General features: G+C 48.7%; 7 protein-coding genes and 1 long non-coding RNA gene across 10 annotated transcripts; 5 read left to right on the top strand and 3 right to left on the bottom strand.

The window, feature by feature from the left end:
• Positions 1-14,979: 14,979 nt before the first annotated feature.
• On the bottom strand, positions 14,980-15,435 carry LOC132497123 (large ribosomal subunit protein eL22-like). The gene has a single exon (XM_060110067.1). It carries the CDS (start codon positions 15,433-15,435, stop codon positions 15,049-15,051), a length of 387 nt encoding a protein of 128 aa, XP_059966050.1. The 3' UTR covers positions 14,980-15,048.
• A 9,996-nt stretch (positions 15,436-25,431) lies between these two features.
• On the bottom strand, positions 25,432-69,300 carry LOC132496717 (uncharacterized). The gene is made up of 5 exons (XR_009533520.1): positions 69,053-69,300; positions 68,711-68,821; positions 58,012-58,073; positions 46,508-46,551; positions 25,432-25,507 (listed from the first exon to the last, which is right to left on the bottom strand). It is a non-coding gene; the product is annotated as an uncharacterized LOC132496717 (long non-coding RNA).
• Positions 50,249-64,170, top strand: DDR1 (discoidin domain receptor tyrosine kinase 1). Of its 2 annotated transcripts, XM_060109135.1 has the most exons (18): positions 50,249-50,505; positions 53,260-53,389; positions 53,480-53,582; positions 53,784-54,012; positions 55,336-55,483; positions 55,743-55,851; positions 56,337-56,523; positions 56,633-56,879; positions 57,430-57,525; positions 57,643-57,794; positions 58,682-58,847; positions 59,545-59,655; positions 60,730-60,974; positions 61,145-61,272; positions 61,480-61,695; positions 62,162-62,396; positions 62,984-63,133; positions 63,246-64,170. In XM_060109135.1, the coding sequence occupies exons 2-18, from the start codon at positions 53,302-53,304 to the stop codon at positions 63,384-63,386; spliced, it is 2,751 nt and encodes a 916-aa protein (XP_059965118.1). In that variant the 5' UTR covers positions 50,249-50,505; positions 53,260-53,301; the 3' UTR covers positions 63,387-64,170. The 2 variants fall into 2 exon arrangements, with proteins under 2 accessions (XP_059965118.1, XP_059965120.1); XM_060109137.1 differs by lacking the exons at positions 50,249-50,505; positions 53,260-53,389; positions 55,336-55,483 and having other exon boundaries at positions 53,495-53,582.
• Positions 69,301-69,467: 167 nt separating the features above from the next.
• GTF2H4 (general transcription factor IIH subunit 4) lies at positions 69,468-75,050 on the top strand. The gene is made up of 14 exons (XM_060109125.1): positions 69,468-69,698; positions 70,334-70,476; positions 70,732-70,836; positions 71,191-71,322; positions 71,592-71,688; positions 71,782-71,870; positions 72,086-72,197; positions 72,323-72,391; positions 72,581-72,664; positions 72,909-73,041; positions 73,218-73,348; positions 73,987-74,034; positions 74,211-74,289; positions 74,759-75,050. The coding sequence occupies exons 2-14, from the start codon at positions 70,337-70,339 to the stop codon at positions 74,929-74,931; spliced, it is 1,392 nt and encodes a 463-aa protein (XP_059965108.1). The 5' UTR covers positions 69,468-69,698; positions 70,334-70,336; the 3' UTR covers positions 74,932-75,050.
• Positions 75,051-75,195: 145 nt separating this feature from the next.
• VARS2 (valyl-tRNA synthetase 2, mitochondrial) lies at positions 75,196-86,653 on the top strand. Of its 2 annotated transcripts, XM_060109123.1 has the most exons (30): positions 75,196-75,320; positions 75,795-76,022; positions 76,156-76,237; positions 76,354-76,454; positions 76,746-76,867; positions 77,217-77,283; positions 77,376-77,473; positions 78,014-78,095; positions 78,266-78,385; positions 78,747-78,858; positions 79,572-79,660; positions 80,158-80,248; positions 80,388-80,515; positions 80,633-80,736; positions 80,924-81,005; positions 81,324-81,400; positions 81,482-81,557; positions 81,847-81,952; positions 82,170-82,240; positions 82,369-82,494; positions 82,713-82,817; positions 82,975-83,043; positions 83,168-83,246; positions 83,366-83,493; positions 83,626-83,778; positions 84,577-84,783; positions 85,469-85,580; positions 85,726-85,901; positions 86,080-86,208; positions 86,310-86,653. In XM_060109123.1, the coding sequence occupies exons 2-30, from the start codon at positions 75,822-75,824 to the stop codon at positions 86,403-86,405; spliced, it is 3,189 nt and encodes a 1,062-aa protein (XP_059965106.1). In that variant the 5' UTR covers positions 75,196-75,320; positions 75,795-75,821; the 3' UTR covers positions 86,406-86,653. The 2 variants fall into 2 exon arrangements, with proteins under 2 accessions (XP_059965106.1, XP_059965107.1); XM_060109124.1 differs by lacking the exons at positions 75,196-75,320; positions 75,795-76,022; positions 76,156-76,237; positions 76,746-76,867 and having other exon boundaries at positions 76,358-76,454.
• Positions 86,654-91,084: 4,431 nt separating this feature from the next.
• On the bottom strand, positions 91,085-92,016 carry SFTA2 (surfactant associated 2). Its single transcript, XM_060111639.1, has 3 exons — positions 91,956-92,016; positions 91,619-91,707; positions 91,085-91,171 (listed from the first exon to the last, which is right to left on the bottom strand). The coding sequence occupies exons 1-3, from the start codon at positions 92,014-92,016 to the stop codon at positions 91,085-91,087; spliced, it is 237 nt and encodes a 78-aa protein (XP_059967622.1).
• A 16,297-nt stretch (positions 92,017-108,313) lies between these two features.
• Positions 108,314-109,972, top strand: MUCL3 (mucin like 3). Its single transcript, XM_060111400.1, has 2 exons — positions 108,314-109,312; positions 109,826-109,972. The coding sequence occupies exons 1-2, from the start codon at positions 108,314-108,316 to the stop codon at positions 109,970-109,972; spliced, it is 1,146 nt and encodes a 381-aa protein (XP_059967383.1).
• Positions 109,973-122,551: 12,579 nt separating this feature from the next.
• On the top strand, positions 122,552-125,926 carry MUC21 (mucin 21, cell surface associated). The gene is made up of 2 exons (XM_060111145.1): positions 122,552-122,615; positions 124,881-125,926. Exons 1-2 carry the CDS (start codon positions 122,552-122,554, stop codon positions 125,924-125,926), a joined length of 1,110 nt encoding a protein of 369 aa, XP_059967128.1.
• The last annotated feature ends 13,357 nt before the right edge of the window (positions 125,927-139,283 follow it).

Below are 139,283 nucleotides of genomic sequence, written 5' to 3' on the forward strand. Positions count from 1 at the left end.
AAAGAATTTTTGGACATATAAGAGCCCCATAAAAATAAGGAACTCAAAGGCAGTCATGCAATTGAGGTTTATATGCCATCCAGAGCCAAGGAATGAGATAGGGGCCTGGGGCTTGAAGGGGAGGTGTGTAATTCACAGGAGGATGAGAAGAGCAGATGTTTGGTGATTAGATGTTTGCCTGCCAAGCAGGTAAGTCTTTCAGATGAAACAGCTATCTCTGGTTATAGCTCTCTCTCTGGGCCGGCCCCCTACCTAAATTATTTAGGCAGTTATGGGAGAGGTAAAAAACTGTTCCTGAGCCTGCTGGATCTTGATTGCCTTCAGCTCAATGGTCCATATGCCAAAGTGGCACATTTTGGGGTGGCCTATTTTGCTCCCCTTCAAATTGTTGGTTCTTTTCCCTCTACTTTTAGAAGCTCTTTATATATTAAGTATGTTAGCCATTCGTATGTGATATGTTTGTCATTTTATTTTGCTATGATAATGTTTTTTCTTGTAAAAGTCTTTGCTATTAAATTTTTATGTGGTCAAATGTATCAATCTTTTCCCTCAATGGCAGCTGGATTTTTAGTCAGAGTTATGAAAGTATTCTCCACTCCCAAGTAATAGAGAAATTCACTCATTCCGCCCCACTCCCCGTACTTACATGGTTTCACTTTAAAAAAATTCTATATGGAATTTATCCTTTTGTATGATAAATGAACACAATTTTTTTTTTCATATAGAGTTTCAAATCTGATATTATTAGCTCCTTCCCCCAGCCTCCCTTCAGCTTGTCTTTTCCTGGACATTTTATTCTTTTCGAGGTTTTCCAAAGCTGGACATGGATCAAAATAAATGTCTGTTCAACTCCCTGCATTTGTTTTCATTTTGCTGTCTGTTTTTCTTTCCTGGACTCTGTGATTTCTGCACAGTGTTTTTCCAGCAATTCAAGGAAGTTATGGCCCTTCAGGCTTCAGGAAGAGTGGACTAAAGACCTGTCCAGAAAGTGATTCAAGCTGGAGCAGGTTGTGCAGGCACCCAGGAGGGCCTCCTCTGCTTGGGGGTGGGGTAGAAAATGGCGTCATGGAGTGGGGGGTGGGTGGAGGGGTGCTCGCAGGTGTGAAGCACATGGTAGCTCAGTTTTTGTTGATGATCCATGTTTCTTGTTTCTACCATCTTTGGTCTTTTCTTTTCCATCTCCCTCGCTTCCTTACCTACTTTCAGACAGCTCCTTGCTTTCCCCCTACTTTTCTTTGCAACAGCTTCGTATCCCAACCATTCAGCATACAAGAGGGTGCAAACTGATGGACTGCTGCCTGAATATCTGCAGAAACATGTAATTTGCTAACAGAATGTTTATAAAAACTATTGAATGCATTCCAAACATTTTAAAATGGGAGATTGCACATAAAAATCCAGATTTCTAGATTTTAAAAATTCAGACTATCTGGTATCAAGGGGCCCACAGTCATTGCTGGTAACAGTGCAGCTGGATGGTAGCTGCCCCTCTCAGGTCACTAGAGTCTACTCAGTCGGTATCCCCTGGCTTCCCTAACACTGAGGGAAAATGTCAACTGGCATTTATCATTTAGCTTGAGCAGCTGTTTTTCCTCTAGTAGAAAAATTTTAGTCCCTACCCACATGTTTACTCCAAAGTTGGAAAACAAAGAAACAGCAAGAGCCTTGTTTTTCTCACCCCCAGCGTGCCATGACATCATTCACATTTTCCTGCTCTGACCCTGTGGGGGCTGAGTTTACAACTTTTGCTAGAGACAAAGGCTCAGGTCTCCCTCCCGCTTTCTCTCCCTCTCACCCCTTCTTTCTCCCTCCTCCCACCTTTTGTTCATATGAAGATTGGTATTTAATGCACTGCTGTAAGGTTAAATAACTTCAGGACCACTACTGAAACTGTTCCGATCCTCAGTCTTCAGAAATGGTCTGTGGAAAGTCATCGCATTTTTGCAATAGTATTTCATGCATGTACATAGAAGATGAGAAAAGTTACTTTATCAAGAATCTATCAGGGGCTTCCCTGGTGGCGCAGTGGTTGAGAGTCTGCCTGCCGATGCAGGGGACACGGGTTCGTGCCCCGGTCCGCGAAGATCCCACATGCTGCGGAGCGGCTGGGCCCGTGAACCTGCGCGTCTGGAGCCTGTGCTCCGCAATGGGAGAGGCCACAGCAGTGAGAGGCCCGCGTACAGAAGAAAAAAAAAAAAAAAAAAAAAAAACCTCTCAAGGTGAGAACAGGGCTCCTAATGGGAACCTGGCTCCCTCTAGCCTCCTGAGCCATCATCTATAGGTCTGACTCTGTCCTGCATCTAGTACCTCATTTCTTAATTTATTTTCCTCCTTGACACTTACCACATTCTGACATACTATGTATCTATTTGTTTATGATCTGGAAGCTCCTTGAGCATAGGGATCATTGTCTGTTTTCTTCACCCTGAATCCCCAGCATGGAAAATAGCATGTATTTTTTGAGTAAATGAATCAATGCTCTCAGCGTGACTGCTAGAACTCAGACTACCACGTTTATGTTTCTGGCAGGAAGAAGTGGGATAGTGAAGGGCAAAAGGGGACCCAAGCCCAGAGAGTTGGCTTCAGAAAAGAACTCTTCTGCAAGTCCATTTAGTGACTTAGGCTGACACCCCCTTGGCCAGAACTGTGTCATGCTGTCACTCCTACCTGGACAGCACATTGAGAAAAAAAAATTGTTTAAAGCAGAGGAATATGGATAAGAGAAATAAAACTGGGGTTCTGTTAGAAGGAGGAATGGGAGAATGCATATCAGGTCTCTGCAAGCTGCCCTCTCTGAATGCCTGGAGCTCCAGAGATCATCCACGGGGCTCTTCACCGTGACCCTAGGCCCTGGACTTTCTACTTTATTTACTCTTATGAGTAACATCAGCTTCCTTGAACTTCACCACACTGTGATTCCTTAATTCTATACTTACTGATTATTTGTTGGGTTTCTAAGACGTAGTTACACATAATTCCAGGAACTGTGAGTAGTAAGAAACCCCTCCCCCAAATCTGTCAACTATTCTGTTTTTTAGGCACCATTATTCTTACTGAAACCTTCAGTGGCTTAAGCTCTACCCTACAGGCCCCTGACTGCATATGTGCACACAAGTGTGCATGTGTGCATGTGTGTGTACATGAACCTGTGTCCACACATCACAAAAAAGAAGAGGGTGGCAGCCTCTCCACACCCCTTCCTCCTCCCTTCCAAGGCGGCTGATGTCTGGAACTGAAAATGCTTTCATGTGTAGAATGCAGGCTTATGCACCCCAACAGGTAACTGGAGGAGCAGGGAGAGTTGGCGCCTAGGGCCCTGCCTATGAGCTCACAAAGGTGATGAGGAGGGCTGAATTCCAGTTTGTGCTCAGCTCCCTTGGCCTCTCACCACGGCATAGTGCAAGGGCTGTTTGCCCAGAGGAAGGGGCCTTTTTCTTCTAGTTTATGAAAAATGTGCTCTTCGTTGCCAAGCGTGTATGCTTATCATCTGCTTGTGCCCAGAGGAAGTGCCTTTTCCTAGTTAATTCACTCAGAGGAGGAGTCTTTAAAATGCACCCAAAGGCTCCGGGCTGGCTTCAGCATCCTCCCCTGTATGGAGGTCAGTAGATTTTGCCCCTGCTTATTCTGAAAGCCAGAGATCTGTGACCACTGCCGTCCCCCACTTCCTTCTTCCTCCATCCAGTCAATGTCGGACTACTGAATGAAAGTAATCTGAAGACAGACACATTCTATTCCTCTCTTCAGACCACCACCTTCTGTTAAAAAACCATCCCCCCGGGCTTCCCTGGTGGCGCAGTGGTTGAGAGCCCCCCTGCCGATGCAGGGGACACGGGTTCGTGCCCCGGTCTGGGAAGATCCCACATGCCGCGGAGCGGCTGGGCCCGTGAGCCATGGCCGCTGAGCCTGCGCATCCGGAGCCTGTGCTCCACAATGGGAGAGGTCACAACAGTGAGACCGCAAAAAAAAAAAAAAAAAAAAAAAAAAAAATCTCCCCGTGTGCTGCCATGAGTGAGATCCAGCCGAGCTCACATGCGGTACAGCCTATGCTCTGCCCCGTTGAGTGGTGAGGAACATCCCAGCCTAGTTGACACTCATTTCCAAATCGCCTCTGCAGGTGTCTGACCTCAGTCTCCCTCATCTTAGTTCTGTTTCAGAGAGTGGCATCTTCTGATGCTAGCACCAAACTGGGATGAGCTGTTTCTGGAGCCCCTGTGTACTGGCCACAACTTCCAACTTGGAGACCCTGTGAATGTATGAAATAATCTGATCGTAAAATGCTCAATAAATAAGGAAAGTACAGAATAGTTATAGAGCAGACTGGTTTTTTAAAAAATGACAGGTTAACCTGTATATCAAATTAAGTCTCAAAGAGAAGCTCACTGTATAACAAAAACGTGAAGGTGGAGCTTCTCTGGGTGAAGAGGGTGAAGGAGATGAGCCCTCCCCACAGTGCATCCACCCAGATACTCGTCAGAGCCCCTCAGGTGCCTCTGTGGTTCTCCAAGGATCTGTTGAGCATGATTTGCAAATGTATAGGTAGTGGAAAGGACCCAGGCTTGGAGTTAGGAAATGGCATGAGTTCTTGCTTTGTGGCCTAGGGCAAGTGAAACAGCCCAGTCTCTCATGTCAGCCTCATGTGACCCATGGGAACAGAACAAGTCATGCAAGTGCTCAAAGCTCAAATGGAGAATTACTCAGCAATACCTCCTCTTTGTCTAAGTCTACTCAGAACGTCCTTTCTCAGCAGCCTCCTCCATCTCATCATTTGGCCATGGACCTTAGCATACTCTGGGAAGCAGAGCTGATTGCCGCTTCACACTCCAGTATTCCCCTCTTCCCCAGCAATGGAACCTCAGTCTGGTCTGGGCGTCTGTCCTGTGGGAGTCTGATGACAACTAGAGTTGATCCCTGATTATTAGACTGTCCCTTTAGTTGCATCTGTATATACTTTGGCGCTTGTGGGGTATGGAGTCCAAGGTAAGGGGTGCCCAAGAGTCTGCTGTGGGTTTTTGAAGCTGAGGAGGTGGGAGGAGGAGACGTGAGAGCGGTTATGGCAAGAGGGAACTGAGAAAAGTAAGAACATTCCGTGCTTGTTTTGTGCTTCTGTACACTTTTGACCCCGGGGAATTTTAAAGGACTTTTTCTAATATTTATCTTAGATGGATGGAGTCATTTGATAAGTATCCCAGGCACTAGGTAGGGGTTGGGAATAAACAGTAAATGCTACAGAGTTCCAGCTTTCAGGGAGTTTTTTTGTTTGTTTGTTTGTTTGTTTCTGGTTTTAATTTTTTTTTATTTGGCTGCACTGCGCAGCATTTGGGATCTTAGTTCCCCTACCAGGGATCAAACCTGGGCCCCAGCAGTGAAAGCACCGAGTCCTAATCACTAGACCGCAGGGAATTCCCCGTCAAGGAGATTTCTAAATTTGTTTTTTAGCCCCACAAGGACAAGGTGGAAAACCCAGGAAGATGTTTTGACTGAGGCCCCAGAACACCCAATGCCCAGATGTGTGGACAGAGACACAACATCCAGCAAAAGCAGAATTCCTTTACAACTCTGCTGATTGTGAGGAATAAGTCAAAATGGCAAACCTGCAGGATAACATCCTGGCTCATTTCTTTCTTTTTCTTTTTTTTTTTTTAATTTTAGCCACGCCACAAGGCTTGCAGGATCTCAGATCCCTGACCAGAGATTGAACCTGGGCCATAGCAGTGAAAGCACCAGATCCTAACTGCTAGACCACCAGGGAACTCCCATTGGCTCATTTCTTTTTTTTTTTTTTTTTTTCGTTGCGGAGCACAGGCTCTGGACGCGCAGGCTCAGTGGCCGTGGCTCACGGACCCAGCCACTCCGCGGCATGTGGGATCTTCCCGGACCGGGGCACAAACCCGTGTCCCCTGCATCGGCAGGTGGACTCCCAACCACTGCGCCACCTGGGAAGCTCTGTCTCATTTCTTATACAAAGGAAAACACGGAGGGTTTGCTGAAGAAAGGAGGAGAAAGCAGCGTATTGGGAACAATGTCGCAAAAATGTAAATTGTTCCCTGGCGATTGCTAAGATCTTGATGACCTGTTACAATGGTGTATAAGGCAGAGCAAACACACCCTTGTGATGAAGCCAGAAATTTCATCCACAGTGAAAGATGCTACCAGAGGCAGTGCCAGTGTGGGTTGGGGAGGATCAAGATTGTTACAGTGTATAAACAACAAGGTCCTACTGTATAACACAGGGAACTATATTCAATATCCTGTGATAAACCATAATGGAAAAGAATAAAAAAAGAATGTCTCTATGTGTATAACTGAGTCACTTTACTGTACAGCAGAGACTGCCACAACAATGTAAATCAACTATACTTCAACAACAGCAACAACAAAAGATTGTTACCAAGTCCAAGCTCCTACTGCTTGCTGCACAACAGGCGAATAAATCGAGAGATGAGTTGCTGGGGCAAGGAGTAGCGACTTTATAAAGAAAGCCAGCAGACCGAGAAGATGGTGGACTGGTGTCCCAAAGAACCACCTTACCAGAATTAGAATTCAGGCTTCTTTTATACTTAAAGGGGAGGGAGTTAAGTCCTGGTTCCAGCCAGACTTGGTGGGCGGAGTGGGGGGTAGGGAGGGTGGGGATATGTTGACTTCTTCCTTCCTGCAGCCATTCACAGGTGGACCAGATCAGGATGTTCCTATGAGCTAAACAAAGGTATTTTAAGGTATTTTAGCTTATCTGGGAGGCAGAGTTCTCAGAGATGGGCCATTGTGTATAATTCAAGCTCATAGGCAACATCCCTTTAGTGATTAACTTGTAAGGGAATACAAAGGTTCTTTCCTATTGCAAGATTGGTATCTGGAAAAATAGCTGGGAGGCTATTGAAACTGTCTCAGTGAGCGGTGATGAACATTTGAATGAAGGCAGCTGCCAAGGGCAGGTGGGGACAGATAGGAGACAGATTTCCAGGCAGGAAGGACTGATGTAAGGGTGAGGGAGTGGAAGATGACTCTGAAGAGAATACCTAAGGCCTGTGTTCTTTCCTCACATACTATGTTGCCTTCCCATGGAATGGGGACCCCACCTCAGTCCAACTCTTCCACTTTATAACAAAAGGAGGACATTAAAACCCAGGAAATGGGGACTTCCCTGGTGGCGCAGTTGTTAAGAATCCACCTGCCAATTCAGGGGACATGGGTTTGATCCCTGGTCCGGGAAGATCCCACATGCCGCGGAGCAACTAAGCCCGTATGCCACAACTACTGAGCCTGAGCTCTAGAGCCCGTGAGCCACAACTACTAAGCCCGCGTGCCACAACTACTGAAGCCCGAGTGCCTAGAGCCCGCGCTCCACAGCAAAGAGAAGCCACCTCGATGAGAAGCCTGCTCGTGGCAACTAGAGAAAACCCATGCACAGCAACGAAGACCCAACACAGCCAAAAATAAAAGAATTAATTAATTAATCAATTTAATAAAAACCCAGGAAATGGAAACCCTCATCTATGGCTGAACTGAAAGTTGGGGGAGGAGCCCAAGTAGAAACCAAGTCTCCCTTTCCTGATCCTACCCCTTCCACAGGTGCACATTAGAGCCAGCCAGGCCCTTTCCACATACCTGTGCCTAGGCCACACCCCCTCCAGTGAATCAGAATCCCAGGGCTGGGACCATGAGCTATTCCAGGGCAGTGCACAAGTTTCTCTCCCTGCTGTGACCATGATAGCACGTTCTGCCTGGACCACACTTTCTCTCTGATTCATAACTGCATTACATAATTGCAATACATTACGTATTACTACCAATAATTGGAGAGGTGCTGACTGCTTGGATAGAGAACGATATGCAAACAAAATCCTTCTTCATAGGCCCATTAGCGGTAATAAACTAGAACTAATTTGTAAACATCTCATGGCAACTGCAGGAGATGGAAGACTTTGGAGGCTGCTCTCCAGTAAAAAAGGGTTAATGGACAATCAATCATTGTTCAGTCAGCAGTTACCAATCTAAGTTTTGTAAAATTGATCATCTCTTTATGAGTTTATTTTAGTAAAAATAAAGAATATTTTTATAAATTTATTTATTTTTGGCTGCATTGGGTCTTCATTGTTGTGCACGGGCTTTCTCTTGTTGCAGAGCACAGGCTCCAGGCGCACAGGCTTCAGTAGCTGTGGTTCACGGGTTCCAGAGCACAGGCTCAGCACTTGTGGCGCAGGGGCCCAGTTGCTCCGCGGCACGTGGGATCCTCCGGGACCAGGGCTCGAACCGTGTTCCCTGCATTAGCAGGCAGATTCCCAACCACTGCGCCACCAGGGAAGTCCCAAGAATATTTTTAAAAAACAAAATCTTAAAATTAAAAAAAAATTGTGGTAAAATACACGTAACATGAAATTTACCATCTTTACTATTTTTAAGTGTACAGTTCAGTAGTGCTAAGGACGTTCACATTGCTGTGTGACCATCACCACCATCCATCTCCAGAACTCTTTTCATTTTGCATGACTGAAGCTCTGTACCCATGAAACAACTCCCCATTCCCACTTCCCCTAGCCCCTGGCAATCACCATCCTACTTTCTGTCTCTACAAATTTGCCTACTTCTTAGAGGTGGAACCTTACAGTATTTCTCTTCTTGTGGCAGCTTATTTCACGGAACATAATATCCTCAAGGTTCATCCATGTTGTAGCATGTATTAGAATTTTCTTTTCTTTTAAGGCTGAATAATATTTCATTGTATGTGTAGAGACCATGTTTTGTTTACTCATTCATTCATTGATTGTCACTTGGGTTGCTTTCACCTTTTAGCTATTGTGAATTGTGCTGCTATGAACATGGGTGTATAAATATCTCTTTGAAATTCTGCTTTCAGTTATTTTGGGTATATCCCCAAAAGTGGAATTGCTGGATCATATGATAATTCTGTTTTTAATTTCTTAAGGAACCACCACACTCTTTTGCTCCATTACTTTACATTCCCACCAACAGTGCACATGTGTTCTAATTGCTTCATATCCTCACCAACACTTATTTTCTGTTTTGATAGTAGCCATCCTAGTGGTGAGGTGACATAAAACCTTTCCAAAACACAGGTTTGCTAATGATTTTGATCTCCCAAACCCTTAACTTTTCATAAAGTCCTAAGTTCCTTAATCACAATATTTTCATTCATGAATATTTTTAGGAAATGACCTCCCACGGCTAGAGAAGAAATACTGTATAGTCATTTTATCAGTCTTTACCAACTAGAAAGGTAAAATTTTTAATTTATTTTAATTCTCTTTCATTATTAGTGAAGTTGAACTTTTCACTATAATTGTTAATTAGTTATAGTTTCTCTGCTGTGAATTGTGTCTGAATTTCTTACATGGTACAATATAAATACAGAAATAACTATTGAGTGCTTTCTATGTGCCAGCTAGTGTTCTAAGAGTTTTACATGTAATAACTCAGTTAATCCTGACCCACCACCATGAGGCAGGTGCAATGATTAGTCTCATTTTATGGAGGAAACAGAAACATGGAGAGGTCAGTGAACTTATCCAAGGTCCTACCTAGGAAGTCTGGATTCAGAGCCTGTGCCCTTAAATATAAAATGGCCAATATTTTCCTAACCTATTTGTTTGATTTTTTTTCTATTACTATAAAAATTAAAGAAAATTTATCAGTCTACTCCTTTCTTTTGTTGGCACTTTTTTTTTTTTTTGGCCATGCCGCGTGGCTTGTGGGATTCCCCGACTAGGAATTGAAACTGCACCCTTTGCAATGAAAGCGCAGAGTCCTAACCATTGGATTGCCAGGGAGCTCCTGGCACATTTTTTCTTTCTTTCAGCCAGTCTAGAACATCCTGTCCTTTTCAGATAATAGAAAAACAATTTTTTTTAATATTAGATGTTTTACATATGTATGTATTTTCCAAATAATCATTTATCCCAAACTATTTATTGAATTATATTTTTTGTTCCATTGTTTTGTGATGGTATCTTTCTGCTGGTCTTTATTTCCTAATTGCTTGTTTTTTTAATGAACATTATATGTTCAATCATCTCTTTGAGGATGCTGAAGTCTCTTTCTGGTTTTCATATTCTTTTCACTTCACCTGGCATGAACTCTCTCTGGAGAGTTGACGTTGCTGACTCCCTTCCTCAGTGTTAGCTTTTGTGTATTTTGGAATTTTAGTTTCCAGGTCATTTCCAGGTTTTCTATCTCTCTTCTCTGGTTCCTCACTCCTCCCTGTCCAGTGACTGAGCAGTTGCCCTCCTCGGAGACCTGTCCAGAGTGGGGTCTTATATAGCAGCCAGGGCCCCTGCCCTGGCCTGACCCTGAGGATGACTCAGGTCCAGCCTCATGACAGAAGAGGCTGGGTTAAGGTCATGTGTTGCGCGATTTGCTCCATAGGCCACAGTCCCAGGCAAAGTCAGTAGCAACTTATTTCAATCTATTTTCTTGAAGAAGGTGGGGAGAGGCCAGTCACAGCTCCTGGATTTTTTACCTGAATTGATGACTCTGTTCCCCCACCTCAAGCGGGCAATTCAATTCTTTCTCATCATTCAACAGGACTTGAATTAGCAGCTGCCTTTGACTGTATCCAGACTCCAAAAGGCCACAGCATCAGCCCTGTTCATCTTTTGCATTTATATTCAATTTCTGGGAATATCCATGGGGATATTCTCCACTTGTTGAATATGGATTTTGTATTTTCTCTAATAGTTTATCCACCATTGCTTTGTACGGGAAGCCTTGGGCTGTCTATTCTGTTTCACTCGTGGGCCTGTGTCTTTATGTACAAGCATTCATTGTAGCTCTCTGCTATGAGTTAGGAAGCCACTCTTACAAGTTCCTCCAATCATGTCCTGATAGATTTCTCGAGGCTGGATCAGGTAGGAGGCTCTACAGCCGTTACCTGAGATGAGAGTGGAGGAAGTGCTACTGTCCCCCACCCAATGTAAGGACGCATCAGAGGAGCCCTGGGGTAGCTGCTCTGGGACAGGAGGAAGGTTTCTCTTTGAGAGCTCCATGCCAACATGTCATCAGGGGTCGCAAGCCAGGGTAGATCCAGTACCAGGGAGTATATGAGAGCAAACATTGGTGGCTTGACATGGTCCCTAGATGGACAACCAGAAGTTTCAGCTGTGGTAGGATCCCTGCAGAACATAATGGTGTATATGGTAGCCAGGATGCATCTGGGGCATTATGCACCGTGTCCTTAGGACCCCATGAGTAATTTGTCCAACATTCCACACGCACCCTTGCCTGCAAGCAGGGAAAGTACATGGCCCCAGCTCCCGCCCCCTCTCCTGCTGCACCAGGATATTTCTCAGTGCCATGGGCACAGTGATCTAAACATGGAGCTGCATACAAAGTGGTGCCTCTTTTGCAATATAAACAGAACCAGATCTCCGGCTTGAGTGCTCTCTTGGCTATTAATTCAGGGGCAGGGAGAGGCAGCCTCTGCCCCACCCAGAGGCCCTGGCTCCCTTTCCAAAGGCTCGGCCTGTGATCAGGCCCAGTGGGGCTGAGGAGCAGACACGGGAAGGCTTCCCTAGCACCAGACACACTGGGCTCCCGCTTGGCCAGACCGTCTCCTGAGGTGCCCATGCAAGTCTGCCCCAGAAACCCTTTCTTCCTGGGACTGGGTGCCACCTCAGGACAGAGAACGCCAGGAGTCCTAACTTGGCCCTGCAGCAGCTGAAGTCTGCCAATCCAGCCTGAGACAGCAGGTTGTGCTTGGTCTCTGGGCCTGAGCTGGGACTTGCAGCTCCGTGGGGAACCTCTGGGAGTGCCACCAGGGGGAGCCCTTTCTACATCTTGGGTGTCTAGGTCTGCACTCAGCCTCCAGAACGTTGGTGTCTTACACACATGACTTAGTTTACGGATTGAATCATGCCTCCATTTTCGCAATTTATGTAGTCAACCTCATCTCCTGCCACGTTCAGGTTCTGTCTTGCTTCAGATGTAGTTATGTAACACTGTAGTCACAATCACAGTGTGGGGTCGGGGAGAAACGGGAGGGGTAATGTGTGTCTTCACTCCCCAGATGCCACTCTGCCCACCTCACCTGGCAACCAAGGTCCTGAGATTGTCCTGAAGCTTCAGAGGCCCAGGCAGTGGGCGGAGAGGGGCACAGAGGTGGCGTTTGTGTGTGGGGCGTCTAGATTGGCTGCACTGTCCTCCAGCAGGTACCTCCACTCGGATGGAGAGGCCTGGCTGCCAGCAAATCCTTCCTGTTCCCTTTGGGTGCTCTGGACATGGCAGGTGGGGCTGCAAGTGGTTCAAGGAGACTCAGGGAAGACACTGCTGGGTGAGGAGAGAGTGTGGCCACATCTGAGGAGGGCGGTGCTGACCAAGCTTCGGGTGCACAGGAGGGAGACTGGGGAGCAGGGTGAGGCAGAGAGGCTGAGGGGGAAAGGTGAGGCCAAGGGGGCCTTTCCAGCTTGAATGCCACAAACACCACTGTAAAGCTCCCTGTAGAACACCTCATGCTCCCTGCCTGGGTCACAACACTGGAGGGTGTTGCCATTAGAGGCCATCAAGTAAGTTGGAAGGAATTTCAGGGTCTTGGGGGCCTTATTATTCTCTGGTGCAGGCTGAGAAAACGCCAGGCCCTTCTAGAAAAAGAACCATGTTCAACATAGTGCTGTCCACATTATAGGTAAGAGATGGGAGAAAGGAGGGATTGAAGTGGAGAGAGAGGGTGAGAGGTAGGGCCTGCTGATCCTCTCTGGCTCCTAAGTTTCAAACCCTAGTCCCCTGAGGGAAAGGAATGGATTCATGACATAAGCCCGGCACCTAAAGACTAAGAGCCACCTTCTCACCCCCGATGCGAAGGGATTCCCTTGGACTGGAGGGCGGAGGGGACTCACTGAGGCTGTGGACATTTGTGGGTCCTAGAGGATGGGGGTCCTTGGGCTGAGCCCTGGGGAAGGGGCAGAAATGGCAGAAAGGTTTGTGGCATCAGAGAGAGACCTCTGTCGTGCTTCTTTGGGCCTGCAGCCCCTGAGGAGGAAGCACCATGTCAGCATGAGCTGTCAGCAGGGCGGGGCCTCAGTCACCTCACAGCGGAGTCCTGTGCCTCAGCCAGAGGCAGGAGATGGGGGGCGTCTAGATTGCACCCCACACAGATGCACCATGTCCCCCAGGGAGCATGCTGCAGCCTACACTGGAAACCACGCCAATACCCTTCCACAGGAGAGCGGGAGGGAAAGTTGTAGCAGATTCATGCAGTGGGACACTTCTTGGTGAAGAAAACAAATCATCCTACAGCCCCATGTGACAATGCAGTGAATCTGCAGACAAAAAGTTGAGTGGAAGAAGCCAGATCCACAAGGGCACATAGTGTACCATTACATCTATAAAAAGCTCAACTCCAGGCAAAACTGTAGAGGTCAGGAGAGTGGTTACCCTTAGGGGAGGGTAGCGACTAAAAGGGGACATGAGGGAGGCCCCTGGCATCCTGAGAATGTTCTATTCCTTAATCTAGGTGCTGTTTGCACAGATGTGCTCTGTGTGAAAGTTCATTGGGATTTGTGTGCCTTTCTGTATGGATGTTATATTTGTGTAAAACATTTTTTTGAGATTTAAGTGCAAAAAACGAGACTACAGAATGGAGTGAGGAGATGGGAATGGTCTGCTATTATTTCAGCACCCACTGTGCTCCATGCCTTCTTCATAGGATCTTTGCTCTTGCCTTATCAAGAGGAGGGGAGGCAGGGCAGAATTTAAATCATGAAGGACTTTCAGCTCTTTCATTCCTGACATCTTCTGTGAATCAATATTTTTTTTGATCAACTGTCTAATGGCATCCTAAATTTATCTCATGCATTTTTCAGCTCCTGCAAAAACTAAAAGGGATTAGAAGGGGTTTGTGTTATTGTGAGCCCCCAATTTGCTGCCTCCTTCATAAAATACTAGCTGGACTCTTGTATATGAGCATCAGCATCTGTAAATCCAGCAGCAAGACCTGTGGGCTGCTCACATCAACCTGGCAGACACTGCTGATCAAGTTTGAGGTCTTCTTGGTATCATCTCCAGAGCCCCCAGTTTCACTGGTGCCATTGCTGCGGCAGGTCTCAACTCACCTGGACTCACCTGGAGGAAGGGGACTAATTCTATCCACTGCTAGAGATTAAATAAAGATGGCCACAAACCCTTTTGGTCACTTCTCCCATTGAGAAGTGGGGTCTCCTTGAATCTGGGTGGGTTCTGTGGCTTTTTGATCAACAAAAATTGGTGGAGGTGGGCTTCCCTGGTGGCGCAGTGGTTGAGAGTCCGCCTGCCGATGCAGGGGACATGGGTTCGTGCCCTGGTCCGGAAGGATCCCACATGCCGCCGAGCGGCTGGGCCCGTGAGCCATGGCCGCTGAGTCTGTGCGTCCGGAGCCTGTGCTCCGCAACGGGAGAGGCCACAAAAGTGAGAGGCCCACGTACCGCAAAAAAAAAAAAAAAAAAAAATTGGTGGAGGTGATGCTGAGCCAGTTTCCAGACCTAGGCAACTTCCACTTCCTGTCTCTTGGAACACTCTCTGGGAGCTGGGAGCCGCCATGCAGGAAGTCCAAATTCCTTTGAGGCTGCATGCTGGAGCAACCATGCCCAGCACTGTGGTCACCATAAGCAAAGCCCAGTTATCCCCACCAAGGAGAGAGAAATGTGAGGAAAGCTGTCTTGGACACTTTGGACCAGCCCCTCTGCCAACTTAGAGTGACACCAGTAGACACTGATAGGAGTAGAACTGCTGAAATGACAGATAAAATCATGAGATATGAGGCAATGATTGCTGTTTTAAGCCACTAGATTTGGAGTAGTTATGAAGCAATAGGTAACTGGAACATTTGAGTTTCTACCTGGACCACAGCCTTTGTGTCCTTGGCTCTGCAAGATTCCATCTCCTTAACTCACTTTGCCAATGTGGCTATAGCATTTGCCAACTCTTCATTCCATTAGAATTCTTTTAGTTGCCAGGCTTGTGGCAAGATAATTTATTGTGGAATTATTTTTTGTTCTGTTCTTTTTGTTTGTTTGTTTCCTAAATTTTATTTAAGAATTCATACAAAATACTCCAGATAACTGAGTTTCAATCCTCATCTTCCTCCTCTTCTTCATCTTGATTAATCTGGAAGTAACGTAATTCGTAACTTTCTTTGCTGTTAGCAACTACGCGTAACCAATCACGGAGATTATTCTTCTTCAAATATTTTTTGGTGAGATATTTCAAATACCTTTTGGAAAAAGGCACCTCGGAAGTTACAGTGATCTTGCTTTTGCTTCTTTCGATTGTTACAACACCTCCTCCGAGATTCCCAGCTTTTCCATTCACTTTGATTCTTTCCTGAAGAAACTGCTCAAAATTGGCCGCATCCATGATTCCATCTTCTACAGGATGGGTACAGTCAAGAGTAAACTTCAGGACCTGCTTCTTTTCTTTGCCCCCCTTCACCACAAGCTTTTTCACTGGCGCCATCACCACAGCGGAGGCAGAAAAGCTTTTGTTCTGTTCTTGTTGCTCTATGTATATTTCCCTCACTGAGAAAGTTTTGACGCTCTTGTTCTCAATTCTGAGCTTCTGTTTTGGGTATGGAGAGAGTGGGTGAGTGTTGGCATTTGGATTATGTGCAAACACCTAGGCTAAGAGAGACAGAAGTGGGCTGTGAGCATGTGCTGAGCAGAGACTGAGAATCTCTGGGATCTGGAAATTTGGTGCCCTCTGCCCAGTGAGTAGTAGAGACCCAGGCCCCTAATTTTTGCCCAGAGCACACCCAGGCTGAACGACTGCTGGCAAATGCCTAGAAAGGATAGGCATGGTTTCTCCTAGGCTGGGCCATATAGGCCAGGGTCCCCAGGGGACACTCTGCAGTCAGTGATATGGACATCTGTAAGGGGCAGTGCTGGGCCTGACCCAGAGGACTCCAGGGTTGACAGCAGCCTCTGAAATCAGAGGCAGCAACAGAAACAATGGCTGCTGCTATGGACTGAACGTTTGTGTCACCCTCAAAGTCATATATTGAAACCCGAAACCCCAATGCAATGGTATTGTAATGGATGGGAGGTAATTAAGTTTAGATGAGGTCATGAGGGTGGAGCCCTTATAAGAAGAGGAAGAGACCAGAGGTGTGTCCCCCCGCCACCCACCATCTTGTGAGGACACAGTGAGAAGGGGGCCATCTGCAAACCATGAAGAGAACTCTTACCAGACACTGAATCTACCAGCACCCGATCTTGGACTTCCCAGCCTCCAGAACTGTGATAAAGAGATGTTTGTTGTTGAAGCCACCTAGTCTGTGGTATTCTGTTACAGCAGCCTGAGCTGACAGCTACCACTAGTCAGTAAGGACCTGGTCTTGCTCTCAGCTTTTCTGGCACTGCATAAACCCCTGAGAGTTTATAGTCTCATGAAGGGAGGAGGGAACCCCACTAACGACCAGGGTTCAATTTCCTTCCAGTCTGGCAGTTTGGGACACAGAGCAGATTCCATTTAATGGAGAAAAAAATAAGGAATGTGATATTTCATGCACATTTTATAACCCAGAATAATAAATGTAACATGCTTCTCAAGCCATCCAGAACATTTAATGGCTTTCTCTTTATTGCATTGTGGACTTCCATGCCCATTGAACTGTTGGTATTTTCCTTGGCAGGATTTTCGTGAAATATCTCCAAGGTTTGGATTTTTTTTTTTCTTTTTAAATAAAAAGAAGGGCATGGGAACAGAGGAGGGGCTTGCTCAGAAAAATAAAACCCAAATATTGTTGACGCACGTTCTTTATTTCTCACTTACTGAATACCTGCTCTCTGTATTCTTTGATTTTAACAAATCATGTATGGATTTTTAAATTTTCTAATCTTTTTAGTAGCTATTACATTTATATAGTTTAAAATGAAAATTACATCAAAAGGTACATGAGAAATATCACTCTCACTCCGTTCCCACCCTCTGTTTTCTCTCACTTTGCCCCTGTAAGTAACCATTTGTATTATAATAGTGACGTATTCATCCTTCTGATGTTTCTTTATGCAAATGCACCTTTATTTTTTCCTTTCTTACTCAAAAAAGCATATTATACACATTCTGCTCCTTCCTCTTAAAATTTTAACTACTTACTCTGGATATCCTTCCATGCCAGAGCACATAAAACTCTTCCTCTGTTTTTTTTGACAGTATTCCATTGGTAGATATATCAGAGTTGGCTGTTTAATCAGTCCCCCATTGCTGAACACTTGGGTTGTTTTTGGTTAGTTATTTTTACAGATAATGCCACAATGAATAATCTTATACCTAAGCAAGTTTATGTTTGTGTGGGCAAATCTATGGGATGGATTCCCAGAAGGGGTCTTCTGGGTCGAAGGGTAAATGCATTTCTAATTCTGGTACATACTGTAGGTTCTGCCACACAGGATTGTGCTGTTTGCACGGTTGCCAGCAATATATGGAGCCGTCTGTTTCTTCCTGGCCTCACTCACACAGTGGGATGTCAAACTTTTGAATTTTTCCCAACCGATGAAAGATTCATGTAAGCTTAACATGGATGCACTTGGACTAATTCTCCTTCCTGCATTTCCCTAAGAACATCCTCAGACTTCTTTCACATCAGACACCTTAATTACTTCCATCTTTTCAAGAGGTTGGCCATTTTTATATTTCCTTCACTATCATCACAGTTATGAAACATTTCTGCCAGGGGTGGTAGGTTGAGTAACCATGGTGTCTGTTGGTTATTGCAATAAAATCAATAGCTACAGGTGGCTTGAATTGTTTTAGATGGAATTGACCTCAGGTTAAAAAAAAATGTTATTTTGTCACTCTTTGTATCATTACTTTCTAAGCTTAAATATCTTTTATGAGATATTTGTATAAATATTTGCATTTATTTAATATTTAATAAAACAAAATTAAAATATTTTGTTCACAGAAAGTCCAAGCCTTCTTGAATAGAAGTTGAAATATTAAAAGGAAAAGAAAGGCCTCCATCACAGCCATGTCTTTGGTAGACTCCACCCCCCTCCAGTAGGCTCTCTGTTGTATTGTTTAGGATACAAATGACCCCTATTATGCTGGGGTACCTTTCGGCCAAGGCATTGGCAGTAGAGAGGCTGCTTCCTCTCTTGTTTTGCCTACTCCGACTGGTCACAAGATTTGTTCATTTAAATGAATTCCTTGTTGTAAAAAAAAAAGTTGTCTTATATATGATATAAAGAACTCTAATCAATTAGCGTTAAAATACAAGGCAGAACTGATTCCCCACAGCAGTTTATGGGTGGCTGGGGGGTGGGGGTGAGCCCGAAGCGGCTGGAGCAGGAGATTTGGAGGCCGGGAGGTGGTGAGCAGCAGAAGGCTCACCTGTCTGGAATGGAGGAGCTGTTTTCACTTTGGAGTTGAGATGCCACATATATATTAAACGAGTCTTTTGGGCTTCCCTGGTGGCGCAGTGGTTGAGAGTCCGCCTGCCGATGCAGGGAACGCGGGTTCATGCCCCGGTCGGGGAGGATCCCATGTGCCGCGGAGCGGCTGGGCCCGTGGGCCATGGCCGCTGGGCCTGCGTGTCCACAACGGGAGAGGCCGCAACGGTGAGAGGCCCGTGTACCGCAAACAAACAAACAAAACAAAAAAAAGGAGTCTTTTATAGCAGATTAATAAGTCTGAATTTCCGTCTTTTCCTCCAGAGTGACAGGAGTTTCTGATGATTGCGCAGGGCTGTGGGTGTGTGTTGGGCATTAAGATAACAGGACAGGATTCAGGAGTGTAGTAGTCAGGATTCTCTGTTCCAAAGAAACAGAAATATATATATTCTCTCTCTATATTCTGTATTGGTATATATATATGGCGCAATTATGGAGGCTGAGAAGTCCCATGATTTGCTGTCTGCAGCTGGAGAACCAGGAAAGCTGGTGATGTAATTTGGTCTGAGTCTGGAAGCCCAAGAACCAGGAGTGCAGATGCCTAAGGGCAGGAGAAGACGGACGTCCCAGCTCAAACAGAGAATGAATTTGCCACTCCTCCTTCTTTTCATTCTGTTCAGGTCCTCAATAGATTGGATAATGCCTACCCATATTGGGGAGGGCAATTTGCTTTACTGAGTCTACTGATTCAAATGCTAATATCTCCTAGAAATGCCCTCCCAGACACACCCAGAAATGTAGCAGCTATCTGGGCATCTCTTATCCCAGTCAAGTTGACATACAAAATTAACACAAAGGGTAATAGCCAGGGTGTAAAAACCCCATCAGAGGACTCAGGTGAAAATGCCTGGGTCAGCCTCTCATGCTGATGCATCAGACCTAGAGTCCACTTAGATAAACTTTTTCTTTCTCGGAATTAATGACTATTTTGAAAACTTAGATTAAAGACAACGTTTCCATTTTGGTCTGATATTCGATATCTATAGGATGAGTTGGAGGGTCTGGGAGGGAACAGGATGTCTGAGGCCACACTGTACACCAGGCAAATAGAAGAAATGCAGGAGGGATGGAGTTGCTATGAAGCCATATGCAATGACAAGGGTACCTGGTGTCAGCACCGTCCTCTGCCATCCTGGGGGAGCAGCATTACTCAGCAAGTTTCCATCAGAGGAACCCCCTTGAAGTAAGATTCCAGGATATAAACAGATTCTTTCCTTTTTCATGTAATGCAGATAATTATACAGTAGCAGAGGGTGGGTGGCCTTCAATTCTGATCAGGAGGACATAGACCAGATCTGGCTCCTTTTCATGAACATTTCCATAAAATTAAATAAGGAAGTTAGAACCCCCCACTAAGAGCTGGGGGTTATGATCACTTTGCTCCTGAACAAGCTAAAATAAAATTGGAAATGTGGCTGATAATTGCATCATTGCACTGCCCTGGCTGGTGAGTGGCAAGAAGCCAGCAGTCAACTAAAGCCACGGTGAGAATCAACTGAAGGACATCTATGAGGTGAGAAAGGAAGCCCTACTGAGAAAGGAACTATCTCAGGCTGTGACGATTGCTGAGAAGTACTGCAGTGCGTGAAAGAGATAGGATGTCCCAGTGATAACAAGAATCCCCAGGGCAACGAAAATCTGTTGGTAGGTGGGTAGTACTAGGCATCTGTAGCTCAGTTCCATACAGCCTAGGGGAGGAGCAGTTTTTCCCAGCACAAAATAAAAATGGGAAAGTAGAATGTTCTCTCCAATTCAGAACATTTAAGCAATGTATATTTGAGCCTGTAGCAGGGATCTGTATTGTACAATAGTCACTCGCTTATTTGTTACACAGAATCCATTCATTGTTTTGTTCATGGTAAAGGAAACATCAAGATGGCAAACTTCTGATGAAAACTCAGGTTAATGAATATCACACACACACTCATACACACAATGGAGGAAGTTCCGGAAAAAAATGGAGGCAGTCGGAAATGTATCCTGAAGGCATATAGGTTAAACTTATGCAATTATAATGTTAGCATTTGCCAAAATCTAGATAATCTAGTAAAGTCAGGGAAACAAAAGTCAGAGAATTGACAAGCAAGAAATTGTAAAAACGTAGGAATGTGTAACAAAAAGCATTGGAATTTGTTTCTTTGGGTAAATCTGCCTTCCCTTTGTCTCCAACCTTTGTGAGATCACACAGATGGGGGCATCCCAGCAAGGCCCTGACGAGGAAATAACACAAATGACTGGAATACTGCAGCACAATTCTGACACTAGTCACCCAGAGTTAACATTAGACTCCCAGTTTAAGGGCACAGTCCTCAACAAGACAACCCTCACTTCAGATGCCAGTCACAAGTTTGGGGGTCCCCAGGCCACTTGCTCCAAATGGCTACAAATCTGGGGAGTTCCAATGACACCCCCTCAGGTTTGATAATTTGCTAGAACAACTCACAGAACTCAGGAAAATGTCATACTTGCAATTACAGTAAAGGATACAGATCAAGAGGACCAGCCAAATGAAAAGACACATAGGGCAAAGCCTGGGAGGGTCCTAAACACAGAGCTGCCATGTGCTCTCCCTGTGGAATCAGGGGGCATCACCTTCCCCACACATCCTTGTGCTCACCAACCAGGAAGCTCCACCAAACTTCAGTGTCCAGGGTTTTCTTCTGTAGGCATGATTGATTGAATCATTGGTCCCATGATTGAATTCAATATCCAGGTCCCCTTCCATTCCTGGAGGTTGGCATGGCTCAAAGCCCCAACCCTTTAATCACATGGTTGATTTTTCTGATGACCAGCCTTTCATCCAAAGTCATCTCATTAGCATGAACTCAGGTGTGATCCAAGAGACGCATGAATAATAAAGATACTCCTATTACTCAAGAAATGCCAAGGAACTGGGGTCTTTTCCAGGACCCAGGGACAAAGGGCAGTCAAATTCTTTATTGTACAATAGGGACATATAATATAGTTGGCCCTCCGTATCTTCAAGTTCTGCATCCACAGATTCAACCAACTGCGGATCGTGTGCTATGTTTACCACCAGAGGTCGGTTGAATTTGCAGATGTGGAACTGGCAAATACAGAGAGCTGACTATGGGATTTGAGCATCACCAGATTTGGGTATTCCTTGTGGGTCCTGGAACCAATCCCCTGCAGCTACTGAGCTACAACTGTATTATAAAATAGAGATGAGAAATCCTGACATATCTTGAGAAGTCTGTCACAAGAGCTTAAGTATTTAGCAAGTGCATTATGAAAAGAAATCAGCCAAGTGCAGTGTCTTATCATGGAAGCATAGGATCCAAGCATCCAGTTATTGTAGGAATTGAAATTGGTTGTAATAAAGGCTCAGACATTGTAAAGGAATTAGTATTATGAAAGATGAGAGAAGTTGAGGACTATGTCAAGATGCAAAAATGAAAGATTTGTCACAATTTACTTATCCTTTGCTTTCTCTGAGGGATGGGTTAACCCTAAAGATTAACCCAGGAAGCATATAGTAAAGTTGGCTTCCTCCCTTGTACAATTCCACATTAAACATATTCCACATTTATATTCATATGGAATTGATTTTGAGTAGAGAGAGACAATCCTAATCATTAATGTATTTCATATGGTTAGAACCAATGTACCATTTATGTAATGTAATAAAGCTTTCTTTTCCCTCTAGCTTGAAATGCATATTTTACCGTACACCTGTTGACCTAAAACAAACAGACTGCCAGGTACTTCTCCAGCAAAAGTAAGTTTACTCTGGATCAGCAAAAAATTGCAGATTAGAGCCTGTAACCGAAGCAAGAGGAGAGCAAGTCCCTGCGCAGGAAGGAGAGGAAAACCTCTTTTAAAAAGGGGAAAAGGAAGTTGGGAGGGCTATAGTAAACAGTCCACTGGAGGAATTGAGAGTTCAAAGTATAGTGGCTTGTCATTGGTTGAGTTGTGACAGCCTCTCATTGGCTGAGCTCTTGCCAGGAAGAAGAGGAAGTCTTTCTTTTTCCGGTTGGGCTTTGCTATTGTCATAGGGTGTGAGAGCTCCCCCTTCTGGCCTCCTGACTATTTTAATTGAGGTTTCCGTTTATCGATTTTTATATACCAAATTCTTATATACAACTTAGGTCTCTTTCTGGGCTTTACGTTCTGTTTCATTGATTAAGCTGTTTTAGTACCAGCAACACTTGATTTTAGTTATTGGGTCTTTCCATTATATTTTAACATCTAGTAGGTCTGATACCCTTTCATTCTTTTTTTTCCCAAAAAATCTCTTGAAAATTTATTACATTAAAAATCCTATTATTAGTGTAATTACCTTATATTCATAGATAACTTGGGAAAATTGATATATTTACAATTATGAGGATTCACATTCAAGAACTAGGGGTATTTGCATTAATGTTTATGGTCCTTCAAAAACATTTGTAATCTTCTTTCTAGGGATGTGAATGGATGTGTTTCTTTTGAGTGTGTTTCTTAAGTATTATATATATCAATATTGTGAATGTGAATTTTCTAATTATATATTCCAACAGGCTGTCGCTGATAAATAGAAAATCTATTGCTTTTATATATCACTTTGCAATTGTCCACATATCTGTCCTTAATAGTTTTACAGTTGATAGTCTTTGATTTTTTAGGAAGATAATCAAGTCTGCAAGTAAGAATACTTTGATCTTTTCCTCCTTTCCAATATATCCAATATATATTTAAGCTCTTTAATTTTATATTATCTTATTGTATTGGATATGATTGTCTAGGAAATGTAGATAATAGTTAATGATAGTGGCCATAGTGGGAAATTTGCCTAATCATAGGAATGTTTCAGTATGTGTTATGTTGTTTGTTGATTCTTTAGCATGATAAGGAAGTATCTTTCTATTCTTAGGTTCTAAGAATTCTTTTTTTATATACTTATAGGATTAATTGTTCAATTTTATTAACTATCAATAATCTAGATGATCATGTGGTTTATTTCCTTTGGCTTACAGGTGTGACAAATTTGTATATATTTAAAAATATTAAGCTATCTTTGAACTCTTGGTTAAAATATCTCATACTAAAATTTCATCTTCTGGATCAAAACTCTGGAAACCTTAAAATTTCTTCCAGAAATTCTATATACCCAGTCAGCTCCCAGAAGACCTCCTATAACTAACCTCTCAAAAAGGAGACATTTTTCCCCTTTGTTCTTTGTCCAATATCAAAGGAAACCTCCAAATTCCAAGTAGGTCAGGCTACTAATACACACAAATCAATTCTGATAAAATCATCATACAATAAATGACTGTTGTTTACTAAGTGATTACTCGGTGCTAGGCATTGGATTAAGATAAATATTTTACTTAAGCCTTAAAATTACCCTTAGTTTCCATCAAAAGTATACTGTAGTTGAGACAGGAGGGAAGGGGACAGAGCACAACCTTTAAAAGAATGACATAACCATTGACGATATGACAAAAATTGGTTAGAACCTATTAGGCCCAAGATGGCAGCAAGATTCAACTTCCAGTAGACCTTGAGCCTCATTATAGGCTCACTGTAATACAGTAGGATGCTAAATGGAGTAGGACCCTATGGCCCTTCCCCCACACCCACTCCTACCCCATGTCCTCAGTCTGCCTTTTGTCTGTAGAAAAACTTTAGCCAAAGAATAAGTTTAATCAGAGAAGTGAGAAAAATGCAGAAGCAAAGGAAAGTAGTCAAACAAGACAAAACAATAATAGTTTAGTCATTAAGCAAAGTCAAGGACTTTTAGTTCCTCCTCAAGGGCTACAGGTAATATTCTGAGCCATATTCTTTGAGCTGTCTTGTAGATACTGAAAGCCCCACCAGGAAAAAAAGAATTTAACTACATAATGACCAGACTGTAGCCATGACATAAGTGGCCACAATTCTGAGAACTGGCCTCAAAGAAATGGGAACAAACCCACCCTGGAACTGAAGGCTAACTGTATTTAAAACAAATCAAGATGACGCTGATTAGACCACTGCATGACCAATTTCAAGATGACTGTCAGAGCTGACTGTGCTGTTTCTGCATGTAGCCCCCTCCCTCCGCCTATAAAAGCTCTTGCCAGGACTTCCCTGGCAGTGCAGCAGTTAAGACTCTGAGCTCCCAATGCAGGGGGCCCGGGTTCGATTCCTGGTCAGGGAACTAGATCCCACATGCATGCTGCAACTAAGAGTTCACATGCCGCAACTAAGACCCAGCACGACCAAATAAATCAATGAAAAGAAAAAAAAAGATGCTGAAAACTGACTGATAATGAAAACACAACAGGTTGAAATTGGACATGGCTAAAGCAATACTTAGACCAACAGAACAAACTCAAAGAAGCAAGAAGGAATGAAACACTAAGATGAAATAGAGAACAACTTATATAAGAGAATATTAACAAAATCAAAAGCTGGTTTGTTGAAAAGTTTCTTAAGATAGACCATTACCTAACCAACAAGAAAAAAAGAGAAAAGTTACCAAAAAAGTAAAGCTTAAAAAAAAAAAAAGCTCTTGCCCCCTGATGGGGGAGGGGGTTGGCCTTTGGGCAGGAGTCTGCCCCTCAACCCCCTGCCCTCGTTGTCAGCCTCCGAAATAAAGCAAACTTTCCTTTCCACCAATATTGCCCCTCTAGTATTGGCTTTAGAGAGGCAAGCAGCCCAGCCGGACCCCACTTTTGGCAACAAAGTGACACACCCAGAGGTGCCATGACAGTTCCAAGGCCGACCATAAAAGGCCATAAAGTGGCCCAATTCCTGGAAATCCCTGCCCCTTCTCCAAATAGTTGGAATATTCCTCCCACTCATTAGCCAATGAAATTACCCAGCCCATAAAAACTAAGCACCCCATATTTCCGGGCCATATGCACCTTCTGAGACAGACCGCATTCTGTCTATGGAATGTGTACCTCTGCTTTCACTTTACTATGGCTCTGTTCTTGAATTCTTTCCTGCCCGAAGCCAAGGACCCTCACTTGGCGGCGCTTCCCAGGAACTTGCCCCAGACCTGGGACATGACCATCCTCTCGTGCCCCATTTTCCTGCAGATGCTTTACAAAAAATATTAATAAATCTACTTACCTATCACTTTGCCTCTCGCTGAATTCCTTCTGTGCCAAGACATAAAGAACCTGAGCTTCATTAAGTCCTGAGACGAGCTGTGTTAAAAAAAAAAAAAAAAAACTCTGCTTACAATGATAATTTTCAAACCTACACAAAAGTAATGAGAAAAGCATAGTGAGTCTTGTATCTGTCGCAAAGCTTCAACAACTGACAAAATTTGGTCATACTCATTTAATCTACCCAGACCACATTTTCCCCCCTGGGGGTCTTTTAAAACAAATTTCAAACACTGTACCATTTCATTTATAAATTCTTCAACATTATACCCAACTCGTATTGAGTCCCTGCAAGCTGACAGCATAATGCTAAAGCACAATTCATTATAAGAGATTCTTTTTTTAAAAAATAAATTTATTTATTTTCGGCTGCATGCGGGCTTTCTCTAGTTGCGGCGAGCGGGGGCTACTCTTGGTTGTAGTGCTGGGGCTTCTCATTGCGGGGGCTTCTCTTGTTACCAACCACGGGCTCTAGGCTCGCGGGCTTCAGTAGTTGTGGCTCACGGGCTCTAGAGCGCAGGCTCAGTAGTTGTGGTACAGGGGCTTAGTAGCTCCACGGCATGTGGGATCTTCCCAGACCAGGGATCAAACCCGTGTACCCTGCGCCACCAGGGAAGTTCCTATAAGAGATTCTATAAAGGTTTAAAGCAATGCAATCCAAATTCACAGGGCAGTGAATGTAATTACACAATCTACAGAACTGGAGGAACTACATACTCTTCGAGGAATCCTACATGGACTTTGTTTCACTTAACTGAGTTTCTGATAAGAATTGGGAGGGAGGGAGTGATGTTCAAGGTTATGTATTCTGGCAAAAACTTAAGAGTGCAAATTATTCTTGTTGGTTAAGAGAGATCCATTAAGCAGAAAGTAGACTTGGTATCCTTGTAGAGAAATTATATAGCCTAACCAGAAGTCATAACACCTAGTCACTGCACAGGCAAGTGGCTTGAGCTCTTGGCAGGATTCTCTGAGATGAACTTTCATCAGAATGGTGTCTCTTAAAAGTGGACAGCCAGAGTGAAAGAAGCCACATCCCATCTACTCCCAAAGTACCTTCTTATGATTTCATTTATATCAAAGTCTAGAAAATGCTTATTAATCTATAGCGATAGAAAGTAGAACAGTGGTTGTTTGGGAATGGGGGTGGGGAGGGGGAGGAGAAAGGGAATTACATAGAACAAGAGAAAACTTTGTGGGATTGTGATGATGGTTTCACGGGTGTATACATTTGACAAAACTTATTGAAGTCCACCCTTTAAATCTGTGCAGTTTATTTTTTGTCAATTATACCTTCATAAATATATTTTTAAAAAAGAATAGCCAAGGGATTTCCCTGGTGGTCCAGTGGTTAAGACTCTGCGCTCCCAGTGCTGGGGGCCCAGGTTCTACCCCTGGTCAGGGAACTAGATCCCATACGCTGCAACGGAGATCCCGCCCGCCACAACGAAGATCCCGCAAGCGGCAACTAAGATCCGGCGCAGCCAAAAAAAAAAAAAAGAATAGGGACTTCACTGGTGGTCCAGTGGTTAAGAATCTGACTGCCACTGCAGGGGATACGGCTTTGAGCCCTGGTCCAGGAAGATCCCACATGCCGCAAAGCAACTAAGCCTGTGCGCCACAACTACTGAGCCTGTGCTCTAGAGCCTGCAAGCCACAACTACTGGAGCCCGCGTGCCTAGAGCCTGTGCTCCGCAACAAGAGAAGCCACCACAATGAGAAGCCCATGCACTGCAACGAAGAGTAGCCCCCGCTTGCCACAACTAGAGAAAGCCCGCGCAGCAACGAAGACCCAATGCAGCCAAAAATAAATAATAAATAAATAAATAAATAAATAAATAAATAAATATTTAAAAAAAAAAGAATAGCCAAAGGGCAGAGTAGTGGAAAGTAGATGCCGTTTCAGAGACGCTCCAGGTCCGGATCACAAGTGTAACTCACAATAAGAAGAGACAGGAGTCTGAGAGCTGACATGTATGAGCCCACAAATTAAGGAAATTATGCACTCTTTGGGTTCATAAACTGCTCTTTGGTTATAGAGTCCTAAGCAGCCAGTTGGTTGAGTCAAGGGTGGAGATGTGAGCCCTGCTGGCTCAAAAGACTACCCTGGAGATATAGTCTTTGCCTCCAAGACTTTCCCATGTGTTCTTCAAGCAGTCTGATAAAGCTTCCAGCTTCTTAAAGCAACAGGACACTTTTTGTGTACCTGGACCTTGTCATGCTCAGATGAAGCTGAGAACACGGTGTGTTTGTTTCTGGTTTGGTATCTAAATATGGAAGCTAAAAAAAACCCCAAAATGGGCATGGGAATTATCTGGTACCCAAATCACACCAAGAATTGCATTGGGTGTCTAGTGGAATTTAGCCATCAGGCAGGAGAAGATGCCAGCCAGTCACTCTGATCTAGAATTTTGCCTGTCAGCTCGGGACTCCAACCTGGACAACTGAAATTTCAGGAAGGATTGATCAATTTTTGTATGACAAATTGGTCCAAGTGGTGGCTCAATGCACGTGGGTAGAGGGAAGGCTGCTGTTGCTGGTTTCTACCTACTTACCCAACAGGCTGCTTCAGAGGAAGCACACCCCATGGACAAGGCCAGGTGTTTCCATTACTAGAGTCTTGCCCCTTCGTGCTTTGGAGTCCCATCTCAAGTCCTTCATTTCTCCCACTGGGAAACATTGGGGTTGCCCAGGGTTGGCATGGGTTGCCCAATCCTACCTGCCTTGAGCTTCTTCCTCATGCCTGAGGGGCTTGAGGCTGCCCTGAGAAAATCCTCCACCTTTGGAGGATGGTTGAAGTACCAGTCTAGACTTGAGCCAGTCCTCAGGGGCTGACTAGAAGGGGTATCTTACCCTAGACAATGGAAGTTGGAAGGGTGGGCCCCAGATAAGGCCTGGGAGAGAGCTGAGCACCAAGCCAGGGAGCCCGAGTTCCCAGGCAAGTCTAGGAGAGTAGAAGGAGCTCGGTCAGGACCAGCCAGGAAGAGGTGCAAGTTGGGAACAAAATGGAAGATGGGAGATGGTTGCTCTGAACAGTCTGTGGCTTGTGCCACTATATCTACAGGCCATCGGAGCATCGTTCGTGAGGGGAGAAAGCTGGTTTGGAGCTACAGAGGCAGGGTGAGCCCCACTCACACTCCTGCTGCTGGGCTGTGGCTCCCTTAGAGTCACCAGGGGAAGACTCTGAAGAGTTCTGGGCACTTGGGGTGGGGGGCTGTTTCATAAAACCCGTATCATTGGGTCACAATTTCCCATGCCCCTAGTATTTGGTGATGGCCATGATGCTTGATCCTAAAAAGATCCTGGTGGCTCCTACTAGTGGCCGCCTGGTATTTCCATATCTCTCAGCAGATCATTATTTTCTCTGTCACTGGGAGTTGTTCATGGCATTGTTTCACTTTGCCAGGAAAAGCCTGACCACAACAGTAATTAGACAGTGGGTCCAGTGCTCCCCTAGTGCGGCTGATGCCCCATTAGTCATGGCAGACATTTTTTTTCTTCCTTGACATAGATTTTTACTTATTTTTCTTTTTATTGGGGTATAGTTGCTTTACAATATTGTGTTAGTTTATACTGTACAGCTAAGTGAATCAGCTATACATATACATATATCCCATCTTTTTGGATTTCCTTCTCATTTAGGTCACCACAGAGCACTGAATAGAGTTCCCTGTGCTATACAGTAGTGGCAGATTTTAAAGCTGCTGCGTGGATGCTGCTCTGAGGGTCGTCAGCCTTACTGAGCACTACACCCCTGGCCCAAGTTCCTGATCATTCTTGCAAATGTTCTAGGCTTCCTCTTTTTGTTCTCTCTTCCTCAGTGTCACTAATCATGGGAGATGGGTGGGCTGCTCCTGACTTGAGGGGCTGAGCCAGAACTGCCATCTTTTCATGTGACCCCCTGAGGGAGATCTCTAACACTTACACACGGATATTCTCCTTTGCATTCTAACATTTGCTATGAAACTTACTGGCATGGTTCTGGAGCTCTCCACAATTCTAAACCCTGTGTAGGTGCCACCCCAAGCATCCTGCCCCAGAGCCCAGTCTGCATGGATGCCAGGGATATTGCTGGTGCAGGACCTATAAGCTTTGTACCAGCCTCCTTCTCTTTCTCCTTTCATGACTCTGTTACTCCTCCAGTGTATTAGCGGAAAGTTCCAGCCAGCATATTAAATGGTTAATTCTCTAGACCTGGCACAAGACTACGAGAAATCATCTTTGGTCCAAAGGCTTTGGATTTTTGGTGACTCGTTATAACCATTACATTGGTACAACTATACACTGAGTAAGAAAAATCATGGGGCATAATGGTGGAGACCACCAGCTACACACCAAACTCCTCTCTTCTTGGGGTACACATACTACGTTTCCCAGACACCCTTCCAAACAGGTTTGGTCACATGACCAAGGTATCTCCAGTGGAACGTGAGCAGAAGTGTACATACCAAACTCCAGGCCTGGTCTATTAAAAACCTCCCATGTGGGCTTCCCTGGTGGCGCAGTGGTTGAGAGTCCGCCTGCCGATACAGGGGACACGGGTTCGCGCCCCGGTCCGGGAAGATCCCACATGCCGCGGAGCGGCTGGGCCCGTGAGCCATGGCCGCTGAGCCTGCGCGTCCGGAGCCTGTGCTCCGCAACGGGGGAGGCCACAACAGTGAGAGGCCCGCGTACAGAAAAAAAAAAAAAAAAAAAAGCCCTCCCACGTTCCTCCTCCTTTCTCTTCCCCCTTCTTCTGGCTGATTGGCAGCTTGACACCAAAGGTGACCTTGGAAGCCATAAATTGAAATTGGCAGAGCCACTATCATTCCAAGTTCCTGATAGACCATGAGGAGGAGAGCTGCTCTTGTAATGCAAACCTTCTCAGCAGTGTTATATAAGAAATAAACTTGTATTGTGTGAAGCCCTGAAACTGTGTGTGTGTGTGTGTGTGTGTGTGTGTGTGTTTTAATTACCACAGCCTAGCCTACTCTAACTAATAGAAGGTGAGATCAGGAAGCAATTTTATTTTCATTTCTCTTTGTCCCTTTAAACCCATTTTGTGGGACCCATTCTCCTTCTGCTCCTGGATGGACATTTAAAACAGGTTCCATGACCTTTCTGGTCATTGTATGTAATCAAAGGTCACCTGGTCTAATTTCCCCAAAAGTTTAGTAATTAAATGGTCTGGTTTCGTGTAATGGTAAAACTTCAAACTTTATTTAAACTCAAGGCTTCTTCCCTTTCTTTGTGCCATATACAGACCAGCTGCCTTCACTGGGAATTGAAGTGTGCAGTGATTTCTCATTTCCCGTTTCTTACTTTGTGGCAGAAACTGCTATTGTCCCCCAATATTCATTCACCTCTTCTTCCTTACTAATAAAACTCCCAAATTTTTAGTGGATTTGTAGCCACCTTGAATAAATACTACATTTCCCAGCATCCCTTGAAGCTATGTGTGACCATGTGACTAACTTCTGGGCAAAAGGGTCTGAGTGAAGTGAGTGAGGAACTTTTTGATAATGCTCTGGATGGCCAGGATGGTGCTCCACTTCCCCTTTCCCTCTTCCTGCTGGCTGGAATAAGGACCCAGTGGATGTGGTGATGGGTCATTTCAACCTCTCAGGTGAGAGCAGCATTCCAGGGAAGGGCAAAACAGCAAGACAGAAGGACCCAGGGTCCCCAACATGGTGGAATTACCATATCCAGCCCAGGAGTCCTTATGCTGGAACTATTCCATGAGAAATACTTTAACTTTTGTCTCTTTTTAACATACGAGTTTTTTCCCCCAGCAGCCGCTCCTGTATACTTACTATACAGGTCATCCTTTATGCACGCTTCTGTCTTTCCTCCATCATCTTGCTAACTCACCTTGGACCTTGGACCCCAACAGGGTTGGAGTGGTGAGAGGGAGAGGCCGAAAGGTGCCAGGAGAGGATTTATTTGGCTAGAAATCCTGTGAGATGGCGTAAGTCATCCCTGGGTTTTTAGGAATAGGTGATCCTTCCTTTCATTAGGCACTTTTGTGGATACTTTTGGAGACAACTCCTTCCCTTTGCTAAGATTTCTCACTCCCTGATTGTTCAATGTGGTCAAATGCCCTGCTTAGGCTAGTCAACTATATTTCTTTCTCCAGCCTCTACAAGTCTGGCAGGACTCTATTAGGCTCACCAATCCCTCCAGGTGACACTTTTGGACAGGATCTAACATCACCCTGCGTCAGGCACCACATCTGGTCCACAGGAAACGTCATAAATACAGTGCTGGTATCTGGGAAGGCTGGCAGCCTCTCAGCCCAGCAGCCCCTCTTGTCCCACCATCAGGGCAGCTAGCCAATTTGGTTTTTGATTTTCAGAATGAGCCAGCCACCAGCTCTCCCAGTCCTCCACACTGCAGGGAACACACAGTAAACTCTCTGAAGGATATTATGAAGCCCCTTTCCCTGGGCTTGAAGGGAAAGAAATGCCTGCCTCAGATTTCCTCAAGAGGCTGAATAGCTACCCCGTTCCTACTCCCATCTATGGTCCCACCTTTATGGGGACATTCCCAGGCTTGGCACTGTAAAGGTGCTCTGGCCCCTTCCCTCATGATTCTCCTCTTATTGAGGAAGAGATTCAAACTCTTTAGAAGCTCATTTCTCTTGAATAAGAGCTCATTTGTCTTGTGTGTTTGCTTTCCAAATACCAACCTTACCCACTTACCTCATATCTTCCAGGGCATCACGGAGGAATTAACATGCCCAGAAGCTCTAGTGAAACAGCATTCTATTCTCCTTCTGTTCGAACTTCCAATCTACCTTACCCAAGGCCACCTGCAGTGACTCCACCAGAGCCACTGTCACTGCCACTATCCCCAACAGAACAAGGGGCTCTCACCCCAGCGGTAGTAATTAGTCTGTGGTGCAAGTAGTATATCAAGGTTGAGTTCAAAAATGTAACCTGAGTTTCCCTGGGTCTCACTAGCCTGCAAGTACATGCAAATGGGGTCATCTTAAGGTAATAACCCAAATTTTAGCATCTCTTCCCAACCCCTGCAAAGTCCCCTTCTCTGCCGAAGTATTTCTGGGGATCTGAGGGAAGTCTCACATGTGCTCATAAATTTAGCCATCCAGGGATATTGTAACTGTCTCCATCTCCACCTGAGCATCACACGCACTGAACTGGAACCCTCGAGACACCAAATCTGCAGGGTGTGGGGGGAGTCTGTGCCCAGTGGTCAGATGCCTTTCCTCTCTTTTGTGATCCACTTCATTAGTGGGGCATCCAAGCAATGCCTGTAGGCCCCAGGGTCTTGCAGAGCTTGTAGGACCACAGCTTCTGAAATGACATTCAGCCTTCTTCCTGACTGGGATGGAGGCAGGACTGGACTAGGGATGGTGGCAAACAATATCCACTTACTCTTTTAGTCAACAGATATTTCCTGAATTCCTCTTCCATGTTAGTCACATGGTGAACAAGATAAATGTGGTCTCTGCAACCGAGGAGTTTACAGACTGACGCAAGATCAAAAACCAACACACACACACACACACACACACACACACACACACACACACTCACAGAGCAAAAAAAAGGCACTTAAAATTTAATGTTCAAGACTTTGTTATTATTGGGTCAAGTTCATTGTACTTGGCTGCTGCTTCTGCCTGGGTGAGTTCTGTGCATGAAGCCTGTCAACCTTCAGGCAAATAGACGCTGACAGGCAGACAGCCGGCCTTACCTAGGGCAGCACCACCCCTCCTCACCATGCTGCTACAGGGATCCACTGGGGCCCAGGGCTGGAGGTTAACCCTTACTGTGCTGCAAGTGTCTGATTTTTTTTTTTTTTTTTTACACTCAGCGACAACCAAAGGAAAACAGTTATGGTACCTCCCCCAGAGCTTTCTTCCTCCCCCATCCCACACCATGGTTTCCAAACTTTCCATTCCCTGCAGCAAAGCTGGTTAAGAGACTGGACAGGCCACTGTGATAACTTCAAAAATATAAGAGGAGGCCAGGGATCTGTTAATCCTGGGGTAAGAGGGGTCAGGCCAGTGCAGACCAGACATGGGGAGGTGAAAAACTTTGAGAAGGTAAAGGGAAGGGCTATTTGTGGAGAGAGAGGGGTTGGGTTGAAGAAGGAGGTATTGAAGGAATGGAGGGCAGTCTTGGAAGCCCATCTTCTGCTGGTCTAGGGAAGCAGAGATGACAGGGAGAAAACCTGGAAATGAACCTGGAAACTAAAATTCCAAAATACACAAAAACTAACACTGAAGAAGGCAGCCAGCAACAGCAACACCAACACTCCAGAGACAGATTCATGCCGGATGAAGTGAAAAGAACAGAACAACCAGAAAGAGACTTCAGTATCCTCCAAGAGATGACTGAACATATAATGTTCATTAAAAGAAAATAGCAATTAGGAAATAAAAACCAGCAGAAAGGTGCCATCGCTAAACAATTGAAGAATAATATAATTCAATAAATAGTTTGGGAGAAATGATTATTTGGGAAAATACATACATGTAAAACACCTAATGTAACAAAAATCCAAATATTTTCTATTATCTGAAAAGAAGAGGATGTTTTAAGCTGGCTAAAAGAATAAAATGGTCCAATAAAAGAAAGGAGTAGACTGATGAATTTAACCACAATTTTGTTTTCATTTTTATAGTTAATGGAAAATAATTAAAAGCAAACAAATAAATTAAGAAAATATCGGCCATTTTGTACGTAAGGACACAGGCTCTGAATCCAGACTCCTTGGGTAGGACCTTGCTTCTCTCCATGTTTCTGTTTCTTCTATAAAATAATAATTGCACCTGCCTCATGGTGGGTCAGGATTAAGCGAGTTACTAAGCTACTACATGTAAAGCTCTTAGAACAGTAGTTGGCACATAGAAAGCAGTCAATAGCTATTTCTATTTTATTTTGTACCATGTAAGAAATTCAGACACAAATAATTCACAACAGAGAAACCATAAATAACAATTTAGTGAAAAGTTCAACTTCACTAATAATGAAAGAAAATTAAAACAATTCAAATTTTACCTTTCTAGTTGGTAAAGACTTTAAGATGACAATAGAGTATTCCTTCTCTAACCATGGGGGTTATGTTCCAAAAAATCTCCTTGGATGAAAACATTGTGATTAAGGAATTTAGGACTTTATGCAAAGTTAGGGGTAGGAGAGGTCAAAACCTTTAGTAAACCTATGTCCTAAAAAGGTTTTATGCCACCTCACCATTAGGATAGCTACTATCAAAACAGAAAATAACAAGTGTTGGCAAAGATATGAAGCAGTTAGAACCCTTGGGCACTTTTGGCGGGAATGTAAAATAGTGGAGCCGCTATGGGAAACAGTGTAGTGGTTCCTTAAGAAATTAAAAACAGAATTACTATATGATCTAGCAATTCCACTTTTGGGGATATACCCAAAATAATTGAAAGCAGAGTCTCAGAGAGATATTTATACACCCATGTTCATAGCAGCATTATTCACAATAGCCAAAAGATGAAAGCAACCCAAGAGTCCATCAGTGAATGAATGAATAATCAGAATGTGGTCTATACATAAAATGAAATATTATTCAACCTAAAAGGAAAGGAAATTCTAATGCATGCTACAACATGGATGAACCTTGAGTATATTATGTTCAGTGAAATAAGCTGCCACAAAAAGGTAAGATACCACTTATAAGAAGTAGTCAAGGGCTTCCCAGGTGGTGCAGTGGTTAAGAATCCACCTGCCAGTGCAGGGGACACATGTTCGAGCCTTGGTCTGAGAAGATCCTACATGCTGCAGAGCAGCTAGGCCCGTGCACCACAACTACTGAGCCCGTGCACCTAGAGCCCGAGCTCCGCAACAAGAGAAGCCACCACAATGGGAAGCCTGTGCACTGCAACGAAGAGTAGCCCCTGCTCGCCATAACTAGAGAAAGCCCACGCACAGCAACAAAGACCCAACAGAGCCAAAAAGAAAGGAAGAAAGAAAGAAAGAAAGTCAAGGGACTTCCCTGGTGGTCCAGTGGTTAAGACTCTGTGCTTCCACTGCAGGGGGCACGGGTTTGATCCCTGGTCAGGGAACTAAGATCTTACACGTTGCATGGCACAGCCAAAAAAATAAATAAAAGTAAAAAAATAAAATTAGAAAAGAAAAATAGTCAAATTTGTAGAGACAGAAAGTAGGATGGTGGTTACCAGGGGCTAGGGGAAGTGGGAATGGGAAGTTGTTGTTTCATGGGTACAGAGCTTGTCATGCAAGATGAAAAGAGTTCTAGAGATGGATGGTGGTGATGGTTGCACAACAACGTGAATGTACTTAACACTAATGAACTGTACGCTTAAAAATGGTAAATTTCATACTATGTGCATTTTACCACATTTTTTTTTAATTTTAAGATTTGTGTTTTATGTTAAAAAATATTCTTTATTTTTATTTTTTATTTTTTGCGGTATGCGGGCCTCTCACTGTTGTGGCCTCCCCCGTTGCGGAGCACAGGCTCCGGACGCGCAGGCTCAGCGGCCATGGCTCACGGGCCCAGCTGCTCCGCGGCATATGGGATCCTCCCAGACCGGGGCACGAACCCGTATCCCCTGCATCGGCAGGCGGACTCTCAACCACTTGCGCCACCAGGGAGGCCCTCTTTATTTTTACTAAAATAAACTTATAAAGAGATGATCAATTTTACAAAACTTAGATTGGTAACTGCTGACTGAACAATGATTGTCCATTAACCCTTCTTTACTGGAGAGCAGCCTCCAAAGGCATCCCTGTCCTGCAGTTTCAATGAAATGTTTGCAAATTAGTTCTAGTTTATTACCGCTAATGGGCCTATGAAGAAGGATTTTGTTTGCACATAGTTCTCCATCCAACACTCAGCACCTCTCCAATTATCAGTAGGAATATGTAATGTACTGCAATTATGTAAAGCAGTTACGAAACAGAGAAAAAGTGTGGTCTAGACAGGATGTGCTATTATGGTCACGGCAGGAAGAGAAACTTGTGCACTGCCCTGGAATAGCTCATGGTCCCAGCCCTGGGATTCTGATTCACTGGAGGGGGTGTGGCCCAGGCCCAGGTGTGTGGAAAGGGCCTGGCTGGCTCTAATGTGCACCTGTGGAAGGGGTGGGACCAGGGAAGGGAGACTTGGCTTCTACTTGGGCTCCTCCCCCAACTTTCAGCTCAGCTGTAGATGAGGGTTTCCATTTCCTGTTGTTTTTTTTTTTTTTTTTTTTTTTACGGTACACGGGCCTCTCACTGTTGTGGCCTCTCCAGTTGCGGAACACAGGCTCCAGACGTGCAGGCTCAGCGGCCATGGCTCACGGGCCCAGCCGCTCCGCGGCATGTGGGATCTTCCCGGACCGGGGCACGAATCCGTGTCCCCTGCATCGGCAGGCAGACTCTCAACCGCTGCGCCACCAGGTAAGCCCTCCCGGGTTTTAATGTCTTCCTTTTGCTATAAAGTGAAAGAGTCGGACTGAAGTGGGGTCTTCATTCCATGGCAAGGCAACACGGTATGTGAGGAAAGAACACAGTCATCTTCTTCACTCTCCCCTTACATCAGTCCTTCCTGCCTTGAAATCTGTGTCCTGTCTGTCCCTACCTGCCCCTTGGTGGCTGTCTTCATTCAAACGTTCAACACTGCTCACTGAAACAGTTTCAACAGCCTCCCAACTAATTTTCCAGACACCAATCTTGATCCTCCCCAACCCACCCTGACCCTGCCTCTGGTAGCATCCTTCACTGTGGATGAAATTTCTCGTTTCATCACAAGGGTGTGTTTGCTCTGCCTTATACACCATTTTATCAGGTCATCAAGATCTTAGCAATCACCAGGGAGCAATTTACATTTTGGCACCATGGTTCCCATTATGCTGCTTTCTCCTCCTTTCTTCAGCAAACTCTCCGTGTTTTCCTTTGTATAAGAAATGAGCCAATGGGAGTTCTCTGGTGGTCTAGTGGTTAGGATTCAGTGCTTTCACTGCTATGGCCTGGGTTCAATCCCTGGTCGGGGAACTGAGATCCCCAAGTAGTGTGGCGAGGCTAAAATAAAAAAAGAAATGAGCCAGGATGTTATCCTGCAGGTGTGCCATTTTGACTTATTCCTAACAATCAGCAGAGTTCTAAAGGAATTCTGCTTTTGCTGGGAGTTGTGTCTCTGTCCACACATCTGGGCATTGGGTGTTCCCTGGGGCCTCAGTCAAAGTGCCTCTCTTGGGATTTCCACCTTGTCCTTGTGGGGCTAAAAAACAAACTTAGAAAGCTCCTTGAAGGCTGGAACTTCGTCTCATTTACCGTTTATTCCCAACCCCTACATAGTACCTGGGATATTTATTGAATGAATGACTCCTCCATCTAAGATAAATATTAGAAAAAGTCCTTTAAAATTCCCCAGGGTCCAGCAATCCCACTACTGGTCATATACCCTGAGAAAACCATAATTCAAAAAGAGACATGTACCAAAATGTTCATAGCAGCCCTATTTACAATAGCCCGGAGATGGAAACAACCTAAGTGTCCATCATCGGATGAATGGGTAAAGAAGATGTGGCACATATATACAATGGAATATTACTCAGCCATAAAAAGAAATGAAATTGAGCTATTTGTAATGAGGTGGATGGACCTAGAGTCTGTCATACAGAGTGAAGTAAGTCAAAAAGAGAAAGACAAATACTGTATGCTGACACATATATATGGAATTTAAGAAAAAAAAATGTCATGAAGAACATAGGGGTAAGACAGGAATAAAGACACAGACCTACTAGAGAATGGACTTGAGGATATGGGGAGGGGGAAGGGTAAGCTGTGACAAAGTGAAAGAGCGGCATGGACATATATACACTACCAAACGTAAGGTAGATAGCTAGTGGGAAGCAGCCGCATAGCACAGGGAGATCAGCTCGGTGCTTTGTGACCGCCTGGAGGGGTGAGATAGGGAGGGTGGGAGGGAGACGCAAAAGGGAGGGGATATGGGAACATATGTATATGTAAAACTGATTAAATTTGTTACAAAGCAAAAAAATTAAAAAAAAAAGAATACATGTTTACACTGCAAAAAAATAAAAATAAATAAATAAATAAAATTCCCCAGGGTCAAAAATGTTAGAAGCACAAAACAAGCACTGAATGTTCTTACTTTTCTCAGTTCCCTCTTGTCATAACCGCTGTCATGTCTCCTCCTCCCACCTCCTCAGCTTCAAAAACCCACAGCAGACTCTTGGGCACCCCTTACCCCGGACTCCATACCCCACAAGTGCCAAATCCCATCCAGATGCAACCAAAAGGGACAGCCTAATACTCAGGGATCAACTCTACTTGTCCTCAGACTCCCACAGAACACTTAGCAATTCTCATCACAGAATGGGATGCATAATTTAGTCCAATAATGTTAATATTAACACGAATTCCTCATCGATCTCTTCATCCACTCAGAAATTCAATGGCGCAATAGCGAGGAGTTTGGAGCAAAGGTAAGTACATGTTAGATGTGGGTAAAGACAACCCACCTCCAGTTCTTACTCCCAGGGAGCTTTCTATACACAAGCAGGGAAGAAAAATCCAGAACGAAATAGGGTCAGGAGGTCCATCTTAGGTATTTTAAGATTGAGAAAGGGATTTAAAAAAAAAAGAAAGGGATTTGCCTATATCTTGATGATGTGAAAACCATATCAAAATATCATCTGTCACTTAGAACAGAGATAGCCCCAAGTCCTGGGCGGCAGGTGCCTGGCAGGGGGTAACTAGTGCACACCCAGAGAGTTGGTACTGTTTATATTTGGCCTTGAAAACCTTCAGAACCAACCTTCCTCGGGGTTTTCTGTGAAGGTAAAAAGTCTCCTCAACTCCCAAATGGCACCTAAAAGAGATGTGTCCTTGCCCCACTTGCTCCAGGTGAGGAAAGGATCTCGTGAAGAACACCCCAGTGAACAAACAGCAAGACCCGGCCCCTTGCCTGCCTCTCACCCTGTCCTGGGCCTTCCCCACTGCACACCCCCCTCCAGCTGTGCAGCCCAGAGACACCCAGCTGAGGCTCCTGCTTGGTTTGAAGGTCATCCAGAGTTGAATACCAGCCCAGAATTTCAGCTTCCTATCCAGGAAAACCAGCTACATATATATTTTTTTTAAATTTTAAACTATTAGAATTTCAGATTTCCATTTTCATTTGCTTACTTTCTAATTGTTCTGTTGTTTGGAAGACAGAAATTTTCAGTCCCTGCCTCTGTTAAGTCTCTATTTTTTCTTCTTCTTTTTTTAAATGGAGATATAATTTATGTATAGTGAAATGCTCAAACCTTCTTTGTTTAATTTATTTATTTTATTTATTTTTGGCTGCGTTGGGTCTTCATTGCTGCACATGGGCTTTCTCTAGTTGCGGTGAGTGGGGGCTATTCTTCGTTGCGGTGCGCGGGCTTCTCACTGCGGTGGCTTCTCTTATTGTGGAGCATGGGCTCTAGGCGTGCGGGCTTCAGTAGTTGTGGCTCGCAGGCTCTAGACCTCAGGCTCAGTAGTTGCGGTGCACGGGCTCAGTTGCTCTGCAGCATGTGGGATCTTCCCGGAGCAGGGCTCGAACCCATGTCCCCTGCATTGGCAGGCGGATTCTTAACCACTGTGCCACCAGGGAAGCCCAAGTCTCTATTTTTAAAAAAATATTTATTTATTTATTTATCCATTTGGTTACGCTGGGTCTTAGTTGCAGCAGGTGGGCTCCTCAGTTGTGGCTCACTGGCTCCTCACTTGCGGTAGGCAGGCGCCTTAGTTGCAGCTCGCCAGCTCCTTAGTTGTGGCATGCGAACTCTTAGTTGCCGCATGCATGTGGGAATCTAGTTCCCTGACCAGGGACTGAACCCCGGGCCCCCTGCATTGGGAGTGTGGAGTCTTAACCACTGCGCCACCAGGGAAGTCCCTGTTAAGTGTCTATTGATGTGAACACACACACTATGGAAACATTAAGAGAAGATGCTACTTAATGGGATCAGGTGATTCTTTTCTTTTCTTTTCTTTTCTTTTTTGCGGTACGCGGGCCTCTCACTGTTGTGGCCTCTCCCGTTGCGGAGCACAGGCTCTGGACGCGCAGGGTCAGCGGCCATGGCTCACGGGCCCAGCCGCTCCGTGGCATGTGGGATCTTCCCAGACTGGGGCACGAACCCGTGTCCGCTGCATCGGCAGGCGGACTCTCAACCACTGCGCCACCAGGGAAGCCCTCTTTTCTTTTTTAAATTAATTTATTAATTTATTTATCTTTGGCTGTGTTGGGTCTTCGTTGCTGTGCACGGGCTTTCTCTAGTTGCGGCGAGCGGGGGCTACTCTTCGTTGCAGTGCATGGGGTTCTCATTGTGGTGGCTTCTCTTTGTTGTGGAGGATGGCTTCTAGGCACACGGGCTTCAGTAGTTGTGGCTCATGGGCTCTAGAGCCCAGGCTCAGTAGTTGTGGCGCACGGGCTTAGTTGCTCCGTGGCACGTGGGATCTTCCTGGACCAGGGCTCGAACCCGTGTTCTTAACCACTGTGCCACCACGGAAGTCCCTCATGTGATTCTTTTATCAAGTGAGAGATTCTTTCACAGTTTGAAAAATTTCACTCTGTTTGTATGTAGAATGTTTTGGAACTCATGTTATGGACGTCAGTTCAATAAATTAAAAGGCTGATTCCATGATGGGGAGGATAGATCTCTGCAGAAAAGTTTCTTCCTCCACCTCCCACCTCCAACCCCTACTCCTCAGACCAGCATTTTCATGAAGCACAAGCCTCACTCCAGGTGGGAGCCCTGCTGAGGCTGGAGGAAAGTCTCCAGAAGGTGACTAATACACTGCATTTGGCCCCTGGTTGTGGGCAGTGGCAAGTGGACAGGCGAAGTTTGAAGGCTATTTTCCAGAGACATGATGTGAACTTCAAGCCTCAGCTGACGGTCACGTGGTCGTGTGGTGGTGGCAGACTATTTATTTCATGAATGGAAGGACTCAGGCAGTGCAGAGGATGACATGGGCCACGTTGTCTGTATCACTATTGCCCTCGGGTCAGGGGGCAGGTCATTATGAAGCCCTTGTCAGTGGGTTCCCTGGAGTCTAGGTGAGAGACACATGAGATGTCCCACACCCATGGATATGTCATAGATGGGAGTATAGTTCACAGCATGATGCTTAAAATTATCGAAAATATCACTTTTGGCATCCTAAATGGGACACAGTGGTCTGTTTCAGGAGCATAGTGGCAGAATTTAGCACTTGTGTGAGCCTCCTTTGATTAAAACATTATCAGCCCCTTCCCACACCGACCTCTGATCGCCCCCCCACCACACACACACAGGGTGGTTCTGGGTCCTGGGCAGGCATTAAGAGTCTGCTGTTTGTACTCAGCTTAGCTCCACCCATGGCTGAAGAGCTGTGAAGTTCACAGTGGAAGATCTCCAAGAGGGGCGGTCTTTGCTGCCCCTCTGATCCAGCGGGCATGGTAAGTTATCCAACCATCTGCCAGTTCTGGTTTCCTAGTATGTATATGATTTAGAATTAGAAGCACATAAAAAATAGCCTTATTACTGGGACCTCTGCCTCTAATTCCACTTTGCCTTCATATAATTCTTTATAGCATTATGCAAATCTAATCACGCCCAGACTCAGTTTTTAAAAACACTTTCCAGAACCTACTGGATAAGACCCAAACCCCTCGGCGGGCAAGTCCCTTCAAGAAAGCCTGTCCAATCTCATGAAAACATTTTGTAGAGGACACTTTTGGCATTCACAAAACGGCCATCCCTACCTTCCTTGCTGGCAAAGCTTTTACAAATTTTATTTATTTATTGTTTCAGTGCTGCCCTCCCATATATTCAGAGAAGACGGTCCCTTCACGGCCGAAAGAGATATATTACTGTGATTGCTCTAAATCAGCCACACCATTTCCATTCCTTTTCCCATGATGGATTTAGGAGTGGGGCTCTGGGCCTAGTGAGACATGGTGGGGGGGAGTTAGGGGGGAGTCAGCGGGGGTACTTCTGGGAAAAGCTTTCTACCTCTGTACATTGCTGTTGAGGATGTGGGATGTGGTGTCTGCAGCTGAGGTCGCCAACCAAAGTCTATGAGACTGAGTCCTGACATACTGAGGATGGGAAAGCAGAAAGTTGGAAAGAAGCTGGTCCTTGATGACATCATAAAGCCACCAAATTAACCGAGAACCTTTCTTTACCAGGAAACTTCTTCACCCAGAACTTTTTTTTTTCCTTCTGTTTTTTAAAAAATTTATTTGTTTAAGCCTTTTCTGGTACTTGCAGCCACAAGCATTCTCACTGATAAACCTGCCCAATATCATCTTTTACAATTCACCTTTCCTTCTACTTAAAGCCTGCAGTGGTCTCTCTCACACCTTCACATTCTACACACTCTCATCTCAATTTTCCGTTCTGTCATGTAAATTCTTCTTGGAGTTTTCCCCAGGTGCTGCCCTATGACCGCTTCACTTTGTAACCCCTCCTTCCCTCCCTCAGTCTCAGCAGCCCCGAGGTCCCCAGCTCTAACTTCCTTGCGCTGGATCTTTGGGGGAGGGTGGGGGTTTGGACTTTAACAGAGATTCCGACACTACAGGTTTCCTTTGGAGACTCCTGAAAGCCCAGGTCGAGTTTAGCCCTGCACTGAGGGCTAGAACTTGAGTAATGTATGGACCCTTTTGGAAGACATACAATTCTCATGGACTTGACTTAAATTATTTTTATAACAAATGTGTGCAAACACAGCTAACGATGAACTCTTCCTGCTTCAGTACTTAAGCAGTCATAAACCCAAAACAAAGTTGCAATAAATACAAACAAAAGTGGAAAGACAATTTAAACTAAAAGTAATTTGATGTGATGAACAGTGTCGTTTTTCTGAAATGAAGTTGGTGCTGGCAACGTGAACACATAATACCTAATTGGCTCTTTTGAAGTTGACACAATATTCCACTGTGCGCCCAGTATGATTCAGTTCTCCCCCTACTTGTATCTGTTCAAATAACGAAGAAATCTTTGTCAGTACGTGTCCCCCGGACTTCACTTGGTACGAACGCAACCCAGACAATTAAAGAAGTGCTAACTTGACCACAAGTAGGTAAACACACAACACAAATGCAGGCACTCACATGCAGGGCCCTAGATCAGTTACATAGGATCCAGAACATGCTTAAAATACTTTCCAAAAAATTACCAATGAAACAAAAACATGGAATTTAATAACTTTCACAGAGCATTCATGGAACCTCAGTTTGAGAAACACTGTCCTAGCACTGACCTTGACTTCTGGTGTGACCTTGGGCAAACTGTTAGCCATCGTTCAATCTCTGTACATTGTGCACAAACAAGAATAATTTGGACCACTAGTATTCTTGGGAGATGAAGGAAGTTAGAGGAGTTAAGGACAATGTCCCAGGATCTTCAAGGACGATAAAGGAAGGGGTGAGGATTTATGACAGATCCCTAGAGTTGGACAAATAACGATAGCTCAGACACTCCAGCCCAGCTTTGACTTTGGAGTCAAAAGGACTTGTGTTTGAACTCCAGATCTGCCAATTGCTGTGTATGTGTCTGTGGGCAAGTTACTTGATTTCTCTGACCCTCAGTTTCTGCCCCCATAAAAGTGGAAGTGTCTCAAAATGCCACCTCACAGAGCTGCAGTGAGGGCCAAATGCGATGACTTGGGCAAGTGCTGAGGGCAGAGCCTGGCACCTAGCAAGGCTCAGTAATCAGCAGCCTTTATCAGGAAGAGGCCAAGGGTTGCTGAGAATGCTCCAGGCTTTGGCAAAGAATGATAGAAAAGAGAAAGTGAAGATTCTAAGATTCTGTCCATAAATAACAGTATTTCTGCTATGTGACTGTCAGCATATTTCACACTAATGAGCCCCGCAGCTACCCTAAGCTTCCGCTCAGCCTTTCTCTTTTCTCCCGCCCTGGCTGCCTCTCCAGAGCTCTGCCCGCCCTGGTTCCACGTCCAGGCTTGAAGCTCCTTCCCTCCAGGTTTTCACTTTCTCCAGTAATTACCGTAGTGTTGGTCACCTGTGCAGCGAGCGCCCCCCAGTGGTCTTTCTGTTCATTACAGGGACCGTGGGGCCTACAAAAGACTGAACATAGGTGCGGTTTCCAAGGGGGCAGGACTCAAGAGGCTCAGGCCTTTGCCTAGTCCAGCCACTCAGGAAGCCGTTCTGGATCTCCCTCCTAGCCCCCGCCCCCTTTTGGAAGAGACAGGCGGAGGAATCTAGAAGTCCTGGGTGGAAAGCAGCAACTTGCCACAGATCTAAGGCAAGTTACAACCTCTCCGGGCCTGATTCCCTCTTTTTTCTTTTTTTTTTGCGGTACGCGGGCCTCTCACTGTTGTGGTCTCTCCCGTTGCGGAGCACAGGCTCCGGACGCGCAGGCTCAGCGGCCATGGCTCACGGGCCTAGCCGCTCCGCGGCATGTGGGATCTTACCGGACTGGGGCACGAACCCGTGTCCCCTGAATCGGCAGGCGGACTCTCAACCACTGAGCCACCAGGGAAGCCCCTGATTCCCTTTTTAAGAAGAGCCCTGGACTTCCCTGGTGGTCCAGTGGGTAGGACTCCAAGCTCCCAATGCAGGGGGCTCAGGTTCGATCCCTGGCCAGGGAACTAGATTCCACATGCATGCCGTAACTAAGACCTGGCACAGCCTAAATAAATAAATAATAAATAAATAAAATATTAAAAAAGAAAAAAAACAGAAGGAAAAAAAAAAAAAAGAAGAAGAGCCCTGCCCCATCTACCTCAGAGGCCCCAAGGAAACAACCAAATGATAGGTGAAAACACCGGGAGAGAACCGAGCATGTGCTTTTCTGTAGGATCTCACCATTTCCTCACGGCTTTGCTGGCTGGAGGGCGGGGGCGGGGGACAACCCCGGGCGGATGTGGACGAGATAAAGGGGGAATGAACTCCTCCCTCCTCCTCAGCCATTGCTCTGCACTGTGTATCCAACGTGCTGCTGCCAGAAACCACTTTTAAAATAACACCCATCTAGTCATGCGTTTCCCAGCTCAAAGGCCCAAGGCCCTTCCTCCTCACCTTCAGAATAAATGAAACTACTAATGAGATTACCCCACCTCACTCTGCCTCTCTGGGGTTAATGCGTACAGGCTCTGTCTTCCAGCCACAGCTGCGTTTTCACATAACCATGTTTACGTCTCCCTGCTATTAGCCAGGAATGGCCTTGCTTCGTTTCTGCAAATCTTTGTCTGACTTAAAACCCAGTTCCAGCTCCAACTCTTCCATGATGTTGTCCTTGATCTTGCCTCGCCCCCACTCAGGAGGACCTGGCCTGCCCCTCCTCTGGGTTCCCATAGCCTCTTCCAGCTCTGACTATAGCATGGGTCAGGCTGTCTTCTCTTGATTATATACATATACAAACACATACACATATGTGTATTTATACATATACATATATACATACATAGTTATACACACATATGCATACCTTGCTCCCCCTCTAGACTGTAAATGCCCAGAGTGGGTTGTGTTCCTCTATGTATCCTTCATAGCTCTTACTGTCAGAACCCTGCCCTGCACAAACCCTTCATAACTGTGGAATGAATTGGGACATGGAACTCAGGGACCCAAGTGACACATGAGAAAGCCACAGATGGAGATCATGTTAGTGGGGTTTGGATGGTTGTTTCCATCAATGGGGCCTGTTTGCCATCTCACATTATCATCCCAACAGACCCCCAGGGGTCTATTAGCGCCATCTTTCTGACGAGGGGACTGGCAGGCCGTAGGGCTCAGCAAGAGGAGCTAGATGGTGAGTGGCAGTTTTGATCCTTGCTTCTCAGCGGCAAAGCCTTGCTTTCTCTGGTACTTTGCCTCCTCTCATGTGAGGCCTCGTTACTGCTCCCTCCTGGCCCTACTTTCTCCAAGCTTAATCAGTCCCCTTTGGCTTTGGGAAGCATATTTTCCAAATCAAGAATTGGAGTACATTGTCTGACAATGACATTTGTACTTCAGAGGTGACAGGTCAGAATATGTTTGAATTGGGATTGTTCTGGAAAACTGAGGGTGCCTTTTGGCCTTGGGTACTTCCTATGCTTTGGTACAACTTGGGGGGGGGGCACTCACCAACTAGGAAACTGGTATCCTGGTTCTCCCCGGAGTGCAAAACCCTGACGGAAGAAATGAATTGTTAGGGACGCAGAAGGAGACCTCCTAAGGACCACTGTTAATCTCTTCTCCCACCTCCTGTCTCTTTGTCCCTCTTGCCTGGATTCTCCCCCTCAGCAAGACGTAATGCCTGCTGCCTAAGCTCTCAGCCACAGCCAGCCGCTGCTGCTTTCTCCCGCGCTGCTTCCCTTCATCTCCCTTTGTCTGGGGTCTTTGTCTGCGGTCTCCCTGCGGTTCACAGTCCTCCGCTTCCCCTCCCTTTCTCCCTGGCCTGGCTGCTCCCTCCCTCTCTGTGGGGGCCGGGAGGCTCGGCTAGGGGAGCGGGCTGGGTTGCCATGGTCACGTCGAAGCCCGCCGCAGCTGGCCAGGGCAGCTGCTCCCGGGGCTCCGGATGGGCGGACAAAGCCAGGCGGCCTTGGCAGCCCCAGAGCCGGAACCCTAAAGGCCTGAGACTGGGGGGACTGAGACCCAGGATAACCCTGAGCTGGAGGTGAGAGGGAGAAAGCGAGAGCCAAACAGGGAGGGCAGGAGTGGGGACTGGGGTTGGGCCCTCCCCTCTTGGGGAGGGACCAGGCGGTCCAGGCTGGAGGTGTGGTGGCAGGAGGGGAGTGTGCCTGAGCCAGAGGGGTGGGGAGGAGGGAAAGGATGGGGAATAGAGTTGGGGGCCGTGGTGTGGCAGATGGGCTGAGGACTAGGATGTATCCAAGTAACCAAGAGGTCTGGGGCCTCTGTGTCCTGCCTTCAGAAGCAGTTTTGCTTCAGTCTTTGGAGTTGGGGCCGCTGTCTCCCCTGGTCTGTCCCTCAGTTGTCCCTTTCCTTCTCAGCCCCTTACTCTTCTCTTCTCCCCAGTCCCTTCGTTTCAACCCCCGTGCCTCCGTCTTCCTCTTCTCCCATCTCTGGGTTTCATTCCAACCGATTCTTCTCCCCTTTGTCCTTGTTTGGCATCCCCTTGAGGCCCCTCTCTTTCCTGCCCTCCTCTCTGAGTGTCCCCCCCCCTTTCCCCATCATCTCCACTCCAGTTCACTTGCTCACCCAGCCCTTTTCCCCAAACTCCACTCTTCCCACCTTTTGCCATGTGCCCTCTCATCCCTTTCCTCTCTCTGATCCCCAGTTCCCCCCTGCCCCAGCCTCAGTTGATCTCCTGCCTCTCTGAGTTCCATCACCATGGCCCCATCTCTTTCCATCCCCCAGGCTGCCCACAGCTGAGCTCTGCCTCATCTTCCTCCCTGGGCTGTATCATCTCTTCCTCCTCCTGCTCCTGGGCCTCAGTTTCCCATCTGGACTTGGTGGTATCAAGGCCCAACTCACACCCGGGGCCTTGTCCACCGCCTCACTCTGCCCCCCACCCCCCAGTGGATTCTCACTCTCCCCAGCTGCTGACCCAGAGGCAGCTGCATCTCCCAGGAAGGGGACAGCAGCTTGTGTGGGGGGCCCATCTGGCCCATCCTCTCTCACTGGTCCTGCTGGGCTTCCCTGTAGTGGCCCAGTAGTCTGTAGGCCAGAAGCTGCTCTCTTCTACATGCCTCTCCTCACATTTTTTCAGCTGTTCCTCCTCTCTTTCCTGGGCAGCAGAAGGCCATTGGCTTGAAGGGGAGGGAAGCCCTGAATTGGAGGACATGGATGGGGGAGGGGTAGAGGGTCCTTTGGGGGCTCAGGAGGACATGGGGCCCTCTGGAGCTGTGAGTGATTCAGGAGATGTGGGATGGGCTCTGGGGACCACGGATGGGTGGCTGGATACACTAGGTCTTTGGTACTACTCTGGGGGCCCCTGAATGGCTGGGATTTCCCTCTCTGGCCCCTGAGAGTCTCGGCTCAGAGCCTGGCATTCCAGCCGGCTCCAGCCCCCTTTCCGCTGTCACTTGACTCCACAGGGCCCCAGCCCTGCATCCCTCCCACTCCTCCAGCTCTGGGCTGGGTTGAGGTGGGCATCACCGACTAGGAATTTCTCCTGGGGGAGAAGAGGGAGCAAGGGTTTCAGGATTCTATGGTTTCTTATACTCTCCGCAGTCGACCCCTCTGTCTGGCACAGCCATGCCACCTGGCCGGGGTCAGCGTGGGCCTGGGCTGTGGAATGTCCCACTGGGGTGTGAGGGGCTGTTCCTCCTTCCCTGAGGGGTCTGGCTGCAGCTCAGCCGGGCCGCCTGCCCGGGGCTTCCCGGGAGCACAGCCCCTGGAAGGAGGGGCTGAGAGTCCGCCCAGGTGAGGTTACTTGGGAAACCATGGCCCCACCCCCGGCTTGGCTCCACCCCCGGCCCAGCCTCTCCGGGCCCAGCTTCCCCAGCTGCCCTCTCCGGAGGGGTAGGTGCACCGGGGGAACCCTGGGGGTTTGGTGGGAGGGGACGATGGGAAGAGGCAGTTCTCAGGGTGGCCATGGGGCTGTCTGTTAGTGAGTCCCTTAGCAGTTGGGGCGCCCTAGGGTTTGTGTGTTGACCCGTGAGTTGGAGTACGTGCCCACATGTGCCTTGGCCTCTCCCAAGGGCCAGCCTCTTCCTGGCAGTGCTTTTGTGTACTTGTCTGGGACTTCGTGTTTCTTTCTTGGGACTGTTGTCTGGGACTGCACGTAGGGTGAGTTTCTATCTATCTACTGTGAGGTGCAATGGGGCAGAGATCTGCAGTGGCGTGAGACCTTACCCTGCAGGTGATTGGTAGGTGTGGGGTGTGGAGAGAGGTGGTGGGGCCCCAGGTAGCGCTGAGCAGGGTGGCACAGCTCCCACCACAGCCCTTCTGTCCTGCCCACCTCACCCAGCAGCTCTCCCGCTCGCTCTCTCTCACATTGGGTTTGTACCTAGTCTCTCTGCACCCAACTTCTCTGGGTCTCGTGTACTGTTACTTTTTGTCTGTGCGTGATTTTCTCTTTGCCCCCTATCCTCCTCCTCATCCCCACCACTCACCTTGTCCGGGCCTATCCTTGCCAGCGGTCAGACCCTCCGACCCCACCAGGGCAGAGCTGGCTGCCCTGAAGAGAACTCCTGGGCTTTGAGCAGGGAGCCCAGGGGAACCAGGACCTCGGAGTCTGGACCCCAAGGTCCTTGAGAGGACTGGGGAGGGCCTTGTGGAGTTATGGGGAGGAACTGGAGGTGGAAGTAGAGAGAGGAAGGGGCTGGGAGAGAGGGGTCTGTTCCTACGGCTGGGTTGGGGTGTAGAGGACCGGAGGCTCAGAGGGTGCCAGAGAGAAGCAAGGTTGGCGGTGTGAAGAGAGTAGGTCTAGGAGGCCAGGTTGGACAGGTGAGCCCTGCTCCCTTCCCCCATTCAAACTCCTGCTGCTGGACCGGGCGCCGGGCCTGTGGGAACGTGCTCCTTCCCTGTGCCCTGGGGCTGCTCCCCTTCACCGCCCTCTCCAGGAACTGAGCCCAGAAAAGGGGGAGTAGGGAGGCGGGCCATCCCCTCGTGGGGCCTGGGAGTGGGGGAGGCCCTGAGTGGTTAGCCCTTGGCCACCTGCTTGGGCCGTTCTTCTTTGTGGGGATTCTGGGGGGGTGGGCCGTGAGCGGCTGGAGGGGGATGGGCACTCAGCGCCGAGCCCGCGGCGGGGACGGCGGCGCGGTTACCTGGGGGAGGCCGGGGCGCGCGGGGGAATGCGGGGTGGGCGTGGCGGGGCGGAGAGGAGCGCGGGGCCGGGAGGGCGGCGCGGGGCGTGGGAGCCGCGGGGCCGGTTCAGCCCGGGAGGGGGAAGGGAAGGCAGCGGCCCGAGCGCCCGGCGAGCGGGCGGAGGGGGGAGCAGGGAGGGGGAGGCGGCGCCTGGGTCCGAGCCGCCCTAGCCCTGGCTCCTCTCCCCGGAACAGGCCCCCGACAGCTGCTCTCGGGAGCCGCCTCCCGACACCCGAGCCCCGCCGGCGCCTCCCGCTCCCGGCTCTTGGCTCCCTCCGCCTCCCCCTCCCCGCGCCCCGCCGCCACCAAGGAGGCCCCGCTTCGGGGTCTCGGGGTCGGACGCCGGGGTCTGCCGTGAAGAGCGATGAGAGGTAGGAAGAGCGGCGGTAGGACCCCTGCGGGACGGAGGGGCGGGGGCGGCGGCCTGGGGCTCCGGGGACGCGCGGTGGCCAAAGGATGAGGGCCTGGCCGGGAGGCAAGATGTTCCCGGGCTGGACTTCGTTGTCCAGCGCCACTAAGTCTGTCCCTGCCCGCCTCCACAGTGCTCTGGTTTACTGTCTGAAAATGGGGGGGGGCACCCCCTGACCTCCGAGAAAGTGTGTTCCAGCCTTGAGGAAGGACCCCCTTTACCCAGTATGGAGGAACTGAACCCCAGGAAGACAGGTGCTCATATGTGGTCCTACTGAATCATCTCCCGGCCTCTTGGAGAAGTGGGCCTGTCCTCCTACTTGGCCAGTCTCTGCGGGCATCTACTAACTGTTAAGCCTCCATCCAGCCAGCTCCCAGTTGGGCAGCCTGGCCTCAGCCCAGCAGAGAGAGGGCCTGACACCATAACCTGCCAGTGACAGTCGTTCATCCACGGTTGGATAGTCAGTTGGTTCTGCCAGGAGTTACTGTCATTGCCCAGTGAGCACCATCCCCAGTGTCCCTCCCCCACTCCCTCCTCTCCAGCCTTCACCCTACAGGTCCCCTGCTGGCTGGACATTCCTTTCCAGCACCTCTACCCCCAGCCAGAGTCTGGTGCTCAGACTCACTGTTGCTGAGGGCACATAGTGTGTCCAGAATTGAGTGGTACAGTGGAGATGAAAGCTGAGCATATGGGAAAATAGAGAAATGACTTTTTTTTTTGACACTCCAGCCACCCAAGTTTCCTTCTGTTCCCCACTCTCTTGACTTCCCTCTGGCTTGGTCACCTTGAGTATTAGGGGGTGGGCCCCAGTTCTCTTGGGATCCTGTGCCTGAGGACCTGAGTGTGTGTTTCACACTGTCCTCTGATGGTAGGAGCATGTTTGTCATTTCATGTTCACAGGTGTCTGAAGATGACTATTAACTAAGTGATGGGATTGAACTTGAAAGAATGCCGAGGTGTGGATGGAGGTGATGTGTGCGTGAGTGTCCATCCGTGTTTGCCTTGGCTGGGGAGTCTATGTGTGTAATGGATTTATGAGGATGTCACATGTGTTTGTCTCTGAAAGTCTGTAAGACAGTTGTGTGTGTGTATGCGTGCGCGTGTGTACAGAGCTGTGTGGGTGTTGTCTGGGGTGAGGGTTGGGGGTTGGGAGAAGAGGGCGAAGGGCTTGTGGCGGAGTGTTCCAGCCTCTGGCTTCCAGCCTCCTGTTGCACCCAGGGGCGGCACATGGGGGGCCTGATTGACTGATTGATTGTAGTGGGGTTGGGGTAGGTCTTCTGGGCCTGTCCTTGGTGTTTGTGACCCAGTGGAGAGAAATGGGGTGACAGGGTGTCAGAGAACAGATTGCCCCAGACGTCTCTCTGTGTGTTTCTCTGCTTGGCTCTGTGCCCTGCGCTTCGAAGCCTGCTCTGTTTACCTCTTGCTTTGTGTTTCTCGCCCTGTCTCCCCCTGCCTTCTGTCTTCTGCCTGTCTTTGTATGTCTGCCCCGGGCTCCTCTTGCTTGCTCCGTCTGGCTCTGATGACTCATCTGGGATAGGCATGAAGGTTACCCAGGGGAACAAGGGCCCTGCTGTTCCCGAGAGAGGTGGGGGTGGAGAGCAGCACCCAGGAATTCCAGGCCGGCTGCCTGGGGCTCCGGCAGCTTGCTCCCCTGTGCCAGCTCCCAGACCCCCAGGGGACCAGGCGTGATGCTTCCGGTTCCAGCTCTCCTTTGATACCTGGGTCCCCCCATAACTCAGTCAGCCCCCTCAGCTGCTGCTTTGGAGCTGTGGGGTCTCAGCTGCCTCTTACATTCCTGCCCTAGAGCATTGTGGGAGCAGCTGGAGGAGGACAAAGGGATGGGGGAGTATCCCCCCACTCCTCCTACCTCCTGGGGTGACCTGGCTTCCCCGTCTTTAGATCCGCCCTCATCTCCAAGGCAACTCAGCCTTTTCCTCAGCCCTGGGCTCTTCCTTCTGAGGCAGTCCCCTTCAGAAACTGGGAACTGGGGGGGATAGGATGTCGAGGTCTTAGGAAGGGAAGGCAGAGCAGGGAGAGGGGATGGAATGCTTTGGACCTGATGGCAGAGAGGATCAGGGTTCGAGGGGTGGCACTAGGGGTCCCAGAGGATTCCAGGGCCTGGAGAACTCAGAGCAGACCTCTGCTGGGAAGAAGACAGGCCAGGATCGATTTTCCTGGGGCTGGGGCTGGGGTTGAGGCTGGGGAGGGTAGATACCTGGGTTCATAAGGAGTTGTAGTTGGAATGGTTTTCAGGGGGCAAGCTGCCAGGGGCCCAGTGAGGGAAAAAAAAAAGCAGGGATTCTCAAGCTTTAATAGGCACAGGTCACCTGGTGATTGTGTTAAAATGCAGACTCTGATTCAGCAGGTCTAGGTTGGGACCTGAGATTCTGCATTTCTCCCAAGCTCCCAGGTGTGGCTGAGGCTGCTGGGTCAGGGGCCAGCGGGGCTACAGAGGACACTGAGATTGGAAGGTTGCTGGGGTCCCCCGCTTTGCTTAGAATTCTGGTCTCCTAGGTGGGGAGGGGACCAGAATTTAGCTCAGTGTCTGGCACATGGGAAGCATTCTAAAAATACAGCTGATGCTGTTCAACAGTGACTGTTGTTATTTCACTGCTATTATCCCCAAAGCAGCCCATCCTGTCTCTTCATTATTGGCTGTGAGCCAGTCTCCTTGACTGCCCTTTAACTAACCTCCCCCTCATTATGTCCCCTGCAGAGATGTTGCCCCCACCCCCGTAGGCCCAAGGGATCAAGAGCAATGGGGCCAGGGGCCCTCTCATTTCTACTGCTGCTGCTGCTCTTGGTGGCAACAGGAGATGCTGACATGAAGGGACATTTTGACCCTGGTGAGGAGACTGGCTCTTGGGTCCCTGAGGGATGGGGCTTGGGAGACCGAGTTGGGAGCTTTGACCCTCCGTATGTCTGTGTTCACCCAGCCAAGTGCCGCTATGCCCTGGGCATGCAGGACCGGACCATCCCGGATGGTGACATCTCTGCTTCCAGCTCCTGGTCAGACTCCACTGCTGCTCGCCACAGCAGGTAGCTGGCACACCTGGGCTGCCCCGGAGGGAACCCCTGGGGACTCTACTTGCCCTTCCAACCCTCTGCCCAAGCCAAGAGGCTTCTGAGAGGGTCGATGCCAATGCAGCCCCCCACAGTACTGGGGGGCGGGTGTTAAATACTGGAGACAGAGGCAGACCTAAGGCCAGATGTTCCCTGTGACTTCCTGCCCCCTCCCAGGCTGGAAAGCAGCGATGGAGATGGGGCATGGTGCCCTGCGGGGCCGGTGTTTCCCAAGGAGGAGGAGTACCTGCAGGTGGACCTGCGGCGGCTGCACCTGGTGGCGCTGGTGGGCACCCAGGGGCGGCACGCAGGAGGCCTGGGCAAGGAGTTCTCCCCCAGCTACCGGCTGCGCTACTCCCGGGATGGCCACCGCTGGATGGACTGGAGGGACCGCTGGGGCCAGGAGGTGAGGCTGGCAGGGACAGTGCCCAGGGAAGGCTGGCTCTCCTCTGTCCCCCCGCTGTACCACCTGTCCACTGATGCCTCTGCAATGTCCGCCCGCTCTAGCCCGGACATCTCCCCTGAGCTCCACCTAGTGTTGCAAACCTGACCACTTTCTACCTAGATGTATTATGGTCATCTCAAACTTACCATAAACTTCTCAAGCTGAACTTGAGCCCCATTCCCATCCCAGACCTGCTCCTCCCCCAGCATTCTCCAGCTCAGGAAATGGTACCACCATAAGCTAAGATGATATCCCTGATTCCTCTTTTTCTCCCACCTCCTACTTCCAAAGCATCAGCAAGGCCAGTCTGTTCCACCTCCATGATATTTCCTGAATCTGCCCACTTCTTACCACCTCCACCTCTACCCCTAGGCCAGGCCCCCACCATCCCCAGCTTAGATGAATGCAGTAGTCTCCAAACTGTTCTCCTTGCTTCTTTCTCTCCTGAAGTCAAATCTCCACCTGGAGGCTACATCTAGGGTACTTGAGAAGATGCAAAGCAGATGCCTCACACCCGGCTCACAGCCCTCTGCTGGCTTTCCTCGCCGCCAGAACAAAAGCTGAGGCCCTTTGTGGGTGCAGAAGCTTAGCCAGTGCTGGCTTCTGTCCACATCCCTTACCCCTCTCTCCATTCTCGCTCCACCCGGGCCATGCTGGTTTTCTTGCTGTTCCTGGTACATGCTAGGGCTCACCCCACAGCCTCAGGACACCTTCACTTGCTGTTCTCTGTACCTGGAAGGCTCCTCCCCCAGCTGTCCACAGGCTCTCCTCCCTCCATTCAATTCTCCCCGAAGATATCACCTCCTCATAGAGCCTTTTCTGACTCCCCACCTCCAGCTGCCTCTTGTTTGTCACAGCTGTTTCTCCTACTGGACTGTCCTACAGGAGCGGGACTGATGCTCACCCCCAGGAATGTGCCTGGCTGGTGCAGAGTGGGTGCTCAGCCAGCATCTGCTGAGTGAACAGAGGGAATGGGTGAAGGAAGAGGGGAAGCCAGAGCAGGGGTGCAGAGCCGTGAGGGATTGGGTAGAATCTGGGCACAACCGGATGAGAGACCTAGAGGTCAGGACAGACCATCAGGCCCGGAGAGGTGTCAGAGGGCTCTGCTGCAGCCCCTTGTCTTACAAATGCCTGGCTGTACTCCATGCCTTGGGTGCTCAGTGCCACCCTTCATGGGTCTCTTTGTGGCCATTGTGGGCTGGGCCAGGGAGCAGCTGGTGGCTGGGAAATTACATCCGATCTGGAGCCTTCCTCCCCCATCCACCCCTGCGTCCTGGCCCACAGGTGATCTTAGGTAATGAGGATCCTGGGGGAGTGGTGCTGAAGGACCTTGGGCCCCCCATGGTGGCCCGACTGGTTCGCTTCTATCCCCGGGCGGACCGAGTCATGAGCGTCTGTCTACGGGTGGAGCTCTATGGCTGCCTCTGGAAGGGTGAGTCATTCAGACCCCTGAGGATTCATTCCTGTCCTGGGGACTGGGGAGTGGGAATGGGGGAGAGGGGCATCCAGGATCCTCTCTCCTGTTGGGAATCTGTCACTCTGAGTGAGGAGGGGACTGGCCAGCATTGCCTCCTCCATGCCAGTGGCCTGTGGAGGGGTACGAGAGAGGGACCTGAAACCTGCCCAGGCCTGATGCAGGGGTGGGGGATGGAGGCTCCGTGCCCCTAACGCCCCTCCTCCCCCTGCCCCAGATGGACTCCTGTCTTACATGGCCCCTGTGGGGCAGACGATGTACTTATCTGAGGCCGTGCACCTCAACGACTCCACCTACGATGGACACACCACACACACCATTGGCGGGTGAAAGAAGCGGGTCCCGCAGGACACGGAGCCTGGGGTGGGAGAGTGGATGGAGTGGGTGGGGGAGGGGGTTGTCTGGGCAGTGAGAGGGAAGAACTGCAGAGAGCGATGGCTTAGGTGGGGCTCAAGGGACAGGACCAGGATTGAGGGATAGCAAGGTGACCACCAGCTAATGTGACACTTTGTGCGAATTAGAGAGAGGCCTGCCTCTGCTAAGACACTTAAATCTGTTGCAAATTGTCACAATAAATACATCATAGGTTGAGCGGTGTCCCTTAGAGGCGGTGCCTTTGTATAGCATGTGACTTCAAGGTGCCCTAGAGAGTCCTGGGTCGGGGTAAGAGAGGGCTGTGTGAGGTTGGGGCAGGGGTGGGGGGTTGCTGGGCTACGCTGGCCAGGCCACTGGAGGGTGGGGGCTGTAGAGCACCCAGATAAGTGACACCTTCTTCTCTTCCAACCCCTTCCTTGGCCCCCCTCCTCTCCAGGCTGCAGTACGGAGGTCTGGGCCAGCTGGCAGATGGCGTGGTGGGGCTGGATGACTTTAGGAAGAGCCAGGAGCTGCGGGTCTGGCCAGGCTATGACTATGTGGGATGGAGCAATCACAGCTTCCCCAGCGGCTACGTGGAGATGGAGTTTGAGTTTGACCGGCTGAGGACCTTCCAAGCCGTGCAGGTAAGTGCGGCCAACTCCCAGGGAGGGCTCTGAGACCAGGGTGAGTGCCCTGGGGTGCTCGCTCGGGCTCTCCTGGACTTGACCTTGTGTCCTTCCTTCCCTCCCCCAGGTCCACTGTAACAACATGCACACGCTGGGAGCCCGCCTGCCTGGCGGGGTGGAGTGTCGCTTCAAGAGGGGCCCTGCCATGGCCTGGGAGGGGGAGCCCGTGCGCCATGCCCTGGGGGGCAGCCTGGGGGACCCCAGAGCCCGGACTGTGTCAGTACCCCTGGGCGGCCGAGTGGGCCGCTTTCTGCAGTGTCGCTTCCTCTTTGCTGGGCCGTGGTTACTCTTCAGCGAAATCTCCTTCATCTCTGGTAAGCCCCTGGTCTCTGCCCAGTTCCCAGCCTCTGGGATTAATTACTAACCCATAGTGCCCTCGAATAACCACTCCCGGCACCAGTGAGACTTTACAAGGAAGCCTGCCCTAAGTAATTTGAACACTTCCCTCCCCCTTTCCCCCTGCCTGTCTCTGTCTTTCATTTATGAGCCCCTCACTCACGACTGATGTTGAGCAGTATGACAGTGTGGTTGTTAAAATATTGAAATATTCTGTGCTGGTTGAGAAACAGCCTCTTCTCTAAGCCTCCTGACAGCCAGGATCCCAACCCTGGGCTCTCCTCAGGAGTCCCGCTTCTCCCCACAATCCAGCAACTAAAAGATTAACATCCAGCACCGCCACAACAGTCCAGGACCCTCCAGGATCCTGTCCCACCACCTATCCTGGTTGGTTGGTACATACACTGAGTATCAGCCCTGCTCCCACTCCCCACCCAATAACAGAATTCCCTCGGTCTCATGCATGTGTGCCTCCCTTTGGTCGCCTCCTCCCTATCTGACCTCCCCTTTGTTCTTCCTTCTCCCCAGATGTTGTGAATGACTCCTCCCTGGCTTTGGGGGGCACCTTCGCACCAGCCCCCTGGTGGCCACCCGGCCCACCTCCCACCAACTTCAGCAGCTTGGGTGAGCTGCCCTGGGGCCCCCGCCAGGGCGTGTGGGTCCTGTGTCACCAGTCCTCCCTGGGCCCCCTCAGCCTGGGTGGGAAGCCTCCCGTGGTCCTGACCCTTCTGCCTCCACCAGAGCTGGAGCCCAGGGGCCAGCAGCCTGTGGCCAAAGCCGAGGGGAGCCCGACCGCCATCCTCATTGGCTGCCTGGTGGCCATCATCCTGCTGCTGCTGCTCATCATCGCCCTCATGCTGTGGCGGCTGCACTGGCGCAAGCTCCTCAGCAAGGTGGGCAGAGGGGGGTGGGGACCCTTGGGCTACTGGGGGTGGGGCAGCCTGGGGAGGGATGGGCAGGATGTGGGTGTGGAGAGTGAGGCCAGCGTGTGTCGGGACTCCTGCGTTAGTTAGGATCCAGCAGGGGCCATAGAGCACGGTCGGATGAGAATAATTTGAGGGAGGCTTAGCAAGGAGACCACGTAGAAAGATGTGGGCAGGGTGTACGTACGTCACGAGAAGCAGTGCAGTTCCCCAGGCCTGGTCAGTGCAGAGCTGCTACCATCCCTGGGTCTGTGGGGTGAGAGAAGGAGGCAGTTACTGGAACGCGGGAGGAATCTAGGAGGAGTGTGTGGAGAGGGCGCCTGAGAGGGGCAATGGACTTTGGTTCCAGGATGCAGCTCACCTGGGTCCATCCCTTAGGGAGGGGCTGGGAGAATGAACACCCTGACCTCACTTCCTGTCTGCCCTCCAAACTCCTGCTGGGCCTCCTATCTGGCCAACCCAGACCCAGCCCGTTGATGCAGTCCACACTGATCGACCTCTTGGGGCAGGAGCCCAGCGGGAGAAGGTGGCGAGTGGAGCTGGCGGAGCGACTGGAAGAAGTGCGGCACACTCCTAAGCCCACGTCTTCCAGGCCAGAGTCCAGTGGTGGGGATACGCGTAACAGTTGATAGTTATGGACTGGTAGGATTCGGGTGGGAATCCCATTGTGGGACATCAGGGAACCCACTTAAATGCCCTTGAGTCTGTCTTTACCTGAGAGATGAGTTAGTAGTACGTACGACTACAGGACTTTGTGAGGACCGAAGGAGGGAACACGGGTGTAGGATTTAACCAAGAGCTGGGAAGTGCGCGCGGAGCGGTAGCTGCGCTTAATATTTCCCGTTCCCCATGACAAGGCCGAGCGTCGGGTGTTAGAAGAGGAGCTGACGGTTCACCTCTCTGTCCCTGGGGACACCATCCTCATCAACAACCGCCCAGGCCCTCGAGAACCACCCCCTTACCAGGAGCCCCGGCCTCGTGGGAATCCGCCCCACTCTGCTCCCAGTGTCCCCAACGGCTCTGGTAAGACCTTCCTTGTTCCAGTCCCACCTCTGCCTGTCTTCTCAGTGTATCCTTTTTCCTCTCCTTTACCATTCCTTTCTTTTACTGTCTTCCCCAGTTTCAACTCATTTTCTTATTTCTGTGTCCCTGGTCAGAGCCTTCTATATTACTCCATGTCCTTACCATATAATCTCCCTCAGGAGTCTTCCATGCATTACTCACAGTCCTCAGTGCTCTCATCCTGTTTCTGTGTCCCACACACTTCCCTCTCTCATCTCTGTTGTGCCCTCTCATTGTGTCTTTCTGGCTCCTCTCCTCTCTCCTAGACTCACCATGTTCATTCCATCCATCTACCTATATTTATATATCCATTCATCATTCATCCGTTTGTTCATCCATCCATATATATTCATACGTCCATCCGTCATCCATTCATCAACCATGCATCCATCCATCATCTGTTTGTCCATCCATCATCTATCCATGCATTCACTATCCATCCATCCAATCATTCATCATCCATCCATCATCTGTTCGTCCATCTATCACCTAACCATCCAGTTATCCAGCACTCTCCAGATGCTTGTTTTATTCCATTTCTGTCTCTTAGTACATTCCTTCTCATCAGCCCTAGTCTTGCCCTATTCTGTGTCTCCCTGTCTGTCTAGCCTTGAGTCTCATCCCTTCCCCGTGTTTCCCCCCCTCCTTCTCCCGACAGCGTTGCTGCTCTCCAATCCAGCCTACCGTCTCCTTCTGGCCACTTACGCCCGCCCCCCTCGAGGCCCGGGCCCCCCCACACCCGCCTGGGCCAAACCCACCAACACCCAGGGTAAGCCCCTCTGCCCCTAGTCTCCGCCAGGCTCCCCGTACCTCTACTGGGGCAGGGAAAAGTCCTCACACCTTGCACTCCCTCCTCTCCCCACTGTGGCCTCTTCTGCTCTCCTGAGCTCCCGAGGAGGAAGCTCTTGTGCCCTTAGCTCTCCTCTGCCGCTGCTTGCTCCTTTTTAAGGCCTCCCCCTTGAGCTGAGGAGTAGAAAGCTCCCTGGTTCTCAGCTCTGTTCCCCTCCTCCTGTTCCACCCCATCTCTTGAGCTCTCCAGAGCCAGAGAGGAGGTTGCTCTGGTGGCTCCAGGCTCTCTTACAGCCCCTCCTTCACTCTCCCCTCTCTCTAGAGCTGCAAGGAGGGCCTCTCCCGCAGTGCCTGCCCTCTCCCCCCACATGTCCGCTCTCGGCTCACGCCCCCGCCCTTCCTGTCTGCTCTTCTCTTCTGTGTTACCTTCTTCTCGTCACCCCTCCCCCAGGGCCAAGGGGCGACAGCTCTGCTTCCTCTCCTCTGTCTGTAGACTCCATGTTGCGCGGGCTGTGAGGAACTGTTTTCCTCTCCCTCTGTGTGCCCCTGTCTCTGCTTGTCTTTGAGCTTGGTGTGTTGGGTCAGGGAGGGCTTGGGTAACCATGGCAGGGAGGATGAAAGGATGAAAGCAACCGGTAGAACAGCTATGTGAATGGCAGTGGCTGGCGGTGAGTGGGTCATGGGTTTGGAAATTGGAGGGTCACCGGATGGCTGGGACCATCCTTCTTCCAATGGTGGGTAGAGGAATTCCACTTGCAGTCAAGACTTCTTTCATGGTCTTGGACTGTGCTGGGATCCCTAGAGAACAAGACTTTATGACATTCTTTGCTCAACCATTTCCACTGCCTTGAAAGCTCTGTAGCAGCTCTTATCCCATGCCAACGCCTTCTCTGTTTTGAGGCTGGCGGGTGGAATACCAAGGAGAGGAGGGTAGACCCAGTCTCTCACCCACCTGGGAGACGGGGCGCCTCTGGGAGACGGGGGTGTGGAGAACCGTGGCTCTCGGGGGCTGTTCCTGATGCCTCGTCCTGTCTTCTTTTCCCTCATCCTGCAGCCTGCAGTGGGGACTACATGGAGCCGGAGAAGCCGGGTGCCCCGCTTCTGCCCCCACCTCCCCAGAACAGTGTCCCCCATTATGCCGAGGCTGACATTGTCACCCTGCAGGGTGTCACTGGAGGCAACACCTATGCTGTGCCTGCGCTGCCCCCAGGGGCAGCTGGGGATGGGCCCCCCAGAGTGGATTTCCCTCGGTCGAGGCTCCGCTTCAAGGAGAAGCTTGGCGAGGGCCAGTTTGGGGAGGTAAGAAGGATTCCTGCCCAGCCATCAGCAGTGCCTGCCTCTCTCTGCCTCTCTTCATGCCATGCCCAGACATCCCCCTTGGCTGGGAAACCATCATCTGTGTTGTCCCAATCGACCATGTCTCCTTGGTGAACCTTGTGACCCCCTACCAAATCACCTTCTTTCTCCAGGTGCACCTGTGTGAGGTAGAGAACCCTCAAGATCTGGTCAGTCTTGATTTCCCCCTTAGTGTGCGCAAGGAACACCCTTTACTGGTAGCTGTCAAGATCCTACGGCCAGATGCCACCAAGAATGCCAGGTGAGGACCAGGGATGGCATCTGGAAGAAGGGGGGGGCATGAAGAGAGGGGAGCGATCTAGAGGGAAACATGGTGGAGACCAACAGTGGGGGAGTGTCTGGGGACTAGTGATTAGAGGTCGGGGAGTGGGGCAGTGGTTTGTGGGAGCTGGAGGGAAGCTGCAGGTCGGCCCCTTGGCATCCCACCACCTTCTCCCTGCTTCTCCAGGAATGATTTCCTGAAGGAGGTGAAGATCATGTCGAGGCTAAAGGACCCAAACATCATCCGGCTCCTGGGCGTGTGTGTGCAGGATGACCCCCTCTGCATGATAACTGATTACATGGAGAATGGCGACCTCAACCAGTTCCTCAGTGCCCACCAGCTAGAGGACAAGGCGGTGGAGGAGGACAGAGATGGGGAGGCGGCCCAGGGGCCCACCATCAGGTACACAAGGGGGTCTCCTCCGCTCCCCTCACTCCAGCTTAGAGGGAAAGGGGGAACATGGGGTGGGCAGGCAGGTAGAGGTTCTGGGAGGGGGCCTGGCATGAGACACACGTGGCCATGTTCATCTAGAACTTGAGGGGCAGAAAGGCTGGAGATTACGATAGTGAGGGTGGTGAAGGGACTTGGACCCTGTCAGGAACTTCCCTGCGCTCTCTCACCCTCACCGTCCCTGAGTCCAGATTGTGGGGCATAACAAAAGCGGTAGCTCCCTGGGGTCGGATGAGCTAAAGAAAGGTTGAGTGGGCATCTACCCGCTGGCCTCCACCAGGGCTTTCCATCTCCGCACCAGGAGGAGGGGTAACCCAGTCCTGGGGAGAGGGCTCTCCTTCATCTCCCAGGAATCTGTGAGGTGGGGACGAGTCTAGGGCTGCCCCTATGACCCGCTGTTGTCGGCTTCCACACTCAGCTACCCGATGCTGCTGCATGTGGCGGCCCAGATTGCCTCGGGCATGCGCTATCTGGCCACACTCAACTTTGTGCATCGGGACTTGGCCACAAGGAACTGCCTGGTTGGGGAAAATTTCACCATCAAAATCGCCGACTTTGGCATGAGCCGGAACCTCTACGCCGGGGACTATTATCGTGTGCAGGGCCGGGCGGTGCTGCCCATCCGGTGGATGGCCTGGGAGTGCATCCTCATGGTGAGAGGCCCCGAGCGAGGCGGGAAGGGAGGGGCAGTTAGGGGAGCACTGACTGCCACTTAACCTCTGGGATCTCGTTCAGTCACTTTCCTTCCCTGGACTGCAGTTCTCCTCATCTCTGAAATGAGGGTTTGGACCAATGCTCCATAAGGTTCCCTCTGGCTCAAGGGACTGGAGAAAGCAGAGAGTTATGGTGTGACTGGAAAGGGTCCAGGAGCCAAGAGCGAGTGTGAGAGATGAAGTCAGGGTAGCAGAGAGAAAGAGAGATAAGGAGGCTAGAGATAGAAGGCGATGAGTTGGGAGAGTCAGGAGCAGAAAATGGGGGGAAGGATGGGTAGAAACGGGAAGAGTTGAGGAGAGGACTAGAGCACAAGAAAGAAGGCAGAGCCAGAAGAGAGGAGCAGGCTTAGTGGGAAAGAGGGCCAGCAAAGAGGGCCAGCTAAGGAGGGTGGACCGCCGGGGGTTGGGAGGGAGTCAAGTGGGTGTGAGGATGATGCTGAGTGGATGTGGGGTCCCAGTGGGGAGAGGAGGAGGGTCTCTGTTGACTGATGCCATTCTCTGCCTCTGTTGCCTTATCCATGCACCAGGGGAAGTTCACGACTGCCAGTGATGTGTGGGCCTTTGGGGTGACCCTGTGGGAGGTGCTGATGCTCTGCAGGGCCCAGCCCTTTGGGCAGCTCACCGATGAGCAAGTCATCGAGAACGCGGGGGAGTTCTTCCGGGACCAGGGCCGGCAGGTCAGAGCAGAGGGGAGGGAAGATGGGTCTGGGGGTCCAGGAGGGCCAGAGCCTGTCATCCTGGGGACTAAAGAACATTTGCCTGCCTTTCATCCACACTGCCACAATGCAGGTGTACCTGTCCCGGCCCCCAGCCTGCCCACTGGGCCTGTATGAGCTGATGCTTCGGTGCTGGAGCCGGGAGCCTGAGCAGCGACCACCCTTCTCCCAACTGCATCGGTTCCTGGCAGAAGATGCGCTCAACACAGTGTGAATCACAACACCCAGCCGCCCCTCCCTCAGGGAGGATTCAGGGGAGGCCAGCGGTGCTAAACAAGAGGAGCTAAGCGCACCCCACTCCGTTCCCCCTCCTGACTGCCCTTCACCTCTGAGAGAGGCAGCGTGGCTGAAGGTGGGCTGGGCCTGCCCAGGAGCTGATGCCCTCCCTTCCCCAGATATGCTCTCATGCCCCCTTCCTGCTCCTCTCTTAGAAGCCCCTGCCACCCACCCAGCTGGCCCTGTGGATGGGATCCTCTCTGACCTCCTCTAGCCATCTCTTGGGGGAGGTGGGAGAAAATACAGGGCAGACACTGGACCTGGCCCATTGGAGCACCTGGGCCCCCCTGGACAACACTGGTACCTGGAGAGAAGGCTGTTGCCCCCAGCCTCTCTCTCTCTCTCTCCGTCACACACTGGACCCCACTGGCTGAGAATCTGGGGAGTGAGGAGGACAAGAAAGGGAGAAAGGGGTTCCCTTGTGCCTCCTCCTGGGATTGCTCTCAGCTTTGGCCTCCCTCCTCCATCCTATGAAACACTGGACTTGGGGGTGATCCCTGTGCCCCCCAGCCTCCCCACTTCCCACCTGCCCTGTTGTAGGTAGAACTTCTCTAAGCCTGTATGTTTCTGTGGAATAAGTATTGGGATTAGGGGGGAAAGAGAGCAATGGCCCGTGGCCGTGGGGTTGGACATCTCTATGGTAGCTGCCACATTGGTTTTTCTATAATCACTTGGGGTTTGTACATTTTTGGGGGGGGAGAGACACAGATTTTTACACTAATATATGGATCTAGCTCAATGCTATTTTAATCCCCTGCACTAGGCAGGTAATAATAAAGGTTGAGTTTTCCACAGCTACGAGTGGGTTTCTTGGGGTTTTGGTGAAATCTGCTTCCTGCTCCCCCAAACCCATTTCCTTTCTTCCTTCCCCTCTTTTTCCCTCTTCTTCCCATTCTATTTCCTAACATGTGTTTTTCCCTGCATAACGTTCTGTTTCTGCATAAGCCAGGCCCTCACCTGTGGGACCTAAGGTCCCACATGAATATGGAGCTCTACAGGAGACCTGGAAGGAGGTGGATTAGGCCAGCGGTCCTAACCTTGTCTGACCCATGGACCCCTTTGGCAGTGTGGAGAGGTCTACTGATTCCTCCTCAGAATTATGTTTTAAAACCCGTTTAAAAATATTTCATATATATATATAATATATAATTATGATTACACATATATAACAGGAAATCAAAGCATTTACCAAAATGTTAAAAAAAATGATATAGTAACATATGTGCTTCTTTTAAATATATTTAATAATAAGACCTAGTAGCAGGTGTAATAATTATTGATATTTTCAAAAAGTAATGAGCATAAATGATATTCTGAGATTTCTACAGCTATAGTGGGGTATGAGAATAGCTGTGGGTATCTGTTAGTGACAAGTCACAGGTACTGCTAATATACTGGGGGTTTTGCTCCTACTCATACTTGGAGGAAACGCTAAATTTCAGTTAGAGGTTAATAAAAATAGAGATGTAATTCTCTTCTTGCCCAAATTCTAGGAAACCCTCTCCCACTGCCTGCACCCCAGGGTCTGGAAGTCCCAGGAGGAGAATCCCTGTATTAGACTGATCAAGTGTTCAAATAACAAATAGGTTTGAATTGTTTGAGAGCCAAGCCAAGACCCTAAATTATCTCAGAGGCTTGGAAGGATGAGCCACAGCTGCCAAGAAAGCATTTAACAGAGTTCAAATTTGGTTGTAATGAAAAAAAAGAAAATCAGTTGCAAGTATGGGAAAAGGCAGACCCATATTGATGGCAGTTCATGTGAAATAAAGACCCTGGGGTCTCAGTTGATGACATTTACAAAATGAGCCAACTGGATAATGAGGATGACAATAAAGATAATTTAATCTTCGGTTGTACTGATAGGCCCCTGGGGTTCCAGGTCACAGGTCTGAGTCCTGCTGGAACCTACACAGGTCAGACCACTGTGACCCACAATTTAAGACAAGCACTGACAAGACAATAGTTTAGAGGCCAGAACCCAGAATGGTGAGCAAAAGAAGCCATGGCAGTGAGCTGAGAACTCCCAAATTTCTGAGCTTAGAACTCTTAAGCTCTAGACCTGCACAACCACCTAGGGTTCATTTGAATTTCAGTCTCAGCATGTTCAAACCTGCTGCTCCTCCATGGTTCTCTGACTCAGTGAATGGCAGCTCAGCTGCGCAAGCCAGAAACCTGGGCATCGTTGTTGACACCCCTTCTTCCTTACGCTCACCTCCAAAGTCCAGTCTATCAAGAAGATCTGTTGCCTTTGATTCCATATTTCCCTTAAATCCATCATTTCTGTCTCCATCCCCATCGGAGCACATGCCACCTCCATCTTGCTTGGACCACTGCAGTAGTCTCCCAGGATCTGTTTCTGTTCCTCTCTGGTTTGTTTACAGCCCTACAGCCAGTGTGATCTTTAAACACACAAATCTGACCCCACTCCTTTATTCTAAACCCTTTAATGACTTCCCATTGACCTTAAAATGAACAAGATCTTCTTGGCCAAGTTTGCCCCTCCTCCCACTTTGTGCACCACTGGCCTTCTTTCAGTCCCTCCAATGGACTCAGTCCTTCCTGCCACATGGCATTTATAGCTTGCTGTTCCTCCACCTGGGACATAATTCCCTGCTGTTTTTGCCTTGTTAACTCCTGCTGGTCCTTCAGCAACCTTCCCTGACTTGCCCGACCAGGTCAAATGCCCTTGATGCTCTCTGAGCACATGACTCTCTTCTTTGTAGGACCTACTACAGGTGCAAATTTACATGTTTTTTGTTTGGCTGGGTTTTTTTTTTTTTTTTTGCGGTACGCGGGCCTCTCACTGTTGTGGCCTCTCCCGTTGTGGAGCACAGGCTCCGGATGCGCAGGCTCCAGATGCGCAGGCTCAGCGGCCATGGCTCACGGGCCTAGCTGCTCCGCGGCATGTGAGATCCTCCTGGACCGGGGCACGAATCCGTGTCCCCTGCATCGGCAGGCGGACTCTCAACCACTGCGCCACCAGGGAAGCCCTGGCTGGTTTTTTATAAAATGATGATGCTATTTACTGAGCACCCTCTCTGTGCCAGGTACTATACTTATTACATATTGTATCTTATTTAATACAACACAGGAAGTAGTTAAAACTTATTGCCATTTCACAGAGAAGAAAACCTCTCTTGTTAGGTTAGCAACATGCCCGAGGCAGCACAGCCGGGAAATGGAGAAGCTGGTGGAAAACAGGCCCGTCAGCTCCTGGCTCTGTTCTTTCTCTCCAGGATGCTACCCGAGGGGAGGAGGGCATGAGCTCTCCATTACCTAACATAGGACGTTTTCAAGCACAGGGTGGATAGCCCTATGTCAGGGAGCTCTTTCCACAATCTCAGCTCCTACGAGCCCAGGCTGATTTTCTTTCTGAAGGCCAGCTCCAGGAACTCAGCCTGCGCTCAGCCTGACATCAGACACCTTGCATCCCTTAGGGCAGGGCTCTCCAAGAGAACTCTGTGATCATGGAAATGGTCTATATCTGCACTGTCCAATAGGTAGCCACTAGCCACATGTAGCTGTTGAGTATTTGAAATGGGGCTAATGTGACCAAGGAACTGAATTGAAATTTTTATTTCAGTTAATTTAAATTTAAATAGCCACAGGTGACTAGCAGCTCCTGTTCTGGACAGTGTAGCCCTAGTTTTCCCTACACTGTAGGGAACTGTGACCAGTCTGCCCAGCTCCCCCTTGCTTGCTCTAGTCAAAATGAAGCATATGGCATATTTGAGTTTAACACACACATAAAAGCTTCTTTTACAGATGGCACTGGATTAGGTATGCCATTTTGTAATCTGCTCTTGTCCCCGTCATGATAGGTGGTACATAGCTCAGGCCAGTGTGCAGATAGTAACCTCCTCTGCAAGCGTTGCCCAGTATTCTACATTGCAATGACCCACATTTTATCTAACCAGCTCCCAATGATGGACATTTGAACTGTTTCCATTGTTTTCATGCTACAACAACAAACACACTTCAGTAAACATCTTTGTATGTATATCTTTGTACCCATGTGGCAGAATTTCAGTATGCTACTTTCCTAATGGGGGAGTTGCTAAGTCAAAGGGTAATTACATTAAAATCACTGGTACATACCACCAACTTACCCTTAGAAAGGTGTGCCTATGTCAACCCTCCACATAAATATGAGTATGAAAAAAAAAATGAGTATGGTTACGTGCTCATGTATACTCAAGCCAACAATGAGGTTGTCGATCCTTTTTTTTTTTTCTAATTGGACTTTTTATTATTTCTTTAATTTACTTTTCCTTAATTAAGAATGAAGTTGAGGGCTTCCCTGGTGGCACAGTGGTTGAGAGTCCGCCTGCCGATGCAGGGCACGCGGGTTCGTGCCCCGGTCTGGGAAGATCCCATATGCCGTGGAGCGGCTGGGCCCGTGAGCCATGGCCGCTGAGCCTGCGCGTCCGGAGCCTGTGCTCCGCAACGGGAGAGGCCACAACAGTGAGAGGCCCGCATACAGCAAAAAAAAAAAAAAGAATGAAGTTGAGAGTTTCTTCATTTGGTTACAAGGTACTTGTATTTCTTCTGTTTATTGCCTGTTATTTCTTTTTTTTTTTTTTTTTTTTTTTGTGGTATGCGGGCCTCCCACTGTCGTGGCCTCTCCCGTTGCGGAGCACAGGCTCCGGACGCGCAGGCTCAGCGGCCATGGCTCACGGGCCCAGCCGCTCCGCGGTGTGTGGGATCTTCCCGAACCGGGGCACGAACCCGTGTCCCCTGCATCGGCAGGCGGACTCTCAACCACTGCGCCACCAGGGAAGCCCTGCCTGTTATTTCTTAATATTTCTACTGTGTTGTTTCTTTTTCTTTTTCTTTTTTTTTTTTGTGGTATGCGGGCCTCCCACTGTCGTGGCCTCTCCCGTTGCGGAGCACAGGCTCCGGACGCGCAGGCTCAGCGGCCATGGCTCACGGGCCCAGCCGCTCCGCGGCACGTGGGATCTTCCCAGACCGGGGCACGAACCCGTGTCCCCTGCATCGGCAGGCGGACTCTCAACCACTGCGCCACCAGGGAAGCCCTGTTTCTTTTTCTTATTGCTTTATAAGGGCTGTTTGTATTTTGTCTATTTTATCAAATATTTCTTCCCAGATTGTAATTTGTCTTTTAACCTTACTCAACGTTTGCCATAAGGAAGCTTTGTCAGTTTTGTGTCATTCTTTGAGGATTTTAAACATTGCTAAAGAAACCGAACAACAAAACAAGCATGGGTGGGCTACAAAGTATAACAAAGTCTTAGTTCTTACCATTTTGATTCCTGGTCACTGGCAAATGAACTTCAACTCCCAGTTCGGGCACTTTCTAGCTGTCTGACCGTGGGCAAATTTCTTAATCTCATTGAGCTTCCGTCTTCTAGTCTGCAAAGTGGGAATAACAAAACTTGCCTTATAGGAATGTGGGGAAACGTGTAGCTCTGGCTTTGGCTGAAGACGTTCCCTTCCCTTACCCCGCAGTAGTTTCATAAATCAAATCAGACCAATTGGTTTCTTTTTAAAACTGCATTTATTAGAATCTTCTAATTAAACGGGAGGTGGGGAGGTGGGTGGAAGCATGGAGGACGTGACAATTAAGATTTATTGAGTACTTACGTGCCGAGGAAGGCGCACTGGATCGAATTAACTCCTAATTCGAGAAAATGCTCTGGAAAGTGCATTATTCCGATTTTACGGGGAGCAACTGAGCTCAAAGAACCCAGTTTCGTGCGTCTCCAAACCCAAGCGCCTCACCACCACGTCTTTTCTGCGCCTCCGCCAGGAAGCTCTCAGGGCATTTCTACTCCCAGCGTCCCTACTCCAGCTCAGGTCGGTCAGATTTGCCGTTGGCCGAGAGGGTGGAGAGCTACGCGGAACAAAGGGGCCCAACCTCTGGTGCCGCTGACTCTCTCAAGTAAAAGCCAGCCTCTCCCCTCTAGGCTTCCCCGCGGTGCCTTTTGGGAGTTGTAGTCAGACGCGCTTCAGCTTGCTCCCGGGTGGGGAAAGACAAGACTCCAATTCCCAGTATGCCCTGCGGCGGGCGAGCGCAGCGCTGATTCTTGTCCTCCCTGCTTCTCCACTCCTTCCCTTCTTTTCTGAATCCTCCACTCTGGTCTCCTGTCGGTGAAATCCTTCGTCCCTTTCCCATTTTTTTCTCTCATTTTCCGCCATCCTTTTCCCTATTCCCCGGAGCCAATGAGAGACATTGGCTCCGTTTAAGCGCCGAGACTTGGAGTGCACGAGGGAGGATCGACACTGAGTGGTAAGGGGGCTGGGAGAGAAGCGGTGGCGGAGGTATAAGGGAGAGCGTTGAATGAGAGGCGAGGACTGGGAGGAAAGTAGGGGACAAGTTAGGAGATCAAGCGGTGTGGGTCAGGCTGAATGGGGTGAAGTAGTCTTGGGGGCGGGAAGAGGAAAGAGGTGGAACTGGATTTGGGAGACATGGAGGGGTAAGGTAGTTATTGCTGTGCCCAGCAGGAGAAATGGGGCCAAGAAATAGATGGGAAGAACGGACAGATTTGGAGCTTATAGGCTGCTCAGACCAGGAGAGGTAGAAGGGAGAGAGGGTTGGGCTCCAACAAGTCTCTTTGTCACTGCTTAGGTAAAGATGAGACCAGTCATTGAAATACAGAGTTTGCAAATATGGGACAGTTAACAATTCTGCCATCTAGAAATTTAGAGAAGACTGGAGTTGAGGCCAGCAGTGGGGCGAGGAGGCAGGAAAGAGGGGAGGTTGGTCAGGTTTGGGAGAAACAAGAGGAGATGAGTGACATGAAAAAGGAAACCACAGAAAAGATGCGTTTTTGTGGGGGCCAGTGGCTCTGGAGCCAGAGTGAGAAAGGTGAGGGGCAACATTGGCATGGACTGTGGGGGAACCCTAACACTTGCACCTCTCAGGTGATGGAGAGCACCCCTTCCAGGGGTGGGCTGAATCGAGCACACCTACAATGCAGGAACCTGCAGGAATTCCTAGGGAGCCTAAGCCCTGGGGTATTGGACCGATTGTATGGGCACCCTGCCACCTGTCTGGCTGTCTTCAGGTGAGGACCCCCTTCATGGCAGGGACCATGGTGGGGAAATGTAATAAGGCCTGCAGACTGCACTAAGTTCTCGTGGGTAGAAGCTTGGCCCTGGTGGGCTTGGAGATTGAAGTGTGCCAAACCAGATGGAGGTAGTGGGGGCAGCAAGACTGGTCAAAGTGTGTGGGGTGAGGTGAGGTGTTTGAGGCCATTGAGAGCAGGGATGCAGTTCTCAGGCAGCTCTGATATTAACAGTTTCCCTCTCCTGCCTTACAGGGAGCTCCCATCTTTGGCTAAGAACTGGGTGATGCGGATGCTCTTTCTGGAGCAGCCTTTGCCGCAAGCTGCTGTAGCCCTGTGGGTGAAGAAGGAATTCAGCAAGTGAGTGTCTCCGGCATTCTCAGTCAGATACAAATTTCTCAATAGCCAGGTTTCCCAAACTCCTGTTCTTGGGACACTTCCAGGAAATATTGATGGGAACACCACAAAACTTGTAATTAAGCAAGTTTTGGGAAATTCCGTTTACTGTATTTTGCCTCTTGGAGAGTTGTGAGGTCTGTAAGAAGGCTCTGGTAGGTGTTACAGTAAAGAAATTTGCCTTAAGAAGACACTGATCTTACTCTGTGAAAGTGTTCCAAAGATCACCAGTTCAGAACAGGCAGAAATGGAAGCCTTTATGGGCCTCCTTCTTTCTGTTCTCCAGACATCCCCCTCACCTCTCTGCTTCTGTTCCAGAGCTCAGGAGGAAAGCACGGGGCTGCTGAGCGGCCTCCGTATCTGGCACACCCAGCTGCTCCCTGGTGGTCTCCAGGGCCTCATCCTCAACCCCATATTCCGCCAAAACCTCCGCATTGCCCTTCTGGGTGGGTATGTCACACCTTTTCCTAAGCTAGGCAGGGGAAATAGTGATTAAGCTGCTCACTAAACTGCTGGAGGGGAAGCTCCTGAGGGGGCCTCTCTGGAAGCTTGTGGGCTCCACTTTGGAAGCTCCTTTAGGAATAAGTTGGACCAGACATAGCTACATGGTGTAGGAAATGTCTCCCACTCATGGCCCCTAGGGACGAAGGTGGAAAGAGGGCAGAAGGGTGGGTGGGGAACACAGGCAGGGTTCCTCACTCTCAACCGTCCTGGCATAGGGGCAAGGCCTGGTCTGATGACACAAGTCAGCTGGGACCAGACAAGCATGCCCGGGATGTCCCCTCACTTGACAAGTATGCCGAGGAGCGATGGGAGGTGAGGACTTGGGATTCTGTGTGTGTCTCTGCTTGTGCTCCTACTTCCCACGGCCTTTAGAGGCATCCGACTCTGTTCTCTTCCGTTCCTCAGGTGGTCCTGCACTTCATGGTGGGATCCCCCAGCGCAGCCGTCAGCCAGGACTTGGCTCAGCTCCTTAGCCAGGCTGGGCTCATGAAGAGGTGAGGAAGCCAGAGGCACAGCGGCTCTGTTTTGCCATCTGCTTGGGTCCCTGCTAAACTGAGTGTACACATCGGGTCAGGATTGCAGAGGGTTGACTGTAAAAGGAGAGCTGAGCAGAGTACGGCCAGAGATAAACCAAAAAAAAATGTGATCACACAGGTGGGATGGTGGCCTTTCTCCGCACACCTCTGCCATGGGCCCTCTCTGTCTCTAGTGCTGAACCTGGAGAGCCGCCCTGCATCACCTCTGCCGGCTTCCAGTTCCTGTTGCTGGACACCCCGGCCCAGCTCTGGTACTTTATGTTACAGTATCTGCAGACAGCGCAGGTGAGCAGGTCAGGGGCTGCCTGCCGGCATGCTCTGCTCTGCCCAGGACCCACTGAGAGACTGCTGCCCGTAGACTCTGTTCCCTGGTTTTTTCTCCTCATTTCCTCCCTCCCATTCCTCCCTAGAGTCGGGGCATGGACCTAGTGGAGATTCTCTCCTTTCTCTTCCAGCTCAGCTTCTCTACTCTGGGCAAGGTAAGCTGGGGCCTTGGGTGGGCAAGATGGGAAAAGAGTAGAGAGATGGGAAAGGGAAGTGAGGTTATGGGGCAATACAGTGAAAGATAAGAATGAACAAAGATGGGAAAAGAGGGAGTGTGTGTATGGGGTTGGGAAAGGGAGAATGAGATGTGTTTTGGACCCCAGCTGGCCATCTCTCTTCCCTAGGATTACTCTGTGGAAGGTATGAGTGATTCTCTGTTGAACTTCCTGCAACATCTGCGTGAGTTTGGGCTTGTTTTCCAGAGGAAGGTATGAGCACCCAGATACATGGCTTCTAGGGAAGAGGCAGGGTGGTATGGTGCCTTGGCCTTAAAAAGGAGTGGGGTCTCGGGAGGCAGGAAGCAGTTGCCAGGACTGAATGCTTGGGTCCCTCGGGAGAGAAATTGGGAGTTGAGGTTCTGTGCACTGGAAGGAATCTATAATGTCTGAGGAGGAAGATGAAGGGCAGTGACGCCGGAGAGAGGGCCTATTGCCTTTCCCTTCTCCTTTCCAGAGGAAATCTCGGCGTTACTACCCCACGCGACTGGCCATCAATCTCTCGTCAGGTGTTTCTGGGGCTGGGGGCACTGCGCATCAGCCTGGGTTCATTGTCGTGGAAACCAATTACCGGCTGTATGCCTACACGGGTGAGGCTGGACAGAGGGCCCCTGGGAGAGCAGGCTGGGGAGGGGAGTGGGGAAGGGGAAAGGAGGAGGAGGGACGGCCAGTTTCTGGTCATGTAAACTGGGTGGTTTACAGAGCTGAGGCTTGAGCTCTGGGTGTAGAGGAGCCTCCTAATCCTCGCTTCCTATCCTCGGGTCAGAGTCGGAGCTGCAGATCGCCCTCATTGCCCTTTTCTCTGAGATGCTCTATCGCTTCCCCAACACGGTGGTGGCACAGGTGACCCGGGAGAGTGTGCAGCAGGCCATTGCTAGTGGCATCACAGCCCAACAGGTATCGCCTCTTGGGGAAGGTGCAGGTGGGAAGAAAGGCTGCACCTGGCCTGTGGGGTACAGGGTGGTCACCTCATGGAAGGCTAGCATGGGGTCCGTTACAGTAGGTGGTGGTGAGTTGTCTACGTTTGAGCATCAGGCACACGAGAAATCAAGGCTCTAGGTGTGGGAATAGGTAGACCGTTGAGGGGAAAAGACACGGAAGAAGGACACCACCACTTCCTAGACGCATAGATGGCCTAGTTGTTTCTCTTCTCTGAGTCTCAGTTTCCTCATCTGGAAAATGGAAATAATGAGAGTTCTCACCTCATAGGGCTGTTGGAAGGATTCAGTGAAATAAAGGTAAAGCATTTAGCTCAGAGCCTGCCATGCAGTAAGCGCTCAAAAATAATAGTTGCTGTTATTTTAAAGATAAAAAAACGAAAAACAAGACTATGGAAAGGACAGATGTGTCAAAGAAGGAGTAGCAGACATCACCAGTGGGAACAGCACCTGGGGACAACAGCTAAACTGGGGTGGGTTGAACTGTTGACAGGCATGTGCCCACGAGTTTTTAAACAGTTGATATTCAGTGACATTAGGTGACAGCTTAGGTAGCTTTCTTAAGCCCTTGATCCCAGTTCTTGTCTGTTTTCCTAGATCATCCATTTCCTAAGGACAAGGGCCCACCCAGTGATGCTTAAACAGGTACGAACAGGAGACTGGAGGTACAGACAGCTGCTGGAGGCTGACAGCCCTTGGCACCTGGCGATGAAGTGATGGAAAAGAGAAAGGGGCACCCAAATCTGGGGAATGAGTGGAGGGCTAGGTTGTCTGGAGTAGTTAGTATTCCTGAATCTTACAGCCATCCCTTGCCCCTGCAGACACCTGTGCTGCCCCCCACCATCACAGACCAGATTCGGCTGTGGGAGCTGGAAAGGGACAGACTCCGGTTCACCGAAGGTGAGTGGCTTTTGGCGGTTGATTCTTGGTCATCGCAGAGCAAGACAATTCAGTCTTGATGAACTGAAAAAGCTATGCATGCATTTTATTTTTTGTTTACTGCATGGGCTGGTAAACGCATGCACTTTTTATTTTGGGGTGAGTCGGTGGCAGTAAATAAACTCTCAAATCAGTGCAATTTGGATTTAGCTAGAAGAGGGAAATTGGGAGGGATAATTCATAGTAATTTCTCTGGTTTTGGTAAACATTAATGGGTTTTCTTATTGTATTATATTGCTTTCCTGAATATGGCTGGATCCCACTAGTGTTAGTTAGGATGAGCCCTGGAAGAGGCAAACATAGAAGATTAGTATTTAAACGTGGTGGATGGCAAGCCCAGACCGCTGCCCTGAGGCTGCCACCCAGGGGCTCCGCGCCTCAGGTTCTCACCTTCTCTCTCTCCCCGTCGCTCCTGACCTGCGGACCCCAGGCGTCCTGTATAACCAGTTCCTGTCGCAAGTGGACTTTGAGCTGCTGCTGGCCCACGCTCGGGAGCTGGGCGTCCTGGTGTTCGAGAACTCTGCCAAGCGGCTCATGGTGGTGACCCCGGCCGGGCACGGCGACGTCAAGCGCTTCTGGAAGCGGCAGAAGCACAGCTCCTGAGAGTGGGGGACCGGACCCGGGAGGGCGGGCCGCGTGGAGGCGGGCGCGGCCTCGGAACTCAGGAGTTTTTTTATTCACACGTCGGGACTCTTCTTGTTTAATAAAGTTGTGAAAGTGAACCATGCAGCCCCCGGCGCCTCCCCGAGAGGCTACCCCGCTCCGCGGAGAACGCCCTCTTCTCCGCGTCGACAGCCATTGGACCTGGAGGGGAAGGAGGTGGGGCCGAGGCCAGTTACCGCGCATGCGCCCGGGCGGGGACCCGCCTCCCAGCGCCGCGGTGACCGCGAGTCAAGTGCCGGGGTCCGGTTAGCTGGTGCTCGAGCGCCTGCCGCCGCCGCCCCAATCGCCCGCAGCCGCGGGGCGCCCTGGGATAGCGGCGGGCTCACCGGGTGAGCGCGCGGCGGGCCGGCCTTCGGGGAGTGGGAGGTGCTGCAGGGTCAGGACCCACGCGGCGGGACGGGCGGGAAGGCCTGGCACGCGCTGGCTGGGGGCAGTGCGGACGGCCTCTGGGGCAGGAGAACAAGTAGTAACCCTGGTGGGACTCCTTGCTGGCTCTCGGGAGCGCAAATGTCCATCATCTGCCAGAATCCCCGAGTCCTTTCCCTTTTCTCTGTGTCCGCGGTCATCCCCACGTCGCAGATGAGTAGGTTGAGGGCCTGAGAGTCCTACGCTGTCCCGGAAGAGCCCTGTCGACATCATGCAATCTAGTCTTCACAGAGGAAGGGTTGTGACGGATGGGATAGAAACTTAAAATAACAGACCAGTGCTTGGAAGGAGGCAGAGAATAAGGAGGAGGATGTGATTTTGGGAGGTGTGACCCTCCCTCACCCCCCTAACTTCCTAATGTGCTCTCTCTGGAACAGACCTTGGCCCCTTTCCAAGTACTCCAGATGCCTCATTTGCCTCTGGCCTCTTTTCGACCACCACTCTGGGGGTTGAGGCCATCAAGGGGACTCCCCAGGTCCCATCCCCTTTCCACCCAGTCAGAGCCCAATGGATCAGCTATCTCCCAGAGGAACCGTGAAGCCAAACAGAAGCGCCTGCGACAGAAGCAGGCGGCACTGGAGGCTGGAATCGCTGAGAAGAGCAAGGTTAGGGGTCAGACAGCTTGTCCTTGGTTCTCTGAGAAATCTTGGGAGGGAGCTGGAGGAGAGACTGGCTGGATTCCAGATACCTGGGGTATATTCGAATTGCATCCCCCCTTCTGGTTCCTCCTCTCTGCAGTCACCTGCAGAATCCAGTAAGGCCTGGACCCCTAAGGAGATAGTGTTGTATGAAATCCCCACGGAACATGGTGAAAAGAAAGGTAACTAGGACACTTGAAGGCTTTTTCCCTCACATTTTGGTTGCCCATTCGGTCTGCTGAAATGCAACCTGGGAACAAAACTCAGGAGTCAGTGGAGCTCTCCTCTTCCTCCATAGACGTCTCCCGGCCCCTGCCTCCTGCATACAGTCCCCAATATGTTGAGGCTGCCTGGTACCCTTGGTGGGTGCGAGAGGGCTTCTTCAAACCAGAATATCAGGTTAGTACCTGGTAGGGAGGGGTGCTAAACGGTCCTCAGGGCAGAATGGCCCATGAGGTTGGTGGGCATGAGTCTGGAGCTCACAACCAGCCACATTGCAGAGGCTGCCAAAAGCAGGGAGAGCTTGCCTTCTCCCTCTGGTGTCTCCAAGCTGTCCACAGGTTTTCCCCTTCCCTGTTATTTGCCCGACTGTTTTTCCTGCAGTTCTTTCTGCCTTGGAGACACCAGAGTGTGCTATTTCCCCAGGAAACATGCAGCCCTCTCTTGCCCTTTGACTTTCCCTTCCTCTAGGCCAGGCTGCCCCAGGCCACACGGGAGACCTTTTCCATGTGTATCCCACCTCCCAATGTCACGGGCTCCCTGCATATTGGGCATGCGCTGACCGTAGCCATACAGGACGCCCTCGTGCGCTGGTGAGACGGGAATGGGGCTGCTTGAGTTCTTGGAGGGGAAGGAGAAAGTGGGAAGGAGTGAGGATAAACAAACATGTAAGACCAGGGATTCCTGTGAGGGTTTTTCTTTTCTTTTTAAAAATATTTTATTTATTTATTGATTTGGTTGCTACAGGTCTTAGTTGCGGCAGGTGGGCTCCTTAGTTGCACTTGCCAGCTCCTTAGTTGCGGCACATGAACTTTTAATTGTGATATGCATGTGGGATCTAGTTCCCTGACCAGGGATCGAACCCCGGCCCCCTGCATTGGGAGCGCAGAGTCTTAACCACTGTGCCACGAGGGAAGTCCCATGACGGTATTTCTTTTGCAGGCACCGGATGCGTGGGGATCAGGTGCTGTGGGTCCCTGGATCAGATCATGCAGGGATTGCTACTCAAGTATGTCTTTTGCCACTTTTCCTTTTCTTGGGTGAGAGAGTTCTTCCCCCAGAGCGACCTGATTCTCTGTTTGCCGCCTCATCTTGCTGTAGGCTGTGGTGGAGAAACAGCTGTGGAAGGAGCGAGGAGTGAGGAGACACGAGCTGAGCCGGGAAGACTTCCTTAGGGAGGTGTGGAAGTGGAAGGAAGAGTGAGTATGGTGGGCAGGACTGGAGGGGCCGAGACAGCAGGTTTGGGTCCTGGCTTCCCAGCCCCTCTCTCCTAACATGTAGTCCAGGCTTTTTCCATTCGGTCCTAACTTCCTGTGGTGACTTAAGCTCTGAAGCCCCTTAGCATTTGGTGGGGTCTCCAAGCTTTGTGTGTATGTGTGTGTGTGTGTGTGTGTGTTGTATACGTTAAAATGTAGATGCTTGTGTATATGTACGTATATATATGTATGTATATATGTATGTTTTTCCCTCTATTTATCCCATTTTCCTTTGCTTAGATTTCATCATCTCTCCTCAGCCATTCCCACTTTCCATCCACCTGAAATTACCCTCTTTCTTCCAGGTCTGTTAACATATGCCATCTTCTCTGTAAAGCTTCTTTGGGTTTCTCACAAATCGGCTGCCCCTTCCCCTGTTACTGTAGAACTTTATGCTTCTTTCAGTGTCATAGAAGGCCCCATACTGGGTTTGTCTGTGTCCATTAGCTTCTAGAGGCTAAACCAATGCCGTACTCACTCCAGGAAAGGTGGAGAGATATGTGAGCAGCTCCGAGTGCTGGGCGCCTCCCTGGACTGGGACCGAGAGTGTTTTACCATGGATGCCGTGAGTGTTCCATGCCGTGGTCCCTGTGGGTGTCGGGGAGGTGTTTAGAGCTCTGTGCAGGGAGGCGTGTTGCTACTTGTGTTGGGGTAGCAGGGTGGGATGCCTGGGTCCCTGAGTGGGGTGATGGGCTGAGAAGAGGCAGTTGGATGTGGACACTCAGATCATTCTAGGGCTCCTCAGTGGCTGTGACAGAGGCTTTCGTGCGGCTCTACAAGGCTGGGTTGCTGTACCGGAGCCGGCAGCTTGTCAACTGGTCGTGTGCTTTACGCTCTGCCATCTCGGATATTGAGGTGAGGCAGAGAAGGAGAGGCGGGTTTGTGAGAGCTCTGAGGCGGGGGGAGAGCTTGGGCTTCGGAGCCAGACTGCCTGGATCCACATCTGAGTCTGGCCACCTCCCAGCTGTGTGGCTCCTGGCAGGCTGTTAGCTTCTGTCAGCCTCAGTTTCCTCAGTCTGTAAATTAGGGGTGATGGAAATGCCTGTCATGGGGATGTTGTGAGAGTTCAATGAGGGGAGGGAGGTGGCTCCTGAATCCTCCAGTGGCTTTTAGATGGGTTGCAGGGAGGCGGGGCCGTGGATGAATGGAGGTGGGAAGCCGGGTGCAAGCCTTGCAGAAAGGCTGCTCTCTGACCCTGCTTTTTCCACGCCTCCAGGTGGAGAGCCGGCCCCTCCCTGGCTGCACGGAGCTTCGGTTGCCTGACTCGCCCACCCCTGTGTCTTTTGGCCTCCTCTTTTCCGTGGCCTTCCCCGTGGATGGAGAGCCTGGTGAGGGTAGTCCTCGGAAAGGTCACGCACTTGCCTCTGCTTCCCCTGTTTTCTCAAGCCCATGTTGGGCTGATGGAGGGAACCCACCAGCCTGTCTCCCACATGACATAAGAAACCTTGGTAGTGTTGCGTCCTCATGGGCACTCACCCTCGGTATCCTGGGCCATGTAAAAAAAGTGCACGTGGTCACTGCCCTGTGGGAGCTTAGCATAATTCTGCAGGAGGCTGCTACCCCCGGAAGAGACAAAAGATCAGTTCTAAAGTGTGGTTTGAACAATAAGTGTTCCCAAGAGTTTGGAGAAGGGGAAGATAGATGAGCTGGAATAGTCAGAGGAGGTTTCTTGTAGGAGGGGCTGCTGCTTGCCCCAAAGAATGCACAGCATTTATGATCAGGGCACCGAGAACCCCCAGTGTCCTCTGTGCACCAAGCAAGGATTCTAGTTGTATTTATTAGCATTCAGTCCTTGTCTCGCAAGCAAGTTATTGAGGAATTCTGCAGCACCAGACACCCCCTCCGGCCTCTGGTCATTAGCTTGGGGGAAACCTCAGGCTCCTGTAGGCACTGGTCCTAGTTTTCTCTAGTTACTCCTGGGGGCCTGCTCAACTTTGACCATCCCTGTCCCCTCCCTTTGCCAGTTCTCCTGGCTTTGGCTTTGTCAGGAGTGTGGGGTGAGGGCGAGGACCAACTTTAAGTGCTTGAATTTTGTCTTCAGATGCAGAGGTTGTGGTAGGAACCACGAGGCCAGAGACGTTGCCTGGAGACGTGGCTGTGGCCGTCCATCCCGCTGACTCCCGATACACGGTAATACACAGCACGCTTTCTGCCACATGGCCTTCCCACCCCCATCCTCTTCCCTTCCTTTTAGAATGGCAGCTCCTCCTCTCCGCTTTCTCTTCCTTTTCCTAAAATTTCCCTTATCTCAGTTCTCCAGTGGCTCTTCCTGATGTTACACTTCAGCTCAGGGGCTGACAAACTATGGCCCGTGGGCCAGATCCACCTGCTGCCTGTTTTTGTACGAGCCACCCTCGTTCCCTCTGTATCGTCTGCAGCTACATCATGTATTATCTAACTCGGCCATGGTGGTGGAGTGGAGTTGTTGTACAGAGACTGAATTTGCCTCTTGGCCTGTAAAGCTTAAAATATTTATACTCTGGCCCCTTAAGGAAAAGTTTACCGGGCCCTGCTCTGGCCCTTTACCTTCTGGATTTCACCCTCATGTTCCCAGGGCTCTCATGCCCACCCCAGACCCTTCCATCCCACACACGTGCCTGTCCTTGATCCCTCTCCCTTCCCTTCAGCATCTACATGGACGACAACTTCGTCATCCCTTGACGGGGCAGCTTCTCCCCCTTATCACAGACTGTGCTGTTCAGCCACACCTGGGCACAGGTGAGTGGGGGCAGGGGAGAGAGAGGAAGTCAAGGCTCCTGGGGGACAGGAGGGAGGGATAGGGTAGCGTGGGCGATGACGATACATCTGGAAAAGCCAAGGTCAGGGTTCAGTGCTTACATCAGTTCTGCTTCCCTAGGGGCAGTGAAGGTGACTCCAGCTCACAGCCCTGCCGATGCTGAGCTGGGGGCCCGACACGGCTTGAGCCCCCTGAGTGTCATTGCGGAGGATGGGACCATGACCTCCCTCTGTGGGGACTGGCTGCAGGTAGTACCAGCTCAGTGATACCCCATTCTTTGGGGGCACCCTCTGCCCCATCTCCCCTCTCCCACTTTCTTGTTTTCCTAGCAGCCTTTAAGCTTTCCTGTTGCCGCTTTTCCCCAGGGTCTTCACCGATTTGTGGCCCGGGAAAAGATTCTGTCGGCCCTGAGGGAACGGGGCCTGTTCCGGGGATTCCAGGACCACCCTATGGTGCTGCCCATTTGCAGGTAACCCCATTTTCACTCCTTTCCGTAGGGACCACCCCCAGATGGGAATGGATGAAGCTTAAGAGTGACGGCAGGATGAGCTGTGCACCCCTTAGGCTAGAATACCAGCTCTGTGTCAGTGTTGTTTGCTGCTGTATCCTCAGCGCTTGAGGGCCTGGCACGTAGTCGGGTCCTGTGTCCCTTTCAGCCGTTCCGGGGATGTGGTAGAATACCTACCGAAGAGCCAGTGGTTTGTCCGCTGCCGGGAAATGGGCGACAGAGCTGCCAAGGTGAGGCTGCAGTGTGAGGAGGGCCTGGGGCCTGGGCCGGGGCACTCCCTGAGCAGTGGAATGAAGAAACAGGGAGGCTGGGGGCCCTTCTGCCCCACAGACCTCTCTAGCTGTGCTCGTTGAGAGGAGAACCGTGGGGATGGAGGCCTGGTGCCCAGAAAGGGCTGGCTTGCATCCTCACTCAAGCCCAGAATCTTCTCAGGAGGCTTGGGAGGTTCTTCCTGAGTCTTAGAACCACTTCAGAGACCACTTGTCGCATTCTTGGGGGGTTGAGGGGTGCAGGTAGGGAAGCACCATCTAAAGGTCCTTTCCCTCCAGGCTGTGGAGTCAGGGGCCCTGGAGCTCAGTCCCTCCTTCCACCAGAAGAACTGGCAGCACTGGTTTTCCCACACTGGGTAAGGAGAAGGGGGGGCTCTCGGGAGATGGGGAGGGGGCCCACTGGTTATGCTAGAAAATCACTCGTGTCCTCCCGGCAGGGACTGGTGTGTCTCCCGGCAGCTGTGGTGGGGTCATCAGATTCCAGCCTACCTGGTTGTAGAGAAGCACACACAGGTTGGTAGGAAGCAGCGGAAGGGAGGGCTGGGTGTGGCTGAAAGAGCCTTAGCACAGGAGTCCAAGGACTTCCAGTGCCCATCCCAGCTCTCTGCCTTTGCTGTGCTTTCTGGTCTTGGTCATGTAAACATCTGTTGTGGGATCAGAGCTCCTGAGCTGGCGATTCTTCATCTCACCACCAGAGGGTGCCGGCCATTCTCAGACCACCTGAGAACATGAAAACTCAGTGGTATTTCACACCCCTCAGGTGCTGTTCTTCCTCACTCTTCCCTACCCCTTACTTCTGCAGGGCGACACGAAGGACTGTTGGGTGGTCGGGCGGACAGAGGCTGAGGCCAGAGAAGTAGCTGCAGAATTGACAGGGAGACCAGGGGCGGAGCTGACCCTGGAGAGGGGTGGGTACCGGAGCTGGGGAGGGCAGGGGAGGGCATCTGGGTGTTTGAGGGAGCAGGTACTGAGGTAGAGAAGGTAGGGTCGGGAAAGCTGGAAATGGGGCGGAGGGCCCGATCCCTGGTCTCTGTGGGTGGGGCTTGGGCTGGAAAGGTGGGAGCAGTGGGCTGAGGTTCTGAAGCTGAGGTTCCAATTGTTCCCATTCCCCATTCTGTTTCCCAGACCCCGATGTCCTGGATACCTGGTTCTCCTCGGCTCTTTTCCCCTTTTCTGCCCTGGGCTGGCCCCAAGAGGTGAGGTGTGTTGAGAGGAAGAGAGTGAAGGTGGGGATGAGGAAGTGGCCCCCAGGGCCCCCAGAGAGTCTCGAGAAGAGCTGGAGGCCCTGGGCTTAGGCCTCTCACTGCTTATCTTTTTCTCCTAGACCCCAGACCTGGCTCGTTTCTACCCCCTGTCACTTTTGGAGACGGGTGGTGACCTCTTGCTGTTCTGGGTGGGCCGCATGGTCATGCTGGGGACCCAGCTCACAGGGCAGCTCCCCTTCAGCAAGGTAACGGCCCTTCGGTGCCCTGCCCCTCTCTGTGACTCCCCAGTCTTCCCCAAGCCTTGTTGTCCATTCTAACCCCTAACGTGGGGTTTTCTGTGTTCCCAGTTCCTTTGTCCTGATTCAATTCCCAGCCTAATCCCTAAAGCCTGGAGGAAAGCCAGGGGATCCTCCAGGGGAAAGTTCTCCAGGCCCCCCTCTGCTGACCCCCTCCACGCCCCCAGGTGTTGCTGCACTCCATGGTTCGGGACAGGCAGGGCCGGAAGATGAGCAAGTCGCTGGGGAATGTGCTGGACCCACGGGACATCATCAGTGGGGTGGAGCTGCAGGTCGGGATGAAGGGCCCGAAGAGGGATGGGGTTTTCAGGGGAGAGGAAGGCAGGGGAGGGGCCGGCAGGGTGGGCTGGAGCTGGGAGGGCCAGTAGGCGGGACCCTTGTAGGGGCAGGGTCTTCCACTGAGGCCGGTGAATTGCTCACCCACCCCAGGTGCTGCAGGAGAAGCTGAGGGATGGGAACTTGGACCCCGCAGAGCTGGTGACTGCGGCCTCAGCACAGGTGAGCCACCGGTGTCTGAGCTATCCCAGCCTCTAGCCCGTGGCCACCGGTTCCCTCTGCGACCCAGCTTCTGGCCCTGCGGCCTCAGAGGCAGCTGCCACCCCTCTTCTCTTCCTGGTTGCAGAGAAAGGACTTCCCTCATGGGATCCCCGAGTGTGGGACAGACGCCCTGAGATTCGCCCTGTGCTCCCACGGGGCCCTGGGTAAGCCCGGGCGAGGGCAGCCGGCGGCGGCCCCTGTGCAGTGGGGCAGGGCAGGGCAGGGCCAAGGACTCATGTGCAGCCACCACCAGTGCACGCCGCCTCCTGTCTCTCCCTCCCAGGGGGCGACTTGCACCTGTCTGTCTCTGAGGTCCTGAGCTTCAGACATTTCTGCAATAAGATCTGGAATGCCCTGCGCTTTATCCTGAATGCTCTTGGGGAGAAATTCGTACCCCAGCCTGCAGAGGAGGTAAGAGAGAAAGAAGGGGTGCTCGGGAGCTGGGTAGTCCGACATCTGAGGCTTGGTGGAGGCGTCTAGAAGGAGAGGAGGCAGCAGAGTGGGAGTCAAGCTGTCCCACCCTGAAGCCCCTTCTGCCCGCAGCTGTCCCCCGCCTCCCCCATGGACGCCTGGATCCTCAGCTGCCTGGCCCGCACTGCCCGGGACTGCGAGCGGGGCTTCCTCACCCACGAGCTCGCGCTCGTCACCCACGCCCTGCACCACTTCTGGCTTCACAACCTCTGTGACGTCTACTTGGTGAGTGAGGCGAGGGCATTCCCCCTGCAGCCCTGCTTCCTGTGCCCCGGCGGAGAGCTCTGAACTGGGTTCCTAATTCTTCCCTCCAGACAGGAAGACAGATGAGATGGGGAAATCCTCATTCCCCTCTTCCTTGGGACTGGCCCGGGCGCTCTTCCCTGCCTGTCACCAGAAGAGAGAGGAGGAGGAGGGGAGATTTCTAGAAAATCAAGTCTGACAAAGCAGGATTGGGAGGCAGATGGAGATTTTTTTTAGTCCCTGTGATTGCTGAGTTTGGACCCTGGGCAGGCTGGGAGCTGGGAGCAGACAGGGAGGAAGAGTAGGGGTCTTTAGACCAAGGGCTTCTCTCAGAGGGAGGGCTCGTTAACCGCGGAGTGTCAGTCCCACCCCCAGAGCAGCTCAGCCAGTAGGCTGGGGGGTGGCTGGCAAGAATGTTCATTTCTTGTCCCAGGTGATGCTGACACTGATAGCCCAGGACCACTGCCCTAGATTCCTGTTTCTCAACTTTTTAAAAATTTTCTGTCTCTTTTTGATTAAAAAAAAAAAAACTCAGTGCTTTTCATCCTAAACAACACAAACCTCCCTAACAATTTTATTCCCCACCCATCCCTGAGAGTCCCTGCCCTAGATTTCCCGTTGTCACATGCTCCACACTGTGTCCAGGGACAGTTGACGGTCTCAGAGATGCTGGGGGCTCCTGCCCGTGTTTACCCACAGCATCCCCACTGATAGGGCGGCGAGCGTGTGGAGGAAGGACATGGCCATGGACATCGCCTGACCCCTTGGCCTCCTCCCTAGGAGGCTGTGAAGCCCGTGCTGTTGCACTTGCCCCACCCCCCGGGGCCTCTTCAGGTCCTGTTCTCCTGCGCTGACGTCGGTCTCCGCCTCCTCGCCCCGCTGATGCCCTTCCTGGCTGAAGAGCTCTGGCAGAGGCTGCCCCCCAGGCCTGGTGGCGCCCCTGCCCCCAGCATCTGTGTTGCCCCCTACCCCAGTGCCCGCAGCTTGGTGAGTCACGTCCGTGGAGTCTTGGAGTGGGACTTCTGGTAAAGGCTTGGGGAGCAGTCTTCTAGAAGGGCTTGCTGCTGTGGGGTCGTTGACAGTGGTGGTCTGTATTTTGCCGTGGAGTCTTTGGGAGGATGGATTGTTCCTGTAGGGCTGGGGTAACTCCAGGGTGTTGGGGGCGGTATTAGCAAGTGGTTAGAGTCGGATGTTGTCACCAGACTGACACTAGCTGTGTGTTAGTAATAGTACATGTCATGGTTGTGATGAGATTAGTTAGTGATAGGATATCCCAAAAATCTTAGTGCAGTTTTAAGCTTTAATAACTTGAGAAGGATAAAATGCTACAAACTCACCCCAAAAATAATTCTAAAGTTTAACTCAATTTCTTTTTGACTTACTTGGTTTTGTGAGTTTTGAGTAATACCTTTTAAATTCTGATTTTTGGTTGTTTGTCATCTCCAGTCAGAGCGACTAAACAGACATTAACCAGCGATCATCTAAGACCCTCTTAGATGGCACCCCAGTTTTTGCCATGTTCCGTTCCTTGAGGTGGTGAATTATGTGTGTGGTGGAGAGAGCAGATTGTTGCTCTAAGGAGACAGGGGTGGGCGGGTGGAGGTTAGAGCCAGGAGAATTGAGACCGAGTCTCCCAGGTGCCCGCTTACCGACTCTGGGTGCCCATCTCCAGGAGCACTGGCACCAGCCCGAACTGGAGCGGCACTTCTCCCGGGTTCAGGAGGCTGTGCAGGCGCTGAGGGCTCTCCGCGCCACATACCAGCTCACCAAGGCCCGGCCCCGAGGTGAGGTGGGCCCTGGGCTCCTGAGTCTCTGCAGACAGGAGGGGCTGGTGGGAAAGAGGGGGAACCTGGAGAACAGAGCCCAGAGTTGGGAGGTGCAGGATGAGGAGCTGATCTCTTGACCCTGACAGTTTCCTTTCCTCCCCAGTGCTGCTGCAGAGCTCAGAGCCAGGAGAACAGGGCCTCTTTGAGGCCTTCCTGGAGCCCCTGGGCACCCTGGGCCACTGTGGGGCTGTGGGCCTTCTACCCCCAGCTGCAGCAGCTCCCTCGGGCTGGGCCCAGGCTGCTCTCAGTGACACCGTTCAGGTCTACATGGAGCTGCAGGTGACCAGAGGAGACTGGAGGAGGGAGGGGTGGGGTTGAAAAGGATGTTGGGAGGAGGGCAAGGGGCGGGTTCTCTAAAAGTGAGGTGGGGGGAAAGTGAGGAGGGATCTTAGAATGGGGGGAGGGGCATGCTGGGTGGACTGCAGATGTCTTGAGCCTTCTCTCTGTTCTTCCGCAGGGCCTGGTGGACCCCCAGACCCACCTACCTCGGCTAGCTGCCCGAAGACACAAGTTGCAGAAGCAGCTTGATGGCCTCATAGCCCGGACCCCATCAGAGGGAGAGGCAGAGACTCAGAGGCAGCAGAGGGTGAGGCTGGGGCAGGCCACCCAGGATGCCTGACTCCCTAAGGGAATGTGGGCTGGGGGGAGGCTATACCTCGATCCTCACCTGCTTCTCTCCTTGCCCAGCTTTCTTCCCTCCAGTTGGAACTGTCAAAACTGGACAAGGCGGCCTCTCACCTCCGGCACTTGATGGATCTGTCTCCCAGCCCTGGGGAGCTTTGAGCTCTAACCATCCCTGGTAGCTTTCCTCCCTCCCAGACCCGCCTTTGAGGACAGATTCGGCAGCTGTCATGGTGCTGTGGAACCTCAGAGACCGTGTGGTCCAGTTCCCTCCTGCGTCAATGAGGAAACAGACTGGTTTGGTCAGAGTGACTGGGTGTCCTCGAGACGCTCACGTTTTTGCCCCAGCCTCCCTCCTATGCAGTCCCACCTGGAAGTTTAGGAATGAGGAAATTCAGATAAACTTAGAAACCCAAACATGTCTGCTCGTGCTCCTTTTGTCCCTCTTTCCCCCAGCGGTGACTTTCCGCCTCTTGGTTGTTCCCTGACACTTTGGTCTGGGAGAGAGGCAGGTGGCCTCTTAGCGCTGGGTTCTGGGCCACAGTGGGAGTGTGGGTGCTGGGCGGGGCCTCCCTCATTGGAGGAAGGAGGAGCTCTCCGTAGGGCCTGGGGACAGTGACCTGGCTTCCACCTACTTCCTGCACTTACTGACAATGGCCCGACTTCTGCAGGCCCTTCCTCTTCTGCTTCTCACCAGAAGGAGGCTTCCCTGCTTCTTGGCCTTATCGCCAAGGGTTCTGAGAGGATCCGGGACTTCCTGCAGGCCTAGGGGGAGCTGTAGGTTGTGCAGGTGATTGAGTTCCCCCCTGCTTCTGTGTACCTGAAACCAGAGTGCCAGGGACACACCGCCCAGCCCCAGGCAGGGATATACACATGTGCAGATGCCCACCTAGCCACCTCCACCTCCAACACCTTGTCTCATTGGTGGAATTCAGGGGCCTGGCCCTTCCACACCCAAGTGACATTCTGTCCAGCAGCTCTGAGAAACTGCTGTGTGTGCGGGCCTATACTGGGCTGGGTCCTCTGTGGTGCCATTTAATCCGCCCAAGAACCTCATGAGGTGGATATTTGCTCCATTTTAGAGTTGAAGAAACGTGCTCAGGGAATAAAAGTAACTCGTCCAAAGTGTCAACTGGGATTCAACCCAGTTAAGTTAGGTGCAAGTTTTCTAACTGCTGTAACCAAGCTTTAAAGATAATGGTGGCTAATCTATAAAAATACTGAATCACTGTGTTGTACACCTGAAACTAATATTGTAAATCAACTATACTTCAACTCAAAAGTAAAAAAAGTTATTTTAAAAAAACAACAAAGACGGGCTTCCCTGATGGCGCAGTGGTTGAACGTCCACCTGCCGATGCAGGGGACGCGGGTTCGTGCCCCGGGCTGGGAAGATCCCACGTGCCGCGGCGCGGCTGGGCCCGTGAGTCATGGCTGCTGGGCCTGCGCGTCCGGGGCCTGTGCTCCGCAGCGGGAGAGGCCCCAGCAGTGAGAGGCCCGCATACCGCCAAAAAAAAAAAAAAAAAAAAGAATGGCTCAGACGAGATGGGTGTTTCTTTTGCTGGGCAGAAGCAGTGCAGGACTCTGAGTTAGAGGGTCCCATACCCCTTTTGATCTTACTTTCCTGATATTTTGATACACTTCCCAACTCTGGGTCTAAGATCTCCCACCACTGTATCCACATCCCACCCAGAGGGAAAGGAAAAGGAGGGAGTGAGCACCTTCCTTCTTCCCTTCCCCCAGTTCAACAAGTATTTCTTGAGCACCTATTATATGCTGGGCCCTATTCTGGACCGTTGGATTCATCAATGAATGAAACAAATCTCTCTGCCACTGTAGTTCTTTCATTCTAGCAGGGAGAGTCAGAAATAACACATGTAAATAAACCAGTGTGTCTGAAGGTCATAAATGCCAGCAGGGAAAAGGGTGAAATAAGGTAGGGGGCTCGGGTGCATATGTGTGTTGGGGGGAGGCAGGTTGTAATATGAAACGGGTCAGGGCAGAACTCATTGTACAGGTGAGGTTTAAGTAAAGACTTGCAGGAGGTACAGGAATTAGCCAAGTGGATGTCTGGGAGAAGAGTGTTCCAGGTAGAGGGAAGAGCCAGAGCAAAACAGTAAGATGGGAGTACACCTGGAGAGCTCAAAGAGTAGCAAGGAGGTGGTAGGGGGCAGGGGGAGAGGGAGAGGTGAACTCAGGAAGGTAAGGGATGTGGTAGGGATCAGGGAAGGCTCAAGGCAAGCATCTAGACCTGTGCTGTCCAAAATGGTAGCCACTTGACTATCTAAAATAAAACTAAACGTTCAGTTTTTCAGTCACACTAGCCACGTTTCAAGTATTTGATAGCCACGTGTGGCTAGTGGCTACCATATTGGTCAGTGCAGGTTATAAAACATTTCCGTTATCATGAGAAGTTCTATCGGAAAGTGCTGGTCTAGGACCTTGTAGGCCTTTGTAAAGACTTTGTTTTCTTCCCTCTGGGAGAAGGGAAAGGAAAGGAAGTGACTTTCCTGTCAAGGATATTACCAGGAAGTTGTATACATACTTCCTTTCTACTTGCAACCCGTTGGACAGAACCTGATCACAAGGCCATTCCTAGCTGCAAGGGAGGCTGGGAAATGTAACATAGCCATGTGCTCAGCTAATATTTACATGACTATCCAAAAGGAGGGGAATGGCTTATTAGGGGAAGGTTAGCAGCCTCTGCCACCCCTAAGTCTAGTGAACCCCAAAGCATTCTTTTTACTGCCCCACTCTGCCTTGAGTCTGGGAAGAGAATTCTTTGAGAAAAGAATCTGGAACTCACAGCCCTGTGATCCCAGGCCCTGAGATTCGAGAACCAGGTTAAGAAGCAGTTAGCTTGGGAGTTCGGGACTGACATGAACACACTGCTATATTTAAAATAGATAACCAACAAGGACCTACTGTATAGCACAGGAAACTCTGCTCAATATTCTCTGATAAACTAAATGGGAAAAGAATTTGAAAAAGAACAGATACATGTATATGTATGGCTGAATCACTTTGCTTTACACCTGAAACTAATACAACATTGTTAATCAACTATACTCCAATATAAAATACAAATTAAAAAAAATAAAAAGAAGCAGTTAGCTGTCTGCTCCTCCAGCCTTTTGGAGATCCAGACATTTAACCCCTTGACTTGCTTGGGGCCTATTCACTTGACCCATGGGTGTCACCTGCCCACCAGTGCAGGCTAGGGGCCAGTCATGAAATATTGGGGCCCTTTGGAGCCCCCAGCTACCTCTCCTCCGGGCCAATAGTCTCAGGACAATTGTCAAGGAAACTAGAGGAATTTTGTTTTATTATGCTTTCTCATTTTCAGGGATACTCCATATGGAACTGTTGTCTTCCTCTCCCCCCGAAGGAGTCAGTCTCTAGTTTCATATGGTGGTGATGGTGTGTGTGTGCGGGGGGTAGGGTTGGTAGGACAGGTATTGTGGAGAACAGGAGGTAATCATACCAATGCCCTCCACATGGTCAAGTCTGGGCTGCATGCTTGCATTTTGAGACAGCCGGTAAGAGGTCAAGATCATCTTGAGTGTGGAGTCAGATGTGTACCTGCCTCAAGAAAAGCAGGAGATGGGACTTCCCTGGCGGCCCAGTGGTTGGGAGTCTGCGCTTCTACTGCAGGGAGCATGGGTTCAATCCCTGGTCGGGGAACTGGGATCCTGCAAGCCACGCAGCCAAAAAAAAAAAAAAAAAAAAAAAAAAAAGGCAGGAGAAGGAGGACCCCTGGGACTAGGATTTATATGCTGGGACCAGGTTTCCACCCTAATAACGATCCTTACCTCCCAGGTCCACTATCTGACATGTACCATGGCGAGTGCCCTAGGTAACTTATCCATGTAATCCTCAGACCAATCCTAGGAAGCAGGTACTATCATTATCCTCATCTGGCAGGTAAAGAAATGGAGGCTCTAAGAGAATAAGAAACTCACCTACGATTTAAGAGTGGGCCTGTGGGACTACACGTGCCCATAGTTACCAGCACAAGAGCGCCCATCCTCTTCTCCCCACCACTCTGCCAGGCTGGCCATCCTCTCACTAGCTGAACCCCTCATCTCTCACCTGAACCACCCCCCACGCCACCTCTTACCCAGACTGACCTGTGTGGATCCCTTGGTCAGGGGGCCCATATCCTGGGGGTGTTCTGCTCACATCCCTGTCTGAGGTTCCTGAGCCCCCAGTCCCAAAGCTTAAGCAGCGGTAGATGAAATTAAAACCTTGCTTAAGCCAAGGCATTTGTCTGGTGTCAGATCTCTCCACTGCTAATGGACCTCAGTGAGTGACTTATGCTCGCTAAGCCTCAATTTCCTCATCTGTAAAATCGGATAATGAAACCTATTATGCTACATGCAAGATTGTTGCAAGCATTGAAATGGGAAAGCTTCACGCCTGGAACAAAGCAAGAATTCAATAAACGTTCCTTTTCTTTATTCCCAGGTGTTCTGAAGAACTCAGCTTGAAGTGTGTGTGTGTATGCACATGTGTATGTGTGTGTGGCCTGCGTGTGTGTGTGTGTGTGTCCAAGCAGTTAATTCCCCAGATTCCTTCTGGCCTTTGACACTGGTGTTAGGAGAGAGAGCGTCCACCCTGGAAACCCTCTGCTTAACGAGGGAGAGTCAGAGACTTGAGTGTCCAATTCCATTTTCCTGCTGGCCCCTCTGCTCATGAACCCACAAAGTCAAGTCATTGAGCTCAGCATATTTACTGCCACTCAGCAGGGTGAGGGCCTGCTGGGAGACAGGGTCAGGCATTGCACCTGGACCCCGGGGACGGGATGCCCCAGCCAAGAAGGGCACAGGCTTCGACCGCTCTCAGACTTTGCAGGTGACGTGGTGTGGGGATCCTGCGTGATGCAGGGTGACATTGGTCCCTGATGGGAGGTGGAGGAGGGAGCAGAGGTGAGGGAGAGAAAGGGTTAGAGGGCGAGGTGTGAGATGGCCCTCACCCACACCCTGGAGACAGCCAGAGGCCCAAGCTGACTCAGAAATGCACTCCAGGGCTTCCCTGGTGGCGCAGTAGTTGAGAATCTGCCTGCCAATGAAGGGGACACAGGTTCGAGACCTGGTCTGGGAAGATCCCACATGCCACGGGGCAACTGGGCCCGTGAGCCACAACTACTGAGCCTGCGTGTCTGGAGCCTGTGCTCCGCAACGAGAGAGGCCGCGACAGTGAGAGGCCCACGCACCGCGATGAGGAGTGGCCCCCACTCACCGCAACTAGAGAAAGCCCTCGCACAGAAACGAAGACCCAACACAGCCAAAAATAAATAAATAAAAATAAATAAATTTAAAAGAAATGCACTCCAAGTTCACAAAGCCCCATCCTTTTCCCTCCCCAAGGACTACCTTCTCGAGCAGTCCCAGGAAGCTGGAATCATAGGAGGAATTTGCCAGAAAGGACTCCTTCATCTTCAGTTGCAAAGTCATTTCTGACCCTAGGGACCCAAAAGCACAGCTTAGGACCCAGCCACCAGGGCTGGATTCCCTCAGAGGTGCGGGCACCCCTTCCTGCCCCACACCCACCCGAGTTCCTCTTCCCTGACAAGGCCCCTCCAGACCCTCTCCCTGCAGGAGTTCAGCCCTGAACACTCAGGAGCTCAGGACTAGGGTGCCTCCATCTCTCTCATTCCCTTTCTCGGACCCTTGTCTTGGGCACCCAGGTGTCTAGCCTTCCAGACCTTACCTGTTCCCTGTGAGCTGGCGAGGAGGGTCAGGAGGATGAAGAGGGACAGCCCAGCCCCCATCGCGGATCTATCACTTCTTGCTTCTCAGATGGACAGAAGAGATGTCTAAAGACCTTCTGGCCTCTCCTTAACTGGCCTGCCTTCCTACTCCCCACTCAATCCTTAGCACAGGTGTGTAGGGGGGGATGGGAGGGGGAAGCTGGGTAACTGGACTTTCCAGTTCTCTCCATTTGGCTCTGAGGACCCAGGAGAGGGCCATTCACTGGGCTGCTGGGGAAATAGAGGGTGGTCCCCTTTCCTGGATCCTGCGCTCCACTTCTGCCCCATGTCTCGAGGCTTGAGGAGGTGGGTCCCTGGTCTCACAGAGAGGGAAGCTGAGGGTGTCCCTCTGTGCAGGTGTCTGGGCCCCACCCAAGCCTGGGCCTCTCATTGCTCTTTAGGGATTAATTATTAACTGCAATTAATTTCTGTCATCCATGCCACCGAAGGGCTCAGGAATGTGGGCCCAAAAGGGAGGGGCGGGTTAGAACACGTTCTTCCCAAACCCAGGTGTTCTGTTCCCCCGGCCACAGGGGCTTTCTAGGTGAGAAGTCTGGGTAAGGGGGAAATTTCGTCTTTGAATATTTTGTTTTAGTTGCTCTAAAATATCCTAGCTACTCAGGCAGGGACACGATTTCATCAAATATCCACCCCACCCCCTGCCTTGTGCACTCACGGCAAAAGGGATTCCCTCATCCTCCCAGCCAACACCCTTTCACAAGGCACTCAGAATGGCAAACACAAGCACAGATTTGTAGAGGGAATTTGGAGCCCATCTAGTTTACCCTCTTTCTTTAAAAACTGGGAAACAAAGGCTCAGAGAGGGTAAATGACTCATTAAGGTCACAAAATCAGTAGCAGAGAGATTAGAACCCATCCGTCATCCTGCCAGACACAGGGATTAGCTCAACAGACTGATAAACTTGTCACGTAAACCCTCTAGAATGCACAAAGGCACATGCCCTTTGTCTTCTTAGCTGCCACCCTTTTCATCTTCTCCCTCTTCCCCCCAAAACCAATGGGCCCCTGTACAGAGGGATGGAGGCAGAGAGGACCCTGGGCAAAGTCAGGGAGAAAAGCCAAAAGCAGGACCAGGCACCTTATCTTTGATAAAGGAGGCAAGAATATACAGTGGAGAAAAGACAGCCTCTTCAATAAGTGGTGCTGGGAAAACAGGACAGCTACATGTAAAAGAATGAAATTAGAACACTCCCTAACACCATACACAAAAATAAACTCAAAATGGATTAAAGACCTAAATGTAAGGCCGGACACTATCAAACTCTTAGAGGAAAACATAGGCAGAACACTCTATGACATAATTCACAGCAAGATCCTTTTTGACCCACCTCCTAGAGAAATGGAAATAAAAACAAAAATAAACGAATGGGATCTAATGAAACTTAAAAGCTTTTGCACAGCAGAGGAAACCATAAACAAGACGAAAAGACAACCCTCAGAATGGGAGAAAATATTTGCTAATGAAGCAACTGACAGAAGATTAATCTCCAAAATTTACAAGCAGCTCATGCAGCTCAATATCAAAAAAAACAAACAACCCAATCCAAAAATGGGCAGAAGACCTAAACAGACATTTCTCCGAAGAAGATATACAGATTGCCAACAAACACAAGAAAGAATGCTCAATGTCATTTATCATTAGAGAAATGCAAATCAAAACTACAATGAGATATCTCACACAGGTCAGAATGGCCATCATCAAAAAATCTACAACCAATAAATGCTGGAGAGGCTGTGGAGAAAAGGGAACCCTCTTGCACTGTTGGTGGGAATGTAAATTGATACAGCCACTATGGAGAACAGTATGGAGGTTGCTTAAAAACTAAAAATAGAACTACCATATGACCCAGCAATCCCACTACTGGGCATATACCCTGAGAAAACCATAATTCAAAAAGAGTCATGTACCACAATGTTCATTGCAACTCTATTTACAATAGCCAGGACATGGAAGCAACCTAAGTGTCCATCGACAGATGAATGGATAAAGAAGATGTAGCACATATATACAATGGAATATTACTCAGCCATAAAAAGAAATGAAATTGAGTTATTTGTAGTGAGGTGGATGGACCTAAGAGTCTGTCATACACAGTGAAGTAAGTCAGAAAGAGAAAAATAAATACCGTATGTTAACACATATATATGGAATCTAAAAAACAAACAAAAAAATGGTCATGAAGAACCTAGGGGCAGGACAGGAATAAAGATGCAGACCTACTAGAGAATGGACTTCAGGATACGGGGAGGGGGAAGGGTAAGCTGTGACAAAGTGAGAGAGTGGCATGGACATATATACACTACCAAATGTAAAACCGATAGGTAGTGGGAAGCAGCTGCATAGCACAGGGAGATCAGCTCGGTGCTTTGTGACCACCTAGAGGGGTGGGATAGGGAGGGTGGGAGGGAGGGAGACGCAAGAGGGAAGAGATATGGGGATATATGTATATTATAACTGATTCACTTTGTTATAAAGCAGAAACTAACACACCATTGTAAAGCAATTATACTCCAATAAAAATGTTACAAAAAAAAAAAAAAAAAAAAAAGGAGGACCAGGGAAATGGAGAGATGGAGGGAGACACTGTCTATCCCATAAAAGTAAACAAAGTGTGATCCCAGGGCTCCCAGTCTTGTACTGGAGAGTAGGAAGCCCAGAGTGGGAAGAATTAATAGACAAAAAGATCATCAGACATAGGAGGTAAGAGCAGGGGTGAGAAGGCAGGAACATAGAGAGATGCCTTGGGGCATCTGTGTCCTCTTAAGAGGACACTGGGAGCATGCCCATGTCTTTCTCAACTGGCCCTCTTCTTTCCATGTAATCATAGCCAAGGCTTCTTTCTGTGTGCTAGGCACCTTAGAAACATTATTTCCTTTAATGCTTATTATGGCCCTTTGAAGTAGGTACTACATTACCCCAGTTTTAGGGGTGAAGAAACGAAGACTTCAATAGGTCATGTGACTTGCCCAAGCCTGCACAGCTTAGAAGTGGTGGATTCCAGTGCGGTGGATTTAGAGCTGGGTTCTGAACTTGCTCATTGCACTGTCCCTGAACATGATAATTGTCTTACCAGGTGTCTCTCTTCTCCCGTCACCCCTTCTCAGCCAAACGAATGGAAAGCTCTGTGGGCTGCAGCCATTGGGAACGAAGGATGACTCAGGTGTTCACCCTCCTGCCCTGCCTTGGGCTCTCCTAATAGTCAGATGCAGTCCCCAGATAGTGACGTTCTCCACCCACACCCAGCTCCCAAATCCTGCTTCCACAAGGGACCCGTATATCCTCACCCCCAATGGTTATACTTCTAGGAGCAAGAGGACCTTGGGAATAGGACACCTGGGTCTCTTCCCTTTGAAGAGGGCCTGGGCTGGGGACTGACTTGGGCCTGGGGGTTAGATCCCTAATCCAGAAAGAGCCTGAGAGCCTGGTAGGGGAGTCCTCAGGATCTTACTCACTCTCCCCCTCACCCAGGGCTTCCTGGGATCAGGCTGGGACAGGTTAGTCCCCTGGGGACAGCTTGGTGGCCTCTCCCTGGGGATGGAGAGCCTGTTGTTGATGGAGGCCCCAGCACACCCGGCTCTCCTGAGACTTGTAATAAGGCTTCAAAGCCTTTAAAGAGGCGGGGAGACAGTCCTGGAAACGCGCCTCGGCGGGCATCATGGACGCTGCACTGGTGCTACTCTTGGGCCTGCAGGCCTCGGCTGGCTAAGGTGAGCACCCGGGCTCTGACGTGAGGCACTGGGGTCAAGATGTGGACTCTGGACCCAGGGAGATGACCAACTCTTCTAACACCATCTTATCATCTTTCTTCTTCTTCCAACAGCTCAGCTGATCCCACTGGGGACCTCTAACTCTGGAGGCATCTCCATCACCTCTGGGGATGTCTCTGCTGGTCTCCCAACTGCCTCTGGGGATCTCTCTGCAGGCCTCCCCACCATCTCTGTGAGTTTCTCAAGTTTCTTCAACATCTGGGGCTTTGCCCAGCAGTCCTCAGACTTTAGATCTGACCATTTTGGGGAGCACGACAGGAGTGGTATCAACTTTGCCAGGTGATACTTCTGTTGCTCAGTCCATCTCTGAAGAACTCTTTGGCTTGGTCCATAGCTTTGGGTGGGGGCTTCCTGTGTTCAGCCCTGAGTAAGTTGTTAGTTCCCCGGAACCTCACTGAAGCAGTATCCTGGCCTTGGTGGCTATACAAAGGCTCCCCTTCTGCTTTTCAACTTATCAACTTTTTCTCTTAGTGCCTTTTGTATCCTGCCTAAGACATTTTTTTGCCTACTTCGAGGTCATGAAGATATTCTACTACACGTTCTTCCAGAAACTATATTATTTTTGCTTTCAAATGTAAACCTATTGGATGTCTCCAATACTTAATTAATCTCAGATTAATTTCTGTGTGTGGAGTGAGGTAGGGGTCAAGATTCCTTTTCTCCCCTTACAGATAACCAGTTGCCCCAGAACAATTCATTTCAAAGACCCTCCCTCTCTCCCCACCATTGAAATGTGTGAGTCCCTTTATCAAAAGTCAAGTGACCATGTATGTGTGGGTCTATTTCTGGACTCTCTTCTGTTCTGTCTGTTCTTACTCCAGTGCCACAGTCCTTAATGTCTGCAGCTTTGAAGCAAGACTTGAGGTCTGCTAGTGTAAGTCTTCCACTTTCGTTTTTCTTTAAGACTGTCTTAGCTATTCTCAGTCCTTTCATTTTCATTGAATCAGTTTATCAATTTCTACCAAAAACGTGCTAGGATTTCAATTGAGGGGGAACTGGATGGAATTTCTGCTTCTTTTCTCACTCACATCTCCTCTAGCTGTTTTCCCCTCTGCCTTTCTGGGATCTTTCTCGGCCACAGCAGCCCCTGGAACTGCTTCACCTGTGCCTGGGACTTCCACACCAAGTGGAGCTGTCTCAGGAAGTTCCACTGCCACCACAGCTGGGGTGGCCATCACATCCCCTGAGCTCAGCATCCCGACCTGTAAGGTGCTCTTGTTTGCAGTGGGTCATTGACCTTCAGGCAGCTCGGCTCCTGGCGAGGAGTGTACGGACAGGCATTAGGACCTGCGTTCAACTGTGTTTTGAGTATGTCTGAGGATGTCTCCAATACTTAAAAGGGTTTCGGTTCCCCCTCAAGTCTCTGGTCCGACCAGCAGCCAGATGTCTGGTTACCTGCAAAAGGTTTTCAACTTTATTCCTCATGGCCCAATCTGTCTTTCCAGGGCAACAAGCATCCCCCCCCCACCGCACAGATCCTGTCCTCCCTCCTCCCTCTGTCTCCCTCCTCCCCTCCCCTTCAATCCTAGTCTCCCCACCAGGCAGTCTGAGGGCAGGAAATGAGTGGAGGGAAAACACACAACCGACTCTGGCTCCCCTTAGAGATCAGAGTTAGGGTGGGGCAGTGGGAGGACAGGGGGCTCAGAAGAAGGAGAGAGACCCACCCAGGGACCCTCACAGTGCAGAGACATCACAGATGGAGAGAGACGCGGACAATAGAGCCTGCAATATGGAGGAAGGTTCAGAAAGACGGAGAGACGTGGATGTCAGTGAGGACTTTAGAGACTGACAGACACGTCCACAGGTGTCGGGAAGAGGTGACTGGGGCTTGGAGTGAAGCCCTTTAAAACCCCCTCCACTGAGATTCTGTTCCCGAGATGACAAGACAGAGCTCCACAGAGAAACGTGGTCTTAGAGTTACATAGATGTCAGAGTCACAGAAGGAAAGATGGAAAGTCACAGAGGGCAGTGGGGGTCAGGGGGTTGAGGTCTCCTTGTGTTCCTCAGGCCCAAAGCCACAGGAGAAGGGCTCTGTCCCTGACTGGGCCATTGTGTTGATCACTCTCACTTTGGTGGCAGCAACTGTCAGCCTACTGTATGGTATCAAAAAGGTGAGTGGGTACTTCCCTGGCAGTCCAGTGGTTAAGACTTCGTCTTCCAATGCAGGGAGTGCAGGTTCAATCCCTGGTAGGGGAGCTAAGATCCCACATGCCTCACAGCCAAAAAACCAAAACATAAAACAGAAGCAATATTGTAAATAATTCAATAAAGACTTTAAAAATGGTCCACATCAAAAAAATCTTAAAAAAAAGGTGAGTGAAGAAGCTATGGTCCAAATGTGTGGGTCCCTGAGGCCAGTGGAGCTGGGATCTGGTGCTCCAGAACTCTGAGAAGAACAGGGGCTTCAAGGTAAAAGATGACAACTTGCCACACTTAGGGAGGGATGAGGGGAAAAGGGAACCGCAGTCTGGGTGGCTGAGAGGAAACACTGACCAGGCAGGAATGGAGGTTTGGGGCCACTGAAAGAGAGGCTTGGGAGCGCTGCAGGCTGACCAGCCCATGGAGGTGCTAAATTCAGCACTAGGCAGTGAAGAATCAACTCTGTGAAGTTAGTTTATAACCCCGGGTTTTGAATCCTGGCTTTGCCATTATAGCTGTGTGACTTTGTGCAAGTTACTTAACCTTTCTGTGCTCCATATTCCTCATTAATAATAATAACTAATAATGTATAATAATAATAACTAACACTTAAATAACACTTATTATGTGCCAGGCACTGTACATATTTTAGTTCACAGCAGCCCTGTGATATAAGCAGTATTACTGTCCCTTATTCTACTGAGGCCTGGGTCCCTGGGGGAAAGTGTGGGGTAGCAGACTAGTGGAAACAGGAGTTGTCAGTCAGCCCTGCGTCTAGATGAAGCCGCAGGGGAGGGGTCTGCCTCTGCCTCAGTCTCCCCATCCTTCAGGACACATTGCCTGGGAGGAAGGCCGCCCAGTTCTGAGCAGTTGGTCTTTGGCCTGACTCCATGAAGCTTAATTAATCTCCCATTAATTGCATTAATGAGCAGTTGGCCGCTCCTCTTCCCTCACATGCCAGCCCTGCCTAGGGCTTAGGGACCAGTCATGCCAAGTACTGAGACGGATTCACATATTGGCCCTCTAGTCGTCCCATGAGCCCCGCTGCCCCAGGGCCCCGGCCTCCTGTCCTCTGGATCCAGCCCTCTCCACACCCTCTGCCTCTTCCACGTCCCCCTAGAGGCAGTAGCCAACCCTGGCTTCCACTCCATTCGGCCGAGTCAACACTATTGATTGTCTCCTGTGTGCCAGGCCCGGTCCCAGGTGCTGGGGATGCAGCAGCGATCATGGCAAAGACCTCACCTGCACGGTGCCGACTTTCCAGTAGCGGAGACTCACAGTGAACAAATTAAGTGGGCGATAGGGGCAGTGACTTAGACACCTGGACCCATGGATTTCTCTCTCCTTACAGTCCAGGTAGCCTGTCCTCCCCTTACTCCAGCCTCAGCCACTGTCTCTTGGGAACGCAGTGTATGAATTTTGACAGTGTCTGAGCTAATGTTTGCTTCAGGCAAGGAATCAGGACAAAGGAGAGCGAGAGACTCCAGGGAGCTCCTAGAAATGAGAGGTCTGCTTTTCTGTTTAGGGGTGGATGGGGGCTTGCAGGCAAAGAGACTGCTGCTGGGCTGAGGTGGGAGAGGGCGGGAGGTGGGGAGAGGGAAGGCAGAGTCCCTGTCCACTGAGCATCTCTGCCAAAGATCTTGGCTTCAGTGCCTCTGGGTGGCCTGGACCTGCTGGCATCCCTGGTGAGGGATGTCAGTTCCTGGGGTTCCATAGCTGTCTTGTCTCTGCCACTGTCCCCACTGTCCCCACTTCTTGTGTCGTCTCTGGACACCTGTCTCTGCAGCAGTGGGCTATGTGAGGGCTTTCCCCCTTCTCTGCTCTTTCACCTGATACTCATGGACAGCTCCACCCAGGGCAAAAAGAGTGACCTTGTGTGAGTAAGGGGTGTGGAGAGCTGGGCTGACGTGAGAGAAGTGGGAGGGTGAACGTGCAGCTGCGGAAGAACCAGAATTTGAATCTCCTCCCAGAATCCAGGCAACCAACCAGCCCCCTCCCCATCTGGCCCCAGGCAGAACTCAGTCCTTCTGGAACCCATCATCTGCTCCCCACCTGCCCAGAACCCTGGAGGCTGCCCACCCAACCCCCCACCTTCCACTGGGGCTGGGGGAGGAGTCTGTCCCTCCCAGCTGCCTTTCCCTGACCCCAGATCCCACCCTTTCAGTAGGCACCCACGTTCCTCACTCCATGACGAAGCAGCTGCGGTCTCCCGTTATCAAGGCACCCCTGTGGGGTGGGGCAGTTTCATTTGTTTAAGATTTAGGCCTGAGGGGCCCCAGCCCCAGTGACGTCAAACCTGGGCCCATATAAGCTGAGGGGACCCCAGCCCATGGCCTCAAGCAGCCATCCATCTCCAACATGGCCCAGCCGGCCCACTGCATCCATTCCATCTTTGGCCTCCAGTGTTGCTTCCTCTTCCTTCTAGCTTCCCGGGAGGCAGGTAAGGTGCCCTCAGAGGCGAAGGGGTCACCATCACACGGGGGGATAGAAAATAGAGAGGCATTGTTTCTTAGCATTCATACGGTTGAACGACCAATCACAGAAATGAACAGCAAGTGACTATGTGGTGAGAAAGGGGGTGGGTTCGGAGCTACTACATACAGTTGTCTAGGGTGTACACTGCTCAAGTTTGCCAGCTAAGGGGCATGTCGGAGGTGAATTACAGCCTATGCTCTGCTCGTCAAGACATGGCCTGCAAGGCTGCAGCCACCAGAGGGGGGCTTCTTTTAGTCTGGATAAAGACACTGGCTGGGCTTGCAGTCCTGGGTAGGCAGCGGCAGGGATCTTACACTCCCTGAGCCCCTGCTCTGTGCAGGGAATTCACAGGCGCTCGAGGGAGGTACTTCATCTCATTTCATGTCCTCAAATCCCCTGAGGTGGTTAGTAATGTCCCATTTTATAGTGAGGAGAATGAGACTCAGAGAGGTAAAGCGCTTGTCCAAAGTCACGGAGGCAAGCAGGGGTTCCACCACGCCACCCCCGCCGCTGTCCTCAGGGGGCATAAGGCGCATCTCTTTGCCAAGAGCCCTGCTCAGTTCTGATCTGGGTTCCAGCCCTGACTCTGGCCCATGTACTTTAGTCTGGGCTTCTGTAAAATGGGAACGATGCCGCCCGGCTGACATGAAGTTATTATGTGCTTGGCGTTGTCCTAGGCACTTCATCTGTGTTTACTTATTTAATCCACACGACAACTCGATAAGCTGTGTGTGGTTTTATCCCCATTTTACAGTTGGGAAACATCCCAAGGCTTTGGTAAGAAAGTGAATATAGAAAAGTTTGACGGTGGCCTATATGGGGAAAAACTTTTTTAAAAAGTGGATATACATATATGTATAACTGATTCACTTTGCTGTACACCTGAAACGAACACAACATTGTAAATCAACTATACTCTAATAAAAATTTAAGAAAAGAGGGCTTCCCTGGTGGCGCAGTGGTTAAGAGTCCGCCTGCCGATGCAGGGGACACGGGTTTGTGACCCGGTCTGGGAAGATCCCACATGCCGCGGAGTGGCTGGGCCCACGCACCACAGCTGCTGAGCCTGTGCTCTAGAGCCCGCAAGCCACGGCTGCTGGGGTGCCCGGGCCTAGGGCTCGTGCTCCGCAGCTAGAGAGGCCACTGCAATGAGAGGACCGCACACTGCAGCGAAGGGTGACCCCCGCTCACTGCAGCTGGAGAGGGTCCGAGTGCAGCAACGAAGACACAATGCAGCCAAAAATAAATAAAATTAAATAAATTTTAAAAAAAGAGGTGCTGAATCATTAAAAAGAAAAGAAAAGAAAAGTTTGACAAGCAAAATAGACCCTATAAGATAAAGTGAAATTGCAAAATTAGTTCACTTAGTTAAGAGAGTTTTGTGACTGAACCTGGGGAGCAGAGAGAGATGCCCAAACACAGGGGCAGCTTGGAGGGGCCTGGGTGATTCAGAGGAGGGTCTTACAAGGTAGACACTTGGCAAAAATAGATCCAGAGAGACTCTACGTACTGCACAGGGTCATCCACGGTAACAGCGTTGATGATCCCAAACCAGGCCCGGGAAGGTCGTGAGTCTCGATGCTCTGGGCAGCACTGTGGGCAGGGGAAGCAGCAGTTTTTCCTTCCAATGGTATTTGATTGAGGGTGATGTTAGAGGAAGTTTCTCCTTCCCTGAGCTCAGGGTCACGCTGGGGCCGGAGGGGATGTGAGCTGGTGACTGGGCAGATGGTGGACGGCAGGGGCAGGGGCTGAGGAATCTCTAAGTTGTCTCTGCTGGGTCTCAGCAGTGTCTTGATTTGATGCCCTTCCCCCCACCTCGAGGGTCTGGGGACAGAGGCATCAGAGCCGCCCTGAGCCGCCCACCACCCATTCCCACGCACCTTCTCTTCCCCTTCCTGTCAGGCTGATTGTCCCACCTGCCACTCTCCATCTCCTCCTGTCCTGCTGCTGCCCAGGAAGAGGAACTTGTAGGGGGCAGAAGGGAATGAGTCCCGAATCATCTCCACACACATTCACTTTTTTCCCTCACGTTCACTTTTTTTTTTAGTTTATTTTATTTTTTAAAATTTATTTATCTTATTTATTTTTGGCCGTGTCGGGTCTTCGTTGCTGCATGCGAGCTTTGCTCTAGTTGCAGAGACCGGGGGCTGCTCTTCGCTGCAGTGCGCAGGCTTCTCATTGTGGTGACTTCTCTTGTTGCGGAGCACGGGCCCTAGAGTGCGCGGGCTTCAGTAGCTGTGGCACGCAGGCTCAGTAGTTGTTGCTCCTGGGCTCTAGAGTTCAGGCTCAGTAGTTGTGGCGCAGGGGCTTAGTTGCTCCGAGGCATGTGGGATCTTCCCAGACCAGGGATCGAACATGTGTCCCCTGCATTGGCAGGCGGATTCTCAACCACTGCACCACCAGGGAAGTCCCTCCTCACATTCACTTTTGAGGGAGATTTTCTCTGAGGCACAGGACAGGCACAGGGCACACTCAAAATCTGAATTCTGGAGCAGGACACTCTGGGCTCTGTGTGTGTGGTCTGGGAGACAGCCACGCTAGAGCTTGGCTGGCTGGGATGGAGGGGACGGGTGGGGAGGGAAGAGCCGCTGGGCGCTCAGATTCTGCAGAGAAGAGCAAGGGGGTGATAGGTGGGGGAGGGCTTGAGTCTGGGTGGCGGTGGGGTTGGGATGGAGTCAGCGTGGGGGTGGGGTTGGGATGGAGTCAGGGTGGAAGTGGAGTGTGAGTCAGGGCTGACACATAACTGTGTCCAGCAGACAGTGCGGCCAGGGTAGGGAGGGAAGAGTGACAAGAGGAGTGGATGAAGACCTTTAGCCCACAGGTCTGGGGTAATGCCCTGTCACTTATCCACAGGACCAGTCAATACGCAGACGCAGATAACTAGATCCTAGAACTCCAGAGTCTGCATCATGCAGCCACAGAACCACAGGTGCAGCATCTAGATTAAATCATCACTGAAGAAAGCACAGATGGGGCTGAGGTCCTGCCTGAGGAGAATCTAAAAAAGACATTTTCCTATAGTAAATGTTATTTAATTTCTATGACAAAAATAATATATGCTCAATCTAGAAGCTGAAAAATGGAAAAAAATTACAAAGAAAAAGAAAATCTTTTCTAATACTCTGTAGCTGTCCATGCAAACATTTGAGTGTTTTTCTCTTTCATCTTTTTTACTATGTCTGTGTTTTAGGTCACATATTGAACTTAAACTGTATAGACACTTTAACAAACATTTATGCACATTATTGCAAATGCAGTAAAGCCATTTTTTAGGGATGGGACACCAAGAAACATCAGAAATACTCTTTTGCGTGAGGCTGCTCTGACAGAGACTCCATAGCACGAGTCACTTAGTAGGATGTCCATCTTCTTTTCAAACCAGTGAATGAAGCAGATAGAACAGACACTTGGAACTGTACATAGTTTTGATGCTGTGGGATTTGCTTTTACTCTTTTATCCAGGCTGAGTATCTACCACCAGTGTCTTGTGCTAAAGCCAGGTTTTGCTCTCTACCTATACCTCAGTGACCAAAACAGTTCTTTTCTGACCATTATTATAGTCAGTGAAATGAATATCTCATGGTGGAAACTTCCTAGGAAAAGAAAGTTGCTACCAATGACAGATCTACTGGGGAGAAGAGATGGTCATCTCAACCTGGGGGTTAGGTCACTGATTTGCCTCAAGACTCAGGACCAAGGAATCCCTTGAGCTTCAACTCCAGATTTTATAATCAATGGTTCCACAACACAACTATGTGATGTAGATCTGGAATTCTAAAATCTAGTTATCTGAGTCTAGTTATTGACTATGTGGCTCCTGTGGTTAAATAACCACCAATATCCCAAAACGGGTGGGTGAGAGACCTTCTTTCAACATCTTTTCATCTCAGGGCTCAATTACTTAACATAGCAGAAGTTACCCTTGGTCTCCCAACCTTTGGAGGCCACAATTATGTTTGTTTTCTTACTTAATATGCATAACGAAAGGTTGTTGGCATGGCTTCTGAAGAGTTTTCATCTGTCTTAAGATATTTTCTCATTCATCCATTCAACAAATACTTATGAAGTGCCTCCTATGGGCCAAACATTGCTCTGGGCTGGAGACCTAGGCAATGAATAAAACAAAAGTCCCTGCCACTGTGGGAAGTAAACCGCACTTGTAATACATTAGAAACTGGTGCGTGCAATGTTGATAAAACACAGCACGGGGAAGCGGCTCAGGAATGTGGGGGTGGGGTGGGGGTGGGGTTGAAGGCATGGTCAAGGTAGATGCAGAATTAAATGGGGTGGTGGGGGGAAGCCAGGAGAGACACCTGGAGCTGCACGAGACAGGAGGGCAAGGCCACAGGCTCAGGCTCCCCTCACTACCAGGAGAAGAGCAGAGCGAAGTATGAGATTGTTCCAAAGACTACGACTTGGATTCAGCAAACACTTTAAAGAGTCTTCTATGCTCCAGAGTCCTCTATGCTCCATACTTCCTTTAGTCCTCGCACTAAACTGGTAGGTTGACATCATCGTTATTTACTGTTGAGGACATGGGGCTTCGGAGCATTTAAGTGATCTGAGTAAGGATGCAAACCTAGTGAGGGATAGTGCCTGGACTCTATCCTCTCCTCTGATTCTTTAAGGCCAGTGGAATATGCCACTCCGGGCTGCTGCCTGCACATTTATTCACTCCATGGATATTTAGTCATCTCCTATCACATTTAAAAGCATCTGGGGTGTAGTGAAAAGCCTCTTTGCCAATTACTCACCGTCTTTGAACTTCCTTTCCTCACCTGTAAAAGAGTAAGATCATACACTTGCCTCACAAGTTTGTGGTGAAGATTAAATAAACAAATATATGTTTTTGGTCTTTTTTTTTTTTTAACCCACTGAGTTGTACACTTTATTTATTTATTTATTTGGTTGCACTGGGTCTTAGTTGCGGCTCACAGGCTCCTTAGTTGCGGCGTGAGAACTCTTAGTTGTGGCATGCATGTGGGATCTAGTTCCCTGACTAAGGATCGAACCCAGGCCCCCTGCATTGGGAGCGCCGAGTCTTATCCACTGCGCCACCAGGGAAGTCCCTAAACAAATATATGAACATCATCCCTCAGAGGTTCCACAAATGTCAATGTTCTTCCTTCCCCAAGAGACTGGGCTGACCTATAGGCTGTATAGTGTGGTCTTAACCAGTTAAAGCCTGGGCCTGGGAGCCCAGAATGTATGTTTCAGTTCTGTCTCAACCTCTTACTTGCTGAGTGTCCTTGGGGAGATTACTTAACCTCTCTGAACCTTGTTTCCTCATCTATAAAAATGGATAATAACAAATAGTTCTCAACCTCAAATGGTTGTTTTAAAAAGAAAATGAGTTAATACATGCCCTCCTTCGTAGGACCTGCCTGTCTCCCAGTAAGTGTTCCAGAAAGGTTGGCCATTGCTGTGGCTGTGGGATTGTGTGCAAGTCACCATTGCTCCAAGAAATTCAAGTTTCTTGGCTGTAAAATAGGGACATTGACAGATTCTAAGATGCCTTGTGGGGAGCTGGGGGATCAATCACCTTAGAAGACAACCCAGAAAGAGAATGACTATGAGGCAATTAGCTGAGCTCCTGGCCCCAAGAAGGGGCCCAATAAACAAGGGCCATGGTCGGTATTGCTGCCGAGGGAATCAGAGAATGGACCCGGCCTGGTGAAGTGAGGGCCTGGCAGTTCAGCCTTCCTCTCTCTCCTCAACCTTGAATCCCATCAGGGACTTGGGCTTCCCTCCTACCTCACCCACTTCTCGTCCACCCATATTTCTTTCAAGGACTAAGTTCCCCAACCCTCAACCTTCTTAAGGAGTCAGCAGGGAGGTGGGTGGATTGTGGTTTCCTGTGACTGGGAGTGTGTCCAGGTTCTGGTTGCCACCTTGAGTTAACAGAGTCTGGAAAGCTCAGTTATGTAACGACGTTATCTCTCTCACTTTTCCCGCTCTCCTGGCTCTTACTGTCCTGGTTAGATATCAGAGACATCTCCTCTGTTCCCATTGGTTGTTCTTCCATGGAATTAAGGCCCACATCTGTTCATTGATAGGGGTGTTTTCCCTCACACCCTGTCCATAAACATAGTCAGTCCCTGCCAGGATCCAGCTGCCTTGTTCACACCTCCCAGGACCCCCAAGTCGATATCCTTTTCTTTCAAAAGGGTCACCTTCATCTATCTCAGATGGCCTCAGGTGTGTGAAGAGGGGGAGCCAGTGGGGAACCATAAGGGTTGAGTCATCTCATCCGCTTCCCTGCATCCAGGTCAACCTTCATCACCAAAATGAAAGGTTCCCATCCCCCTCCTCTACCTACCGTCCATCCCTCTTCTTATCCTCTCACGCATCACCTGTGTCTACTTACTAATCTCTGTGGGAAGTTTTGCCAGAGGTCTCACCGCAGTCTCTCACACAGTCACATTTGGGATGGAGCTGGACAATTAAGGAAAGATAGAGATTCTGACATTTATTCCCTTTCCTCTCAGCTCTGCAGTGGAAAGGCAGCTCCATTCCATAAGTATATATAAACTCTAAAACAGCACTTGCGGAGGAAAAGGCCAGTCAATATCTCCTCTCAAAATCTTACAAAGTGATAAGCCGGACAGGGAGTAGAGGTTGACAGGCACACAAACAACTGTAATGTCACGTTGAAGGTAGCAGGAAAGAGTAACTAACAAAGAATTTTTTGAGCACTGAGGTGAAGCTGGATCTTATCTGCTTAGAAAGATCAGGAAAGATGCTATACAGCTAGAAAGATCTGAACTTGAGAACTGAAGAGTAGAGGTGGAGAGGAGAGAGGTGGCATTGTTGCTGAAAGGACAGCCTCAACAAAGGTCCAGAGACTGGAGGTGAGAATGGGGATTAGATACCAGAGTATTCTGAAGAGACTGGCTGGGGAGATACATCTTGGGTAACAAAGGGACCCCTAGAGACGAGGTGAGAAGGGAAGCAGGGAAGAGCATGGAGGAAGTTTCTTATTTGCCTCTCTCCCTTCACAGGTGCTGCCACACTTCAAGAACACCAGAAAACTCGTGAACACCCAGCATCTGATCATTTGTTCTCTCTGGCTTCAGGCCGTGTTTCTATTACCCGCCCTGACTACACTGCTCTTCATTCAGAACACAGCTCCCCAGACCGCTCAAAATCTACAGAAACCTATAAGAGAAAACACCAATGCAATACCATGCACCACTCCAAGCCGATTCACCAGTCTGTAGATAACTCCCAAAGATCTGCAACTCAAGATGCTCCTCCCACTTCTGAACAAAATGCCAGCAATCAAGGAAAAGACCCAATTACCCGGAACAAACACAACGTCAATACTAACTCCATTAACACAGGTAAAGGATTGGCTCACAAAAAACATCCAACCCCAGCACCCAAGAGCAAGACAACTTGTCTTAAGCGCACAACAAAGAGATCGACAGTAACAAGTAACCCAGCTAAAACTGTAACACCATGTACCACCTCAGACAAGACCACTGAAAAGACCAAACAAAAGCCAGGAAAACCTAAAGAACAAAAACAAACAACCACGTCAAGTCATGAGAGGACCACAGGAGCCCCAGAAAATCCCACAAGACATGGAGGAAAGACCACATCGGGCCATGAAAAAACCACAGGAGCCCCTACAAAGCCTGTGGAACATGGAGGAAAGACCACATCAGGCCACGTGAGTACTGTGGGGACCCCAGAAATGCCCACAGGACATGGGGGAAGCACTGCATTGGGCCACGAGAGGACCACGGGGACCCTAGAAACACTCACGGGACATGGAGGAGGCACCACGTTGGGACACGAGTGGACAGCGGGGCCCCCAGAAACACCCACAGGTCACGGAGGAAAGACCACATTGGGCCACGAGAGGACCACAGGGCCCCCAGAAACGCCCACGGGACATGGAGGAAGCACCATGTCAGGCCATGAGAGGACAACGGGGCCCCCAGAAACACCCACAGGACATGGAGGAAGCACCGTGTCAGGCTGCGAGAGGACCACGGGGCCCCCAGAAACGCCCACAGGACATGGAGGAAACACCACGTCGGGACACGAGTGGACTGCGGGGCCCCCAAAAACACCCACAGGACACGGAGGAAAGACCACATCAGGCCATGAGAGGACCATGGGGGCCCCAGAAACACCCACGGGACACGGGGGAAAGACCACGTCAGGCCACGAGAGGACCACAGGGCCCCCAGAAACGCCCACGGGACATGGAGGAAACACCACGTCAGGCCACAAGTGGACTGCGGGGCCCCCAGAAACACCCACAGGTCACGGAGGAAAGACCACGTCAGGCCACGAGAGGACCACGGGGCCCCCAGAAAGGACCGGAGCACACGGAGGAAGCACCACATCAGGCCATGAGAGGACCAGTGGAGCCCCAGGAAAATCCATGGGACATGAAGGAAAGACCACATCGATCCATGAGGGAAGCACCAGAGCCCCTGCAAAGCCCACAGGACATGGAGGAAAGACCAAATGGACCCATTGCAAGAACTCAGGAGCTCCAACAGAACCTACTAGACATCAAGAAAAGACCACATTGGCCACTGAGACCATAAAACCCCCAATTAAACACACAGAAAATTCAACAAAAGTCACAGCAGCCACAGAGAGTATAAGACCTCCAGTGAAGGTCACAGGAGTCACCTTTATCAGTACTACCTCTCCTTTTCCAAATAAAACTGAGGTTTCCTGTCATGTGCCAGTTGGTTCTTTTACAGCCACCAGGTCGATCATGTCGGAAGCCCCTGGCAAGAGCCATACACACCAGAACAAAGATGTCTCACAAGGAGATTTCCATGCTGGAGAGATGGGGGAGAATGATTCCTTCCCTGCATGGGCCATAGTTATCGTGGTCCTGTTGATTGTGATTCTCCTCCTGGTGTTCCTTGGCCTGATTTTCTTGGTAAGGGAGAGTGATGCCCAGGGGAGTGAACCCATGGGATAAGGAGTTGAGGAGATGTTATGGATCAGAACTGGAGAGACTAATAAGTCTAGGAAAAGAGGCATAGTGTGGAGGATGGTAAGAGAGGGATTGTGGTGGTGGAAACTATGGAGAAAGAAAATAGATGCATGCGACATGAAAAGTGGAATTGGGAAGAAAGCAGTGGCTGAGAAAAAAAAGGGTGTAAAGTAGGGAAAATTTTGGAGTTGGAGATAGAGTCTGGGGTGTGAGAATGGGGGATATTAGAATAAGGAAAATAAGACAGAGGAGGGAACTGGAGATGAAGTCTGGAACTCAATGTACCAGATCTGGGGCTGGAATAAGGATTAGGGTTTGAACGGAATCTTGGGAAAGGAGCAAAGCCAACGTCCAGGGTCAGGGAGAATAGAATCAAAGGACCTGAGATATGGGTGTCGAGGAAAGTAAATGGCATGGCAGATGGTACTCATTCCTCCTTTCTCTTCCCAATCACAGGTCTCCTATTTGGCACGAACACACCGTGCACTGATCCAGAACACTGAGGACAATGACCCAGAGGGTGACGGGGGCCCCATTTCCTACCCAGTCCACCTGATGGAGCAACAGACTCTTGGCATGGCCCAGATCTCTTCCCCACAATGATCTTTCAGAAATCGCCAACCCCCAGCTCTTCCATGCCTTACCCCTTTCCTGGATGGAAAATGAGACCCACAATTCCTATTTCCTGGACTCCAGGAAGGGCAAAGTACTGACGGTTAACACATCAACCCTTCAACTGCTGTGTTATTGAAACTGGTCAAGGGGTGAAGTGATAAGCAAAAAGGATATGAGTTTGGGGTATAGAAAAGAAAGAACGAATAATACAGGCAAGTGTTCTCTATAGAAGATGATGATCTGAAAATGAAAAGGTATCTGATGGATGTACGGAGTGGGGATCAATATAGGACTCTGAGTTTTGGGAGGGACAGCACAGTGAAGGGAAGTTCGGGAGCCTTAGAAGGCAATGCTCTGGACTGACTGTGAGTCAGGGTTATGGGCAGGGGGAGTCGAAAGACAGAGCTTCTGGGTTTCAGGACCAACCTATATTATTTCCATCTACTATTACTTAGAGTTTGTGTGTAAACAGGCTTGTCTCTGAGTTCCCAGGGTCCTTGACTTTTTTTTTTTTAATGAAAAATTAGGATCTGAGAAAAGAGGATTTCCTTCTCCACCCTCTCCATTCTCAGAAAAGTTCCAGAAAAGATCATAAATATCTGTCACCCAGATGGCTCTTCCCTCTCCCTCTTGAATCCCTTAGTTTTCCTAAATGTCTGCAGTGGGCATCCTGTTGGTTTGGCTTGCTGGGCTGTGTGTGGGCACACAGGGAGGGATTTTGGTTTGGCCTGCAGTCTCATCCATGGATCCCCACCCCAGACCTTCCTTGATGGTGTTCCCCACTCATCATTTATTTTCCTCTCTCCCCGCAAAGCCCCAAAGTCTTGGCTTTTTTCTGTAGGAGTCATCCATCTTCTCTACTGCCCCTATTCTCTCCACACCTTCACCCCAGATTCTGATTTTTCTCCTTGCAGACATTTCATCTGTGTATGTTTTCTGGATTTTCTCTCCAATTTACTAAAGCCCTTTCACTTATTACTGATTGGGCAGAGGGAGTAAGGGAGAGTTAGCTGATGACAGATAACTTCTTTCTATCTGTTGGTCTTTTTACAATAAAGCGTAAAATATTTATAAAGTAAGGCATCATAATTACTGGGCTATCAGTTGGGAGAAAGTCCTGACTGGTGTTCCTGGCTCTGGCTGTGACCTTACAGATGACCTTGAGCAGGAGTGGCTGGAAGACAGGAATTCTTTGGAAGGGTCGAGGAAGAGGAGGCTGAATTTCCTCTGTTCCTAAAATGGCTCATTCCTGGATTTCCAGAAGAGCCAGCCTGAGTTCATGCCTGGCTCATTTGCATGGTGGCAAAATGAGGAGAAAATGGGTTAATTAATAAGCAAGTATTTCTAAGCACCTATTATACATTCTGTTGAGGATTACAAAGATGTATAAGACATAGTTCTCATCTGAGACACAAATAGAGGAAAATTAAAATTAAATAATTCAGTAAGAGTTACCACAAGGCAGTACTACACAGAATAAAACAAGACTCTAATGAATTAAGCCCAATATTTATGCACATCTGCCATATTCCATACTCATGTTAGGAAAGCAGCCCTGCTCCAAAACCATTCCGTGCTCAAATGTCAGTCCCAACTGAACCACCGCCCATCATCCACGTAGCCTTGGGTCTCACTCTTAGTGGAAGAGGATAGCATCAGCATCTCTGCTGGCCAGAAAGGCACTCCAGTTTGCCACAGGCCTTCCAACCTTGACTCTATCCAGAATCAAACAGCAGGGCCACAAGCAGTTTTTTGCCACTTTTGGCATCCCCATTTGCAGGAAGCTGGAAGCCCGTCATGGACAGTAATCCTAATCCAGACACTCATGTCAGTGGATTATCTGCCAGGACCCAGCCCTGGGCTGGGAGGGCCCTGAGGCCTGAGGGGCTCTCTGAACCTTCCGCTGGAGATCTGCTCTGCTAAGGGCAGAATCGTAGTGTGAGTGCCAGAAAGGAGGCAAGCCAGGTGCCAGGGGGACCCCAGACTTAGGTCCCTGGAGAGAGCCTTGAGGCAGAGAAGGACACCTGGGTTCTGGAAGAGGGCTGGAGTGTCATAGGAAAAAGGAGGAAGCTGCCCAGTTTTTAGTCTCTGGGCAGATGGTGACTCAGCATGTGGCAGCTGCCATGACAGGAGAGTCACTCGCTCTGGGAGGAAAGCAGATACCCCCTAACCCCAGCCTCTAACCATTAATTTCCCCAGCCTGGACCCTAATTAAAAAACCAAAACAAAATAAAGCAAAACATCCAACTCGACCAATGCCTTCCTGCCAAGGCACCAAAATGGAGCACTGAGGGTCAAGGAGCGTGTGTTTGGGGGAGTGGGGGAGGTTCTACATCTCCCCAAAGCAAACGGGGACAGTGGGTGCCATGGGCCCCAGGGCACGGCCCTGAATGTCTCCCTTCCCACTTCTCTCTCCCAGGCTAATGATCACTTTGATATCTAAGGGGAAATCCTTTAACAAGCTCTGGAGCTGGGCTCTCATTAGGAAAAATTACTTAATAAGTGAGTGGCAAGGCAGGGAATGCTCCCCGGCCCCCTTCCCGAGGAAGAGAGATCACACCCTGGCAGCGAGCACCCAAGATCCCTAGGGCTAGAGCAGACTCCAGGTGCGAGAGCAGAGGGGAAGCCTGAGCAGGGCGGCCCGGGGCCGGGCAGCGGGGGCTCTGGGTTCCCCAGTCCGCAGCCCTCCTTCCCTGGAGGCTGCACTTGACCTGTGGCTCCTGAATCTCACTCCCTAACAGAGCGGAGTCTGGCGGAGGGCGACAGTAGGCTCATCTGAGGATCCCACCAGGTCCCTACCTCCCCCAGAGGAGCGGCCCGCCTGGGCCCCGGCTGATGCCCTCCTCCCACCCTGAAGCCACTCTGATGGGGGGGCGGAGTTTTGGGTGAGTCCCCCGTCCTGGCCTCAGCCATAGTCTCTGAGAGCACCACAACCTCCATGATAACATCCGTGCCCACAACACCCTCTACTTTGATCTCTGAATCCACCGAGGCCTCCACCAAAGCGTCTGAGACTACCCGTCCTCAGCAACAGCATCTGTGTCCACCACAGCGTCCACCACTGGCTCTAGGAGCACGACAACATCTTCTGAGACCACCATAGCCTCCACCACCAACTCTGAGACCAGGACAGCCGCCAGCACAGCCTAGTCTCTGATACCACAACAGTCTCCACTAAAATCTCTGTGACAGCTGCAGCTCTGTGCCCTCCACAGCTACCACAATGCCCGCTGAGACCACCACCGCCTCTGATAGCACCTCAGCCTCCATGATGACATCTGTGCCCACCACGGTCTCCACCAATGAAACCACCACAGGCTTTGAGACCACTCACCATAGCTTCTACCACAGCCTCAGGAACCACTGTGGAGTCTGTGCCCACCAAGGCCTCTGAAACTACTGTGGCCTCAACATACTGACTCCTGGTCCAGGGGATGCAAACAATAATTCACAAGACAGCTCTGGCCTGTTATCTATCTTTCTAAATAAAGTGCTGTTGAAACACAGTCACACCTATTTGTTTACATCTATAGCTGATTTCCAGCTACTTTGCGTAACTGTAACAGAGACTGTGACCAAACAGCCAAAAAATTTACCATCTGGCCCTTTACAGGAAAAGTTTGCCAATCCTTGCTCTAGTCCAAGACCAAACTATTTTTTTTTTTTATACTCTGGCACTTGCTCTGAATGAAACCACCTCTGCACTTGCCATCAGCACTCATACTGGAACTGATTCTACCCACTTTGTTCTGAGCCACCCTCCGCTATTCCAGGGACGGACACTGTTCTTGTATCAGTGTAGCCACGTCTCATCGAAACACAACCATTGCTGCCAACAGCACCATCTCTACTGCCTCTCCTGTCCTCCCACCTTGTCTGAGTCCCCCGACCCCACCCCGCCTCCATCCTTGGGGTCGCCAGCCTCTTCACGTGGGTCATCTGTTCGGAGCACACTCAGCTTGACTTTGTTGATCACCACGATTGTGTTAGCTTATGTCACCTCTGCTCCAAGCCATGAGCACTGCCTCATCCATGGAAAAATCTTATTCTGTCATCTTTTCCTCCAGCACCATCCTTATACCCAGTGACTACATCACAAGACTATCAGACCCTATTCCTTTCATCCCAACCCACGCTCTTCTCTGTGGGTGACCACTTCCATAATTGAATAGATCTCCCACGTGAACATGGGTCATGGTCACATTTCCTCAATCTTCTGCTTCCACCATCAGCAGCACCATCCATGCATGTATTCTACCTCCTCTTCTGTAAGACACTCACCTTTATTCTGGGGACCATGGCCTCAGGTGAATCACTTTCTACCATCTGTCGTCCCACCACAACACCTCTCCTCAAACCACCAGCACCAGAGATGTGTTAGATCAACCCCTCTGCTCTAAGGACACCTGCCTCCCTGTTAATTATCTCCACTACCAATGCATCATATCGTGTGACCTGTTTCCTAGGCACTAGGATCACTGGAACCAAACCAACTACCCCCATCTCTGTCTCCACAGCTCCTGGAACGGACTCCACATCCCCTGCTACCAGGAATACTGTCCCTGGGAGAGCCCCAAATACCTCTGGCCTGGGCACATCTATTATTGGCACATCATCCACCACATCAGTGCCAGGTACTAGGACCACCAGGACAGGATCTACCCATGAGCCAACCACCACTCCTGGAACCAGCACCATCTCCCATAAAACAAGCCCAGTCTCCATGGGCACAAGCACAGTTAGTGTGAGCCACACACCAGCACATGTGATTAAACCAAGTGGATATTTGCGGCTCTGAGGCATCATCCTCATCTCTTGGGCTGCAGTCATGGTTGGTGTTGGACTGTTAGTAGACTGAGTTTTGCCTGGTGAGTTACTGTACATGCAGATGGGGGGAACCCACCTAGAAGATGGATCATGAATGGGAACAGAATAATGGGAATGGGACCAGCAAGATATTCAGAATGAGAAAGCAGTCAGTCTGTGTGGCGAGTCACACATATGCTAACCCAATCAACATAAGAGCAGCAGGAGTAAAGTTGCAGTCTCACAAAGTCAGATTTATTGGCTTGTTGCACCAAAGGAGACTGTACACTAGAGGGACTAAGGAGCTTCTTACCAACTAAGGAAAAGAGTCATTACAGTATTGAGGGAAGCGTGGAGTTTGGGTGAAAGTTAAATGAAGCAGAGTTTTAATAAGCTCAAAACAAAGCAGGGCTGTGTGTACACGGATCCACAGCAGCTCTAGACTGTGAAGTGGACCTGGTTTCCTTGGAAAGTACAAAGTTACAAGACATGTGGAATGTTATTCAGAAACTCATCTGCCTCTGGGTAGGAAATCCAGGCTGCTTCTCTGTGCCAAAGTAACTTAGATTCTCCAGGCAAGAATGGGATATTTCCTTCTTACTGATATAATTTCAAACAGCAAATTTGCTATAGTCTATTATTTTAGAGAACCAAATTTTTCACTGACAAAATCATTGAAAGTGAGTAAGTCACTCAAAGAAGGGGGCTCTTTTGATGTTTTACAGCTGCAGCGTGTCCTTGGGAAAAATATTCTTTCCGGTAATCTTTGCATCTGGTTTGATCCACATTGTTATCCCAGCCTGGTGAACAGCAGGGTAGATTGTTACTTTCTCAGTCTGATTTTTACTTTCTCACATAGCATAATACAAAGACCGCAAGAGGGAACAAAACAGAAAATATAAATGATAGATTATATAGCAAGAAATAGAAAAAAAAGAAAACAAATGTGAAGTGGGGGCCCAAGAGAGAGGTAAGTGTATGGGTCTATGTGGTGTGGATAGAGGCAAGGATAAGGGAAAGCATACCTTTTATAAAATAGCTGGAACTATATAGCACCAGAAAAAGGATCTCTAGAAAGTGATGATCATTTATTTGGGCCCCCAACAGATTTTTCACGATCGTAGATATTACCACGTGCTACTTCCTGGGGTGAGAGTGCGGGGCTCTTTTCTCCTCTTTTTATGATTTTACCCAAGTGAAAAGAAATTCACTTTTGTAGGTACCTCTTAGCACAGCTCAGATAGGCTGGCCATTTCAAAATACTCGACTACACACTAGGGGAGGATAACAAGAAAATACCCTTAGCAAGGACAGGAGCCCCAGAAACTCCTGCCCTTGTGTAGGCGAGGCTTCTGATGCTCTGAGAGCTCACCTGTTTCAAGGCCTAAAGCCCCCCGCAGTTCTCTGGGGACAGGGGAGGGGTGACAGCCACATGCCAGCAGCAGCCTTCATTTCTGCATTCTCTTCTACATCCTGGTCTTAATCTCCTATTCTAATATATCTTTCTTGTTCTTTTTTTTTTTTTTTGCGGTACGCGGGCCTCTCACTGTTGTGGCCTTTCCCGTTGCAGAGCACAGGCTCCAGACGCACAGGCTCAGCGGCCACGGCTCACGGGCCCAGCCACTCCGCGGCATGTGGGATCTTCCTGGACCGGGGCACGAACCCGTGTCCCCTGCATCGGCAGGCAGGCTCCCAACCACTGCGCCACCAGGGAAGCCCCATGCTGGCATAATTTATAATCAACTTACTTGTGTTTCTAATTTCAGATCCTCTGATCGCTCCCTATGGCAAGAACAAAATGTGACTCACCAGCCATGAACAATCCTCTAATTGTTTAAGATAAACATGTAATAATAATAACTAGCATTTTATTAACTGTTTACTAGGTGCAAGGTCCAGAACTAAAAGTGCAAGAGAGCATTGTTTCTCCTTAACTCTGCTTAACCACCTTTGGGGCATGTACTCTTATTATGCCATTTTACAGGCTAGGACCGTGGAGTCAGAGACTAAAGTAGCTTGCTGAAGAGCACAGGGCAAGGTGGTGACAGAACTGGGGCTCTAATCCAAGTCTGCTTCACAGGAGAGCCTGTTTTCTTAGCCACGGTGTTTAAAGCTGGTTCTCCAACCTTTAGTTCTTAATGGGCCTTCCTTTATCTTAAAAAAAAAAATTTGAAGTATAACTTATAAGAAATACACAGATCTCAAGTGTACAGCTTGATTAATTTAAAAATGTGTACACACCCAAATAACCACCATCCCGTTCAAAATACTGAACGTTCCTATCATCTGAGTAGTTTCTGGTGTCCCCTCCCTGTCAATACCTGCCTAGCCAAAGGTAACTACTATTCTGACTTCTATTTTATCAACTTTCATAAGTTTCTTGTTTTTACCTGTCCTCATAGACGCGCAACTTTCTTGGCTGATTAACTCAATGAAAGACTCCCTATTTCTGGGAGACTCTACTCTAAGTACAGGATGCAGGTTTGCCAAGGTACAGAGCAATGATCGTAGCATTCACATAGAGAATATGCAAGTGCAATAATCAGGAAGTCTGTTTTCTCAGAGAAGTGAATAAATAAATAAATGAGAGGAAGAGAGACACACACAAAGAATGGACGAAAAGTGAAATTTTGTGATGTTTGACAATCCAAGTTTTAATCATCTGAAAGAAAAGGATTTAACTCTAATAATATATTTTTTTCTCTTTTAGAGTGACTTTTCTTTCCCCCTGATAAACAGAGGCATTTATAACCTCCATGACCACAGAATTGGCCTTGGTCTGGACCTGGACTCAGGATTGGGCTCTTGAATGTTCTAAAGCCTAGAAAATGAACTGGTTCATGGAGGAGCATATGGCTCTGGACACAGGGTAGGCCATGGAGTGTGCCATGAATTAAGCCACAGACGAGGGGGTGGTTATGGCATGAATCCTGGCAGAAGTCATGGACATGGAGGAGGCCATGACAAGAGCCATGAAGTGGATCACAGAAGAGGCTGCCAAGGAACACACAGAGGAAGGGGGAGTATAGACATAGACTGGATAATGCAGGGCACTCTGGAAAAGGAAATATCGCAGAAGAAGGGGATCACGGAGGAGAAGGCAGTGGCCATAAAGTGGGTCAAGATGGGCTTCCAAAAGGTCTTCAGGGAATTGGCCATGGAGATGGTCATGAGCAAGGTCAAGAAAAGAGCCAGAGAAAAGACAGAGATCATAGAGGGTTTGACCAACAGGGCAGCCAGAAAAACAGAGAGTGTTTCTGGAGGAGGCTTGCAGCCTCATCAGATTTGGACCTGAGCTCAAGTAAAGGTTCTCCCTAAGCTTAACCATAATTCAGAACCTCTTAGGAAGTCACAGTGACCAACTGCACACCAATTTCTCTCTGCTCTCCTAATGCACAAGTAATAACCTGTGCCCTTTCGCTCTGGAATTCTTTTTTATTTCCTCATGACGCAGTGTGACCAGTAGGAAGAAGGATGATATTATTACAGCCTTAAAAAACACAGCTCATACTATTTGTGGTAGCAAGATGACTTGCTTCCTTGTTTATCTGTTTGAGCATTCTTTCCCCTCCTTTTTCCCTTTGTTACTGAGCGCTTACTATGTGCTAAGCATTGTACTACATAATTTTAAATGCACTATCATTTAACAATTTTGAAATTTGTAATCTCAAAACAATCTTTTGAGAACTTCTACTTTTCTGGCAATATAGTGGACAAGATGCATTAACCACCCCTCTTAACGAAAGCAACAAAAATTACTGGATAAAATATTGAAAAAAATCTTTGTAACTGTATCAATCAGCTGGGTAGATAGCATCAATCAGCTGGGTAGATCAACAACCAAGAGAAGGCAGAGACTCAGAGAGGCTGAAGGAGAGCTCTGAACCAGCTGTCACACTGAGGGCATTTGCCGTATCTGGTGAATTTAAGCTTACCTTCTCACAGCTTCTTAGCACTTAGGGTACAGGAGACAAAGTCCAGGACCTGCATAAGGGGTGGAGTCTAATAGGAGACTCTAAAGAAAGCTGAGACCTAAAAGGGTTAAAGTTTCAGTGGTTAAACTAGAATGAAATTGTATTGCCCACCTTGCACATTGGCGACTGAGACAAATGTCTGTCTCTAAACTTGACACTGAGTGGAGGGGAGTAAAAACCTCCCTTGAGAATTTGTAATTGCATAACATTCTTCATTTGGGTTTGTAGCTTCAAATCATACAAACTAGGTAGACAGAAAGCCATCTTTGACCTACACATGTCCTCCAGGTCTCCTTCATCTTTGGGAAGATTCTCCCTCCCCACTTCTTTATCTCTTCCAAATGCTATATGACAAGTAAGGAGAAAATCACTGCAACGTGCTACTATTAAAATCTCAAAATACACTTGGCATCTATATATTTATCCTCTTCCTTTGTCCTTTATTGTTGCATGCTTATTATGTACCAAACACTGTGCTGTGCCTTTAAATACACCATCATTTATTTCTCAGAACAATCCAATGAGGACTTAAATTTCTGGCTCTATAATGGGCTAAGTGTCTTAAAATACGCTGAAAAACTAAAAATGGTGTACCAAAAATTCTTCTTAAAAGTATCATTGATTCAGCAGGACCGTAAGGAATGCTAAAAGTAAAGACTAAGTTAAGGTAGGAACCTAAGGAGGTAAGAGTACTCAAGCCAACTTTTGCCCAGCCAGTGAATTTAAGCTTCAGGTAGCACAACCTCAGTCAGACCAACCCAGGTGAGGACTCTTGTAGTAGACCTTCACATAAATCTGAAACCTTCAGGGAGAGTGTAAACTAAAACCAAACCCACCCCGGGACTTCCCTGCTGGTACAGTGGCTAAGATTCCACACTCCCAATACAGGGGGCCCAGGTTCAATCCCTGGTCAGGGAACTAGATCCCAAGTGCCGCAACTAAACATTCTGCATGCCACAACTAAAAGATCCTGCATGCCGCAACGAAGATCCTGCGTGCTGCAACTAAGACCCGGCGCAGCCAAATAAATATTAAAAAACAGAAACAAAAACAAACCCACCCCTCCTCTAAGGAAATGCAAGCAAAATTGCCTGTCTCTAAACTCAGTGCAGGGGAAGGGAGGATGGGGGAAGTACCTCTTGAGAAATAACTTGTAACCACAATACTTTACATGGTTTGCAGCCCCAAATCATGTAACCTAGGTAATTCAAAAGAGCTCAAGCCTATAATTTAATTTAAAGGAATCTACAAGTGGTATTGCCTCCCTATGCTTGGCAAAAACATGCAAATTCACTGTGGAAGATCAGAACTCATCTTGGGTTTCAAAGGACTTATACAGATAACAACCCAAGAAAAATAAATTTACAGTCATAAATCTCAAATCACAAATGAGGCACCATGAGTGAAAGCCAGCAAGAAACAAAACAAAACAAATAGACAACAGGATCAGATCCGCAAAAACTATAGATATTGTCATAGCTTTATGGTTGTCTACTAATAACCATTATCCATCTTTGAAAATAGAATTCTCAAGTTTTAATTGAGCACATGTCCACCCAGCAAAGGACTATATTTCCCAGTCTCTCTTGCAGCTTACTGTAGCTGTGTGACTATATTCTTATGGTGTGTTAGCAGATAGCAATAATTTCTCATGAAGTTAAAAAACAAGATAGAATTAACATATTGATAATGTTAGGGTTTGAGCTGGGAGACAGGTAATAAGAATGAAAGAGTGCCAAGGTCCTTGTATTGTTTTGAAGGAGCATAAAGATATTAATTACATTTAGACTGATAAGTATGCATGTAAAATTTTTTTAGGATATCTCTAAAAGGTGAAATCTGGATTTGAATTCAGGACCTCTGCCTCCAATTAATTCTAGAGGGAAGAAAAGTTTTCTTTCTTAGAGTGCTATTGGCTTTGCAGCCACAGATTGGGATTGCTGGGAGTTCAAGACCCCACCTGTCACTGACTGGCCCCTCACACCTCAACCTCAGGAACCACCCATCACAGCCGCTAGGCATGTAAGCCTTTCTTAGCACACTCTGCCCCTCCTGACTCTCAGACTGACTTATTCCAAGCTCCTTCATGCCTCCAGCCACCTCCTGCTTGCCAGCTTCTTTCTAGCAGGTCTTACATGTCGGGGATACCCATTCACCTATAGATAAACTACCTGAGATGTCGCCTCTTCCACGAAGCTTCTCCTCATTGACAGGGAATGGAGACAGCTGACTTCGGTCATACAGACTGTGCACTGGAACTCCCTTCAATCCCACTCCCCTTACCCTGGCCACAAGAAGCCTTCCCCATAAACTCCCCAACCCTCCACTCATTTGGGTCTCTTCAGTCATGCTCAGTTAGCTGACTGTGTGTCCTTTCTGCTGCTATATCTACGTCCAGACCCAACTCGAAGTTCCTAGAGGACTTGGACTAAGTAAGTATCTCCCTCCCCCAACAGACCTGAAGTCTCCTAATGTAGTGCCCATGGTATACCTTGCTGAGAGATGCTTCATTAAGGCTGATGAGAAGGAACATCTGAAGGATCTCAGGGAAGAAAAGGTCCTATGAATTACTCCGAAAACAAACAAGACAGGAACCCCTATGGTTGAGAATCAAAAGGCGGCCCTTGTGGGAGTGCGGGAGGGAAGGATTGGGACTTTGGGATTAGCAGATGCAAACTATTATATATAAGATGGATAAACAACAAGGTCCTACTGTATAGCACAGGGAACTATATTCAATATCCTGTGATAAACCATAATGGAAAAGAATATGAAAAAGAATATATATATATATATATACATATATATATATATAACTGAATCACTTTGCTGTGCAACAGAAAGTAACACAACATTGTAAATCAAGTATACTTCAATAAAATTTTTAAAAAGGGGGGTCCTATACCACCCCTTTACCTGCTATGAGTGTGACAGGTGGCTTGTTCCTGCATATTCAACACTCTCCCCCACCCTCATCTCCCATGTGCCAGAGACCCCAAAGATGACTACCTACCCATGGATCTCTCTTTTCCTGTTCAGTCATTGTGCATTGTTGAGTGCCTACTGCATGCTCAGCAATGTACCGTCTGTCTTCTGCCCATATCCCAGGAGCCCAGATCCCTAGTTACTGCTCTCTTTGAGGTCTCTCTTTTTTTTTTTTTGTTTTGATTCCTACCCTTCAGCTCAGTCTATTAGGGCTTCTTCTGTGCTAAAAGCAGGCACACAGGACTTCCTGACCAGGAAACAAAGTCTTGAACTGGAACAGGTTTCTGGCCCTGTTTTTGCCTCAAGGGTGGGTGTCTTCCACTCTGACAACCTTGATCCCCTTATCGCATTCTACTTCCTGCTCAAAACCAGCCCAGTGCCCTGCCTAGTATGATCATGTCATTCTCCTTTCTCACCTTCCTGTTGAACACCAGTCTATTCCTTCCCAGACTCAGTAATGTTTTGTTACCTGCTCATAGTTGGCAGAAGAAGAAGGCAACTTCCCAAGCCCTCCCCTATATGAAGCTATAAAGGCTCCTGCAGCTCTTCCATGATAAAGAAAGAGGCAACAACATTGTGTGGAGGAAGCTCAAGCAGCCCAGGCATCCAGTCTCCTATCCGGCTAAGCTCAAGATTCTTTCCAAGAACACATAAGTAGGAGACCCAAGCTCCTGGAAGCTCCAGCCTTTATCTCTTCACCTTGAACTCTCCTTTCTCAAGAATATTGTTCTTTGTCTTCTAGGTCTTGGCCACATTTGGGATTCAAGCATCTTTTTTACCAGCCGCAAAGAGGCAGATCAAGATGCAGAAAAGAAACATTTGCCTTACGTACTGGTTACTGTTGCATCTCCTACTTTTAGAATATGGTGAGTGCTTTTCTTTAAAGGTGGGTGGTCTGTGAACTTTTGAGGGATTGTGGGAGATCATGATCAGCACTAGGAATAACTGGTTCTCCACCACAGAGTGAGGGTCATCATTTCACTCCAATCACTTCAGTCTAATAAGGTATCACCTGGGAGGCAGTCAGAGCACAGTGGTTAAAACTGTGGACTCTGGTCTCCAATTGCCTACGTTTGAATCACGGCTCCATCTGTTACCGGTACACTTTGGGTGAGTTAACTTCTCTGTGCCTCTGTTTCTGCATCTATAAAATGGTAATAACCTGTGAGATATGGCTGGGGTTTAAATATTAATAACAAGAAGAGTTGACTGTTATTTTAAAATATCACTCTTCTATATTATAGAGCCTTAATTTTTCTCGTGTCCTTAACCCCTATTCCACAATCAGCCTCAGTCAGCCTCAGGCCAAGGAGAAAAGGATTCAAGTCAAAACTAACTCCCACTCTGCTCTGCACCTCTGACACTCCATTAAACACTCCTCAGGCCATCTCCTATTGTGCAACTAGGAAGCATGACTTCTTAGAGAATTCTTTTTTTGGGGGGGGGCAGTGCCACACGGCTTGCACAATCTCAATTCCCCAACCAGGGATTGAACCCGGCCCACGACAGTGAAAATGCCGAATCCTAACCACTAGACCATCAGGGTACTGCCCCGAGAATTCATCATTTTGAATCAAAATGAGCCCTCATACAATTTTTTTTTTTTTTTTTTTTTTTTTTTTTTTTTGCGGTACGCGGGCCTCTCACCGCTATGGCCTCTCCCGTTGCGGAGCACAGGCTCCAGACGCGCAGGCTCAGCGACCATGGCTCATGGGCCCAGCTGCTCCACGGCATGTGGGATCTTCCCAGACCGGGTCACGAACCCGTGTCCCCTGCATCGGCAGGCGGACTCTCAACCACTGCGCCACCAGGGAAGCCCCCCTCATACAATTTTGACTCAACTATTCTATTCTCCAAAACTTCTCAAATCAAATCCACTCCCTTTCACGTCACCCCTACTCTTGTTCATCTCAGTTTCTTATTTAGTTTTACTCATGATTCTAACCTTAACTCCAATTTGTACCCCATTGCAGATTTTAGGGGGCCTTCCCCAAATAGAGCTAAACTCTAATCCTATGTTAGTTCAAATAAGCTACACATGTGTGGGGTGAGGTGCTAGGCGCTCATGTCCAAATTAATAGTAAAATGAGCCACAAATGAGATAAATTTTGTTTATCTGGGGAGGCTGAGCATCTTTGTCCTTCAAGGTAGTGAGAGGCAAAAAATAGGCACAACCTTAACTCTAGCTGAGCCTTCAAGAAGGTGGAAATGCTTCCCTATACCTGTAGATCTTGATTTGCAGACCTTAATCCTGGGAGATCTTACATATTTGAGTTACATATAACTTGCTCTTTTCTAACCTTTGCCTTGTAATCAGGAGCCCGTGGAACTTTAATGCATAGGTAATCACCCAGATACCTAGGCCTATCTCAGACTCTGATTCATTTAGTCTGGAGTTGTTTGCCTAGAAATCTTTATTTTCAACAAGCTCCCCAGATAATTCTAATATAGGTGTTTTCTGAATAACACTCAGAAATATTTTCCAAGAAAGAAGCAATACCATTTTAATAATGAATTAATCAACATATACTAGTTTCACCTGGTTTCTACAACTCCTTTATAATACTTTTTATCTGTGTTGAATATTGTACAGCAGATGATGGAATAAGCTTACTATCAGTGAAATTAGGTCATGTAACCCTGGTGTTGGGGGTGGATGTGGAGGCTGACTTAGTATGGTAGCTAAAAGTGCAGATTCAATGGCCTGGGTTCAAATTCCTGTTCTAGGGCTTCCCTGGTGGCGCAGTGGTTGAGAGTCCGCCTGCCGATAGAGGGGACACGGGTTCGTGCCCCGGTCCGGGAAGATCCCACATGCCGCGGAGCGGCTGGGCCCCGTGAGCCATGGCCGCTGAGCCTGCGCTCCGCAACGGGAGAGGCCACAACAGTGAGAGGCCCGCGTACAGCAAAAAAAAAAAAAATTCCTGTTTTACTACTTACTAGCTGTACAAACTTTGGCAAGTGTCAATATTTCTAAGCCTCAATTTTTTCATCTTAGCTGTTGATAATAATAATATCTATTTCATTGGGCTGTAGTGAGCATTAAATAGAATTATCCACGTAATGAGTTTAACCAACCATTGAGCAGAAAGTATATATGCTCAATATATGATATCATTTATGATTATCATTAGGCATAACCTCCATTAGTGGGAGCACACCTAGCCCAACTTCCAGTGAACCCACCACAGCCAACACTGGATCCAGCACAACCTCCAGTGGGACTAGTCCAGCCTCCAGAACTAAATTCAGCACGACCTATGGTGGTACCAGCACAGTCACCAACTCTGGATCCCAAGTGACCTCCAGTGGATCCAGCACAACCTCCAATACTGGATCCAGCGTGACCTCTGGAGGGACCAGCGCAACCTCCAATACTGGATCCAGCGTGACCTCTGGAGGGACCAGCGCAACCTCCAATACTGGATCCAGCCTGACCTCTGGAGGGACCAGCACACCTGTCAACACTGGATCCAGCGCAACCTCCAGTGAGCCTACGACAGCCTCCAGCACTACATCCAGCATGACCTATGGTGGTACCAGCACAGCCACCAACTCTGGATCCCAAGTGACCTCCAGTGGATCCAGCACAACCTCCAATACTGAAACCAGCATGACCTCTGGAGGGACCAGCACAACCTCCAATACTGGATCCAGCATGACCTCTGGAGGGACCAGCACAACTTCCATTACTGGATCCAGCGTGACCTCTGGAGGGACCAGCGCAACCTCCAATACTGGATCCAGCCTGACCTCTGGAGGGACCAGCGCAACCTCCAATACTGGATCCAGCCTGACCTCTGGAGGGACCAGTGCAACCTCCAATACTGGATCCAGCCTGACCTCTGGAGGGACCAGCACACCTGCCAATATTGGTTCCAGTATGACCTCCAGTGAGACCAGCATAACCTCCAGTAATGGATCCAGCACAACCTCCAGTGGGACCACCACGGCCTCCAACACTGGATCCAGTGCAACCACAGGAGGCTCTGGTACACCTTTGACAACTGGAACAAACACAACTTCCAACACAACTAGCACAAGTGCTGGAACTCCAGTGGCTCCAGAGAAGCCCATTGGGTCCCTGAAGCCATGGGAAATCTTCCTCATCATTCTGGTCTCAGTTGTAGTGGCTGTGGGATTCTTTGTTGGGGTCTACTTCTGTGTGGTGAGAGCCTAATATATAGGAAATTGCCTGGGGGGAAGGAATAGGGAACATAGGGAAATAAGTATGAATAGTAGGGCCACCAAGTTAGGGATGAGTAGGGAGGAAAGAAAAATCAGGAGAAAGTTACGAAAGAGACATAGCAAGTTAGAACCAGAGGAGCCAATCAATGTGCAGAGGAAGCTATTGACTTGTGGGGAAAGGGGAGCAAAAGAAGAAATAAAGACTGGTGGAAGGACTGCTGAATGAGGGAAATGGTTTAAAGGAGGAGAAGATTCCAGAAGGAGTCCCTGGTGAAGGCTTCTCGGGGGTGGGGGGGAATCCAATTCTGAAATGATTCTGCCTTCTTTTTCTAGAGAAACTCCCTGTCCCTGAGAAATGTCTTTGACACAGCTGTCTATTGACTCCATGGCCCCAACCTCGGCCCAGGCCCTGGAGGGAATCACAGAGTCCACCACCGGTCTAGGTGGAGCCCTAACGGATTCTGGAGTAGACCAGTATCCTCAGTAGCCATGGAGATGAGAGAGAGCCACAATGGGCTCTAAGCGGCTGCTGAAGCCAGAGAGCCACATTCCTCACAGAGGAAGCCAGCCTGGGGGACCAGAGATCTGAGTGTCCTTTCATTCGTCCCCAGGAGTCCCCTCCCAGCTTTGTTTGGGTCTCAGCCTTGGGAAAGACACTTCCTCCCTCTCTCTTGCTTTTACCAGACACTGGAAAGAGGAGACTCTGTTGGTCATTTAGCTAGGAAATAAACACATACAAGCTATATCACAGAGAGAACCTGTGTGTGCACACGAGTGGGTGTCTGCTGCGCTGAGTTGAATTTCCCGGTTGTATGAGAGAACCCCATGCTGGAATCCACTTGGCATTCAGAATCTCCACAGTAAAATCCAGAGACATCACCCATATCTGTCCCCTTTTTCTAATGCTTCTTGCCCCAAGCAGGAACTCTGTGCCCCCAAGAATCTCCCAGACTGAGAGGGGAATTGAATTGGGAGAGATGAGAAGAGAAGGCAGATGCCCGGATCCTACAGGCTCATGGATTAGGCCTGTGGTAGGTAGAGATTATGTTGTAGCACATGCAGAACCCAGAGCATGACAGGAGGAGGTATGCTGTTGGGTGGGGGGAGGGGCGGGGAGGGAGGTCACTCAAAGCCAGTTTCCAGGCCATTTACATTTGCTCTAGACCTGGGTTACTTGTAAGAATGAAGGTGTTGGTTGATACTCTCACTCTCAGTGCTGCCTTTGGAAGCAGAGAGAAAGTGCTTCCTGTTTTTATCAAGGGAAAGATTTCCTGGCCTGCTAAGATTTCCTTTCAAGAGGGTCATGGCAGAGACACCTGGGGTAAAGCCTGAGATTCTCATGAATTCCCCTCCCACAAAGGCTGCACATACCCCTTTCATGGTCTAGGATAGAAGGCTCCCTGATCCTACAGGTCTCGGAGGACAGAGGCGAGCTGCTTTGAAAGGCTGGGTTGCTCTGAATCCATGAGGCCAGTGACACGACTTCCACCGGGGACAGAGGCCTCAGGAAAGAATTAGCAGGTTGTTCGTGGGCTCACGCCAACTCACAACAGTGGAAACTGCTCTGCCTTCCACCACTCATTGGGTTTCTCAAGTGTCAGCAAACCAGACGGTTGATCCTAGTCAGTGAGGCCATGCTGAGCCACGTACAGGCCCATCATCATCATCATCATCATCATTATCTTACCTACAGGGATCCAGCAACCGGAAGGAGAAGCTGAGTTGAACCCCCTAGAAAGTTGCCTCCCACTGGTGTGAACTGTGGAAAGCATAATGTGAAAAATGTGAAAATAAGGCAAGGGAGTCCATTTAGATAATTTAAAAATGTAAAACATGCATTTTCAAGTTTAAAATGGTAATAGACAAATTCAAAGAGGCTGGTTGAGAATAAAGTTAGTTATTTAGAAGAGCAAGTGGAGAAAGTAGCTCAATTAGATACAACAAACCAGAGATGAAAATCACTGACATAGAAAATAGAAGACACTTGGAGGATTGATTCAGGAGGACTAACACACAAGTAGTAAGATTCAAAACAGAGGAAAAAGAAAGAGATAGACCAGAGGAAGTAAAAGAACAACAGGGAAGAAAGATTTTAGTCTGCAAATTGAAAGGGCTTATTAATAACAACCCTGTAAATATACTAAACCCCATTAACATCTATTTTAAACAGGAGAATATGCTATATAAATTATATCTAAATAAAGCTGTAAAAATATTATTACCCAGCAGGCATATCGTGTAAATAAAAATTTTGATTTCCAAAGATAAACAGCAATGGGCACTTTGAGACAGTGGGAGATGAAAAGAGATGAAACCACGGTGAGTAAGTAATTCAGCTTGTGGTTAATTGATGTGGTTACACTGTGAACATCTTGCTACTCCCAGAAACTGGAGTGTGTACAGAGAGTTAGGAAGCATCATGACTCAACTTTCATCATGGGATCTGCTTACATGGACGAAACATGTTTTAACCCGACAAAGCCCCAGCTCACCAAGGAAGTTTGACCCAAGCAGAGGTCTAGGAAGTTGACAGGATTAAGCACTTTTGCACTGTTGGCCTAGTGCAATGATCTTTAAATAGAGTCTGCCCATACCCTTGGAGGTATATGAAGACTTTCTAAAGAGTATTATGCAGGTGTGGGATATCTTATGGGAATCATCTTCCAGATCTTCAACTTCGATATGTATTTTGTGCCTGTGGTCAAAGCATCTGCTAGTTATACTTTTCTAGCTTTCCTTCTATAGCCACCCACCTTTTACATTCTAGCTCCTATATCATTATGGTGGATTTCCCTAGGTGCAAAAAATTCCAGGGTGCAAATAAAGAGATAACTCAAAAATCTCTTCTAATTTAGTCAGCGTATACCCAGAGTAGGGCTTCATGTTTTCCCTTGCCTCACATAAATTCCTATTAGGGGCTAAAAGAAGTGTAATAAACTGGGAATTTTTGGACATGTTAAGATGTTATTTATTCAGATATATTGTAGAGTGAGGTAGCAGGGGTGATAAAGATTTCTGCTTAACAATCTCTTCTCTTCCATCTCCTGTCAAAGAATACATCCTTCTTGGGGGAGCAACTCATGAAAGCAGAGCAAACACAGCATCAGTATGAAATAATAAGAGTGGCAGTGCCTTGTTTAACCTAGGCGAAAACCCTATGGCAAATCAACCCACCTTATCTGTCTGTCTACCTATTTTAGAATATTCAAGATTTGTAAAACTTTGCTGGGAAATAGCAACTTACTATGAAGCACGCTTCCCTGGCTTATACACCGTTCTCCATAAGGAGAAACAGTGTCTCGTTCAAGAGTTTCTTGGTTTAGATCACAGTTGGATATTTTGCATGATTTTCAAGGAGAAAGACATTATAAGTTGTACATTTACTTCCAGCTGATTAATGTTATATCTTTTTTTAAAAAAATATTTATTTATTTATTTGTTTGTGCTGGGTCTTTAGTTGCAGCAGGCGGGCTCCTTAATTGTGGCTCGCCGGCTCTTTAGTTGTGGCATGCGAACTCTTAGTTGTAGCAGGCATGTGGGATCTAGTTCCCTGATCAGGGAACAAACCTGGGCCCCCTGCATTGGGAGGGCAGAATCTTAACCACTGTGCCACCAGGGAAGTCCCTAATGTTTTATCTTAAGAAGAAAGGAAGATCCAGAGGCTGTACAGCATACCTGCTAAGAGCACAGATTGAAGAACTAGAATTTCCGGTTTTAAATCTAAGCTCAGCGTGGCCTCCCACAAATTCCTTCCCTTTCCTGGGTCTCAGTTTGCTTATCTGCAAAACTGAGGGTAATAACAGTACCCAATTCATGAGATTGCCGTGAAGCCCTTAGAACAGTACATTTGGTAGTGCTCTATAAATTGTTATTATTTTTTATATTGGGAAGGTTCATGTTGCACATTTTCTTGAAAAAAAGGGAAAACATTGCAGAGTTGAAGAAGGGGGAAAGATAAAAACATTGCATAAGGAAAACATTTTCATTTACTTTTCACCAAAATGTTATTGAGGACTGAGAAATCTAACACTTAAAAGCCACAGGAAAATTTTTTTACGTTTATAAACATATCTTTTGGTGCAGAGAAGCATGGTAGGGTGATCAACAAAAATCTTACAAGCAAAAAATATTACAGTAGAATAATGTAGGGGAAGTAATATCAAGGCAGAATAACAGGGGTAGAAACCAGAGAGGATAGGAGACAAAAATGGCCTGATGAGGCGCAGAGGTTTCCAGAGCTCAGCCAGGGCTCACAGGCTTTCTAACATTCCTTGTGGAGGCTGAGAGAGCTGTCCCTGCACGCCAGTTCCAGACTGCATTCTGCATTCAGATATTCACCAGGACTTGCTCCCCTATTCCAATGTATTTTCTTTTTTTTTTTTTTTTTTTTTTTTTGCGGTACGCGGGTTTCTCACTTTTGTGGCCTCTCCCATTGCGGAGCACAGGCTCCGGACGCGCAGGCTCAACGGCCATGGCTCACGGGCCTAGCCGCTCCGCGGCATGTGGGATCTTCCCGGACCGGGTCACGAACCCGTGTCCCCTGCATCGGCAGGCAGACTCTCAACCACTGTGCCACCAGGGAAGCCCTGTATTTTCTTTTTGTTCTGAATTTTTTATTTTACATTTTTTGTTATAGAGAGGTACCTTAAACAATGTGTGGAAGATGGCAGGGTATAAATGATAAAGACCACTCCAACTATACATTATTCCTTTTAAACTCTAAAATATCCTCGAATTATAGGGCACCACATACAGACTCACTTCCACTGGTTTTCTCCTAAACATGCTGGCACTCTCTTATTCAAAACCAAGAGGTAATAGCAATAATAATGGTAGCTAATATTCATTAAGCACTTACTTTGTGGCAGGTACTATGCGAGCATTTTACATGTGCTATTTCATTTTATCCCCCCAATAACACTATGGGGAAAGTATTATTATTATCTTCATTTCATATACAAGGACACTATTCATACATAAGGACACTATTCACATTTCATATGCAAGGAGATATAAGAGGTCAACAAACTTACTGAAGGGCACACAGCAGAGAACGCAATCCAGGATCTTTTAATTTCAGGAATCCATGCTTTTAACTGAAAGGCTATATGTTGGATTTCAAAACTGTGGCTCATCCAGAAAAGTTATACCTGGTCTCACAAACATGCATTTCCTTAGTAATACAATGACGGATTCCTGTTCTTTGGTGGCCCATCCCCTGAACACTGGGATGTTGATTTATTTTTGCTTTGCAAATTCTACCGCATTATATTGGTACAGCACAGTAAATTAGAATATAGACACAGTGAGGTTATTATTTTATTTGATTTTTTCCTTATTTTGATGTTTTCACAATGACAGAAATAAAAGATAACACATGGATATGAAGAGAAACACAGAGAAGTACAAAGATAAGAAAGAAAAAAATTTTAATGGGTTCTCTTAAAAAGTGAAAATCTGTTTCCTTTGCTGTGTAAAAGCTTTTAAGTTTAATTAGGTCACATTTGTTTATTTTTGTTTTTACTTCCATTACTCTATGTGATGTATCCAAAAAATATATATTGCTGTGATTTACACCAAAGAGTGTTCTGCCTATGTTCTCCTCTAGGAGTTTTATAGTATTTGGTCTTACATTTACATCTTTAATCCATTTTGAGTTTATTTTTGTATATAGTGTTAAAGAATGTTTTAATTTCATTCTTTACATGTAGCTGTCCAGTTTTCCCAGCACCACTTATGAAGAGACTGTCTTTTCTCCATTGTATATTCTTGCCTCCTTTGTCATAGATTAATTGACCATAGAAATGTGGGTTTATTTCTAGGCTTTCTATCCTGTTCCACTGATCTATGTGTTTGTTTTTGTGCCAGTACCATACTGTTTTGATTAGTGTAGGTTTGTAGTATAGTCGGAAGTCAGGGAGCCTAATTCCTCCAGCCCCATTCTTCTTTCTCAAGATTGTTTTGGCGGGCTTCCCTGGTGGCATAGTGGTTAAGAATCCACCTGCCAATGCAGGGGACAGGGGTTCGATCCTTGGTCTGGGAAGATCCCACATGCTGCAACTAAGCCCGTGCACCACAAATACTGAGCCTGCACTCTAGAACCCATGAGCCACAACTACTGAGCCCGCGTGCCTAGAGCCCATGTTCCACAACGAGAAGCCACCACGATGTTCCGCAACAAGAGAAGCCCGCGCACCACAACGAAGAGTAGCCCCTGCTCACCACGACTAGAAAAAGCCCACATGCAGCAATGAAGACCCAATGCAGTCAAAAATAAAAAATAAAATAAAATAAAAAAGATTGTTTTGGTTATTCAGGGTCTTTTGTGTTTCCGTATAAATTTAAAATTTTTTTATTCTAGTTCTGTGAAAAATGCCAGTGGTAATTTGATAGGGATTGCATGAATCTGTAGATTGCCTTGGGTAGTGTGATCATTTTAACAATACTGATTCTTCCAATCCAAGAACACGGTATATATTTCCATCTGTTTGTGTCATCTTCAATTTCTTTCATTGTGTCTTATAGTTTTCGAAGTACAGGTCTTTTGCCTCCTTAGGTAGGTTTATTCCTAGGTATTTTATTCTTTTTGATGCAATGGTAAATGGGATTGTTTCCTTAATTTCCCTTTCCGATCTTTCATTATTAGTGTATAGAAATGCAACAGATTTCTGTATATTAATTTTGTATCCAGCAACTTTATCACATTCATCGATGAGCTCTAGTAGTTTTCTGGTAGTGTCTTTAGGATTTCCTATGTATAGCATCATGTCAGCTGCAAACAGTGACAGTTTTACTTCTTCTTCTTCAATTTGGATTCCTTTTATTTCTTTCCCTCCTCTGATTGCTGTGGCTAGTACTTCCAAAACTATGTTGAATAAAAGTGGCTAGAGGGCTTCCCTGGTGGCGCAGTGCTTGAGAGTCCACCTGCTGATGCAGGGGACGCGGGTTCATGCCCCAGTCTGGGGGGATCCCACGTGCCACGGAGTGGCTGGGCCCGTGAGCCATGGCCCCTGGGCCTGCGCATCCAGAGCCTGTGCTCCGTGGCGGGAGAGGCCACAACGGTGAGAGGCCCGCGTATCGCAAAAAAAAAAAAAAAAAAAAGTGGCTAGAATGGGCATCCTTGTCTTGTTCCTGATCTTTGAGAAAATGCTTTCAGCTTTTCACCTTTGAGTATGATGTTAGCTGTGGGTTTGTCACATATAGCCTTTATTATGTTGAGATATATTCCCTCTATGCCCACTTTCTGAAGAGTTTTTTATCATAAATGGATGTTGAATTTTATCAAAAGCTTTTTCTGCATCTGTTGAGATAATCATATGGTTCTTATTCTTCAGTTTGTTAATGTGGTGTACCACATTGATTGATTTGCTGATATTGAAAAATCTTTGCACACCTGGGATAAATCCCACTTGATCATGGTGTATGATCCTTTTAATATATTGTTTTTTTTGTTTTTTTTGTTTTTTTTTGCGGTATGCGGGCCTCTCACTGTTGTGGCCTCCCCCGTTGCGGAGCACAGGCTCCGGACGCGCAGGCTCCGGACGCGCAGGCTCAGCGGCCATGGCTCACGGGCCCAGCCGCTCCGCGGCATATGGGATCCTCCCAGACCGGGGCACGAACCCGTATCCCCTGCATCGGCAGGCGGACTCTCAACCACTTGCGCCACCAGGGAGGCCCCTTTTAATATATTGTTGAGGTCAGTTTGCTAGTATTTTGTTGAGGATATTTGCATCTATGTTCATCAGTGACACTGGCCTGTAATTTTCTTTTTTGTGTGATATCTTTGTCTGGTTTTGGTATCAGGGTGATGGTGGCCTCATAGAATGGGTTCAGAAGTGTTCTTTCCTCTGCAATTTTTTGGAAAAGTTTTAGAAGAATAGGTGTTAACTCTTCTCTAAATGTTTGGTAGAATTCACCTGTGAAGCAACCTGGTCCTGAACTTTTGCTTGTTGGGAGTTTTTAAATTACTGATTCAATTTCAGTACCAGTAATTGGTCTGTTCATATTTTCTATATCTTCCTGGTTCAGTCTTGGGAGATAGTACCTTTCTAAGAATTTGTCCATTTCTTCTAGGTTGTCCACTTTATTGGCATATAGTTGCTCTTAGTAGTCTCTTATGATCCTTCGTATTTCTATGGTGTCAGTTGTAACTTCTCTGTTTCATTTCTGATTTTATTGATTTGGGCTCTCTCCTTTTTTTTCTTGATGAGTCTGGCTAAAGGTTTATCAATTTTGTTTATCTTTTCAAAGAACCATCTTTTAGTTTCATTGATCTTTTCTATTTTTTTTTAGTCTCTATTAAACTTAAAAGCTTTTGCATAGAAAAAGGAACCATAAACAAAACAAAAAGATAACCTACAGGTTGGGAGAAAATATTTGCAAACAATACTACCAACAAGGGGTTAATTTCCAAAATATACAAACAGCTCATCCAACTTAATATCAAAAAACAAACAACCTAATCAAAAAATGGGCAGAAGACTTAAATAGATATTTCGCCAAAGAAGACATACAGATGGCCAATAGGTACATGAAAAGATGCTCACATTGCTAATTAGTAGAGAAAAGCAAATCAGAACTACAGTGAGGTGTCATGTCACACCAGTCAGAATGGCCATCGTTAAAAAGTCTACAAATAATAAATGCTGGAGAGCGTGTGGAGAAAAAAGAACCCTCTTACACTGTTGGTGGGAATGTAATTGGTACAGCCACTATGGAAAAGAGTGTGGAGGTTCCTTAAAAAACTAAAAAGGCAGTTACCATATGATCCTGCAATCCCACTCCTGGGTATATATCTGGAGAAAACTCTGATTCGAAAAGATACATGCACCCTAATGTTCACAGCAGCACTATTTACAATAGCCAAGGTATGGAAGCAACCTAAATGTCTATCACAGATAAATGGATAAAGAAGATGGTGTATACACACACACACACACACACACACACACAGTGGACTATTACTCAGCCATAAAAAAGAATGAAATAATACCCTTTTCAGCAACATGGATGGACCTAGAGATTATCATATTAAGTGAAGTTAAGTCAGACAGAATGACAAATATCATGAGATATCACTTATATGTGGAGTCTAAAAAAATGACACAAGTGAACTTATTTACAAAACAGAAACAGACTAACAGACTTATCATTATCAAAGGGGATAGTCAGGGGGAAGGAGATAAATTAGAAGTTTGGATTAACATATACACACTACTATATATAAAACAGGTAAACAACAAGGACCTACTGTATAGCACAGGGAACTATATTCAATATCTTGTAATAACCTATAATGGAAAAGAATCTGATAAAGAATATGTATAGTATATATTATATATAGGTATAACTGAATCAGTTTTCTGTACACTTGAAACGAACACAACATTGTAAATAAACTATACTTCAATTTTTAAAAATCCTCAAAGCAGGAACAATATGGAAAAGGATAAACCATTCATTTTTATACCTCTGACCTTTTAATATATATCTTCTACAATACATTTGCTGTGCTTTGCTTTGCTTACTGTTATTAATTTTAATTTCAGTTTCAGTAAAATAAAGATAAATACCTGAAAAAAAAGTGAAAGTCTGTGATTTTAGTCAACCAGATGGATTGTGAAATGTGAGAGGAGTACTCTCTTAAAATACCCACATCTTTCTCTTTTAGAGGGGTACTCTTCTGCCTCTAAGAAACATTGATACTTATTACACCCATGACCTTGGCCTGGGTCCATTGTTCTGCAGCCTCGACAATAAACTGAGCCATGGAGGGGCCTGTGGCCTTGGCCTGAAGAAAGCTACAATGTGGGCCATGAATTGAGACACAGTCATGAAGGTGATTGTGGAAATGAGTCATCAAGGTGTCTACTGTGGAAGCCATGATGGAAACCACAGGCCTGGGGCCATGAAAGAGACCATGGAAAAGGCCACACCAGTGACAACCAGAGGGCAGACCTTAGAGGAGGTCATTGAAGAGGGCATGGCTATGGACACTGGATAATGGCAGACATTCTAAGAGAGGAAACCTTGGTGGAGGAAAGGGTCATGGAGGAGAAGACAAAGAGCAATGATGGGGGAGTGAGTCAAGATGGGAGACCAGAATGTTCCCAGAGAATGGCCATAGGTTATGGCCTGGGTCAAGGACAGGACCAAGGAAAGCCTCTCCATGTCTGACCAACAGGGTTACTCAGGCAGCGTATTGTTTTGGAAGAGACCCACAGCCACATCAGGCTTAGAGTGATGTCAAGTAAATGTATTCCCTTGGCTCTCCCCATAACTCAGAATCCCAGGATCAAGGAGGTTGCTTGACAGGGCGTGGGGATGAGCACAGTGACTACTCTTATGGCAGCTGCTTCCTCATCTTCCCTCCACCCAGGTCACTTCAATGCCCTCCAGAGCTTGACTTTGTCCTTAAGAAGAGTCTTCCTCCCTTCTTGTGTCTCCTCCAGATGTTGTGTGATGAAGAAGAAAATTACTAGACAGTCTAAGAAATGAAGATATTCTAAAATATAAAAGTTTATTAATGTATGTTGTATCCAGATGAAATGCTTATCTTTTTAAACTTTGTGTTTGTTTTGCTGTTGTTCTTTGCTTCTGAGTGACTTCTGTGAGTTTTTTAATATACCACCATTTAATCTTCACAACAACCCTATGGAGCTCAGATTATAATCCCCACTAAAAAGATGAGAAAAGTGCTAATATATGAGTAAACCTGCACCATAAAACAAGTCCTGTAACTCTAATTGGTTGTAGAGAAAACATCTTTCTACTTAGAAATGTTATTGGGATGTTTACCCTTACAGCAGGGTGCTGAGGTCCCAATACCGACTTGTTACTGACCACACTCCTCATCCATCCCCCACATGGGACTTCCTATCGCAGACAGTGGACAGATCAACTACCAAGCCCTTTCCTAGGGCATCCTAGAATCTAGATTCCTGACCACTCCCCATCCAACACCACATTTTCTACCACATTCCATTCTCTTCCTGCTTTTAAAACTCAGTCATTCACAGTTCTCTCATATCTTAGATATAAGCTCCAAAATAACACAAATTTATTTGTTTTGTTTACTGGAGTACAATGTCTGGCACATAGTAGGAAATCACTAAATATTTGTGGGATGAATCTTCATCTCCTGCTTGTCAGCTCACTTCCATCAGGCCTCACACACAGTGAATATTCTTTCACCCAAACGTTTAAAGAATCTGACATTCAGGGGAATTCAGGGGAATTCTCTGGCATCCAGTGGTTAGGACTATGTGCTCTCACTGCCGAGGGCCTGAGTTTGATCCCTGGTCAGGGAACTAAAATCCCACAAGCCGCATGGCGCTCCAAAAAAAAAAAAAAAAAAAAAAGAATCTGAAATGGTTCCTCTTCCAGGAAGCCTCCATGGCTGGAGGGGGTAGAGACAGCTTATTTTGATTACACACAGTATCAAATTAGAACTCAAATTTTTAATGATGTCTGTGCTGCAGAAATCCTGAAACTTTAACAATTTGGGGTCCTTGCAAACAGGTATACACTGACACTGGTACACCACTGGTCCCATCTCCTCAACAGCCCAAGCCCTGCTCTTCCCACCCCCACCTCCCCGTACCTCAGAGATCACAGAGTCTATCCGTGAGTCTCTCTTCTCACCTCATTCAAGATGTGTGCCTACCGCATGCTCACCAGCACCCAGAGGTCCAGGCCGCAATCCCCATTCACAGTGAATCTCACTTTATGTGTCCTTCCAACTAAGGTCTGCTCATCAAGTCTACCTTCCCACATCCTGCCCCCACACAGTTATCCCAGTTACTCAGGACTTCTCTCCAGGAAACAAGGTCTTGAGCTAGAACAGATTTTTAGCCCCATCCCTGCCTCAGAGGATGAGTCTCCTCCACTTTGACATGATCCCCTTGAACTGTACTACTTCCTGCTCCTCCCGAGGCCCTGCCTAATGCAACCATGTCACTCTCCATTCTCACGGATCTCCTGGCCTCTATTCCTCTCCTCTCTGAGTTCAGGTATTCTGTTACCTGCCCACAGCTGGAAAAACAACAGGCCATATACCCAGCCCCGACCCAACCCAGATGATGCTATAAAGACCTTCTTTGAAAGAGAAAGAAAGAGGCGACATTCTGTGGAGGGACCCTAAGGGACCAGGCATCCAGCGTCCCCAGTCTGCAACCCCAGGTGCTGCCTATTGGTGTTTTTCTTCCCATTGTAGACCCATTCTTTGGACACCAAAACCCCCAGAACTCCAGCCTCAGATCTCCAACTTGAGACTCTTCTTTCTCAAGACCCTCAGTTCTTTTTCTTTCCTTTCTAGGCCTAATCATATCTGGGACTCGGGAACGCTCCTTTCCAGGCTTGGAAGGCAGAGAATCTCAAGATGAAGAGAAAAACATTTTCCCTTGAATGCTGGCTGTTGTTTCATCTTCTACTACTTTTAGGAAATAGTGAGTAATTTTGTTTAAAAGAAGATAATCTTGAAGTTTCAGTAGTGTTTGGGGGAAGTGTTGTCCAGTCCTGGGATGCACACTCTTCCTGCTAGCTCTCATTCTCATCAAAGAAGTAAGGACCAATATTTTGCTCTATTCTCTTCAATCCAACCCAGCATTTGTTCTCTATTCTGTTCCCAGTAGCAACTCTTCTGCCCAGAAGTCTGGACCATTTCTTCTGTAATCAACCAATCCCAAATACAGATGCATTGGAGTTGGAAGGGATCTTAAAGTTAATGCCTGATAACCCACAGTAGGCAGGAATCCATTTCCAACATCTCTGACAGCAGTCACCTTCCCTCTAATTAAACTTGTCAGGGGGCTGTTCCACACTTGCACAGATTGAATTTTTTCTAGAATTTGCCCCTCCTTGACTTTGACTCATTTGTCTATGCCCCTGAACAAAACAAATCTATTCCCTGTCCATAGGCCAGCTTCCCATCTCAATTTTTCACTAAGTTTCTCTCTTTTTTTTTTTTTTGCTGCACCATGCAGTTTGTAGGATCTTAGTTCCCAGACCATGAATTGAACCCATGTCCTTGGCAGTGAAAGCACGGAGTCCTAACCACTGAACTGCCAGGTAATTCCCCTAGTTTCTCTCTTGACTCTGACCATAACCCTAATCAGAGGCATTAACAAGAAGTTTTTGGACTCTTCCCCTAAATCTAAATTTGTAATATATTTTTTAAACATCTTTACTGGAGTATAATTGCTTTACAGTGGTGTGTTAGTTTCTGCTTTATAACAAAGTGAATCAGTTATAATATACATATATCCCCATATCTCTTCCCTCTTGCGTCTCCATTCCTCCCACCCTCCCTATCCCACCCCTCTAGGTGATCACAAAGCACCGAGCTGATC

The sequence above is a fragment of the Mesoplodon densirostris genome, chromosome 10 (assembly GCF_025265405.1).
Source record: "Mesoplodon densirostris isolate mMesDen1 chromosome 10, mMesDen1 primary haplotype, whole genome shotgun sequence".
Classification (NCBI taxonomy): Eukaryota; Metazoa; Chordata; class Mammalia; order Artiodactyla; family Ziphiidae; genus Mesoplodon; species Mesoplodon densirostris.

What these genes read in the sequence shown, in the direction of transcription:
- LOC132497123 (XM_060110067.1), bottom strand. Translation starts at nt 15,435, where the DNA reads ATGGCGCCAGTGAAAAAGCTTGTGGTGAAGGGGGGCAAAGAAAAGAAG.
- DDR1 (XM_060109135.1), top strand. Translation starts at nt 53,302, where the DNA reads ATGGGGCCAGGGGCCCTCTCATTTCTACTGCTGCTGCTGCTCTTGGTG. An exon ending in ACTGCTGCTCGCCACAGCAG is followed by an intron (nt 53,583 to 53,783) that starts GTAGCTGGCACA and finishes GCCCCCTCCCAG; the next exon opens with GCTGGAAAGCAGCGATGGAG. An exon ending in GGACCTTCCAAGCCGTGCAG is followed by an intron (nt 56,524 to 56,632) that starts GTAAGTGCGGCC and finishes TCCCTCCCCCAG; the next exon opens with GTCCACTGTAACAACATGCA.
- GTF2H4 (XM_060109125.1), top strand. Translation starts at nt 70,337, where the DNA reads ATGGAGAGCACCCCTTCCAGGGGTGGGCTGAATCGAGCACACCTACAA. An exon ending in CAGGCTGGGCTCATGAAGAG is followed by an intron (nt 71,871 to 72,085) that starts GTGAGGAAGCCA and finishes CTCTGTCTCTAG; the next exon opens with TGCTGAACCTGGAGAGCCGC. An exon ending in GTGGCATCACAGCCCAACAG is followed by an intron (nt 73,349 to 73,986) that starts GTATCGCCTCTT and finishes CTGTTTTCCTAG; the next exon opens with ATCATCCATTTCCTAAGGAC.
- VARS2 (XM_060109123.1), top strand. Translation starts at nt 75,822, where the DNA reads ATGCCTCATTTGCCTCTGGCCTCTTTTCGACCACCACTCTGGGGGTTG. An exon ending in GGAGCTGACCCTGGAGAGGG is followed by an intron (nt 81,953 to 82,169) that starts GTGGGTACCGGA and finishes TCTGTTTCCCAG; the next exon opens with ACCCCGATGTCCTGGATACC. An exon ending in GGCAGCTCCCCTTCAGCAAG is followed by an intron (nt 82,495 to 82,712) that starts GTAACGGCCCTT and finishes CCACGCCCCCAG; the next exon opens with GTGTTGCTGCACTCCATGGT.
- SFTA2 (XM_060111639.1), bottom strand. Translation starts at nt 92,016, where the DNA reads ATGGGGGCTGGGCTGTCCCTCTTCATCCTCCTGACCCTCCTCGCCAGC. An exon ending in CGCCAGCTCACAGGGAACAG is followed by an intron (nt 91,708 to 91,955) that starts GTAAGGTCTGGA and finishes TTGGGTCCCTAG; the next exon opens with GGTCAGAAATGACTTTGCAA. An exon ending in TCCTGGGACTGCTCGAGAAG is followed by an intron (nt 91,172 to 91,618) that starts GTAGTCCTTGGG and finishes TCTCTCCCTCAC; the next exon opens with CTCTGCTCCCTCCTCCACCT.
- MUCL3 (XM_060111400.1), top strand. Translation starts at nt 108,314, where the DNA reads ATGTCAGGCCATGAGAGGACAACGGGGCCCCCAGAAACACCCACAGGA. An exon ending in TCCTTGGCCTGATTTTCTTG is followed by an intron (nt 109,313 to 109,825) that starts GTAAGGGAGAGT and finishes TCCCAATCACAG; the next exon opens with GTCTCCTATTTGGCACGAAC.
- MUC21 (XM_060111145.1), top strand. Translation starts at nt 122,552, where the DNA reads ATGCAGAAAAGAAACATTTGCCTTACGTACTGGTTACTGTTGCATCTC. An exon ending in TCTCCTACTTTTAGAATATG is followed by an intron (nt 122,616 to 124,880) that starts GTGAGTGCTTTT and finishes GATTATCATTAG; the next exon opens with GCATAACCTCCATTAGTGGG.